The following is a 144179-nucleotide window of genomic DNA, read 5'->3' as shown; positions in this document are numbered from 1 at the left end:
AGAGCAGCAAGAAAAAGAGAGAAGTGGGAAACCCATTGGTCGAACTTCGAGTAGTAATTTGGGAAAGAGAAAAGATTTTGAGGGACCCTGAGCTCTTAAGTATGATAGAGGTGGATCTTTAGGGCGTAAGCAATCAAGAACCATTCATCAAAGAACCAGAAGTTCCTACCCTATCCGTATCTGTGACGTTTATGGAAAATTTCATGGGGGTATTTGCCATAGGGTCATTGGAGCTTGATTCAATTGTGGTGGAATTGGACATTTCGCTCGAGATTGTACTAGCACACATCGATTTATGCCACATACTACACCAGAGGAATCAGTTAAAGATTCTAATTTTAGAGGCTTAATAATAGTTAGTAGGGGCAGAGGTAGAAGTAGAGACAGCAATTCGGGTAATCCTCGCACAATGGACCATCCTGAGCAGAGGAATACATTAGAAAGAGGGAACGCCATGCATTGAGGGGAAAAAGTAGAGACTTCAGATGTAGTTGCCGATATGTTCTTAACTTGTGAAAGGAATAATTATGTACTATTTGATTCCGACTCTACTTGTTTATATGCTAATGCTAAAATTATATGTTCTACTGCTATTCCCTTGCATGGAGATAAATTTTAATGTGTTAGTAATTAGTCTTTTAGGATAAGAATTGTGATAATAAGCATGATTGGAGTTAATTTTGGAAAAAGTTTCTAATCAGAGACATCTCCTAGACTATGATAAATTATAAAGTTAATTAGTAAGCCTAATTAGGTAAGGCAAGAGGACCAAAAAGTAAGTTATAGCAATATATCTACCCTAGATGGAAGTAAAGGTACTACTGTTGATAGATGTTAGTAAGTACCATAATCAAAATAAGTTTAAGATTTAGTGGATTTGAAAGAAATAAGACATAGGGAAGTTTGGTCTATTGGGATGTATCGTAGTAACTATGCAATATTCTTGATGTTTGTACTATAAGCTGCAGATTACAGTACTGACTTGAGATTTATTGTGTAGAGCTACGTACTACTCAATAGTACATAAGGATAAGAATAGTTATAAATGACTTTCGCTCTGGTACAAATATACCAGAATAGAGTTTTATTACTAGAACTGAGTTTGAAAATCCTAATTCAGGATTTAAAAATCTATAATTAGAATATCAAAAGATAATGGTTGCAAGGTAGTGAGAGTTAAAGACTCCGTTACCCTAGCATGAATTACAGTACATCAAGAATTGTTATGGGACTAGAGATTTTAGCATGGTAAAAATTTAAAAATAATACCTATAGGGCTAAGTCATCCAGTCTTCGATATGGGGTTTATAGTTGTTCTGGTATTGCAATGGATCTTTTGCTTAAAGTTTAGTAAGGAACAATATTCTATTTGTGTAGCAGTAAGACACAAAATATAATTTTGTTCCTCTAGAAGAGACAGGATGCTATGGATGATAATTATAACTTATAAAACAGTTAAGAAATGATATTCTACTGATAACAGTAATTCGATAGGAACTAGTTGGCCAGGTATTCTTTAGGAAGAGCACAATTTTATTGTGCAGATCATAAGGATTAGATTAGAATTCAAGCGAAACTTTTGAATAACATGGGAAATAGGAGAGTCCGCTAGACTCCCTTCTTAAGATTAAAGAATTGTTTATGGTTGAAAAAAAAAAGGGTAATGATTTCAAACCAGCGGAAAATAAGCTATAGAATATTGATAGATAAAAGAGTTGTGGAAGTAAAAATTAGAATAGTTGGTGCGAATGTAATAAAGAAACGTTATGAATATTAGTTAAAGTGTTGACTAGAATGGTCAGAGGACCAAATCAAAGTAATATTGAAGTATAGTGGATTTATTAGGGATGATAAGAGGTGCTAAATCATGACTCGACAGTCAAGTTAAGGAAGAAGATAAGATTGAGGAATAAAATAATTAAAGTTAAGCTGTGAAAAAAAAAAGAAAATAGAACAGTAAGAAATGAGAAAAACACTAGATGAGGAATTGCCATCAGGGTAACAACCTACTTAAGACGCGTAATGATATCCCGAACTATTTTATCAAGAAGAAAATAAGTTAAACAAAAGCAGATAAGATAGTGCAAAATGGCACATAGGCCTTGGTCATAAATGGAGATGGTAAGATAATGGTTATGGACCTATGGCCAAGAAAGAGATAAACAGTTCATATATGACCAACAAGGTTATTTAAAAAAAAAAAAAAAAAAAAAAAAACTACAAAGGAAAATAATGGCTAAAACAACAGCAAGAAAAGACTAAAATATTCTAAACTAAACTAAAGGTTGCATCAAATGATCAAGAGATTTGATAAGAAAAGAGTAAAACTAAGTTCTCACCCATAGGATCGTACGAGGTCATAGGAAGAGTGGATCCAATAGTACACAGATTTGCTTACCTCTAAAATTGAAATGAATTTGAATCTAACTTATGCCAGAAGCTCATAAGAAACTTGGCATATGAGGTGAACAATCGATGAGTAAATAGTATTGGTTAAAGTGCTAAGGAACCATCATTCAGGCCAAGAAGCTACTTAGGAGCATGAATAGGACATGAGGAGATAGCACCCACAACTGTTCAGAGACTGATACCAGGTAAAATTTTGAGGATGAAATTATTTTAAGGGGGGGAGAATTGTAACACCCCTATTTGCATAGCCTCGTATATGTTACTGTTCTAGTGACCGGTATCGATCCGAACAATTAAGAGGATTAGAACTGTGTTTAAGACACCTAGTTAAGCCCTGAACACAAATAATTAGTAATTATCAATTAGTTAAGTATAAATAAGAAAAACAGAACATAAGAAGTTAAATATGCCGAGAGTCACAGTTATGGGTGACCTTCTCGGGAAGGACTGCGAGGTCGATTTAAACTCAAATTTCGAACCGTAAAATGTGACGCCGCGGTCCTTAGCACTATTACGAACACAGTGGAAAAGAGAAAATCACAAAAAAGAATTGTTAGGCCAGTCAAATAATTAGATCAGGGAGCCAGAAAAAATATTGAATTATTTGCAAACCGGGTTGAACCGACGAGGGGCAATTTGGTCAATTCACCCGTAGAGCTGACTCCTGACCTAACTGTGTAATAAAATCGGAGAAATGAAAATTTTTGGAATATAGAATTAAATTAAAAAACTAATAGAAAAATAAATATAAAAGAAAAAAAAAAGAAAACTTTATTTATATCATACTTACATCATTAGGTGACATCATGAATGATGTCAAAATTAAAATTATTTTATCCAATTTTTTGACTAAGTCAATTATGGCATATATGAAGATAAAAACAAAATTAAAAAGACAAAATTTTTTCTTCTTCTTCTCCAAATTCCCGTAGCTCTCTCTATGCCATTTCGTCTCTCACCAAAAACCTCCATTAAAGCATGCTTTAAGCTTGCTTCCAACCACTTAACCCACTTTGAACCCAAACTAGTCCATAAGAACTTGTTAGATCAACTTGAAGAAGCTTTAGAGGAAGAAAAGAAAGGAAGAAAAGAGAGGAAATTGAAGAGGTGGAAATCAAAAAAAGGTTAGTAATAAACTCTAATTTGTTTCTTTAAATTTCATGCAAATATGCTTTAATATACTTAGAAATTGAAACAAATCAAAGGAAAACATGGTTGAGGGACCAAACATGAATTTTGGCCAGCCTTAGTTAGGGTTAGAAATGGGTGAATTTGATGCATTTGAATGGTTGCTTAAGTTGAATTAAGTATGTAAACTATGGATTGATGTTTAGAATGCATTAGGTTTGAATTTTATGAGTTAGGGTTTTTGGCACCTAGGGTTTTGGAAGAAAAAAATGTGAGAATGTGTTAAATGGTGTGTTTGACCTAGTTTGAACTGAGAAATGGTCACTTGTGACCAATTGGAGTATGTTAGAAGTGTTGGAACCAAATGCAAATTCAGATTGCTTAGGGTCATGCTGCAGGCAGCAGGACCAAGGTCCCTTTCAGGGACCAAAACTAAAAATTTACAAGTCCAATTGGTATGAGGCCAATTGGGAATGAAAATAGACACAAAATGGAACATTTTTCATTTAGGAATCACGCCCAGAAAGTGACCATAGGAACAAATTGACCAAATCCGGATTAGGCAATCTGACTTGTACAAAAATGAATAAATGAAACTTGGACTAGGTAGGTCTAAATGACTTGAAATTTTACCAGTGGACAGATGAAATTCTACAAAACTCCAATTGGAGTGATTCAAAAAGGAGAATAAATTTAAGACAATAGGGAACATTTTCTATGAAGAAAACTTAGCCAAATTCTAACAGTAAAATGGCCAATGGAATAGTGCAACATAACACACCCAAAACTGAAAATTTGCAAATTTGCCTAAGAGACTTTGAATTTGAGTAAACAACCAAAGTCAACAAATTTAGTAACCAAAATGTGGTATGTGGGTGAAGTTGGAATTCCCATACCTTTTAAGCATAAGAAAGTCAATATTTTGACTTGAATAGTGTCATGAATAGTAATCCCGAAATACAAATTTTAAATAACGTCAAATTTAGCATATTAAAGCTAGGTATAAGTAGATTTGAATTTATTTTTGGAGTTATGATAAATGGTGAAACTGAAACACTGTGAAACTGTGTATTTCAGTAGAAAAAATACCGGGAAAGAACCTGAGACATCGAGTCAAGGCCAAGACGCGACTCGTATAAGGTTTGTGCACAACTAACTATTTTGTTACTTTTCACTTCTAAAATGATTTGAACAAGTTTATTTTATGATTCATAATTTTACTGTGTTGAGGATTTTAATTTGTTAAATGAAATTGTATAAATTAAATGTAAATTTTCCTATGCATTTAAGGATTTATTGCATGGTTTTGAGGATTGTAAATTTTAAGTTTGATGTGTTGCCAACCTTGATCATGAATTTATGATGATTAAATATGTTGATGATTTGTAAACACTTTGTAAATAGAAATTGTTTTGAATATGATTTGAAATCACAATTGACATGGCAAAATATGTTGTGAATTCTCATTAGTTTGTCTAGTGAGATATCTCCTCCACTAGATGGGGCAAGTTCCTTCCTCTCTGGCTTGCCAGTTGGGGAAGAGTTTGAATGAGTACTCATATATACTAGCTCGTCTTTATTCCTCCCTTTTAGCCTCGGTTATTGGGAGAGTGTGAAATATCGTGGTGTACAACACGACATCTATTTGAATTTTGGGTCATGGGTTCAACTGTGTGAATTGTTGGCAACGCTCTTTAAATTATGCATTGTTTGATAAATTGTGGTTGAAATAAATAATTTGTCAGTGATTCAAAATATTTTCGTATTGTTTCGGGATTTAAATGAAATGTAGATAAATAGTTACTATTTGATTAAAATGTTATTGAAATTAATAATTTGTATGAATGAAAATATTGATTTTTGAATGTTATGAATTTTGAAGAATTTAGAAATTTTAAATTTTTATTTGTTATGAATTGTCAAGCATAACTTGTATTAAGTTTTAAATTATTAGTTTGTGCACCACTGAGTTCACCACTCAGCGATAGCTTTGTATGCTGTCGTAGGTGAAATAAAATATAAAGTAGCTGGGCAAGATTACTGAAAGGCATATTGAGACTATCTTCGGGTATATCAAAGGTATACCCTTGTAATTTAGATTTTGATGTAATTCTGTAATTATATGTATGAAATTTACTTTAAGCAGTTGTACCAACTCTTTTGTAATATATTTTTGGATTGTAATGAAATATAAATTATTATAAGGTTATCTTGAGATTTTATGTATTTATAAAGTTTGCACTACAAAATTTTTAATACTCCCATGAATGTAAATATTCATTTTGTTATTTTAATGAGATATTTTAATGTTTGATGTAATTTAAACTGTGTATTGAGTTGCTTGTGTTGATTTGTGAAATGAGATTGAATAATGGAGTTGTGATTGAGAAAAATATTGGGAGTGTCTTTATTTTCAGATTTTGAAGAACTATTTTTTTATAATACAGATGGCACTCTGCCGAAATTTTTATAAAAATTGTAGAGATTTTAAATATCTAAAAATTTAATTTATGCTTGGACTTTAAATAAAGGTTGTTTTAAAATCTGAAAAAAAAAATTACCTATAAATTTAAAAATGAACAAAAATTGTTTTAAAATCCCTTGTAGTATATGTAATGGGTTACCGGTAGATGAAGTACGGTAATTTATTAGGTGTACTACAGGAGCATGTTACATCTTACGAGGAGTAAGGTGTGACACTGCTAACTCCAAATCATGAGTAGGGTAATTCTTTTCATGTGGCCTTAACTGTCTAGAAGCATATGCGACCACTTTCCCTTCTTACATGAGTACACACCCTAACCCATTATGTGAGGCATCACTATAGACTACGAAGTCTTTTCCAGACATTGGCTGTGTTAACACTAGTGCCTCTGTCAACATGGCCTTCAGCCTCTCAAAACTGGCTTAACACTTGTCATTCCAGTCAAATTTCATATTCTTGTGTAGTAATTTGGTCATTGGAGCAGCTATCAGGGAAAATCCCTTTACAAATATTTTATAATATCCAGCTAACCCCAAGAAACTTCTAATCTCAGTTGTATTTCTGGGAGGCTTCCATTCCATCACTGCTTCAATCTTCTTGGGATCCACTCTAATCCCTTCAGTTGATACTACATGTCCAAGGAATGCAATCTCATTCAACCAGAACTCACACTTGGACAATTTGGCGTACAGTTTCTTCTCTTTTAAAGTCTACAGAACAATTCTCAAGTACTCATCATGTTCTGCTTTATCCTTGGAATACACCAGGATGTCATCAATGAAGACCACTACAAACCGATCTAAGTATGGATGGAAGATACGGTTCATAAGGTCCATGAATGCTGCAGGAGCGTTTGTTAACCCAAATGGCATCACCAGGAATTCATGATGTCCATACTGGGTTTTAAATGCAGTCTTAGGCACATCTGCATCCTTAACCCTTAGCTGATGATACCCTGATCTGAGATCAATCTTAGAAAACACACCGGCTCCCTTTAACTGATCAAAACAGATCGTCAATTCTAGCCAATCGATACTTGTTCTTCACTATTACTCTGTTTAACTATCGGTAGTCAACACATAACCTCAGCGTCCCATCTTTCTTCTTTACAAACAGTACAGGAGCTCCCCACGGTGACACATTGGGGTGTATGAACCCCTTGTCTAGTAATTCTTGCAGTTGGATTTTAAACTCTTTCAATTCAGTAGGTGCCATCCTATATGCTGCAATTAAAATTGGAGCTGTGCCCGACATAATCTCAATAGCAAATTCAACTTCCCTTTCTGGTGGTAAGCTAGGCAATTCCTCAGGAAATACCGCAGAGAAATCCCTTATTGTGGGTATATCAGACAAGTTAAGTTTACCCTGCCTAGTGTCAACCATGTGTGCTAGATAGATAGGCTTCACACCCTTTTCTCAACCATCTCCTTGCAACTGTAGCTGAGATGACATTGGACAAGAAATCTGTCCTTTCACTCACAACTGTTATTTCTTCGTTCTCAGTAATTTTCAGAGAGATTCTCTTCAATTTACAATCTACTATTGCCTGATGATGGGATAACCAGTCTATTCAAAAAATCACATCAAACTCATGGAAAGGCAGTTCGATTAAGTCTACTGAGAACTCTTTCCCTTGAATATTCAATGAACAACCCTTATACACCTTATTTACTACCACACTGTGACCTAGCGAATTTGTGACCAGGATGTCTTGGTTACTTTCCTCTACTGGTATTCCCTTTTCTATGGGTAGCTTGATACAAATATGTGAATGAGTAGATCCAGCATCCACTAATGTATGAACAAAAGTATTATAGAGGAGGAACGTACCCTTGATGACATATGGAGCATCCTGTTCCTCTTGTGCCCTTATACCATAGGCTCTGGCTGGTTTTCTACCTTCTGCTCTCTCCACGCACTGACGTCACGGGTTTACGTGAAATGCAGCTACCTCAGCCTTACCCTGCTTTCTACCCCATAGAGTTGGAGGGGCAGGCCTAACAGTTGATACTGGAGTGGATGTAGCAGTTCTGCACAGACAATCTCGAATTAGGTGGTTCGTAGACCCACACCGTAAACAAACACCTATCGTCCTCCAACATTCACCCTTATGCCATTTTTGGCAATGTGGGCAAGCAACAAATACTGTTAGGGCTAGTCCCCTGAACCCTGTCCCTGGAGAGCTAGCCATTGAAGGTGTGGACTGGCCTCTCCTTGGTGCAAATTGAGATTTGGGCCTCTCTGACTGACCCTGACTTGGTGCTCTACTGAAACTCTGAGTAAGTGAACCTCTGAATTTCTTACTAAGGGCAGAAGATGTACTGGCCTGACCTTGACCTCTTTTTTGCTGTCTATCCTTTCTGTTCTGCTCATTCATTCTAACTTTTTCAACCTTTAGTGCGGCTTCAACTAACTTGGAAAACTCTGTAATCCCCAAGGCTGTAATCATTACTTTAATGTTATCATTGAGTCCTTCCTCAAATCTCTTGCTTCTCTCTGCATCATTAGGGACTATTTTCTGCCCATAGCGGCTCAGTCTGACAAATTCTCTTTCATATTCAGCCACTGTCAGCTGTCTCTAGCGTAGGGTAATAAATTCCCTTCTTTTCTCTTCCAGGTATACACTGCCCACATACTTCTTTTCGAACTCATTGAGAAAGAAATCCCAAGTTATTTGTTCTGGTGGCACTTCACTAGTTACTGTATCCCATCATTAGTATGCATCACCTTGCGGTAGTGATACAATAGCTTCCAAATTCTGCTCTGGAGTACAGTGAAGTTGTTTCAAGACTCTTCCAGTTATGTCCAACCAGTTTCAGCTGTGACAGAGTCATCTTCCCTTTTGCCTAGAAAATCCACTGCTCCGAACTTCCTAAGTCTATCCACATGAGATTTTTGATGTGGAAGTGGTGGTGGTGGCATAACTCCTGCCATCTGTCTAAAGAACTCAGCCATTTGGTAGAATGTGGCTGGTGCATCTAGTATTGGTGGAGCAGGTTCTCTCCTGTCTCCTAGTTCAGTCATAGATGGAGCATGACTCTTTACCTCTTTATTGACCGCTCTCTGTGATGTGGAGTCCATATTCTGATCAAAATAACAAATCAAAAAATCAGCATTAGAGTCATCTTAGCACTTACAATGCAATGCATGAAATGCAATCTATCTAGGTCCAGAAACGCCTAAACCGTGCTCTGATACCACTAAATGTAACACCCCTCACCCGTCTACAGTATAACCGAGCAAGGCATGCTACACGGTGTGCCGGAGCACCTATTCTGTGATTATCTCATTTCCTGAACTCAATTTGATATAAGAAGCCTTTATGTAAAAATTCATATCATGTTGGTTATATTTGTATCTTGTAATAAAATTTGGTGTTACAAAATTTTTAACCATAATCCGGCAAAGTGCCATCGGTAATTTGGACAAACAGTTCTTCTAAACCTGTTAAAAACAGTTCAATATGATAATGTCAAAATCTCAACTATTTCACAGTCTCAATATTTCATAATTTCAAAATATAGTCCATCATATTTTACATTCATCAAAACACTATCCATAGGAGTTTAATATATACAAATTATTACAAACTTTAAAGTTTTATGATATCTATACATATTACATAACAAAATGTCAAAACACATCTGATAGTCATTACACAAGATCCTAAGTCCTACCATGTATGCAGTGTAGTGCAGATGACTCTGGACTCCTGTGCAGATCTGATGTCTTACCCGGTTGTAGGTCTGTTGGGCTCCCCAGCTGTGTCTCCAATACCTACACGTTACAAAAGCAACGCGCTAAGCAATTTTGCTTAGTGGGGCCAAATATAAAGAAATATACACTAAAATAAAGTAAATGAATTGTTTATGAATTTATGACATCGATATTCTTTACAGTTGCTATTTCTACTTTTATTTGCTAACATTTCAATTTTTGCTAATTTTGGTAGTGCTTTATGTCAGAAGACTGGATTTAGCTATTTGAATTTAATAGTGCTTAAATTAACTACCCGTGTAGCCTATATACTGACCAGACTGGATAAACGGATATACTGGCACTGGGTACCTAGTACCTCAAGCTATCACACCATCGGTCACAAAGTGTCTCCTGGTGTGCAAATTGATGCGTCCCACATCGTTTCTGCAGGGAGGTCTTGGGTGTTATATATATGGATTTGCAAACCTCCCCTTGTGAGCTAGCTTTTGAGGTGGAGTTAGGAAAGTTCATATCATTTGGTATCAGATCCTCACTCTGTATGGGTCGGTGGGCCATGTACAAAGGTTCCCTGACGTTCATCGAGAGAAGTCGGGGTGAACAAGTCATGACCCCGGTTGCTTCACGAGGATGTTCAGTCTAAAGGGGTCAGGAATAATGCATCCCACATCGGTTCTGCAGAGAGATCTTGGGTGTTATATATATGGGTTTGCAAACCTCCCCATGTGAGCTAGCTTTTGAGGTGGAGTTAGGCAAGTTCATATCACAAATAATGTGGCTAAAAAGCCATATAGTCAATCTGGCGATAAGCCAAGTATAATAACATAATATGTATAGCCGTAGGCTATTAAAGTAACAGTGTGGCATAATAAGCAGTAAAAATAGAGTATGGCATAAAGCCATTTACAGAACAGCTGTCAGAATCCTATTGGCATACCAAACTATACAAACTAGTCAACTAGGAAAACTAGGGCACATTATAATTTAGTTTAATTCTTCAATTTCTAGAGTTTACTAGTTATTATGTAATTTCATAAGTCAATGCATATGTTGACCTTTTTAGGTAATATGGATAAGTTGATTTTAGCATCAAAAAGTCACAAGTTACAATTCAATATACTGTCAATACAATTCAATTTACCCTTTTTACAAGTTGGCATTCATTGCCAAATTACCTCAAGCATCACTGTATGTAAATGTTAAATTATCAATTTTTGTGTGCTAGATTAGTCTAGCTTAAAGTCCTATTTCTCTTGGTTTTTAGCTGCTGGTCAAAGAAGCAAAATTGTAGCTCTATGTCTTATTGCACTCTGGGCAAAATTTTAAGTCATTCTGAGTTGTATAGGCCAAGATATGGTCAATTTACTAAAGCTGGACAGATTGTACCTTTAGTGCAAAATTTGGTCAATTTTAGGTCACTTTTAGTTCTAGTAGTTTTGGTACCCGAATTTTTGCAAGCCATTTGACTTGGTTCTGGCCATTTTTGGGCTTTGGTGTCTTCATAAGAATTGTAGCTCTATGTCTAAGCTATTCATGGTAAAAATTACAGATCAATTGGACATGTTTTGAGTGAGTTATGGTCATCCTAATGACTATTGTTCATATGGCCAAAAATCTGGGTTTGCAAGGTTGCCATTCCGAATTTGGTCATTTTTAAGGTCAGTTTCTAGGCAGAATTTTGGCAACATTTCTACATGAAAGTTGGCCAATTTGGTGTCCAGTTTCACCCCCCATTGGCCTCATACCAATTAGGTTCACAGTTTTGAACTTATGACCTAATTTAGGTGCTGCCAACATACACAACCTGAATTTGAACATCACACTTCCATTTTTTACAATCCTCCTCCTCCCAATACTTCAGCATTTAATCATGGCACTTCTATATATATTGTACACAATTCCAGCAAGCATTTTGGGCAGAACACTCAAGTGCTTAATGCACACAATACACCATTTAAGTTCAACATTCAATTCCACCAAAATTTAACATACCTCAATATCAATATTACACATACACTTCCATATACTCATACCTCAATATCAACTACACATGCTGTCCACAATTTAACATTATGACATCTCATCAATAAATTACATATACTCACCTGCAATTTCATGATATTATAGGCTGCCAAACATGGCAGTTTATCAAAGCATCAAAGTCTATTTTCAAACCCTTAATTCAAGCATTAACATACACATACTTGAACATTAACCTACTACAACTTCCATTTCAGTTAATCAACCTTAATTCCCATCCATTAGAGATAAGAAAAACTCAAATACAACAAACCATCATGGCTACCAAAAATGGACAAGTTCATATCTCACTATTTTTTTCATTTCTCTTCACCAAACTACTCATCTCAACCTAAACACAAGGTTTACTAAGGCTAGGGAGAAGATTTGGACACTTACACTCTTGAAGCTTCCCTTAAACATCACTAAATCTTGTTTTTCTTCTTGCAAATATCTTCCCCAAGGTGAGTAGGCCAGTTTTAATGAAGGAACCAAGTGGAAAGGATGGCTTGATCATGCACCAATGAAGCTTGCATGTGGGGAGGAAATGGTGCTTCCATGGAGGTTCATTTCGACTGGAGAAGATGATTCAGAAATTGAATTTTTTTGTGGACATACACATGTCCTTTAGGTGTTTAAAATACCCCTTAGTGCTCCACTCACTTTTAATTAAGTTATTTTATGTGTTAAGATTTTAATTATTCAATTTATACCCCATTTCTTGCACTATTCATATAATGTACCTCATTTTAAATTTTCATGACATTTCCAAAGTTTAGTATCATTTATTTTTAAGGGACATTGAGGTCAAAAGGCAACTCTTAGTGTTAAATGACCAAAATATGCCTCTTCGGGTTGTATTCCCGATTTTTCGATAACATCGATTTTTATCTGTATCTCGCTTTTTCATTTTGCTTTGTACTAATTTATTAATTTTTCTTTGATATTTCTAGTGTTAATTATATTTCAATAAACCTTTAATTATGTCTTGAAATATAATTCCGAGAGTTTGCCGCAGTCTTGGGGTTGGCAACGGCCTTCCCGGTGCGATCACCCATCACTGTGGTGCCGGCTCGTTTAACTTAGTTTTATTTTCTCTCATATATTTTTCTTTGATTTTTTTTTTTGTATTTTCTTTCTATTTATTTCATCATTATATGCCTATTCACTATCACCGAAATGTAGTTCCATACATCTTGACTTGCCCGGACTGACATTAGGTCACCGGAGCAACAGAACGTATAGAACACGTACAGGGAGGATGTTACAACTCTTCCCCTCTAAATAAAATTTTGTTCTCGAAATTTACCTGATGTGAAGAATTGAGGGAACTGTTGCCTCATTGTCTCCTTGCTCTCCCATGGTTCCTCTTCCGTGTTGTGGTGTCCCCATAGGATTTTCACTAGTGGAATTGTCTTGTTTTTGAGCTCTTTTACCTCTCGTGCCAAGATTTTGATTGGTTCTTTTTCATATGTTAGGTCAGGTTGTACAATAATTTCTTCTGCTGAGATGACATGTGAAGCATCTGAGACATGGAATACATTATGTATCTTGTCCAGCTCAGGTGGTAAGGCTAATTTATAGGCTACTGGTCCCACACGTTCAATAACTTCATATGGGCCAATGAACATAGGGCTTAATTTTCCCTTTTTCTCGAATCTCAATACTTTCTTCCATGGTGATACTTTGAGAAATACCTTCTCGCCAACTTCATACTCAATGTCCTTTCTTTTCAAGTTAGCATAAGATTTTTATCGGTCTGAGGCAACTTTCAAATTGGCCTTTATCAGTTTCACCTTTTCCTCTATCTGTTTTATCAGGTCTGGCCCCACTAGGTTATCTTCAGCCAATTCAATCCAATATACAGGTGTTCTACATTTTCTCCCATACAGTCCTTCATAGGGTGCCATTTGTATGCTAGCTTGATAGCTATTATTGTATACAAATTCTACCAATGGAAGCTATCTGTCCCCGCTTCCCTCAAACTCAATAACACAACTCCTCAGCATATCCTCCTGGACTTATCACATATGTTCAGTTATTATTATCATTATCAGTTTATTATTTGTAATAACTCAATGAGTTTCAAAATTTACCTGGATTATTCTTTCTGGCTGTCCATCCGTCTGAGGATGAAAAGCTGTACCAAAGTGAAGTTGTGTGCCCAAGGATTCTTACAATTTCTTCTAAAATCTAGATGTAAACCTCGGGTCTCTATCAAATATAATGTAAAGCGGAATTCCATGTAGTCTAACTATCTCATTAATGTATAATTCTGCTAGCTTTTCCAGTGAGTAGTCAGTTTTGACAGGCAGAAAATGTGTTGATTTGGTCAACCTATCCACAATCACCAATGCTGCATCATGCTTCTTTTGAGTGAGAGGTTGACCACTGATAAAGTCTATAGTGACTCGTTCCCATTTCCATCCAGGTATGTTTATGGGCTGTAACAAACCTGATGGAACTTGATGTTCTGCTTTGACTTGCTGACATGTCAAGCATCTGGTTACATAGTCAGCTATGTCCTTCTTCATACCTAGCCACCAGTATCAAAGTTTCAGGTGTATTGGCAAATGAACTAATAAAGTATGCTAAAAGGTGTTTTGGCATGCCCATGGGCATAGGAGGTTGGCTAGGTTCATAAGCTACTATGGTATGCTAGCATGTAACCCTAGATAAAATTTTTGAAATTCAACTTACTAATGGCCCAAACCCACGCTTCCCAAGCCTTCAGACTTAGCCAGAAAGGTGTTTCTGATAGGAAAGTCTAATTAATCAAGAATTAGAATTAAAAAAAGAACATAAGATTCATGGCAAATGGAGTTTGATATTAACCATGACTCTAGCCAGAAATGAGATTTTATAACGGAAAGTAGTGCATGGTAACATATGATTAAAGGTTCGTTTAAGGTATTCTTTATTACTGATTAGGTGGTCATGGTATACTATGCTAAGTATTAACCATGGTCTATGAGATTCCTAAAATAAATTTGAGAAATCATTTACGATAAGAAGGAGTTCTAATGATATTAAGAGTTGATATTATTTCTCATTGCCAATTAGTAATGAGCCTATCAAGTCACACATATACACAAGTTAATCACTAAGTAAAATATGATTTAATTGATTAATTAAAGAGTTTAATTAATTAATTAAATAGGTTTGGTTTGCAATGAGATTGCAGAGTCCCTAGCATGACTTGAAACCAAATCTAGGTTATTGGATATATAACATAAATTAGATTTATATTTAAAGAGTTTAAATATAAATCAAATGATGAAATTAATTAATGGAGATTAATTAATTAATTTATTTATATGGGATATAAATTAATTTAAAGAAGAAAATACAATTTTGGATTGAGAACTCAAAATTGCAGATAAGGGGAAAATTGGTAATTTTATATGGTGACATGTGGCACTATGAGATGGTGACACGTGGCACTCATGTGAGTATGCCACTTGTCTTCCTATGATGGAAGACAACTTTATGATGATTTAATCAAGCTTTGACACTTGTCTTAATGAGATTGAGACAAATAAAAGGATGATTAAATCATGGCTTGACATGTGGCACCAATTAATTGGATTTTGTCTCTTGTATATAAATGCAAGACAAAAGGAAGAAGCAATCTTCTTCTTCCCCTTCTTGTTGCCAGCACACTAGCTCTCTCTCCCTTGTCTATTTTTCTTCCATTGATAACTAAGAGAAAGCTTTCTTTTTTCTTCAATAAAAAATACTAGAAAGGGTTTCTAGTGCACTACATCCATAAAACCTTCACCAAAAGCAAAACCCTAAGTTTTTAGTGGTTGTCAAGCTTCAAGAGAGGATTGGGGCCACAATTTGGTGATCCTTGGTGGGTTTGTGTTGCACAAGCTAGAGGAGCTACAATTAGAGCTCTTGGAAACTCCCAAAGGGAATTAATGTAACGCTCTCATTGTAAGTAGTTTGTACGTTCTACTGTTTCGATGACTAACGTCCGTTCGAACAGTCAGAATGCCGAGAACTACATTTAAATGATATTGAAGAGACATAAAACAATAGAGTACATGATAAGAAAATACAAGAAAAATTAAGGAAAAATAAAAGACATAAGATGCAATTAGGTTAAATGAGATGGAATCGCAGCGATGAGTGATTGTATCGGGAAGTCACTGTGTAGACAGTTGACAATCCCAAACCCGCGAGGAACCCGAGAAAATAATTTCTGGTGTTTAATTAAAAATTTACTGATGTATAAATGACATTAAAAATGTCAAAAAAAATAATTAATTGGTAAAGGTGAAAATAAAAATAAGATAGACAGTATAAAAATTAAAGGGGACCGTCGGATTAAGGACTTGATCGATATTACCAAAAAAGTGGGACTTAACCCGAAGAGGGGAATTTTGGTCATTTGGTAAGTAAAGTTGACTTTTGACTAAAAGGTCCGTTAAAATTGAGTGGCATTAAAAATTTTGAAAATCACATAAAAACATGAAAATATATGCAATGCAATTAAAGAAATATAAGTGGGGCTTATTAGAATTATTAAAACCTTGATTATTATAATAATAAACTAAAGTGAGTGGGGGTATAAAAAGGCAAGAATGATAGATTTTTCCACTAAGAAAAAGCTCTCTTTCCTTGCTCCCTCTCCCATGCCCGATTATCATTTCGATTTCCTCTCCATGGATTCTTCACATGCAAAACTCCCAATCCCACCATTTTCCACTTGAAATCATAAAGTCCCTTCATTAAACTTTGTCCTTACCTCTTGGGGAGTTTGTAGGCAGCAAAAGGAAGAATAAATTGTGAAGTTTTACAAGCTTAGAATTCTCACAAGTTAAGGTTAGTGCATAATTTCTCCCCCTATCTTAGTGATATTTAGCATTAAGGTTAAATTGAGTTGATATGCTAAAGAAATTTAAGAAATTGATGGGTAATTATGAGTTCCCTAATGCGGAAGCCATGGAAATTAAAGGAGATTGATTTATTTTTACATGTAAATGGGGGTTAATGATGTTGATTAAGGCAATTGCATATTAGGATTCAATTGCATGTGTATGTTAGGATTGAAATATGAAATTAGGGTTTGTAACCTTGAATTGGGGATTTTGTCTTAGGCTTGAAACTGTCCAATTTGGCAGCCTTGATAAGCATGGATATTGATTAATTCATGCATATAATTGGTGATTAATAATGTTGATTAAAGTGATTAAGAGTATTAGAATTTAATTGTATGTATATTATTGACTTTGACACTTTGAATTAGGGCTTTGAGTAAATTGTGAGAGACTAGTGAAACTGCCCAAACTTGGTAGCCTTGAGGAACTTAGAAGATGGATAATTTCATGAATTAAATAATTATTAATGGTGTTCATGGATATAGGAAAGTGAATTAGATATTGATAGTTGAAGTTACATGTGTTAGCAATTGTTTCATGTGCATATTATTGTTGAATTTGACCATTTGAAGTAGGGTTTTGAACTAACTATTATAGACTTGTGTATACTGCTGGAAATTGATTGTGTTGAGATAATTGATGATATTTAGAAGTGCCATGTATGCTATTTGAAGTTCGGAAGATGGAGAAATAAATATTGGGAGTGTCATTTCCTTGCAGGTTGAGTACTTGTTGGTGGTAGTTTATGTTTTAAGCCATAAGTGAAATTGTGTAATCCCAATTGGTATGAGGCCAATTGAAGGTAAAACTAGACCTAAATTGCACCAACTTTCATGTAGAAACCATGTCCAAAATCTACCTAAAAAGTGACCAAAAGCTTACCCTAATCCAGATTGCCATTTAGTGAACCTAGAAAATGACCAAATGAACAGTATTCATTCATTTGGTCATATCTCACTGTAGACAGGCCCAAATGACCTAAAATTTATACTATTAGAAACTTAGACATAGGGCTACAACTCTTATGAAGACACTAAAACCCAGAAATGCCATTAACCAAGTCAAATTGCTTGCCTAAATAGGGATACCAAAATTGTTCGAAATTGAAACTGCCAGAATTTATAGAAAAAGGCAAACTGACCAGTTTTGGTTAGGAGACCATAACTTGGTCCATAGAACTCCAAATGCCCTAAAACTAGTGCCAAATTTTCAATAAGACACAGGCCTACAATAATAGTATTTTGACCAAAACTCATAAATTAAGGGAACTAGGTCAATTAACTTAATTAAGTTGGCATGCCAAATATGGAAATGGTGTAAATGACCATTAACTTCAGAATAGTGTTTTAAGCATATCTCCCACTAGAAATGTAATACCCTCACTGTAGCAATTCCATACATTCAACTGTTCAGGCGATTGGTGTTAGTCAGGACAGCTAGAACATTTGGAAAAATATTTAGATTAGAGTGAGGAGCCATAATTAACTCAAATATTAATAAGAAAAATTTAGGAAAAATTTTAGAAATAAAATAAAATCAAGTTAAATGAGCCGGTGCCCTAGCGATGGGTAACCCAGTAGGAAATTTGCGGTCTTCGCAATTAAAAGCCCTAAACCCGGGAGAAAATTTATGAAATAATTTTTGGGACTCTAGAGAAGAGTCATTGAGGTTTCTATGGCATTAGTATGCCAAGAAAAGGTTTAGAAAAATTTTTCAATCGGTACAGACAATTTTAGTCTGTTAAGCCAAACGGAGGGCATTTTAGTCATTTCGTCTTCAGAGATGATTTTTGGCCTGCTTGTCCAATTAAGTAAATAATTATTATGATATAAAATATGAATAAACATTGCTAAAAATTTAATTAAAAATGAGTAGAAAAGAAAAGGAAAGAAAAATGAAAGAAATTAGGAATTATGACATCACATGATGTCATTAACATGCCCCCACCCAATCACCATTTGACAAACTAATAAAAAGAGATAAAAATGAACTTAAAATGCGATTAAAAAAAAAAAAAAAAGAAACCAATAGTTTCTTCTTCATACGAGCTGAACTAAGAGAGAGAGAGAGAGAGAGAGAGAGAGAGAGAGAGAGAGAGAGAGAGGAAAGAAAAGTCCATGAAAGCCCTTGTTGAAGCTTAATTTTCCCTAAGCTTTCCACCCTAAAACCCTAAACTTCCTTCACAAAAAAATTATCCCTAAACCTTGAGGAAGCATAAGGCAACAGAAATTTGAGGAAATTTTGAAGTTGGGCAAGTGCAAGTTAGGTCACAAGAGAGGTTAGTGCTATTTTCTTCCATATTCTTTTAGTAAACTTAAATTTGAGCATGAAAATGGAAAGAATTACAAGAAAAAAATTGAGAAATTATTCATGTTTCATGGAAGAAGAATTTTGGTCAGCATGTGTACCTATGAGAATTGATGAATTTAAATGAAATAAAATGTGTTTATTGGAGTTGCTTAGTATGTATTTGTGATTGGATGTGTTAGATGGTATAGAGAGCATGAAATGGACACTTTGGAAATTAGGGTTTGTGAAAAATTAGAGTTTTGCTTATGTAATGGCATATTAACATTGTAGTGGTCAATTAGTGATCATTTGAATGTCTGTGATGAGGAATTGAAGTGGGTAAGGATAATGGAGATGAGCTTAGGCATGCTGCCCTTGGTGACCTGCAGGACTGGGTGTGAGTCCAGCAGGTTTGGGTAGCTATAACTGGAGTTGTATAGGTTCAATTGGTGCAAGGCTAATTGGACATAAAACTAGATACATAATGGCACAACTTTGGTGAAGAAACCCTGCCTAGAAAACCAAACTGAGTTTACCTAAAAATTACCCTAATCTGGGTGACCAACATGCTATCCCTGGAAAATGACCAAATAAACAGTATTTGTTCAAATGGTTATAACTTAGAGATCTAAAATTTTACCAGCCCAAATCTGAGATATAGCCCTACAACTTTCATGAAGAACATAAATCCAAAATCTGATCATAACCTAGTCAAATGGCTAACCAAACTTTGGTCACCAAATCTGGCAAAATCAAATTGCCCAGAAATTCTAGGTACAGGTCAATCCGGCCAGTTATGGTAAAATGACCATAGGTTGAGCTACAAAACTCCAAATGGAGTGATTCAAAGAAAGAAATATAACTAGACACAATAAGAAACTACTTTCATGGAGACAATTTTATCAAATTCCTACTGTACAAATGATCAATGGAACAGTAAACCTAGGGTATGAAATCTGAAAATTTTGAATAACATAAGATAAGCTTTGAAATGGTATTGGAAATCAATACCAGCAAAATAAAATTCAAAATGTGGTATTTTGGAGAACTTAGGTTCAATAAATTCATTATGTATTAAAAAGTCAACAATTTGAGTGAATAGTAATGTGAATAGTAATATAAAGATACAAAGTGTAAGAACTATATTGTTGAAGGGAAATTAAAGCCATAAATTTGAAATCCATGAAATGTTCATGGATTGCTTGAAGCATGAAAAGTAAGTCACCTAATTGATGTGAATAGCTAGTTAGGGCTTATATGCCCATCACAAATAGAATTCATAAAATGTATAAATGAGAAAGGAAAAATATTTTGAATACAATGGTACATATGAACCATTCTTTTGAATTGTGATCAATATGAATAATATAATGAATGAATAAATGAACCATATTAATGTACGAATGAGACATTAGTTCTCATTATTGTAGAAAGGAAAAGTACGTTGAGTACAATGATATAAAAGGATAATTGATGTGAATTGTGATCATATATATGATCAAATGAATGTATACATTATGATTGAAAATTATATGAAATAATGAAGTCCTAAAACACAATATATTAATATTTGATGATATTATGTGCCATTGTATTGCCTAGACATGTGTGTCAGATAGGATAGTTTGGCATGCCAATAGGGTATTGTTTTAGCAGTACTGCGAAAGGCTTTATACCTGTATTCTTGGCTTTTATGCCCGCATTCATGACTTTATGCCAACATTCATGGCTTTTAGACCTGCATTCATGGCTTTATGCCAACATTCATGGCTTTTATGCCCAATTATGTGTTATCATGGCTTTTCAGCCATACTGACTGCATACGTGGTTGACGTTCTGTGTCCCATGGTATGACGGCCTGAGGCACCGCGATGTCCAGTGCCAACGACCCGTTATCCAGTTTAGTCAGCCTGTCATAGGTTACCTAGGTAGAAAAAATTTATTGAAATAAGTTAAAAGTATTAGAAACTAGTATTAAGAATTTAATTATTACAAAATGATCCACAACACATAGAAAATATTGAGAGAGTAAATGAAAGGCTAGCAAGATAAGCATAACGTAAGTAATTATTAGAAATGCATCCTCCATAATAATATAAACATAAACTAAATATTTAGATTTATTTGTACATTATATGAATAATTATTGTAAACTTATGATAGAAGAGATTTTAGAGAGCAACATAAATGATGAAAAATATACTGTATGGCAAATTTCATATGAACCCAGTAAAATTCTTGACTATAGAAAATATGCTCAAATTATTTTTTATTTGTATACATTATTGCTTGTTATATTATTGCACCACTAAGCAGCAATGCTTAGCGCGATGGATTTGTTTCCTCGCGCAAGTACTGAAGTTAAAGTGCAGCGAATACTAAATAGAGATTTTGGAGTCTGATCTGCAGAGTGTTCAAGGTTGTCACCTCCTCAGCAATGCATGTAGATAGGGCCCATATAGATCATATTATGTATTTTGTACATTATAATTAGTTATTATTTGTAATGTAAACTATGAATTGTATGTTGAAATATAGATTATGGAACTGTAATTAATTTGTAGATCATGTAAATTATGAAATTATGTAATTATTTTGTAAATTATGTAAATTAAGGAAATTTGAAAATTTTGCTTATGTAATTTGAGAATGTTTACATATGAATTGAGTATGAATAGATTTGTACAATTGAGTATGTGAATTACAAGAATTGAATGTAAGATGAAAATGATGAGCATGAATGATATTTATATTGTAAAATATTATTGAAATTGTCAAGCAGGTGAATAGTGAAATACGTCACCTGATAATAAAATAGGGAAAACTCCGCTGGTTTCTCTATAGAAAAATAATTGATACTAAAATATAACGAGATCAAATTATTAAACAAATAAAGTAAGATAAGATAGGGTGCTCCGTACACCGAGTGTGCCATGCTTCGCTTGGCTACACTATAGTCAGGTGAGGGGTGTTACATTTGTTGGTATCAAAGCACGGTTTAGGCGTTCCTAGGCATCGATAGATAGAATGAGATAGTGTGCATAACATGCATTGCATTCATATGAGTCAAGGTGACACTAATGCAGATTTGTTTTCTCTGGTAAGGTGAAGAAATAGGGAAGTAGCAGCTCCTCGACTATTTACACCGGGTAAATTTTGAGGACGAAATTTAAATTAGAAGGGAAGAGTTGTAACATCCTCACTGAAGCAATTCCATACATTCTACTATTCCGGTGATCGGTGTCGGTTCGGATAGCTAGAATGTTTGGAAAAATATTTAGATTAGAGTAAGGAGCCATAATTAACTCAAATATTAATAAGAAAAATTTAGGAAAAATTTTAGAAATAAAATACAATCAAGTTAAATGAGCCGATGCCCTAGAGATGGGTAACCCAGTGGGAAGTTACGGTTTTCGCAACTAGAAGCCCTAAATCCTGGAGAAAATTCATGAAATAATTTTTGGGACTCCATAAAAGAGTCATTAAGGTTTCTATGGCATTAGAATGCCAAGAAAAGGTTTAGAAAAATTTTTCAATCAGTACAGATAATTTTAGTCTGTTAAGCCAAACGGAGGGCATTTTGATCATTTCGTCTTCAAAGATGATTTTTGGCCGACTTGTCCAGTTAAGTAAATAATTATTATGATATAAAATATCAATAAATATTGCTAAAAATTTAATTAAAAATGTGTAGAAAAGAAAAGGAAAGAAAATGAAAGAAATTAGGAATTATGACATCACATGATGTCATTAACATGCCCCCACCCAATCACCATTTGACAAACTAATAAAAGAGATAAAAATGAACTTAAAATGAGATAAAAAAACAAAAGAAACCAGTAGTTTCTTCTTCATACGAGCTGAACCAAGAGAGAGAGAGAGAGAGAGAGAGAGAGAGAGAGAGAGAGGAAAGAAAACTCCATGAAAGCTCTTGCTCAAGCTTAATTTTCCCTAAGCTTTCCACTCCAAAACCCTAAACTTCCTTCATGAAAAAATTATCCCTAAACCTTGAGGAAGCATAAGATAGCAGAAATTTGAGGAAATTTTGAAGTTAGGCAAGTGCAAGTTAGGTCACAAGAGAGGTTAGTGCTATTTTCTTCCATATTCTTTTAGTAAACTTAAATTTGAGCATGAAAATGGAAAGAATTACAAGAAAAAAATTGAGAAATTATTCATGTTTGATGGAAGAAGAATTTTGGTCAGCATGTGTACCTATGGGAATTGATGAATTTAAATGAAATAAAATGTGTTTATTGGAGTTGCTTAGTAAGTATTTGTGATTGGATATGTTAGATGGCATGGATAGCATGAAATGGACACTTTGGAAATTAGGGTTTGTGAAAAATTAGAGTTTTGCTTATGTAATGGTATATTAACATTGTAATGGTCAATTAGTGACCATTTGAATGTGTGTGAGGAGGAATTGAAGTGGGTAAGGATAATGGAGATGAGCCTAGGCATGCTGCCCTTGGTGACCTGCAGGATTGGGTGTGAGTGTAGCAGGTTTGGGCATCTATAACTAGAGTTGTATAGGTTCAATTGGTGCAAGGCCAATTGGACATAAAACTAGACACATAATGGCACAACTTTTGTGAAGAAATCCTGCCCAGAAAACCAAACCAAGTTGACCTAAAAATTACTCTAATCCGGGTGACCAACATGTTGTCCCTAGAAAATGACCAAATAAACAGTATTTGTTGAAATGGTCATAACTCATTGTAAAAAAGTTCAATTGATCTAAAAGTTTACCAGAAGAAATCTGAAACATAGCCCTACAACTTTTATGAAGAATACAAATCCAAAATCTGACCATAACCTAGTCAAATTGCCAACCAAACATCAGTCACCAAATATGGCAAAACCAAATTGCCCAGAATTTCTGGGTACAGGTCAATCCGCCCAGTTATGGTAAAATGACCATAACTTGAGCTACAAAACTTCAAATGGAGTGATTCAAAAAAAAAAAAAAGAAATGTAACTAGACACAATAAGGATCAACTTTCATGAAGACAATTTTATCAAATTCCTACTGTACAAATGATCAATAGAACAGTAAACCTAGGGTATGAAATCTGAAAATTTTGAATAACATAAGATAAGCTTTGAAATGGTATTGAAAATCAATACCAACAAAATAAAATGCAAAATGTGGTATCTTGGAGAACTTATGTTCAATAAATTCATTATGTATTAAAAAGTCAATAATTTGAGTGAATAATAATGTGAATAGTAATATAAAGACACAAAGTGTAAGAATTATATTGTTAAAGGGAAATTAAAGCCATAAATTTGAAATCCATGAAATATTCACGGATTGCTTGAAGCATGAAAAGTAAGTCACCTAATTGATGTGAATAGCTAGTTAGGGCTTATATGCCCATCACAAATAAAATTCATAAAATGTATAAATGAGAAAGGAAAAATGTTTTGAATACAATGGTACATATGAACCATTCTTTTGAATTGTGATCAATATGAATAACATAATGAATGAATAAATAAACCATATTAATATATGAATGAGACATTAGTTCTCATTATTGTAGAAAGGAAAAGTACTTTGAGTGCAATGATATAAAAGGATAATTGATGTGAATTGTGATCATATATATGATCAAACGAATGTATACATTATGATTGAAAATTATTATGAAATAATGGAGTCATAAAACACAATATATTAATATTTAATGATATTATGTGCCATTGTATTGCCTAGACATGTGTGTCAGATTGGATAGCTTGGCATGCCAATAGGGTATTATTTTAGCAGTACTGCGAAAGGCTTTATGCCCGTATTCATGGCTTTATGCCCACATTCATGGCTTTATGCCAACATTCATGGCTTTTATGCCCGATTATGTGTTATCATGGCTTTTTAGCCATACTGACTGCATACGTGGTTGACGTTCTGCGTCCCATGGTATGATGGCCCAAGGCACCGCGGTGTCCAGTGCCAACGACCCATTATCCAGTTTAGTCAGCCTGTCATAGGTTACCTGGGCAGAAAAAATTTATTGAAATAAGTTAAAAATATTAGAAACTAAATAAATCAGTGAGAAAAATTCGAAAGGTATTAAACTATTATTAAGAATTTAATTATTACGAAATGATCCACAACACATAGAAAATATTAAGAGAGTAAATGAAAGACTAGCAAAATAAGCATAACGTAAGTAATTATTAGCAATGCATCCTCCATAATAATATAAACATAAACTAAATATTTAGATTTATTTGTACATTATATAAATGATTAATGTAAACTTATGATAGAAGAGATTTTAGAGAGAAGCATAAATGACAAAAAATATACTGTATGGCAAATTTCATATGAACCCAGTAAAATTCTTGAGTATAGAAAATATGCTCCAATTATTTTTTATTTGTATACATTATTTCTTGTTATATTATTATACCACTAAGCAGCAATGCTTAGCCCGATGGATTTGTTTCCTCGCACAGGTACTGAAGTTAAAGCGCAGCGAATACTAAACAGAGATTTTGGAGTCTGATCTGCAGAGTGTTCAAGGTTGTCACCTCCTCGGCAATGCATGTAGATAGGGCCCATATAGATCATATTATGTATTTTGTACATTATAATTAGTTATTATTTGTAATGTAAACTATGAATTGTATATTAAAATATAGATTATGGAACTGTATTTAATTTGTAGATCATGTAAATTATGAAATTATGTAATTATTTTGTAAATTAAGGAAATTTGAAAATTTTGCTTATGTAATTTGAGAATGTTTACATATGAATTAAGTATGAATAGATTTGTACAAATGAGTATGTGAATTACAAGAATTGAATGTGAGATGAATATGATGAGCATGAATGATATTTTTATTGTAAAATATTATTGAAAATTTCAAGCAGGTGAATAGTGAAATACGTAAACTGATAATAAAATAGGAGAAACTTCACTGGTTTCTCTGAAGAAAAATTGTTGATATTAAAATATAACGAGATCAAATTATTAAAGGAATAAAGTAAGATAAGTAGGGTGCTCCGGCAGTGTGACATGCTTCGCTCGGCTATACTGTAGTCGGGTGAGGGGTGTTACAAGAAATTTTCATTTGAAATGAGCCATACCATTCTAGAAAGTTAAGAAACAGACCTTCAACATTATTTTAGACATTTTCTTCAACTTATGAATGTAAGAAGCTTAAATATTAGGTCAAATTTACTGACGTAATTGAAATCCTATTACTACAAGACACTTGACACCAGGTCAATAATTTGACCATAAATAATTCTACAAGACTTGAAAAATCACAATCAAAATTTTTGATTGACCATAAGACATAGGGAAACATATACTATGAAGAATACTAGACCTAAATATGGCACCAACCCACTCAATTAAAATTTGCAAAGTATCATATCGAAACTGCCTAGTAAGGAAACCAAAATCTAGAATTGACCTAGTTATGGTTATTTGATCATAACTTGAGTAATACAAATCCAAATGACATGATTCAAAAAGGAAAATAAAGAAAAGACATAGAGGAACAACTTCCTTTGATGAAGTGTGGCCAAATAGTAGCCACAAGTTGCTTAATTTGATATGTAAAGACAAGACAGTAAGGCATAACCTAAAGAAAGGTTCTTGAAATAACTTATTGATTTATCCCTAATTAGTCACGACATGCTAAATTACATGAAATGGGTATGTGGGATTCACTTTCCCACTATACATTGACATGAAAATTCTATTGTCACTATATGCTAAATTACATGAAACAGAAATGTGTGACCCACTTTCCCACAATACATGCACATGAAAATTTAGTTAAATAATTATTAATGCTTAATTGCCCACAGTAAACCTAGGCTTATATATATATAGTTGGATCGATTGGTATACCAATTAGGGAATATAGATAGTAGTACTGCCTATATGAATACGCCTACATCGATAGGCCTATATGAATAAGCCTATATAGATAGCCCTATATGAATACGCCTACATAGATAGCCCAACATGAATATGCCTACATAGATAGGCCTACATGCATAAGCCTACATGGATAGGCCCACATGAATAAGCCTACATGGAGAGGTCTACATGAATAAGCTTACATTGATAGGTCTACATGAAAAAAACCCTACATGGACATGGATAAGTATGCATGGATATGCCTACATGGATAATCATTGATCAGTAAAATATGTCTGACATGACAAATGTATACTGAGTAGACATATCTCTGTCTAACCCATATACTCCCGTGTATCCAGCATTATAGTCTGTTATAGGTTACTTAGGCACAAATACACTAATATGACTTTAAAAACACTTATTTGACTTTACAGACATTGATATGACTTTAGGAACACTGAAATGACTGATATGAGTTTAAAAGATAGAATAAGAAATACATATACAGATAAGATACTGATATGATTTTAAAAGATAGAGAATGAAATAAATATACAGAAAAGATACTGATACGATTTTAAAAGACAGTGAATGAAATAAATATACAAAAAAGATACTGATAATTAATTTCTTTCCAAAGTGTATTAAAATATACAATTGGCCTTGAATTGTAAAAGTTTACACAGAATTATTATTTATAATTATTTATTTATTTTGCTTTAAAATTATGCACCATTAAGCAAATTGCTTAGCGCGTTGATTTTTCCATTGCATAGGTACTGGAGATCAACAGCTGCCACAGTAGTGTTTTGATCGTAGTTAACCAGATTTGCATATAGTCCAGAGTTGACCTCACCAGTCTTTTGTATTTTGGTAGGGCCTATATATAGGCTAGTATTTTAATTCATTGTGTATAAACATGATGTAATTACTAGTTTGGGATGTAAATGAAAATTGTAATTATATATTTTAGATTGTAAATAAAGTTATGAATTTTTGCATATGAATTTCCAATTGACCTAGAATTGCAAAAGTTTACACAGAATTATTATTTATAATTATTTAGTTATTTTTCTTTAAAATTATGCACCACTAAGCAAATTGCTTAGCGCGTTGGTTTTTCCATTTCATAGGTACTGGAGATCAACAACCGCCACAGTAGTGTTCTGAGCGCAGTTGACCAGATCTGCATACAATCTAGAGTTCACCTCATCAGTCTTTTGTATTTTGGTAGGGCCCATATATAGGCTAGTATTTTGGTTCATTGTGTATAAACATGATGTATTTACAAGTTTGGGATGCAAATGAAAATTGTAATTATATATTTTGGATTGTAAATAAAGTTATGAATTTTTGTATATGAATTTCCATTTGAATGAATGAATGGAAAATATATTTTTTTGAAATTGCATAAGTAGAAATGATATAATATGACATGATGCATATAGAAATATGAAATTGTTTCTAATAGGTGACTAGTGGAACCCACCAGATGCTGATTAAACAAAGGAGGCTCTGCTCGGGTTTCTACAGAAATAAATTATGATAAAAAAAAAAGAAAAAAAAATTCTACATATTTTCTATAAATTTTAAAATTAACAATGGACACGACTGGATAAGATAGGGTGCTCCAGTACCGAATGTGGCACTTCTCGCTCGGCTACACTGTAGACGGGTGAGAGGTGTTACATTTAGTGGTATCAAAGTAAAGGTTTAGGCTGTCCTAGACCCACATGGATAGAAAGAAATAGTTTACATTACATGCATGGGCCTTTAAAATAGAGTTGAGGTGACATTAATGTAGATTTGTTCTTTGTCTATTTTATAGGATTGATGGCATCCGATCCATCAGAGCACGGGTCTCCAAGACCGATAGAGGAAGAGGAAGAGAGTCACGCACCTGCACCTATGTCTAATTGGGGGCGCTGTAGCAGTAGAGCAAAACCATCGTTAGGTACCTTTTTAAGGACACAGTAGGCCTTCCTAGAGCAAATGACTCAATTGCTCCATTAGGTCATCGGAGCTATGCCACCTCCACAGCTATAGCCACCCCCACCACCTCCCCAGCCAGTATATAGGACCCCAGTAGAGAGAGTTAGAAATGATGAGCAGTCCAGGAGGGACAGGGAGGGCAAGAGAGGGTCTGGACCTAGCAAGTCCAGCACAGCTGCTACAGAGAGCAAGAGACCCAGGGGTCTCAGGATCAGATTCAGAGCATAGAACAAAGGCAGAGGTCCCAGTTTGCCCCAAGGAGAAGGGAATCAACCCCAGTGCCAGAATGTACCCATTGTGGTAGGAGACACAGAGGGGAGTGTCGACTGTTGACTGGAGGATGTTTCAGACGTGGATCTACATATCATTTCTTACAAGATTATCCACAGAGGAGTGCTCCCACTGCTCTACCACTGATTGAGAGGTCTACCCTGATAGTGTAGAGGGGTGGAAGACCTATGAGGCCTGAGACCGATGGTACATCACAAAGGGTGTCTGAGACTATAGAGCGGCTCGAGGCTAGTGCAGCACCCCGTGTATATGCTATGGCTCGGGAGGAGCTAGATCTGGCAGATGTTATTAGAGGTACATTTTCCATTTATAATACCTTTAAATATGTATTGATAGACCCTAATTATATTCACCCATATATATGCATGGTACCTCCTGTTGAAAGAGGATACCGATAGATAGGTTAAAAGATGACATGTTTGTCGCCAACCGTTTAGGCCACAAGGTGATGATAGATTATTAAAAAAAAAAAAAAAAGGATTGTATTAAAGATGATGGATGGAAATAAGAAAGAGACTGTATATGAGATAAAAGAGGATGAGTGCAGAACTGATTAAGGATAGGTATAGGAAAAATCTGATCTATTGGGATATACCATGGTAGCTACGTAATGTTCTCGATGTTTGTACTGTAAGCTGCATATTACAATACCGACTTAGGACTATTGTGCAGAGCTATGTATTTTCGATAGTAAACCGATATGAGAGTAAGATTATAAAGCTAAGACTAGTAAGACAAACTAAAGAGAAAGTAAAGTATTATAACATGAAAAGGCGAAAAGACAAGGAGATAGCGGTCCCTCGATTATTTACACTGGATAAATTTTGAGGAAGAAATTTTATTTAGAGGGAAAGAATTGTAACGCCTTCATCATAAGTAGTCTGTACGTTCTACTGTTGTGATGACTAACGTCTATTTAGACAGTCAGAATGCCGGTAACTACATTTCAATGATAGTGAGGAGATATAAAATAATGGAATACATGATAAGAAAATACGAAAAAAATTAAGGAAAAATAAAAGACATAAGATGCAATTAGGTTAAATGAGATGGAATCACAGCGATGAGTGATTGTATCGAGAAGTCACTGTGTAGACAGTTGACGATCCCATACCCACGAGGAACCCGAAGAAATAATTTTTAGGGTTTAATTAAAAATTTACCGATGTATAAATGACATTAAAAATGTTAAAAAAAATTTTAATTAATTGGTAAAGGTGAAAATAAAAATAAGATAGACAGTATAAAAATTAAAGGGAACCGTCGGATTAGGGATTTGATCGGTGTTACCAAAAAAGTAGGACTTAACCTTAAGAGGGGCATTTTGGTCATTTGGTAAATAAAGTTGACTTTTGACTAAAAATTCCATTAAAAATGAGTGGGATTAAAAATTTTAAAAACCACAGAAAAACATGAAAATATATGCAATGCAATTAAAGAAAGATAAGTGGGCTTATTAGAATTACTAAAACCTTGATTATTATAATAATAAACTAAAGTGAGTAGGGGTATAAAAAGGTAAGGATGCCATATTTTTCCACTAAGAAAAAGCTCTCTTTCCTCACTCCCTCTCCCATGGCCAATTTTCATTTCCATTTCCTCTCCACGGACTCTTAACATGCAAAACTCCCAATCCCACCATTTTCCACTTGAAATCATAAAGTCCCTTCATTAAACTTTGTCCTTACCTCTTGGGGAGTTTGTCGGTAGCAAAAGGAAGGATAAATTGTGAAGTTTTACAAGCTTAGAATTCTCACAAGTTAAGGTTAGTTCTAATTTCTCCCCCTATCTTAGTGATATTTATAATTAAGGTTAAATTGAGTTAATATGCTAAAGAAATTTGAGAAATTGATGGGTAATTATGAGTTCCCCAATTCAGCAGCCATGGAAGTTAAAGGAGATTGATTTATTTTTACATGTAAATGGGGGTTAATAATGTCGATTAAGGCAATTGCATGTATTAGGATTCAATTGCATGCGTATGTTAGGATTGAAATCTGAAATTAAGGTTTGTAACCTTGAATTGGGGATTTTGTCTTAGGCTTGAAACTGTCCAATCTGGCAACCTTAATAAGCATGGATATTGATTAATTCATGTATATAATTGGTGATTAATAATGTTGGTTAAAGTGATTAAGAGTATTAAAATTTAATTGTATGTATATTGTTGACTTTGACACTTTGAATTAGGGCTTTGAGTAAATTGTGAGGGACTAGTAAAACTGCCCAAATTTGGCAGCCTTGAGGAACTTAGGAGATGGATAATTTCATGAATTAAATGATGTTTAATGGTGTTTATGGATATAGGGAAGTAAATTAGATGTTGATAGTTGAAGTTACATGTGTTAGCAATTGTTTCATGTGCATATTGTTGTTGAATTTGACCATTTGAAGTAGGGTTTTGAACTGACTATTATGGACTTATGTACACTACTAGAAATTGATTGTGTTGAGATCATTAATGATATTCAGAAGTACTATGTATGCTATTTGAAGTTTGTGAGATGGAGAAATTAATATTGGGAGTGTAATTTCCTTGCAGGTTGAGTACTTATTGATGGCAGTGTATGTTTTAAGCCATAATTGAAATTATGTGACCCCAATTGGTATGAGGCCAATTGGAGGTAAAACTAGACCTAAATTGCACCAACTTTCATGCAGAAACCATGTCCAAAATCTACCTAAAAAGTGACCAAAAGCTTGCCTTAATCCGAATTGCCATTTAGTGAACCCAGAAAATGACCAAATGAACAGTGTTCATTCATTTGATCATATCTCACTATAGATAGGTCCAAATGACTTGAAATTTATACCATTAGAAAGCTTAGCCATAGGGCTACAACCCTTATGAAGACACCACAACCCAGAAATATCACACTCTACTCCTCCGTAAGATGTAACATGATCCCGTAGTACACCTAATGAATTACCGTACTTCGCCTACCGATAACCCGTTAGATATACTACAAGGGATTTTAAAACAATTTTCATGAAATTTAAATCATCGATTAAAATCTGGTGTTATAAATTTTTTTCAAAATTTCAGCAAAGTGTCGGCTGTATTTTGAGAAAACAGTTCTTCAATCCTGTAAAAGAAATTACTCCCAATATGTTTTCTCAAATACAACTCTAATAACTTCATTTCAATTAACAATTCAAATCTCAATAAACAATCAATTCATTTTCAAACCAATCTCATCATAAAGAAAGATTTCATTGATTACAAGACTTAAAATTTATATTACAAAACTATTCAAGTAAATGAAATCTCAAATTTTCATTTACAATAATTTACATTTAATTACATACCAAAATATTTTGGTCCAATGCTTGTTAAACATAATACATAAGAAAAATATGTCATTTAATCATATGAAATTTTCAGAACAAAATCATTGAAAATCTAGTTGTGCACAAACCTCTGATAAATGTCTTTTGGTCCTGACTCAGTGTTTCCTTCCCCTCCCCTAAGTCTTTGCTAACTGAAACACACAATTTGAAGTGTTTCAGTACTCATTGAAACTATCTCTAACAATAAGGCTTAATAATTAATTTATTGAATTCTATTATTTTCCTTAGTCAACCTAAAATATTGACCCTCGATGCACTCTAGATGAATTAGGTTTAATGTTACCAATATGTCACATTTTATAGCCTTTTAGTATTGGTACATGTTACACTTTCAAGTATACTGCATTTTATTGCAATTTGCTGGATTTTGATGTACTATTTTGACCTAGCCGGACGGCCTAGTTCCCTCGGTTTCGAGTTTTAGTCCAAACAATAAACTTGTAGGTCTATGTCTTATTGCACGCAGGGCAAAATTTCAGGTCATTCTGAGTTGTGTAGACCATGTTATGGTCAATTTACAAATACTGGACACAATGCACCAAAATGGTAACTTTAAGTAATTTTTAGTTCACTTTTGGTTCGGCCAGTTTTGGTAGCTAAACTTATGAAAGCTATTTGGCTTGGTTCTGGCCCTTTTTGTGCTTTGGTGTCTTCATAAGAATTGTAGATATATGTCTAAAATATTCATGCTAAAAATTTCAGGTCATTTGGACTTGTTTTGAGTGAGTTATGGTCAAAACACTAACTACTGTCCAAATGGTCAATTTTCAGGCTTTCAAGTCACTAATCCGGATTTGGTCATTTTTCAAGTCACCTTCTAGGCAGAATTTTGGTAAGCTTCCTTCATGAAAGTTGGCACATTTTGTGCCTAGTTTCACCTTCAATTGGTCTCATACCAATTGGAGTCACACACTTAAGGTTCTAAGCTAAAATGTGCACTGCCCTATTACACATTATTTATCTTCCATGCCAATTCTGGTTTGTACCTTAATATTAACACACTTTACTTCACATTTTTGGTCATTTTGGCAGCTTGTAACAACTCTCAACAAATACATTATAACTCTCAACAAATACATTTCCAAGTCTAATTACAACAATAAACCACATGACATACCTCATTTACATGTCCAAATTCAAACCATTATACATATATCCATGCTGCCATCAATAACAACATCTTAGACAACCATAAAAAAGTAAAAACAAGCTATATATACAGAATTTCCATTGCTGCCAAAATGTACATCTTTATTAAAACATCAAACTTCAAAAATTCTTCCATAAATCAATTACCCACAACATTAGTTACACTTTTAATGAAACAAGAATTGAAAACTCTCACTTACCACTTTTGAAGTTCTTCAAAACCTCACCAAAACTTAACTTTCTTGCTCTCAATAATCTGCCAAGAGGTATACACCACTTTTAAAGAAGAAATTTGCAAGAAACCATGGCTTAATCATGGTAGATGGAGCTTGTGGTATGGTGCGGCCATGAAAGAATTTTTGAGAGAATTTGGTTTGGCTTGGAGAAGAATGTAGTAGAAGAAAAAGATGGAGTTAGTGGAGTTGGCTGTCCACATAAGTGATGTTAGTGGAGCACTAATTGATTAAAAATCTATTTTAATGTTAAACTTTCCAATTTTTGCAATTTGGCCACCACACTTTCACTATTTACATAATGTATCTCATTTTAATTTTTCATGGTATTTTCAAAGTTTAATATCATTTATTTTTAATGGACATTTAGGTCAAAAGGCAACTCGGGGTGTCAAATGACCACAATACCCCTATTCGGTTTGCATTCCCGATTTTTCGGTAACATCGAGTTTTGTCGTTTTCTCGATTTCTCGTCTTTCTTTGTACTAATTAATTAATTTTTCTTCGATATTTCTAATGATATTTATACTTCAATAGATGTTTATTTAAGTCTTAAAAATATTTTCTAGGGTTCCCCGCAGTCCAGGGCTAGTCAACGGTCCACGCCGCAACTTCCTAATGCGGTCACCAATCGCTATGGTTCTCGGCTCGTTTAACTTGGTTACATTTCATTACTATTATTTTTCCTTTATTTTTCTTGTACTTTCTTTTTTTGTATTTCATTATTTAATGTCTCTTCACCCATATTTAAGTGTAGTTCTAGGCATCCTAGCTGTCCGGATAACACTAGTCACTAGAACAGTAGAACGCGCTACCGAACATAGGGGTGTTACAATTCTCCCCCCCTTAAAATAAATTTCATCTCGAAATTTTACCTGGCATCAGTCTTTGAACAGCTGTGGGTGCTATCTCCTCATATCCTCTTCACATTCCCAAGTAGTTTCCTAGCCTGAATAATGGTTCCACAGCACTTTAACCAGGTGTATCTGTTTATTCCTTAGCTACTTCACCTCATATGCCAGAATTTCTATGGGTTCTTCCTCATATGAGAGGTATGGATTTACCTCAATCTCTTCAATAGATAGTACATGAGATGGGTAGCATTGACACATGGAAGACACTGTGTATCTTTTATAGCTCTGGATGTAATGCTAACTGATATGCCAAAGGATCCACTCTTTCCAGAACCTCGTATGGTCCGATAAAACGAGGACTCAGTTTCCCCTTTATGCCAAATCTCATGATCCTCTTCCATGGAGAAACTTTAAGGAATACCTTATTACCCACTGCATATTCAATATCTCTTCTCTTCAGATCAACATAGTACTTCTGACGATCTGATGCAGCCTTATATCGATCTCTAATAAATCTGATCTTTTCCTCTGTCTGCTGAACAATTTCCTGCCCAATCATCTTCCTTTCACCTACTTCATCCCAACATAGGGGAGTTCTACACTTCTTTCCATACAAAGCTTCATATGGAGGCATCCCAATGCTTGATTGGTAGCTGTTATTATAAGCAAACTCAATCAAAGGCAAGTGTATATCCCAACTACCTTCAAACTCAATCACACAAGCCCGTAGCATATCCTCCAATATTTGAATTAGCCTCTCAGACTGGCCATCTGTCTGTGGGTGGAATGCTGTACTGAAGTTCAATCTAGTTCCTAGGGCTCTCTGAAGACTACCCCAGAATCTAGAAGTGAACCTAGGATCTCTGTTTGATACAATCGATACTGGCACTCCATGCAGTTTTACAATCTCATTTATGTACAATCTGGCCAATCTCTCCAACTATAGTCCATCCGAACTGGCAAAAAGTGAGCAAACTTGGTTAGTCTATCAACTATGACCCATACTGCATCATGACTATTCTGTGTCCTCGGAAGTCTCATCACAAAATTCATAGTTATCCGTTCCCTTACAATGTTTCATATGGTGCCATTTGTATGCTAGCTTGACACTTATTATTGTATACAAATTCTGTTAGTGGGAGGTATCTGTCCCATCTCCCCTCGGATTCAAGGACACAAGTTCTCAGTATATTCTTGAGGGCTTATTACATTTTACAGGTTATTATTATCATTTCATTTCATTATTTATAGAAACTCAATGAGTTTCAGAATTTACCTAAATTACTTGTTTAAACTGTCCATCCGTCTGAGGATGATAAGTCGTACTGATATCTCTAAACTCATAGCAATTACTGTGGTACAGGTAGTTCACATTATTGTAACTGAGTTACTGACTCTAGCTACCTTACAAGTGTAGTCTTTCGATAGGCTAGTTCTGAAGTTTTAATTTTCTGACTAAAATTTTCACATTTATTTCCCATAATAGTACTATATTCGGGCGTAACTGTATCAATTTATAGATTACTTACAAATATTCTTATTTTATTGTACCACGAGGAAGCACGTAGCTCTACATAATAATCCCATGTTGGTACTGTAATCTGCAGCTTACAATACAAACATCAAGAATATTGCATAGTTACTACGATACATGCCAATAGATCAAATTTTCCTATATTTTATCCTTTTCGAATTTACTGATATTCGAATCTTATTCTGATTACAATATCCATTAATAATTACTAACAGAAACATCTTTGCCCTCATCTAGAGCAATTCTATTACTGTAACTTACTTTTACATCCTCTTGCCTTACATTAAGTAGGCTTGCCGTTTAGCTTTATAATTTATGGTGTGTTAGAAAATACTTTTAGCTGATAAACTCTTCCAAAACTAATTTCACTTATTATCACATTCCTTATCTTAAAGGACTAATCACTACTGCATCAAAATTTATTCCCATGTAAAGGAATAACAACAGAACATATAGTTCTAACACTAACATACAAATAAGTAGTGCTGGGATCAAATAATAACTCATTTTTTCTTTCAAAAATTAAGAACTTACCAGCAGCTACATCCGAAGTTTCTGTTCTTTCCCCTTGGCGCATAGTGGATGCTCTAACTGATGCGCTACTATGTTCAAGTTGATTCACTATGTTATGGCTGTGAGGAGTACCAACTTTATTTCTATCTCGACCTCTACTGACTGTCTATGAACTTTCGAGAGCAGATCGAGGTACTCTAGTACAATTTCTAAGAAAGTATCCAAGCTTTCCACAATTGTAGTAGGCTCTAGAGGCCTTACGACAAATACCTCCATGTAGCTTACCACAAACATGGCAGAAACGGGCAAACTAAGAACTTCTGGTTGTTCGATGACTAGATCTTGGTGGTCTCTGCCCTGATGATCCGCCTCTATTATATTCCTGAGCTCGAGGCTCCTCAAATTCTTTTCTCTTTCCCAAATTACTGTTCGAGCACTGACCCATAGGTTTCTCCCTCTTCTCTATTTCACACTGCCCTTGTGGGAGTTGGGTTTGTGCTTGAGCTTGAGCTGACAGAGTATCAGCCATTTGTTGAAAGAAAGTGGCCATTTGCTGGGCCATTTGTACAGTAATTTGTACTGGTAAAACTAGTACAGTTGGGCCTTCGACACTTTGAGGAGCTGAGCCCTCAACTTGTACTTCTGCCATTACAGACTGTTGTATTGTCTCATTTTTCTCTTCCATATCTTTTCACATGATTTTCTGTTTCCTATACAACCAACACAAGGATATTTCTCTCCATTAGTTCATATTTATGATGTAAATGTAGTATATGTATCAAACATTTGAGCAGTTGTAGTTACTGACAAAAAGATTTCAAATTCATAGTTCAAAATTTACTTTAAAACCATTGCTCTGATACCACAAAACATATCAAACCCTACTCCCCTGTAAGATGTAACATAATCTCGTAGTACACCTAATGAATTACCATGCTTCGCCTACCGATAACTCATTAGATATACTACAAGGGATTTTAAAATAATTTTCATGAAATTTAAATCATCGATTAAAATCTGGTGTTATAAAATTTTTTCAAAATTTTAGCAAAGTGTCGGTTGTATTTTTGGAAAACAGTTCTTCAATCCTGCAAAAGAAATTACTTCCAATATGTTTTCTCAAATACAACTCCAATAACTTCATTTCAATTTAACATTCAAATCTCAATAAACAATCAATTCATCTTCAAACCAATCTCATCATAAAGAAACATTTCATTGATTACAAGACTCAAAATTTATATTACAAAACTATTCAAGTAAATGAAATCTTAAATTTTCATTTACAATAATTTATATTTAATTACATATCAAAATATTTTACACGAGTTTTTATACAACTGCTCAAATAATTTATATACATATTATTACATGCATACATCAAAACCTGTGTACATGGGTAAACCTGGAGCAGATCTGAATGTCTCTTCAAAGAAGCTTACTCAATTGTTCTATGCTCTTTTCACCTGTGACAGCATACAAAGCTATTACTGAGTGGTGAACTCAGTGGTGCACAACTATAATTTAAAACATAGTACAATTTACATTGACAAAATTTATAGCAAATAATTTGGAAATCTGAATACTCATCAAATTCCACAACTCAAAATATTCATTGCCAATAATATAAATCATTTGTATAAAATGACTTTGATCACAAAATTCAATTTATTAAATCATAACTAACCATTTAAGGTAATTCCAACAAAATCGATTATACATAAATCATAACTGAAACCACAATTCTTTACTATTCAAAAACCATTCTTTATCTCAAAAACCATTCTTTATCTTACTAATTATGCAAGACTAATCCGAAAGGACCATCTTTGGGGTGATTCTAACTCCCTATGGTCGGGGAGGTCGAATCGGATTCTAACTCCCTATGGTCGGGGAGGTCAAATCATCATGCACAGTACACACCACAATAATGAATCTTCTGAAAGGTTCATAACATAAAAAACTTAGATCTAACCTCTAATAAGAGGAGAATCTAAGCTTGTGCATGTTCCATGGTAATCAAAACACAACTAACTCCATTGTCTTCTCAACAAATGAGAGAGACAGGTAATAACCTAGTCAAGCATCTATAATAAGACATAAAACAATATCACAATCCTTTTAGTGAGCATAAATCACAATAAAATTTGATTCAAAGTCAATTCCAATATCCAATAATTTTTATGCTCATCACAATTCAAATCATAAATTTGCATTTTTCCATGCAAATTGCCCATCACAATTCAAAACATGTTCTATCACAATTTTCCAAAACATAATTTATTCAATCCACAATAATGCTTAATACTTGTGGAAATACCATTTCACAAAGCTAAATTCATACATACTATAACAATTTTAATAATCATTGAATTAAATCCAATGCTTGTTAAACATAATACATAAGAAAAATATGTCATTTAATCATATGAATTTTTCAAAACAAAATCAGTTAAAAACTAGTTGTGCACAAACCTCTAATAAATGTCTCTTGGTCCTGACTCAGTGTTTCCTTCCTCTCCCTTGAGTCTTTGCTAACTGAAACACACAATTTGAAGTGTTTCAGTACTCATTTAAACTGTCTCTAACAATAAGGCTTAATAATTAATTTATTGAATTCTATTATTTTCCTTAGTCAACCTAAAATGTTAACCCTCAATGCACTCTAGATGAATTAGGTTTAATGTTACCAATATGTCACATTTTATAGCCTTTTAGTGTTGGTACATGTTACCAAATTCACTTTCAAGTATATTGCATTTTATTGCAATTTGCCGGATTTCGGTATACTATTTTAACCTAGCCGGACGACGAGTTTCCTCGGTTTTTGGATTTCGGTCCAAACTACAAACTTATAGGTCTATGTCTTATTGCACGCGGGGCAAAATTTTAGGTCAATCTGAGTTGTGTAAACCATGTTATGGTCAATTTACCAATGTTGGACAGAATGCACCAAAATGGTAACTTTAGGTCTTTTTAGGTCACTTTTGGTTCGGCCAGTTTTGGTGCCTGAACTTGTGAAAGCTATTTGGCTTGGTTCTGGCCATTTCTGGCTTTGGTGTCTTCATAAGAATTGTAGATATATGTCTAAAATATTTATGGTAAAAATTTCAGGTCATTTGGACCTGTTTTGAGTGAGTTATGGTCAAAACACTAACTGCTGCCCAAATGGTCAATTTTCAGGCTTTCAAGTCACTAATCTGGATTTGGTCATTTTTCAAGTCACCTTCTAGGTAGAATTTTGGTAAGCTTCCTTTATGAAAGTTGGCACATTTTGTGCCTAGTTTCACCTCCAATTGGTCTCATACCAATTGGAGTCACACACTTAAGGTTCTAAGCTAAAATGTACACTGCCCTATTACACATTATTTATCCTTACCAATTACACATCCAACACTTACCAAATTAATTGTTCCATGCCAATTCTGGTTTGTACAATAACATTAACACACTTTACTTCACATTTTTTGCCATTTTGGCAGCTTGTAACAACTCTCAACAAACACATTATAACTCAGAATTTTTCCAAGTCCAATTACAACAATTAACCACATGACATACCTCATTTACATGTCCAAATTCAAACCATTATACACATATCCATGCTGCCATTAATAACAACATCTTAGGAAACCATGAACAAGTAAAAACAAGCTACATATACAGAATTTCCATTGCTTCCAAAATGTACATCTCTATTAAAACATCAAACTTCAAAAATTCTTCCATAAATCAATTACCCACAACCTTGGTTACACTTTTAATGAAACAAGAATTGAAAACACTCACTTACTACTTTTGAAGTTCTTCAAAACCTCACCAAAGCTTAACTTTCTTGCTCCCAATAATCTGCCCAAGAGGTATACACCACTTTTAATGAAGAAATTTGCAAGAAACCATGGCTTAATCATGGTAGATGGAGCTTGTGGTATGGTGTGTCCATGGAAGAATTTTTGAGAGAATTTGGTTTGGCTTGGAGAAGAATATAGAAGAAGAAGAAGATGGAGTTAGTGGAGTTCGCTGTCCACTTAAGTGATGTTAGTGGAGCACTAATTGATTAAAAATCTATTTTAATGTTAAACTTTTCAATTTTTGTAATTTGGCCACCACACTTTCACTATTTACATAATGTATCTCATTTTAATTTTTCATGGTATTTTCAAAGTTTAATATCATTTATTTTTAATGGACATTTAGGTCAAAAGGCAACTCGGGGTGTCAAATGAAAACAATACCTCTATTCGGGTTGCATTCCCGATTTTTCGATAACATCGAGTTTTGTCGTTTTCTCGATTTCTCGTCTTTCTTTGTACTAATTAATTGATTTTTCTTTGATATTTCTAATGATATTTATACTTCAATAGGTGTTTATTTAAGTCTTAAAAATATTTTCTAGGGTTCCCCGCGGTCTAAGGCTAGTCAACGGGCCACGCCGCAACTTCCTAGTGCGGTCTCCCATCGCTATGGTTCTCGGCTCGTTTAACTTGTTTACATTTCATTACTATTATTTTTCCTTTGTTTTTCTTGTATTTTATTTTCTTGTATTTCATTATTTTATGTCTTGTAACACCCCTATGTTTGGTAGTGTATTCTACTGTTCCAGTGACCAGTGTTGTCCCGACAGCTAGGATGCCTAGAACTACACTTAGATGTGGGTGAGGAGACATAGAATAATGAAATAAAAGAAAAGAAAATACAAGAAAAATAAAGGAAAAATAATAGCAATGAAATGTAACGAAGTTAAACAAGCCGGGAACCCTAGCGATGGGTGACCGCACTGGGAAGTTGCGGCGTGGACCGTTGACTAGCCCTGGACTGCGAGGAACCCTGGAAAATATTTTTAAGACATAAATAAATGTCTATTGAAGTATAAATACCATTAGAAATATCAAAGAAAAATTAATTAATTAGTACAAAGAAAAGTGAAAAATAAAAAAAATGACAAAACTCGGTATTACCGAAAAATCAGGAATGCAACTCGAACAGGGGCATTGTGGTTATTTAACACTCCAAGTTGTCTTTTGACCTAAATGTCCATTAAAAAAAATGATGTTACACTTGGAAAATTTCATGAAAAATTAAATTAGTGGTGCATAGTTTAAATAGCAAAAGATAGGAGTTAAATGTAGAATTTGGAAACTTAAGAATAAACAAACATTAAATCTTCACTTAGTGGTCCACTAACTCAATTTAAGTGGACATGTAATCAGCCTATTGTGAAGAGAAACTCATCTTCTTCAACGTTGCAAAAACCAGCCAAAAATGAGTGAAGGAATTCCTCCATGGCCGTCCATGGCCAAGCTTCCATTTCCCATGATCCAAGCCATTTTTCCACTTGATTCCTTCACTAAAATTGTTCTACACAACTTGGGTAGTAGATAGGCAGCAAGAAAATCAAGTTTTGGTGAGGTTTTAAAGAATTTCAAAAGTGGTAAGTATGTATTTTTTATGCTTGTTTCATTAAACCTTGAATGGATGTTATGGGTAGTTGAATTGTGGAAGGATTTTTGAAGTTTGATGAGTTAAGGGAGAGGTACATTTTTGGCAGCCATGGAACTTCAATGAGAGCAATTTATCGTTGCATGTAAATGGTAGATTAAAGAGTTGATGTAAGTGTTTATGTGTGTAGGAATAAATTGGGTGATGTATATTAAATGTATGTGTGATAGTACACTTGATTTTGGAAGCTTGGAAGCTAATTGGAGAGATGTGCAAATTGTTAGTAGTATGCCCTAGAGCATATTATTTAGTATGTATCTTGTACATATTTTTATTAATAAAAGGCATTTCCACTTTTTCGTTTACATAATATATTTATGTATAATAGAAAAGGTCCATTGATATTTTGTTAGAAATATTATTCTTAAGTTGTTAAGAATATGAGTGACAATATTTCTAGCACAAAGTATCATAAATAGGTTCACAACCGAGGATACTTCATAATAAAGACATGACTTATCCAGAAAGATTGTATTCATGTTTGTTCCCAAGTTATTTATATGAGATATAAATAAGATGGAATGGTGAGTCTCATGCCATATAACAAACATGATAGGCACTTATAAATGATAAGTAGGCCGAACCAGTGACACTTATGACAAGCACATGAAGTTTACTCTTGTCAATGTTTTGTCATAAATCATATCAGTGCATATAATCTTTAGACCAGAGATAGCACAGTTATCTTGCATATAGGTAGTTTGAGTTTGATAGTGCTTTCATACTTGTACTGTGCATGGGTATATGGGCATTTGTTGGCTCCTACTAGTTATATATGGAGGTAGGTGTTGATCAAGATGGAATCTGTTCCTCTAAGTAAATAGAGATAAAATCCTATGTTCATTTAATTGTTCTTGATGTTTCAGAAAAGAGTTTCTTATGAGAAAATCTTTTTAATCAAGAACTGGAATTAAAAGAGAACATAATATTCATAGCAAATGGAGTTTGACATAAACTATGACTCCAGCTTTAGTTGGGATTTTGTAACAGAGAGATTCTAGTTCATGGTAACATATGATTATAGGTTCATTTAAGGTAAACCTTATTACTAATTGGGTGGCCATGGCATGCTATGGTAGGTGTTCACCATGGTCTATGAGGTTCATAAAATGATTTAGAGAAATCATTTATGGTAAGAAAGAGTTCTGATGATATTAAGAGTTGATATCATGTCTCATTGCCAATTAGTGATGAGCCTAGTAAGTCACACACATACACAAGTTATCACCTATTTAAATATGATTTAATTAATTAATTAAAGATTTTAATTGATTAATTAAATAGGTTTGGTTTGTAATTAAATTGCAAAGTCCCTAGCATGACTTGAAACCAAATCTAGATTATTGGATGTATAGTATAAGTTAAATTTATATTTAAAGTGTTTAAATATGAATTTAATTAATGAGAAATTAATTAATAGAGATTAATTAATTAATTTATATTTGATATAAATTGATTAGAAGAAGAAAAATAATTATTTTGGGTTAAGAACTCAAAATTAAGACACAGGGGCATTTTGGTCATTTCACAGTGTGACATGTGGCACCATGAGATGGTGACAGATGGGATTACACATAAGCTTGCCAAATGTTTTTTTTAATCATGAAAGATGATTAAAATCAAGATTAAATATAGGTTTGACACTTGGCACAATGTGATTGGGTCACTTAAACCTAGAGCTAATCGAAGAGTGACATGTGGCAAGGGTTTAATGTGTTAACCTAGCTATTTAAGTGTTGTTATGAAAAGAAAAGCAACCAGCAGCCACTCCTCTCCTTTGTCACGCCACTTTGAGGCTTTTCATCTATTCTTCTTCATCTCTCATCAATTCAAAGAGATTAGCCATCAATCTCTTGAATTAAGAACACTAGAAATTGTTTCTAGTGTCCTGTTTACATCTCTAATCTCTTAAAAGGCAGAACTTGAATTTCTAATTAATAGAAAAAGCTTTAGAAGCTGTTCAAGGGCTGCCATAGGTGTTCTTGGTGTGGACAAGCTAAAGGGACAACATCTGGTATCCTGAAAATGAATCTCAAAGGCGCAGACACGCTGCAGTGCATCAAGAGGTTAGTGTAATCGTTCTTGATTTAATCTAGGGTTTTAAAATTAATCTTTTTAATTTTAAAATCTTAAATGGCAAATACAGATCCAAAAACATATTAAAAGAGTTTTAATATGTTGCTTATCATTGAAATCAAATAGATAAAAATAAGCCTTGCATGATGCATGTGACCCTAGGAGAAAATTTTTGAATTCAATGGTATAAACTTGTGTTTTTCACGCTTCCGTTCCTTCACAAATTGGTAGCTTGAAGTGTATATCAAAATATGTTATTTCATAGTTTGGTTTATGGAATTATATTATTGAATTATGGTGCTTGTTATGGCAGCATGTATATGTGTAGAAAGGTTTGAGTTTGGACATGTAAATGAGCTATGTTATGTGGTTAAATTATTTGTAATTGGACTTGGAAAATTCTGTACTACAATGTGCATATTGAGTGTGGTTACAAGCTGTCAAGATGACCAACAATGTGAAGTAAAATCTGTTTATGTTATGGTACAAACCAGAAATGGCATGGATGTGTAACTTGGTAAGTGTTGAATGTGTCCTTTGGTATATGAAGAGTGTGTAGCAGGGCAGTGTGTGTTTTGGCTTAGAACCTTAAGTGTGTGGCTCCAATTGATATTAGACCAATTGGAGGTGAAATTAGGCATAAAAATTGCCAACTTTCATGAAGGAAGCTTGCCAAAATTCTGCCTAGAAGGTGACTTGAAAATTGACCAAATCCGGATTAGTGCATTGAAAGCCTGAAAATTGACCATTTGGGCAACAGTTAGTATTTTGGCCATAATTCACTCAAAACAGGTCCAATTGACCTGAAATTTTTGTCATGAATAGTTTAGACATATATCTACAAGTATTATGAAGACACCAAAACCCATAAATGGTTTTGGCTTGCACAATTTCAGGTCCAAAAATTGGCCGAACCAAAAGTGACCTAAAATGACCATTTTGATACATTTTGACCAGCATTGGTATATTGACCATAACTTGGTCTGCACAACTTAGAATGACCTGAAATTTTTCCCCGCGTGCAATAAGACATAGACCTACAATTTTGTAGTTTTCACCAAAACCCAAAAACTGAGGAAACTATGTCATCCGGCTAGGTCAAACTAGTATTCCGAAATCCAACAAATTGCAATAAAATGCATTATACATGAAAACGAATTGGGTAACATGTACCAACACCAAAAGGCTATTAAATGTGACATATTGGTAACATTAAACCTAATTCACCTAGAGTGCATCGAGGGTCAACATCTTAGGTTGACTAAGAAAATAATAGAATTCAATAAATTAAGTATTAAGCCTTATTGTTAGAGACAGTTTAAATGAGTACTAAAACACTTCAAATTGTGTGTTTCAGTCAGGAATGACTCAGGGAAAGGGAAGGAAACACTGAGTCAGGGCTAAGAGACAATTATCAAAGGTTTGTACACAACAGTTATTTCTTTTGAATTTTTTTCAATTGGAATAAATTATGACTACTTGTATATTATTGTTTTAAATTGTGAGAAATTGTTTGAATGATATTTGATGGATACTTATTGATTGAAAGGCATTGTAAATGGTTTGAAACCACAGCTATCATGTATATTGATTGAATTCCTCGCTAGCTTATCTAGTGGGATGAATTGAATTCCCTCTCTGGCTGAAGTGTTGAGGTGTGTGCCTATTGAGGACGAATAGAATGAGTACTCATATTTTTGCTAGCTAGTTATGTTATTCCTCATTAGCCATCGGCTTTTGGGACGAATTGAACTTTGGAACATGATTAAGCTGTGTGTGTGATTTATTGATATTTATTATGATATTATGAAATTGAGTTTAAATTCTTTTGTGACATTCATTGTCTTTGAATTTAACTATGGTTTTAAGTATCCACTATTTATATGACTTATGATTTATGATTTAAAGTTGTATTTGGTTAATGTTGTGCACCACTGAGACAATTGCTCAGCGATAGCTTTTCATTCTTGCCGCAGTAGATAGATCGACAGGCGTGAGACTAGGCTGCTAGTGCTTCAGTGAGAGATCATCGGGTATATTGAGTATACCATATTTTGCATTTTGTATTGTAATGTATGTTCACTGTATGTATATAGTGTTCTTGGTTTGGAGCTGTAAATTAAACTTGTACATTAAAGTTGTAAACTAAATTTGTAAATTATTTTGGTTTGTAAATATTGTGATATATTTCTTTTATCACAGCCTTTGAAAATACTGAAAAATTATTGTGGATTTGAATCGAGAAACATATTGTGTTGATTAAATGTTAGAGTTTGAGATTGAGAAATATATTTGAAGTGCTTTTTATAAGTTTTTGAAGAACTGTTTTACTCAAAATACAGATGGCACTCCGCCAAAATTTTTACAGAAATAACTAATAATTCAAATGTGTTAGCTATTTCACTTCAGTTCAAAAATTTTTTAACACCTAAAAATAGTGCTCACCACTGTAAAAAGAAGTAAGAAAAGTTTTAAAATCTCTTGTAGTGTATTTAATGGGTTATCAGTAGATGAAGCTGGTAATTCATTAGGTATACTTGTGACATCCCTTACTCGTCTACAGTGTAGCCGAGCAAGTTATTCCACTCAGTGTGCCGGAGCACCAATTCATATTTTAATTACAATTTATCCCTTTTAATTCATTTATTTACAATTTTTGATAAATTTGAATTTTTCCAAAATTTTTATAGAAAATCCGGCAGAGTTCCGGCTATAATTTGGAAAAACAGTTCTTCTGAACCTGTTTAAAAACACTTCCAATATAATTTCCAAATCCAAACTCCATTATACACATTTTAAGTCAATCTCAAAATCTCAATCTCAAATCACAACACTATTTTCAGAAATTTTTCTTTTTACTGCATTACTGGAGCACATTCATAAATATTTCTCAACATAATATACAGAAAATTTCAATATTATGAAATTTCATATATTTACATCATCAAATAATTTCAAGAGTTTATAGTTACAATCCCAAAACTAATACAAAATACTAAATACAAAATGCTACCCAAAATCCTAATGTCCTACCATATGCACTGCAGAGGTGAGGTGACTCTGGACTCTAGATGCAGCTCTGAAGGCTCACCCTGGCTGATGTCTACTGGGCTCCCCAGCTAGGTCTGCAGTACCTACGCATGGTAAAAGCGACGCGCTAAGCAATTCTGCTTAGTGGTGACAATATAAAAGAAAATAAAATAAAATAAGTATGCAGAATGTATTATTACATTTTTTGGTAGACTTAATTTCTGATATTTATTGCAGTATTATCCAATTTAAGTTTGGTAAGATTTATTAACATTGCCTGAGTAACCCATACTAGTCGACTGGACTGGATAAACGGGTAAACTGGCACTTGGTACTAAGTACTTTGAACCATCACACCATCGGTCACATTGTGTCTCCCGGTGTGCAACAAAACAACTAATGAGCTGTAATAATTATCAGGGTTAAAACCCAAGTATATCAACTCAAATAACATAGCCAAAGGCTATTATGTCACAGAATGGCATGGGAAGCCATGAAACACAGAATGGCATGACGCCACATGCAGTACTGCTAACAGAACCCTATTGGCATGCCAACCTATCCAAACCAATCTTGTTAGGCCTACTAGGGCATTTAACATTTTTAATTTATGTAATTCTTTGAAATTGAAATTTTTTGGCTACTATTCATTTCATTTGTCAACTAAAATGTTGACTTTTGCATTGACAATAGGTATATTGGTTTAAATATCATCAACATACCACATTTTGTATTTTAAAATTATTGATATTGGTTGCCAATACTATTTCTAAGCTTAATGTTAATTGGACAGAATTTTCAGTTTTCAAGCTTTGGGTTTACTATTCCATTAGTCATTTTTGCAGTGGGAATTTGGCAAAATAATCAACATGAAAGTTGTTTCTTATTTTGTCTAGTTGCATTTGCTTTTTTGAATCACTCCATTTGAAGTATTGTAGCTCATGTTATAGCCCAAAAACCACAACTTGCCGGATTGAAATTTTTCCAGAATTTTTGGACTGACCAAATCTATAGTGTTAGGAATAGTGACTGAAACTTACTTTTTGAATATGTTGTGGTCATAATTTGGGTTAGGTTTCTTTATGAAAGTTGTAGATCTATATCTCAGCTTGTTTCTGGTAAAATTTCAGGTCAATTAGACCTTCTTACAGTGAGTTATGGCCAAATGACTAAACACTATTTATTTGGTCATTTTGCCCAGGCAGAATGCAGGTCACACGGATTAGGGCAAACTTTTGGTCAACTTGGTTTGGTTTTCTGGGCATAGTTTCTTCACCAAAGTTGTGTCATTATGTGTCTAGTTTCATATCCAATTGGCCTTGCACCAATTGAACCTCTACAATTCAAGTTATTACTGCCCAAACCTGCTGGACTCATGCCCAGTCCTGCAGGTCACCAAGGGCAGCCACACCAAACTCCAATCCCACTACACAATTCACTTTATTTTTTATTCAAACAGAACCAAATGGTCACTAATTGACCATTAAAACCTACTTTCATCATCATATGATCAAAGTCTCATTTTCCACCCGAAACCCTAATTCAAACATTACAAATCATGCATTATCATAGCATTTCAACACTCCACTTAAGAGATGCAATTTAAGGGCAACCATACTAGCATATTAGCTCCATAAAACTCATCACAAGCATACCCCAACCAAGGCTGCTAAAATTTAAGGATGGCATACAAATGGTATTCAACAATTTTTCTTTGTAATTTACACTCATTCAAAGTCCTTAAACATAAATTTAAGGTGAAATCCAAGGTTAGGTCATAAACCTCTATGGAGTGTGATTTTCCGCTTGCTAGGGTTTCTCTTTTTCCTTTCTTTTTGCTCCCAAAAGACTCTCCAAGGTGTAAGAACACTTTTTTGTGTTACTAGGTTAGGGTTTTGTTTGGGTAGAAGTTGGTGAAATCAAGCTTTGAAAAAGCTTGCTAAGGTTGATTATGGTGGAGGTGTGTGACGGCAAGGAAGGTAGGAGAAGGCTTTCTGATTTTTTTCTTCATTTTCTAGCCCATTAAGTCTCTTTTATATAAGTTTATGCCATGTGTCAATATTGGATTGGTTGGGAGAATTTTAATGACATCATGATGATGTTATTGTTCCATTTTCTTTCATTTTCTCTCCATTTTTTGTCTATTTAATTTCAATTAAATTTTTAACAATATTTATTCATATTTTATGTCATATAAATTATTTATTTAACTGGACAAGTTGGCCAAAAATCATCTCTCAAGAAGAAATGACCAAAATGCCCTCCATTTGACTTAACGAGCTAAAATTTTGTGTATCGATAGAAAAAATTTTCTAAGCATTTTCTTGCCATTCTAATGCCATGAGAACCTCAATGACCCTTCTCTGGAGTCCCAATAATTATTTTATAATTTTTTCCCTAGGTCTAGGGTTGCTAACGGCCTTCACCGTCACTTCCCCTTCGGGTTACTCATCCCTGGTGTTTCGACTCGTTTCACCTTAGTGTATTTCGTTTCTAAAAATTTTCCTTGATTTTTATGAGCATTATTTAGTTTCTTTATAACTCCTCACTCTAGTCTATTTATAATTTCAAACATTCTAGCTGCCTGGACCGACATTGATCCTTGGAACATTAGACTGTACGGGCTAGCTAAAGAAATGATGTTACAATACTACGGGATCATGTTATGCCTTACATAGGGGTAGGGTGTGACATTATTAAGTGGTATCAGAGCTAGTTTTTAAATTCTGTTTTCACCTGTAATTTGAATATTCTTTCTTCATAGTACAACTGCTCAATGTCATTATTTGATACATACAGTACATTACATTATAATTATGCACTAACAGGAGGAAATCTCCTTGTGTTATTTGTTTAGGAGGTCTAAGATCCTCGAATTGACTATGGAAGAGGGTGATCGTTCAGTCAATCAATCTATAGAGGTTGAGGTACAAGGGGATGCCGCAGCCCTACACAATGTCAGTGGATCAGTAGCACTAGCCCCCTCAGTACCGCAGTTTCTTGCTTAGTTCGCTCAGCAGATGGCTGTAATGTTTCAACAAATGGCTGGTAATGTGCCTACTCAAGTCCCACTATAGACACCACTGGTACAACCACAGTCTTCTACTAGGCAGTATGACAAATTAATGAAATATGGGGCTACTGAGTTCAAGGGGACAGTAGATCCTTTAGAGGCAGAACAATGGTTAGAGAGAATGGATAGGGTGTTCAAGAAGCTACATTGTATAGAGGAGCTCAGATTTGAATATTCATTGTCTCTGCTACAGGGGGATGCATATGACTGGTGGAAAACCATTCCCCATAGTCTGGTAGAACCTTCAGTGTTAACATGGAATGATTTTCTACAAGAGTTCAGACAAAAATATGTCCCTTATGCTTATGTGGACCAGAAGCTGCAAGAGTTCCTAAGTTTGAAACAGGGGAGTAGATCGGTGGATGAATATGAAAGGGAATTTTCCCGCCTGAGCCATTATGCAGTAAGTCTACTTGCTACCAGCAGGGAGAGATGTAAGAGGCTTTAAACCGGCTTGAAGCCCTGTATCAGATTATAAGTGGTCGGATTCAAACATAACAACTTCTCTGAACTTATTTCTCAGGCACTAGAGTTAGAAAGAATTGAATCTGAAGCCGCCCCTGAGAAAAAAAAATCAGAGAAGTCAGAAAAAGAGGGAAAGTTAGTAGAATAGAGTTCCAATGGTCCTATTGGAAAGAGGAAAAACCATGGGGGACACAACAGAGGTGGTAAGAAGTCCGGTAGGGGAAGATATTCAGGATAGAAACCTCCTCTATCTAGTCAGCAGAGTACCAGAAGTTCCTACCCTCTCCGCCAATGTGAAACTTGTGGAAGAAATCATGGTGGGGTATGCTACAAGGCTATTGGAGACTATTATAACTGTGGAGGCACAGGGCACTTTGCCAAGGACTGCACCAGTACTCGCAGAGTTGGACCACCTCCTACTACTGCTGAAGGGTCAGTTCTGTGACACCCCTTACCCGTCTACAGTGTAGCCGAGTAAGTTATGCCACTCAGTGTGCCGGAGCACCAATTTATGTTTCTATTTACAATTTATCCCTTTTTAATTCATTTATTTATAATTTTTATAAATCTAAATTTTTTCGTAAATTTTATAGGAAATCCGGTAGAGTGCCGGCTGTAAATTGGAAAAACAGTTCTTCTGAAGCTGTTTAAAAACACTTCTAATATAATTTTCAAATCCAAACTCCATTATACACATTTCATGTCAATCTCAAAATCTCAAATCTCAAATCACAATACTATTTTTAAAACTTTTTTGTTCACTTCATCACTTGAAGCATATTCATAAATATTTCTCAACATTTCATTTATCAACATACATTATGCAGAAAATTTCAATAATATAAAATTTCATATATTTACATTAATACATAATTACAAGAGTTTATAGTTACAATCCAAACTAATACAAAATGCCAAAATACAAAATGCTCCAAAAATCCTATGTCCTACCATATGCACTGCAGGTGTGAGGCGACTCTGGACTCCTGATGCAGCTCTGAAGACTTACCCCGTCTGATGTCTGCTGGGCTCCCCAGCTAGGTCTCCAGTACCTGCGCGTGGCAAAAGCGACATGCTAAGCAATTCTGCTTAGTGGTGACAATATAAAATAGAATAAAATAATTATGCAGAATGTATGATTTCATTTTATTGTAGACATAATTTCTGGTATTATTTGTAGTATTATTCACTTAAAATTTGATAAGGTTTATTATCATTGCCCGAGTAACCCATACTAGTTGACTGGATTGGATAAAAGGGTAAACTGGCAATGGGTACTAAGTACCTCGGACCATCACTCCATCGATCACACTGTGTCTCCCGGTGTGCAACAAAACAGCTAATAAGCTGTAATAATTATCAGAGTTAAAACCCAAGTATATTAACTCAAATAACTTAGCCAAAGGCTATTATGTCACAGAATGGCATGGGAGCCATGAGACACAGAATGGCATGAAGCCACATGCAGTATTGCTAACAGAACCCTATTGGCATGCCAAGCTATCCAAACCAATCTTGTTAGGCATACTAGGGCATTTTACACTTTTGAGTTTTACAATTTTTGAATTTCAAGTTTTGGTGTTACTATTCATTTCATTAGTCAACCAAAATGTTGGCTTTTGCATGGACAATAGGTATATTGGTTTTAATACTCCCAACATACCATATTTTGCATTCAAAATTTGTTGGTATTGGTTGCCAATACCACCATTTCTAAGCTTAATGTTAATTGAGCAGAATTTTCAGTTTTCATACCCTAATTTTACTGTTCCATTGGTCAATTTTACAGTGGGAATTTGGCAAAATGATCAACATGAAAGTTGTTCCTTATTTTGTCTAATTGAATTTCCTTTTTTGAATCACTCCATTTGGAGTTTTGTAGCTTCAGTTATGGTCTAAAAACCACAACTGGCCGGATTGAAATTTTTCTGGACTGACCATATCTACAGTACAGTGAATAGTGACTGCAACTCACTTTTTGGATAGGTTATGGTCATAATTTGGGTTAGGTTCCTTCATGAAAGTTGTTGGTCTGTATCTCAACTTGTTACTGGTAAAATTTTAGGTCAATTGGATCTTTCTACATTGAGTTATGGCCAAATGAGCAATCACTATTCATTTGTCATTCTGCAGAAATACACTGCAGGTCACCCGGATTAGGCAAACTTTTGGTCCACTTGGTTTGGTTTTATGGGCATGATTTCTTCACCAAAGTTGTGCCATTATGTGTCTAGTTTCGTTTCCAATTGGCATTGCATCAATTGAACCTCTACAATTCAAGTTATGGCTGCCCAAACCTGCTGGACTCATGTCTAATTTTGCAGGTCACTCCATTCTGCAGGTCACTCCATTCTGCAGGTCACTTTCGTGGCAGCCATACCAAACCCAATCCCATCACTCAACACACTTCATTTTTAATTTAAACAGAACTAAATGGTCACTAATTGACCATTAAAACCTATTTTCATCATCATATGGTCAAAATCCCATTTTTCCACCCCAAACCCTAACTCACTCATTACCCTTCATGCATTTTCATTGCATTTCTTCAATCCACTTAGTAAATACATATTATGGGCAGCCATGATAGTCTTTTAATTTCATTAAACTCAACATAATCAAACCCTAACCATGGCTACCAAAAATCTAGGGTTTCCATCCCAATGGTATTCAACAATTTTTCTTTGCAATTTACACATATTCAAAGTTCTTAACATGAATTTAATGAAAAATTCATGGTTGGGTCACTAACCTCAAAGGAGTGAGATTTTCCCACTTGCTAAAGCTCTTGTTTTCCTCTTCTTTTTGCTCCTAAAAGAATCACCAAGGTGTAAGAGCAAGTTTTTGTGTTGAGAAATTTAAGTTTTAATGGATGAAAACACAAGAAATCAAGCTTGGTAAAGCTTGGTTATGGAGGGCAAAGAGGGTGGCAAGGGAGGAGAGAAGAAGAGCAGATAGTGGTTCACGAATTTTGGACTTCTTTTCTTTCTTTTTCTGCCAATTAAGTATTTTTAAATACCTTAGTGCCATATGTCAACACTTGATTGGGTTGGAGACTTTTAATGACATCATTATGATGTCATAATTTTAATTTCTTTCATTTTTCCATCCTTTTCTTGCCCAATTAATTTACTTAAATTTTTAACAACATTTAATCATATTTTATGTTATATAAATTATTTATTTAACTGGACAAGTTGGCCCAAAAATCATCTCTGAAGACGAAATGACCAAAATGCCCTCCGTTTGGCTTAACGGGCCAAAATTGTTTGTACCGATTGAAAAATTTTTCTAAGCATTTTCTTGGCATTCTAATGCTATAAGAACCTCAATGACCCTTTTCTGGAGTCCCAATAATTATTTTAAAATTTTTTCCCTGGGTCCAGGGCTTCTAGTTGCGAGAACCATAACTTCTCACTAGGTTACCAATCGCTAGGGCACCGGCTCATTTAACTTGGTTGTTTTTTATTTCTAAAATTATTTCTAAATTTTTCTTATTAATATTTGAGTTAATTATGGTTCCTCACTTTAGTTTTAATATTTTTCCAGACGTTCTAGCTGTCTGGACTGAATTTGGTCACCGGAACAGTAAACTGTACGAACTAGCAAAAGTGAGGATGTTACAACTCTTCCCCTCTAAGAAAAATTTTTGTCCTTGAAATTTACCTGATGCAAACAGTTGAGGGAACTGTTGCCTCATCGTCTCTTCACTTTCCCAAGTTGCCTCTTCAGTGTTATGGTGCCTCTAAAGCACTTTCTTTAACACCCCTATGTTCGGTAGTGCGTTCTACTGTTCCGGTGATCAGAGTTGTCCGGACAGCTAGGATGCCTAGAACTACACTTAGATATTGATGAGGAGACATAAAATAATGAAATACAAGAAAAGAAAATACAAGAAAAGCAAAGGAAAAATAATAGCAAAGAAATGTAATCAAGTTAAACGAGCCGAGAACCTTGGCGATGGGTGACCGCACCGGGAAGTCACAGCGTGGACCGTTGACTAGCCCTGGACCGCGGGGAACCCTGAAAAATATTTTTAAGACTTATAGAGACATCAATTGAAGTATAAATGCCATTAGAAATATTAAAGAAAAATTAATTAATTAGAACAAAGAAAAGTGAGAAATCGAAAAACGGACAAAATCTGGTATTACCGAAAAATCGGGAATGCAACCCGAACAGGGATATTGTGGGCATTTGAATGTTAGTAGTATGCCCTAGAGCATATCATTTAGTATGTATCTTGTACATATTTTTATTAATAAAAGGCATTTCCCCTTTTCCATTTACATAATATATATTTATGTGTAATAGAAAAGGTCCATTGATATTTTGTTAGAAATATTATTCTTAAGTTGTTAAGAATATGAGTGACAATATTTATAGCACAAAGTATCATAAATAGGTTCACAATCAAGGATACTTCATAACAAGGACATGACTTATCCAGAAAGATTGTATTCATGTTTGTTCCCAAGTTATTTATATGAGATATAAATAAGATGGAATGGTGAGTCTCATGCCATATAACAAACATGATAGGCACTTATAAATGATAAGCAGGCCGAACCAGCGACACTTATGACAAGCACATGGAGTTTACTCTTGTCAATGTTTTGTCATAAATCATATCAGTGCATATAATCTTTAGACCTGAGATAGAACAGTTATCTTGTATATAGGTAGTTTGAGTTTGATACTACTTTCGTACTTGTACTATGTATGGGGTATATGGGCATCTGTTAGCTCCTACTAGTTATATATGGAGGTAGGTGTTGATCAAGATGGAATCTGTTCCTCTAAGTAAATAGAGATAAAATCCTATGTTCATTTAATTGGTCTTGATGTTTCAAGTTCCTGGCCAGGACAGATAGATTTATTCAGAAAAGAGTTTCTGATGAGAAAATCTTTTAATCAAGAACTGGAATTAAAAGAGAACATAATATTCATAGCAAATGGAGTTTGACATAACCATGACTCCAGCTTGAGTTGGGATTTTGTAACAGAGAGATTCTAGTGCATGGTAACATATGATTATAGGTTCATTTAAGGTAAACCTTATTACTAATTGGGTGGCCATGGCATGCTATGCTAGGTGTTAACCATGGTCTATGAGGTGCATAAAATGATTTAGAGAAATCATTTATGGTAAGAAAGAGTTTTGATGATATTAAGAGTTGATATCATGTCTCATTGCCAATTAGTGATGAGCCTAATAAGTTAGACACATACACAAGTTATCACCTATTTAAATATGATTTAATTAATTAATTAAAGAGTTTAATTGATTAATTAAATAGGTTTGGTTTGCAATTAGATTGCAAAGTCCCTAGCATGACTTGAAACCAAATCTAGATTATTGGATTTGTAGTATAAATTAAATTTATATTTAAAGTGTTTAAATATGAATTTAATTAATAAAAAATTAATTAATAGAGATTAATTAATTTATTTATATTTGATATAAATTAATTAGAAGAAGAAAAATAATTATTTTGGGTTAAGAACTCAAAATTAAGACACAGGGGCATTTTGGTCATTTCACAGTGTGACACTTGGCACCATGAGATGGTGGCAAATGGGATTACACATAAGCTTGCCAAATGTTTTTTAAATCATGTAAGATGATTAAAATCAAGATTAAATATAGGTTTGACACTTGGCACAATGTGATTGGGTCACTTAAACCTAGAGCTAATCAAAGGGTGACATGTGGCAAGGGTTTAATATGTTAACCTAGCTATTTAAGTGTGGTTATGAAAAGAAAAAATAACCAACAGCCACTCCTCTCCTTTGTCACACCACTTTGAGGCTTTTCATCTATTCTTCTTTATCTCTCATCAATTCAAAGAGATTAGCCATTAATCTCTTGAGTTAAGAACACTAGAAATTGTTTCTAGTGTCCTGTTTACATCTCTAATCTCTTAAAAGGCAGAACTTCAATTTCTAATTAATAGAAAAAGCTTTAGAAGCTGTTCAAGGGCTGCCATAGGTGTTCTTGGTGTGGACAAGCTAGAGGGACAACATCTGGTGTCTTGAAGATGAATCTCAAAGGCGCAGACACGCTGAAGTGCATCAAGAGGTTAGTGTAATCGTTCTTGATTTAATCTAGGATTCTAAAATTAATCTGATTAATTTTAAAATCTTAAATGGCAAATACAGATCCAAAAACATATTAAAAGAGTTTAAATATGTTGTTTATCATTGAAATCAAATAGATAAAAATAAATCTTGCATGATGCATGTGACCCTAGGTGAAAAGTTTTGAATTCAATGGTATAAACTTGTGTTTTCCACGCTTCCGTTCCTTCAATTGGTATCAAAGCCACTATATTTGTCATTTAGATTGTTGATTATATGATTTAATTGTGTGTTTGATCATGAGATCAAAAGATCATTGCTGGTTGTAAAGCAAGGTGGTGGCATACTTTAAAAAAAACACCATCAATGGTGCGCATGGTTTGGCTACCATAGGTGGTTCAAGGTTTGGCTTTTAATTCTGCAATTGTTGTATGATCTAAGGCCTATTCTTTGACTAATTAAAGTGTTTAATTAGTAATTTTAATCACACAATTAAATTATGATTCAAATCAGAATTTTAAAAATTGTTTGAATGTGATTCAAATCTGAATTTTAAAAGTTGTTTGAATGTGATTCAAATCTGAATTTTTAAAGCTATTTGAATCATATTTAAATTTGATTTTTTAAAATTGATTTAATAAAATTCAGATCTGATTTTTTAAAAAATTTTTGAATGTGATTCAAATCTTATTTTTTTAAAAATGTTTGAATGTGATTCAAATCTGAATTTTTAAAGTTGTTTGAATGTGATTCAAATCTGAATTTTTAAATTTGTTTAAATGAGATTCAAATCTGAATTTTTTAATTTATTTGAATCATATTCAAATCTGGATTTTTAAGTTGAATATGAGATATTCAATTTAATTTAAGTATGTATGTTTTATTTAATTGTTAAATAGTGATATGCATGATGGATGATTATGGACTATAAAAGACCAATGTGATTGGATTTATTTCTTTTATGTTTCTTTGGGATTGTAAATTAATTAATTTATTTTAATTTATTTTGGGCATGTATTATTAAGTTTGTAATAATTTTTGGGTTGTAATTTCAGTTATTTAAGTTCTTGTAAATTCGCCTTGGTATGCCAAGGATTACCATGTAATATTGGATTGCAAGAAGTTCAAGGAGGTCAAGAGCATTGATGGGACCAGTGGGAGGAATTCAAGATCAAGTGTTGATTATATACTCCTTCAGCAACTCTTGTAAAATGAATGAATGAATGAAATGCACCTAGGAATGCCCTGATTCAATTCTTGGTGGCTCAGAATTGAATCCCTTAGAAAGTCCATGATCATACCATATTTATTGCTTATCCATGAATGCATGAGATGTATGGGAATTTATGCTATTATATGATATATGCATGCTATTTGGATAATGTGCAAAGTGAGACCTTAATAGTAATTAGAATGACCATAAAATCTTCCAAACAAATGATTAAGTTGGAAATGCTATAATTAAAGTAATTATAACATAGGCCCTCCATTGGGGCAATTATTTTAAGAAATTTTAAATGGTTGCATAAGATGCAATTAATTTAAGAGATTTTCTTAAGAATAATTGTTAAGCATGAGATGTTGTAAATATGTAAATGGTTTAGTGGCCAATATTGGATGTACCTGAGGACATTAAAATTATTTGCATAATTACTAGCTCAATGGGATCAACTTAACTAATGCAAGATAAGTCAATAATGGATGTACCTGAGATTTTGAGCATTAGGGGCTAGGTAAAGGATTGAACCTCACATAAGATGTGATGGGCAAGGAGTTGCTCACTTATAGTTTATTGTAATTCCAATAATGGATGTACATGAGGATGATTAATAGAATTATAAGAATTCAATCACCCACTAGAAATCCATCCAACTAGGATTTCCGTTTTCTACTTTGGAAGTGTAGGATTCGCTAAGTTAGTGGGAGGACCAATTTGATTAAAATACCATAATCATTTTGGTTAATTACATGATACATTTACTAATTAATCTGGTTATTTTCTGCAGTTAATTTTCTGATAAAAATGAGCACAAAACAACCACCACCATCCAATATCCTTGCAAGCATACTTGATCACAATAGGTTGACAGGACCGAATCTGTCTGATTGGCTAAGAAATTTGAAACTTGTCCTGAAACTTGAACATATAAGATATGTTCTAGATTCAAATGTTCCTGGTCCCTTACCTCTAGAGGCCACACAAGAGGAACATGAAACTTTGGACAAGTGGAAGGAGCATGATATGAGAGCTAAGTGTTACATGCTTGCTTCCATGAGTAATGAGTTATAGAAGCAACATGAGAACATGCAGAGTGCGAGTGAGATCTTCCTTCACCTACAAGAGTTGTATAGTGTGCACAGTAGGAATGCTAGGTATGAGATATCTAGACAGCTATTCCGTATGAGGATGTCTGAGGGACAGAATGTTGGGGATCATGTCCACAAGATGATTCGGCTGATTGAGCAGTTGGAACATCTTAACTTCAACATGGATTTCCAACTACAAACGGATTTGATCCTTCAGTCCCTTCCTGAGTCTTTTGGGAATTTTGTGACAAATTTCCATATGACTAAACAGGAATGCACCTTAGCTGGTTTACTCAACATGCTGGTTATTGCCCAAAAGAATATGCCAGGCAATAAAGGAAAAGAGGTAGCTTTGGTTGCATCTTCTTCTGCTGGAAAGTCCAGCAAGAAGAAGGGCAATAAGAAAAAAAAACCTCAGATTTCTGGTCCATCCAAGAAAATAGCTAAACAGAAAAGGAACACTAAAGCTGATGGAGTCAAAGGAAAGTGTTTCCACTGCCAAAAGGATGGGCACTGGAAAAGGAACTGCCCAGAGTATCTTGCTTCTCTGAAGGACAATAAGGATACACCTTCAAAAGGTATGTCCATATCTTGTTATTTAGATTCTGATGATACTCATAGTTCATCTACAGCTTGGGTTTTAGATACTGGTGCCAGTTCTCACATTTCTAATGATATGCAGGAACTAGCAAACAAGAGCGACTTGCGTTCTCAAGATATTAGAGTCCGGATTGGCAATGGCTCAACTGTTGAAGCTTTAGCCATAGGATCTAAATCTTTTTACATGTTTGGACATGTTTTGTGTTTGGATAATATTTTATATGTACCTGATGCTTTTAAGAACATCATTTCTATATCTAGTTTAACTAGAAATGGCTATGAATTTCAGTTCACAGATGATGTTTGCAATATTTATTTTGGAAATAAATATGTTGGTTCGGGTTATATGAATGATGGTCTTTATTATTTGGATAATAATGACAAACACAAATTGAATGCAAGTGATCTAAAAGAATGCAATGCCATGGTGAAAACCAACTCAAGTTCAAAATATATTTGGCACTTAAGGTTATGTCATGTTGCAGAAGATAGGACTGCAAAACTGGAGAAAATGGGGATTCTATCCTCATTAGTCTCTGAGCCTACTCCAACTTGTGAATCTTGCCTTTAGGGCAAAATAACTAGATTACCCTTTGTTGGACAAGAGCTAAGAGCTGAAAATATTTTGGGGCTAATACATAGTGATGTATGTGGTCCATTTAAAGAAATGGCTAGAGGGGATTTTCATTATTTTATTACCTTTACTGATGATAAATCAAGGTTTGGGTATTTGTATTTGATGAAATACAAACATAAATCTTTTGAAAAGTTCAAAGAATTTAAATCTGAAGTAGAAAATCAAACAGGAAAGAGTATTAAAGCTATTCGATCAGATCGTGGAGGTGAATATTTGAGTACTGAATTTGATGAATACTTGAGAGAGCATGGCATTATTTCTCAGCTAACTCCTCCAGGAACGCCACAACTGAATGGTGTATCTGAAAGGAGAAATCGTACCCTATTGGATATGGTCTGTAGTATGATGAGCTATACTGATATGCCAATCTTCTTTTGGGGATTTGCATGAGAATCAGCTTTGTATATTCTGAATAGGATTCCATCAAAATCAGTTTCTTCCACACCTTATGAGATATGGCATGGAAGAAAACCAAGTCTTAAGCATGTTAAGATTTGGGGTTGTCCAGCTTATATCAAAAGTGAACACCGATAAATTAGAGACCGGATCGTAAAAGGTCGATTTGTTGGATATCCAAAAGATAGTTTTGGATATTATTTTTATTTGCCTACTTCACAAAAGGTTGTGATAAGTAGAGATGCCACATTTCTTGAACAACAGTTTGTTCAAGAAGGAGGCAAAGGAAGGCAAATAGAGTTAGAATTGGAGAATTCTGACCAACCAATAGATCAGATGGATATAGATCCATCTAGTCAACCTATACCCATTGATGAAACATCTACAGCTGTTCCTCGTAGAACAACCAGGGTATCTCACCCAACAGTGAGATATGGTTTTCTTCATGAAGAAGAACAAGAGTTGTCTACTCATGAAGAAGTAGATCATGGAGATGATCCACTTACTTATGAAGAAGCTATATCAGATATAAACTCTTCAAAATGGATTGATGCTATGAAATCCGAGATTGATTCCATGTATAAGAATCAAGTTTGGGATCTTATTGACCCACCTGAAGGTATTGTACCTATAGGAAACAAATGGGTTTTCAAGAAGAAAATTGGTTCTGATGGAAAGGCAGAGACCTATAAGGCAAGGCTAGTAGCGAAAGGGTTTCGCCAAAGGCAAGGAATCGACTATGAGGAGACTTTCTCGCCTGTTGCCATGCTTAAATCAATTAGGATTTTATTAGCAATAGCTGCATACTATGATTATGAGATTTGGCAGATGGATGTCAAAACAGCATTTCTCAATGGATACATTGAAGAAAACATTTTCATGGAACAACCTAGGGGTTTTGAATCCCAAGATGGTTCCAAGGTATGCAAGCTAAAGCGATCCATTTATGGGTTGAAACAAGCTTCGAGGAGTTGGAACATCAGTTTTGATGAAGCCATTAAATCCTTTGGTTTTATCAAAAATGAGGATGAGCTATGTGTATATAAGAAGGTTAGTGACAGTGCTATCACTTTCCTTGTCTTATATGTGGATGACATACTGTTGATGGGTAATGACACAGGTATGTTGACGACTATAAAGGTATGGTTGTCAAATACATTCTCCATGAAAGACTTAGGGGAGGCAACTTATATTCTCGGGATTCGCATCTATAGAGATAGAGCGAAAAGAATAATTGGTTTATCTCAAAGTCTATACTTGGAAAAGGTGTTAAAGAGGTTTAACATGCTTGATTCCAAGAAAGGATTGTTACCAGTGAGACATGGTATCCACCTTTCTAAAGAGATGTCTCCAAAGACACCTGAAGAAAGAGATAAGATGGCCAGGATTCCATATGCTTCGGCTATTGGAAGTTTAATGTATGCAATGTTGTGTACTAGGCCGAATATCGCATATGCTGTTAGTTTGACTAGCAGGTATCAATCCAATCCAGGTTTGGAACACTGGATAGCTGTCAAGAATATCTTTAAGTACTTGAGAAGAACTAAGGATTTATTCTTTATTTATGGAGGTGGCGACTTGCAATTGGATGGTTATACTGATTCTGATTTCCAATCAGATATCGATGATAAAAAGTCTACCTCTGGTTATGTGTTCATTTGTAATAGAGGTGCAGTCAGTTGGAAGAGTTCCAAATAGAGCACGACTGCAGATTCCACTACGTAGGTGAGTATATTCTTTGCATCGACGTGCAAAGGAAGCTATTTGGATAAAGAAGTTCGTGACAAAACTTACAGTAGTTCCTTCCATTGATTCAGCAGTTCCACTACACTGTGACAATAATGGAGCAGTCATACAGGCTAAGGAACCAAGGTCTCACCAGAAATCCAAACACATAGAAAGGCGCTACCACATTATCAGAGAAATAGTTGGGCGAGGCAATGTAGCCATGCAGAAAATAGCATCAGCTGAAAATCCAGCTGATCCATTCACTAAGCCTATGTCACAGACTCAGTTAGACCAACATCTTGAGAAGATAGGTCTAAGATATTGTAATGAATGGCTTTAGTGCTAGTGGGAGATTGTTAGTAGTATGCCTTAGAGCATATCATTTAGTATGTATCTTGTACATATCTTTATTAATAAAAGGCATTTCCACTTTTCCGTTTACATAATATATATTTATGTGTAATAGAAAAGGTCCATTGATATTTTGTTAGAAATATTATTCTTAAGTTGTTAAGAATATGAGTGACAATATTTCTAGCACAAAGTATCATAAATAGGTTCACAATCGAGGATACTTCATAACAAGGACATGACTTATCCAGAAAGATTGTATTCATGTTTGTTCCTAAGTTATTTATATGAGATATAAATAAGATGGAATGGTGAGTCTCATGCCATATAACAAACATGGTAGGCACTTATAAATGATAAGTAGGCCGATCCAGTGACACTTATGACAAGCACATGGAGTTTACTCTTGTCAATGTTTTGTCATAAATCATATCAGTGCATATAATCTTTAGACCTGAGATAGCACAGTTATCTTGTATATAGGTAGTTTGAGTTTGATACTGCTTTCATACTTGTACTATGTATGGGTATGTGGGCATGTGTTGGCTCCTGCTAGTTATATATGGAGGTAGGTGTTGATCAAGATGGAATCTGTTCCTCTAAGTAAATAGAAATAAAATCCTATGTTCATTTAATTGTTCTTGATGTTTCAAGTTCCTGGCCAGGACAGATAGATTTATTCAGAAAAGAGTTTCTGATGAGAAAATCTGTTAATCAAGAACTGGAATTAAAAGAGAACATAATATTCATAGCAAATGGAGTTTGACATAAACCATGACTCCAGCTTGAGTTGGGATTTTGTAACAGAGAGATTCTAGTGCATGGTAACATATGATTATAGGTTCATTTAAGGTAAACCTTATTACTAATTGGGTGGCCATGGCATGCTATGCTAGGTGTTAACCATGGTCTATGAGGTGCATAAAATGATTTAGAGAAATCATTTATGGTAAGAAAGAGTTTGATGATATTAAGAGTTGATATCATGTCTCATTGCCAATTAGTGATGAGCCTAGTAAGTCACACACATACACAAGTTATCACCTATTTAAATATGATTTAATTAATTAATTAAAAAGTTTAATTGATTAATTAAATAGGTTTGATTTTCAATTAAATTGCAAAGTCCCTAGCATGACTTGAAACCAAATTTAGATTATTGGATGTGTAGTATAAATTAAATTTATATTTAAAGTGTTTAAATATGAATTTAATTAATGAGAAATTAATTAATAGATATTAATTAATTAATTTATATTTAATATAAATTAATTAGAAGAAGAAAAATAATTATTTTGAGTTAAGAACTCAAAATTAAGACACAGGGGCATTTTGGTCTTTTCACAGTGTAACACGTGGCACCATGAGATGGTGACACATGGGATTACACATAAGCTTGCCAAATGTTTTTTTAATCATGTAAGATGATTAAAATCAAGATTAAATATAGGTTTGACACTTGGCACAATGTGATTGGGTCACTTAAACCTATAGCTAATCAAAGGGTGACATGTGGCAAGGGTTTAATGAGTTAACCTAGCTATTTAAATGTGGTTATGAAAAGAAAAAATAACCAGCAGCCACTCCTCTCCTTTGTCATGCCACTTTGAGGCTTTTCATCTATTCTTCTTCATCTCTCATCAATTCAAAGAGATTAGCCATCAATCTCTTGAATTAAGAACACTAGAAATTGTTTCTAGTGTCCTATTTACATCTCTAATCTCTTAAAAGGCAGAACTTGAATTTCTAATTAATAGAAAAAGCTTTAAAAGCTGTTCAAGGGCTGCCATAGGTGTTCTTGGTGTGGACAAGCTAGAGGGACAACATCTGGTATCCTAAAGACGAATCTCAAAGGCGCAGACACGCTGCTGTGCATCAAGAGGTTAGTGTAATCATTCATGATTTAATCTAGGGTTCTAAAAGTAATCTGATTAATTTTAAAATCTTAAATGGAAAATACAGATCCAAAAACATATTAAAAGAGTTTTAATATGTTGTTAATCATTGAAATCAAATAGATAAAAATAAATCTTGCATGATGCATGTGACCCTAGGTGAAAATTTTTGAATTCAATGGTATAAACTTGTGTTTTTCACGCTTTCGTTCCTTCATTGACATCCTGAGTTGTCTTTTGACCTAAATGTCCATTAAAAATACATGATATTATATTTGTAAAATGTCATGAAAAATTAAATTAGTGGTACCTAATTCAATTAGCAAAAATTAGGGACTTAATGTGGGAATATGGAAAGTTTAACATTATTTATTATTAACCTATGTTAGTGGAGCACTTAGTAAATTATTATATACCATATAATACCCTAAGTGGACAGAAATGTCCACTAACATTCTGCAATTCATCTTCTCCACTTGAAAAATTCATTTGGAAGAATGAAAGCTCTCAAACCTCTCCCATGGCCGCACCATGCATGGAGCTCAAGTTCTCCATGATTAAGCCTTGATTTCTTGCAAGAGTCTTCATGAAAAATGATCCTCACACCTTGGGCAGTAGATAGGCAACAAAAAATGAAAGTTTTTGTGAAGTTTTGAAGAATTTCCAAAGTGGTAAGTTTGAGTTTTTTATTATTGTTTTATTAAAGTTTGTAAGGATGTTATGGGTACTTGATTTATGGAGAAATTTTTGAGGTTTGATGTTTAAAGGGGATGTGTACTTTTGGCAGCCATGGAAACACTTTGAGGACAGCTTATTCTTGCTTCTAAAGGGTAGATTAAAGGATTGATTAAATGTATATGTGTGTAGGAAATTATTTGGGTGATGTATACTTAGTATATGTGGATGTGTATTTGAAATTTGAAGCTTGGGAATTAATGGAATGTAATGCATGAATTGGCAGCCTGGTTGGGTGAACCATAAGGATGTTATTTCATGTTTGGTTTATGGAATATTAATGTTGAATTGTGTTAGTTGTTATGGCAGTTTGGATATATGTATGATTGTGTGAAGTTGGACATGTAAATGAGCATGAATAGGTAGTTAAATTGTTGTAATTGAATTTGACAAATTCTGCACTTTGTGGTGTATGTTGATTGTGATTGTAAGCTGCCAAAATGATCAACAATATGTGGTAAAATATGTTTAGGTTATGGTACAAACCAGATTGGGTAAGAATGTGTGAATTGGTAAATGCTAAAAGTGAGCTTTGATGAGTAATACAGAAAGTGCAATAGGGCAGTATGCATTTTGGCCTAGAACTTTAAGTGTGTGGCTCCAATTGGTATGAGACCACTTGAAGGTGAAACTAGGCACAAAATGTGCCAACTTTCATGAAGGAAGCTTGCCAAAATTCTGCTTGTAAGGTAACTTGAAAAATGACCAAATTCGGATCAAGTGCAAATAAGGCCTGAAAACTGACCATTTGGGCAGCAGTTAGTGTTTAGGCCATAACTCACTCAAAACAGGTCCAATTGACCTGAACTTTTGACCATGAATAGTAAGACTCATATCTATGAGTTTTATGAAGACACAAAAGCCTAGAAATGACCATAAGCAAGTCAAACAGCTTGCACAATTTTGGGTCCAAAAACTGGCCGAACCTAAAATGACTTAAAGTGACCTAAAGTGACCAATTTTGATGCATTTTGACCAGCAATAGTAAAATAACCATAACTTGGTCTACATAACTCAAAATGACCTGAAATTTTGCCCCGTAATCCATAAGACATAGATCTACAAGTTTGTAGTTTTGACTGAAACCCAAAAACCGAGGGAACTAGGTCGTCCGGCTAGGTCAATCTAGTATCCCGGAATCCAGCAAATTGCAAGAAAATGCAGTATACACGGAAGTGAGTTTGGTAACATGTACCAACCCTAAAAGGCTATCGAATGTGACATGTTAGTAACATTAAAACCTAATTTACCTAGAATGCATCGAGGGTCGACATATTAGGTTGACTAAGCAAATAATAGAATTCAGTGAATTAATTATCAAGCATTATCGTTAGAGACAGTTTAAATGAGTACTGAAACACTTCAAATTGTATTTCTCAGTTAGCAAAGACTCAGGGAAAGGGAAGGAAACACTGAGTCAAGGCCAGGAGACAGTTATCAAAGGTTTGTGCACAACGACTATTTCTTTTGAATTTTTCAATTGAAATGAATTATGACTATTGTACATTATTGTTTTAAATTGTGTTTGTGCACAATAAGTATATCTTTTGAATTTTTCAATTGAAATAAATTACGATTATTTATATGTTATTGTTTTAAATTATGTTTGTGCACAACAGTTATTTCTTTTGAATTTTTCAATTGAAATAAATTATGACTATTTGTATATTATTGTTTTCAATTATGGAAATGTGTTTGAATGGATACTTATTGCTTGAAAAGCATTGAAAATGGTTTGAAACTGTGGAAAAATTGATTTAGTGTGATTTGTGAAAATTGAAGTTAATTATGAATTGTGTTGCCATTTTGTGAATGAAATTATGACTTTGGAAATTTATTGGATTCTCATGAATCATTTGAATAAAATGTTTGGAATTGATTTTGTGTTCACACTTAGCATGACAGTATCATATCATTCCTTCTCCATTTATGGGGTTGTGATCGTTTATTTTCCTTCTCCATTTATGGAGTCATGATCGTTTATTTTTCTCCCTCTCTAGTTTACCAGTTGAGGTGATCGGATGAGTACTCATTATATAGTTAGCTCCCTTCCTCATTGATTTCGATTAGTGGGGTTGTGATTGCTTTGTCGTGGTGTACAATGCGGCATTGATCGGAAATTTTGTGTCATGGCTTAAGTTGTGAATGAATTGGCAACACTGTATTCTTAAATTATTCGACTAAATTGTGTTATTATGCGATTTGATAATTTGTGAAATGGAGTTTAAATTCTTATTGACATTCACTGTCTTTTGAATTTAATTATATTTTGATTACTGAGATTTAATGTGATATTGTGTTAAATTCCTTATGACATTCATTGTTTTGAATTTAACTATGGTTTTATGTATCCATCATTTATATGATTTATGAATTGTGATTTAAAGTTGTATTTGGTAAATGTTGTGCACCACTGAGACATTGTCTCAGCGATAGCTTTTCATTGCAGTCACAGGTAGACAGATTGACAGGGCAGCAGACTAGGCTGCTAGTACATTCAGCGAGAAATTATTGGGTATATTGAGTATACCTCATTTTGCATTTTGTATTGTAATGTATATTCACTGTATGTATATATTGATTTTGGTTTTGAGCTGTTGTAAATTAAAATTTTACATTGAAGTTATAAAGTAAATTATGAGTTATTTTGACTTGTAAAAATTGTATTATATTTCTTGTATCTCAATCTTTGAAAAATCACTGTGGATTTGAGTTGAGAAATACGTTGTGTTGAGAAATTTGTTGGAATTGAGATTTGGAAATATATTGAAGTGCTTTTTACAGGTTTTTGAAGAACTGTTTTATCCAAAATACAGATAGCACTCTGCCAAAATTTTTACAGAAATTACTAATAGTCCAAATGAGTTAGCTGTTTCACTTGAGTTCAAAAAAATTTTTTTTTTAACACTTGTAAATAGTGCTCACCACTGTAATAGAAGTAAGAAAAGTTTTAAAAATCCCTTGTAGTGTATTTAATGGGTTATCAGTAGATGAAGTTGGTAATTCATTAGGTATACTGCGAGATCATGTTACGCCTTACAGAGGGGTAGGGTGTGACATGTTTTAGTGGTATCAGAGCAAAGTTTTTAAAATTCTGTTTTCACATGTTATTTGAATATTCTTTCTTCATAGTACAACTGCTCAATGTCATTGTTTGATACATACAGTACATTACATTATAAATATGCACGAACGGGAGGAAATCTCCTTGTGTTAATTGTTCGGGAGGTCTAAGATCCTCGAATTGACTATGGAAGAGGGTGATCGTTCAGTCGATCAATCGATAGAGGCTGAGGTACAAGTTGAGGCCCCAACTCCACAAAGTGTCGAAGGCCCGACTGTACCAGTTTTACCGGTACAAATTACTGCACAAACGGCTTAGTAAATGGCCACTTTCTTTCAACAAATGGCTGATGCTCTGTCAGCTCAAGCTCAAGTACAGGCCCAACCCCCACAAGGGCAACATGAAATAGAGAAGAGAGAGAAACCTATGTGTCAGAGCTTAAGCAGTAATTTGAGAAAGAGAAAAGAATTTGAGAAGCCCCGAGCTTAGGGATATAACAGAGGTGGATCATTAAGGCAGAGACCACCAAGGTCCAGTCGTCGAACAACTAGAAGTTCTTACCCTTCCTGCCAATGTGAAACTTGTGGTAGAAATCATGGTGGGGTATGCTACAAGGCCATAGGAGCCTGTTATAACTGTGGAGGCATAGGACACTTTGCCAAGGACTGCACCAGTGCCCGTAGAGTTGGACCACCTTCTACTACTGCTGAAGGGTTAGTTCAGAGCCCTATCACTAAAGGTTCACAACCACCCAGCAGAGGTAGAGACAGGGGTAGAGGTAACCCAGTAGGCAGCCAATGCACTGTGAAACAATCAGAGCAAGACAGTGCTCCGGTTAGAGTCTACGCAATGAGACAGAGGGAAAAAGTCGAGACATCTGATGTTGTGGCTAGTACCTTCTCAACTTTTAACCAAGATGTGTTTGTGTTATTTGATTCTGGTTCTACTCATTCTTATGTGAGTTCTAGCATCATTGATTGCATTGCTGTTCCATATACAAAAATGGACTTTGAGGTGCTAGTAACAAGTCTGTTAGGACAGAAGGTCAGGGTTAATAAAATGTATAGAGATTGTCCTTTGGTGGTCCAAGGACACACTTTTCTATCTGATTTTATTGAAATGCCCTTCAGAGATTATGATATCATCTTGGGCATGGATTGGTTAGCTAGGCATCATGCCATGATTGACTGTAGGCTGAAGACAGTCACTTTCGGACTCCCTTAGTACAATGATGTGGTGATACATGGGGAGAGGCAGCTATTGCCATCCAACATCATTTCGGCTACACTAGCTCGAAAAATGATCAGAAAGAGGTGTGAAGCATACTTGGCACATGTGATAGACACCCAAGTGGGGAGTCCAGAATTGAGGGACATCCCTACAGTACATGACTTTCCAGATGTGTTTCCTGATGAATTGCCAGGATTACCTCTGGAAAGAGAGGTGCAGTTTGAAATTAATGTTATGCCTGGTGTGGATCCAATCTCCATAACACCATACAGAATGGCACTAGCAGAGTTGAAGGAGTTGAAGATACAGTTGCAAGAATTACTTGAAAAGGGCTTTATCCGCCCTAGTGTCTCACCTTGGGGAGCACCAGTATTGTTTGTTAAGAAGAAGGATGGCACTCTTCGTTTATGTATTGTTTGACTTGGAGTCTGAATACTTTTATGTTAGTGTTAAAACTATATGTTCTATTGTTATTCCTTTAGAGGGGAATAAATTTGATGCATTAGTGATTAGTCCTTCAAGATAAGGATTGTGATAATAAGTGAAATTAGTTTTAGAAGTGTTTATCGGCGAAAAGTATTTTCTAACACACCATAAATTATAAAGCTAATTGGCGAGCCTACTTAATGTAAGGCAAGAGAAAGTAAAAGTAAGATGCAGTAATGGAATTGCTCTAGATGAAGGCAAGAATGTTACTGTTAGTAATTGCTAATGGATATTGTAATCGGAATAAGTTCGGATATCAGTGAATTCGAAAAGGATAAAAGATAGGAAAGTTTTATCTATTGGAATGTATCGTAGTAACTATGCAATGTTCTTGATGTTTATACTGTAAGCTGCAGATTACAGTACTAACTTGAGATTATTGTGTAGAGCTACGTACTACCCGATAGTACACCTAGATGAGAATAGTTGCCAACGGCATATGTTTTGGTATAGTTATGCCAGGACAGAATTTAATTGTTAGAAATAAGTTTGAAAATCCTACTTAGGGATCTAAAACTCAAAAGTTAGAATATCGAAAGGTTATAGTTCAGTACAAAAGGAAGTAAGTTATAGAATATTGACAGATAAAAAGAGTTATGGACGTAAAAATTTTAACAGTTGGTTCAGATATAACAAAGAAGTGTTACGAATGTGAGGAAGACGATGGACTAGAATGGTCAGAGGACCAATGACTAGATAAATGGTTCTAACATGACCTCAAGAGTCATTCAAGAAGGAACATGAACCGAAATATTAGACAGCACAATAGTAAGAGAAGATTGGTGTTATACAAATAAATTAAATGTTGTATTAGATTGTTAAAAGTCTTATACAAATTTGAGGAAAGGAAGATTATACGATCATATAGAAAGGAGAAAATAAGCGTATGACTATTGTAAGATGGCTATTGGGTAAAATTTCGTGGACGAAATTTATTTTAAGGGGGGGAGAATTGTAACACCCCTATGTTCGGTAGTGCGTTCTACTGTTCCGGTGATCAGAGTTGTCCGGACAGCTAGGATGCCTAGAACTACACTTAGATATTGATGAGGAGACATAAAATAATGAAATACAAGAAAAGAAAATACAAGAAAAGCAAATGAAAAATAATAGCAAAGAAATGTAACCAAGTTAAACGAGCCGAGAACCCTGGCGATGGGTGACCGCACCGGGAAGTCACGACGTGGACCGTTGACTAGCCCTGGACTGCGGGGAACCCTGAAAAATATTTTTAAGACTTATAGAGACATCAATTGAAGTATAAATGCCATTATAAATATCAAAGAAAAATTAATTAATTAGCATAAAGAAAACTGAGAAATCGAAAAACGGACAAAACCCGGTATTACCAAAAAATCGGGAATGCAACCCGAACAGGGGCATTGTGGGCATTTAACATCCTGAGTTGTCTTTTGACCTAAATGTCCATTAGAAATACATGATATTATATTTGTAAAATGTCATGAAAAATTAAATTAGTGGTACCTAATTCAATTAGCAAAAATTAGGAACCTAATGTAGGAATATGGAAAGTTTAACATTATTTATTATTAACCTATGTTAGTGGAGCACTAAGTAAATTATTATACACCATATAATACCCTAAGTGGACAGAAATGTCCACTAACATTCTGCAATTCATCTCTTCACTTGAAAAATTCATTTGGAAGAATGAAAGTGTAACACCCTCCCGGTAGCAACTCTGTACATTCTACTGTTCCGGTGACCGGTGTCGGTCCGGACAGTTAGAACATTCGGAAAAATATTTTAACTAAAGTGAGGAACCATAATTAACTCAAATATTAATAAGAAAAATTTAGTAAAAATTTTAGAAATAAAATACAACCAAGTTAAACGAGCCGGTGCCCTAGCGATGGGTAACCCAGAGGGAAGTTGCGGTTCTCGCAACTAGGAGGGGTTATTGAGGTTCCCATGGCATCAGAATGCCAAGAAAATACCTAGAAAAAATTTTCAATCGGAACAGACAATTTTGACCCGTTAAGCCAAACGGAGGGCATTTTGGTCATTTCGCCTTTAGAGGTGATTTTTGGCCGACTTGTCCAGTTGAGTAAATAATTAATATGACATAAAATATAAATAAACATTACTAGAAATTAAATTGAAAATGAGTAGTGAAGGAAAGAAAAGAAAATGAGAAAAAAAGGCTTAATTATGACATAAGGTGATGTCATTAAAAGCCACCACCAATTGCAATCAAACAACTAATTCATTAACTAATAAAAGAGATAAATGAAGACAAAAAAAAAAGACCAAAAATACAGCAGCCATCCTTCTCCCTCTTACCAGCTGAAACCTCTCCTTCTTCTTCCTCCATTGATGTTCAACCAAAAGCTTCATTTCTCCCTTTGTTACACCACTAAACCTTAAACCCTTTTCATTAAAACTTGACCACATCTCTTGGGGAAGTGTTTGGCAGCCTAAAAAAGGAAAGAAAGTGAAGATTTAACTTGGTAAAAATCTGCCTACAAGAGGTTAGTGCACCTATTTACTTAAAACTCTTATCTTCCATGATAGTGACTTGAATTGAGTAAGGATTTGTAACTTAAATGAACAAAAATTATGTGTATACATACCATGGATTTCGGCAGCCCTATTGAAGGAACAATAATGGAGTGTTTTGATGGATTTAAAGTGGACTAGAGATTATGTTTAAACCATGTATGCATGTGGTTAGTGAATGAGATAGTTAATTAAAGCATGTTGTGAAAACTCATCTGGAAATTAGGGTTTTGAGAAGTGAAAATTTGGCTTCGCTTAGGAAATTGTTAGAGAACATTTTAATGGTCAATTAGTGACCATTTTAGGTAAGTTGACCATAATTTGGACTGACATATAGCATGGCAAAGTGAATGAGTATGCTGCCTAGGGACAGCAGCAGAATGGCTGAGATTCCAGCCCACTTAGACAGCCATAACTTTGGCTGTGTAGGTCCAATTGGTGTTTGGCCAATTGGACATGAAACTAGGCTTATAATGGCACATTTTTGCTGAAGAAACCATGCTCAAAAGACCAAAGCAAGTGGACTAAAAGTTGGCCCCAATCCGGATACCCTGCAACAGCACCTACAGAAATGACCAAATGAACAGTAACTGTTTATTTGGCCATAACTCACTGTATATAAGGTCAATTGACCTGACATTTATACAGCAACAAGTTAAGACATATACAAACAACTTTCATGAAGAAACATACCCCAAATTATGGCCAGAACCTATTCAAAAATGCAATCACAATCACTGTTCATGGTACTGTAGATTTGGTAATTCTGCAGATTTGAAATCCGGCCAGCTGTGGTTTTTGGACCATATCTGTAGCTACAGAACTCCAAATGGAGTGATTCAAAAAAGGAAATTCAACTAGAAAAAATAAGGAACAACTTTCATGTTTACCATTTTCTCAAATTCCCACTGCAACAGTGCTCAATGAAACAGTAAAGTCAGGCTTCAAAATCTGAAAATTCTGCCCTTTTGATTTAAACCTAGTAATGGTAATGGTAATCAATTCCAACAAGTTTTAAATGGAAAATGTGGTATGTTGGGAGTGTCAAAACCAATGTACCTATTTTCTATCCAAAAGTCAACATTTTTATTGACCAATGAGGTGAATAGTGACACCAAAACTTGAAATTCACAAAGTGAAGAATTTAAAAGTTTCAAATGCCCTAGTATACCTAACAAGATTAGTTTGGATAGTTTGGCATGCCAATAGGGTTGAGTTAGCAGTACTGCACATGGCAATATGCCATTCTGTGATTTTATGGCTTTTAGCCATTCTGACCTTGTATTGAGATTTGGCCTTGTGCTTGATGTTATCACAGCTTGTTAGCTGTTCTGTTGCACACCGGGAGATGCATATGTGACTGATGGTGTGACGGCCCGAGGTACTTGATACCCAGTGCTAGTTTACCTGTTTATCCAGTCCAGTCGTCTAGTGTAGGTTACTTGGGCAACCAAATGAATGAAAGTGGACAAAGTTAATGATGTACAAATTCAAAACGAATAAAACATATACATTCACTACATATTTGTTTTCTTGCAATTTCTTTTATTTTATTGTTGCACCACTAAGCATTATTGCTTAGCGCGTTGCTTTTGCCACGCGTAGGTTCTGGAGATACAGATCGTGAGCCCAGTAGACCGCAGACTGGGTGAGTCCATCCTACAGTTCTGCACAGTGTCCGTGTCACCTCAACTTCTGCAGTGCATTGGTAGGACACTAGGTGTCATTTTGGCATTCTGTAAATAAATTTTGATTTTCTCATATGTAATTAAACTTGTGTAATGTATATTGATGTTCATGTAAATTATGATAATTGTATTTGTGAATGGAAAAGTAAATATCTATTTGTGATTTATACTTTATTATCACATGTGATGGATGATTGAGAACTGAAATTGAGAAATGTTGTTGAGATCTTGATATTGAGACTTTGTTGATGAATTGAAGTTGGGATTGTTTGGAAATTATTTGGAAGTGTTTTTAACAGGTTCCGAAGAACTGTTTTCTCCATTTTTAGCCCGTATTATGCCGGATTTTCTATAAAATTTTCGGAACCCCAAATAAATTATAATTTCAATAAATGAACTATATTTCACAAACTATATTCAAAACTATGACAAAAAAATTAATTAAGGTAAAATAGAGTGTGCTGGTACACTGTGTGACATAGCTTACTCGGATACACTGTAGCCGGGTAAGGGGTGTCACAGAAAGCTCTCAAACCTCTCCCATGGCCACACCATGCATGGAGCTCAAGTTCTCCATGATCAAGCCTTGATTTCTTGCAAGTGTCTTCAAGAAAAATGATCCTCACACCTTGGGCAGTAGATAGGCAGCAAAAAATGAAAGTATTTGTGAAGTTTTGAAGAATTCCCAAAGTGGTAAGTTTGAGTTTTTGATTATTGTTTTATTAAAGTTTGTAAGGATGTTATGGGTACTTAATTTATGGAGAAATGTTTTAGGTTTGATGTTTAAAGGGGATGTGTACTTTTGGCAGCCATGGAAACACTTTGAGGATAGCTTATTCTTGCTTTTAAAGGGTAGATTAAAGGATTGATTAAATGTATATGTGTGTAGGAAATTATTTGGGTGATGTATACTTAGTATATGTGGATGTGTATTTGAAATTTGAAGCTTGGGAATTAATGGAATGTAATGCATGAATTGGTAGCCTGGTCGGGTGAACCATAAGGATGTTATTTCATGTTTGGTTTATGGAATATTAATGTTGAATTGTGTTAGTTGTTATGGCAGTTTGGGTATATGTATGATGGTGTGAAGCTGGACATGTAAATGAGCATGAATAGGTAGTTAAATTGTTGTAATTGAATTTGACAAATTTTGCACTTTGTGGTGTATGTTGAATGTGATTGTAAGCTGCTAAAATGATCAACAATATGTGGTAAAATATGTTTAGGTTATGGTACAAACCAGATTGGGTAAGAATGTGTGAATTGGTAAATGCTAAAAGTGAGCTTTGATGAGTAATAAAGAAAGTGCAATAGGGCAGTATGCATTTTGGCCTAGAACTTTATGTGTGTGGTTCCAATTGGTATGAGACCACTTGAAGGTGAAACTAGGCACAAAATGTGCCAACTTTCATGAAGGAAGCTTGCCAAAATTCTGCTTGTAAGGTAACTTGAAAAATGACCAAATCCGGATTAAGTGCAAATAAGGCCTGAAAACTGACCATTTGGGCAGCAGTTAGTGTTTAGGCCATAACTCACTCAAAACAGGTCCAATTGACCTGAACTTTTGACCATGAATAGTTAAGACCCATATCTACGAGTTTTTTCAAGACACCAAAGCCCAGAAATGACCATAAGCAAGTCAAACAGCTTGCACAATTTTGGGTCCAAAAACTGGCCGAACCTACAATGACTTAAAGTGACCTAAAGTGACCAATTTTGATGCATTTTGATCAGTAATAGTAAAATGATCGTAACTTGGTCTACATAACTCAGAATGACTTGAAATTTTGCCTCGTAATCCATAAGACATAGATCTACAAGTTTGTAGTTTGGACCGAAACCCGAAAATCGAGGGAACTAGGTCATCCGGCTAGGTCAAACTAGTATCCTAGAATCCAGCAAATTGCAAGAAAATACAGTATACACGGAAATGAGTTTGGTAACATGTACCAACCCTAAAAGGCTATCTAATGTGACATGTTAGTAACATTAAAACCTAATTTACCTAAAATGCATTGAGGGTCGACATATTAGGTTGACTAAGCAAATAATAGAATTCAGTTAATTAATTATCAAGCATTATCATTAGAGACAGTTTAAATGAGTACTGAATCACTTCAAATTGTGTTTCTTAGTTAGCAAAGACTCAAAGAAAGGGAAGGAAACACTGAGTCAAGGCCAGGAGACAGTTATCAAAGGTTTGTGCACAACGACTATTTCTTTTGAATTTTTCAATTGAAATGAATTATGACTATTGTACATTATTGTTTTAAATTGTGTTTGTGCACAATAAGTATTTCTTTTGAATTTTTCAATTAAAATAAATTACGATTATTTATATGTTATTGTTTTAAATTGTGTTTGTGCACAATAGTTATTTCTTTTGAATTTTTTAATTGAAATAAATTATGACTATTTGTATATTATTGTTTTCAATTATGGAAATGTGTTTGAATGGATACTTATTGCTTGAAAAGCATTGTAAATGGTTTGAAACTGTGGAAAAATTGATTTAGTGTGATTTGTGAAAATTGAAGTTAATTATGAATTGTGTTGCCATTTTGTGAATGAAATTATGACTTTGGAAATTTATTGGATTCTCACGAATCATTTGAATAAAATGTTTGGAATTGATTTTGTGTTCATACTTAGCATAACAGTATCATATCATTCCTTCTCCATTTATGGGGTTGTGATCGTTTATTTTCCTTCTCCATTTATGGAGTCGTGATCGTTTATTTTTCTCCCTCTCTGGTTTACCAGTTGAGGTGATCAGATGAGTACTCATTATATAGCTAGCTCCCTTCCTCATTGATTTCGATTAGTGGGGTTGTGATTGCTTTGTCGTGGTGTACAATGCGGCATTGATCGGAAATTTTGTGTCATGGCTTAAGTTGTGAATGAATTGGCAACACTGTATTCTTAAATTATTCGACTAAATTGTGTTATTATGCGATTTGATAATTTGTGAAATGGAGTTTAAATTCTTATTGACATTAACTGTCTTTTGAATTTAACTATGTTTTGATTACTGAGATTTAATGTGATATTGTGTTAAATTCCTTATGACATTCATTGTCTTGAATTTAACTATGGTTTTATGTATCCATCATTTATATGATTTATGAATTGTGATTTAAAGTTGTATTTGGTAAATGTTGTGCACCACTGAGACATTGTCTCAGCGATAGCTTTTCATTGCCGTCGCAGGTAGATAGATTGATAGGGCAGCAAACTAGGCTGCTAGTACATTCAGTGAGAAATTATCAGGTATATTGAGTATACCTCATTTTGCATTTTGTGCTGTAATGTATATTCACTATATGTATATATTGATTTTGGTTTTGAGCAGTTGTAAATTAAAATTGTACATTGAAGTTATAAAGTAAATTATGAGTTATTTTGACTTGTAAAAATTGTATTATATTTCTTGTATCTCAGTCTTTGAAAAATTACTGTGGATTTGAGTTGAGAAATACGTTGTGTTGAGAAATATGTTGGAATTGAGATTTGGAAATATATTGAAGTGCTTTTTACAGGATATGGGCCAATGAACCTAGGGCTTAACTTGCCCTTTCTTCCAAACCTCAGTACTTTCTTCCACGGTGAGACTTTGAGAAACACTTTATCACCAACTGCATACTCTATCTCTTTTCTCTTCAAGTCGGCATAAGATTTCTGTCTATCTGAGGCAACCTTCAGGTTTGCTTTGATTATCTTCACTTTCTCCTCAGCCTGTTTCACCAGGTCTGGTCCTACCAGCTTATCTTTGCCCAATTCAGTCCAACACACTAGGGTTCTACATTTTCTCCCATACAGTGCTGCATACGGAGCCATTTGAATGCTAACTTGATAGCTATTGTTATATGCGAATTCTGCCAGTGGGAGGTATCTATCCCAACTCCCCTCAAACTGAATGACATAACTCCTTAGCATATCCTTTAGGATCTATCACATAATTCACATTGTTACTATCATTTCAATTTATTAATTATAAAAATTCAATTAGTTCTTAGGTTTACCTGGATTACTCGTTCTGACTGTCCATCCGTCTGGGGATGAAAAGCTGTTCTAAAACGGAGTTGTGTACCCAAGGCTTCTTGCAACTTTTTCTAGAATCTCGATGTAAACCTTGGGACTCGATCAGATATTATGGAAAGTGGGATTCTATGCAGTCTAACTATCTCACTGATATACAATTCTGCTAGCTTCTCCAGTGAGTAGTCAGTCCTAACTGGCAGAAAATGTGCTGACTTCGTTAATCTATCCACTATCACCCATACTGCATCATGTTTCTTCTGGGTGAGAGGTAGACCATTAACAAAATCCATAGTGACCCGGTCCCATTTCCATTCAAGTATGCTTATAGGCTGTAGCAATTCTGATGGAACTTGATGTTCTGCTTTAACTTGCTGACATGTCAGACACTTAGTTACATAGTCAGTTATATCCCTCTTCATACCAGGCCACTAATAATGAGGCTTCAAATCATTATACATTTTTGTGCTTCCCGGATGCATAGCATAAACACTAGTGTGTGCTTCTTTCAGAATACTAGTCTTCAGTTTCCCATCATCTGGTACACACACTCTTCCTTTGTAATACAGACACCCATCTGCTTTCACCTCATACTAAGTTTCCTTTCCCTCTGGAATTTTACACACAATGGCCATTAATTTTTCATCTGCCCTCTGCCCATCTTGTATCTGCTGTAGCAGGGTTAGCCTCACTTGCAACTTAGCCAAAATAACTCCATCTTGAGCTAAGGACAGACAGGCATTTAGTGATCTTAAAGCTGTGATGGACTTTCTGCTCAAGACATCAGCAACTACATTTGCCTTCCCAGGATGATAATCTATCACACAATCATAGTCCTTGAGGAACTCAATCCATCGCCTCTATCTAAGATTGAGCTCCTTCTGGGTTGGCAAATATTTTAGACTCTTGTTGTCTGTATAGATGTAGCATTTTTCACCATATAAATAATGCCTCCATATCTTTGGTGCGAAGATAATTACTGCTAACTCCAGGTCATGAGTAGGGTAGTTCTGTTCATGTGGCCTTAACTTCCTGGAAGCATAGGCGACCACTTTCCCCTCTTGCATCAATACACAACCTAGCCCATTATGCGAGGCATCACCGTAGACCACAAAGTCTTTTCCTGACACTGGTTGTGTTAACACTGGTGCTTCTGTCAACATAGCCTTCGGCCTCTCAAAACTGGCTTGGCACTTGTCGTTCCAGCCAAATTTCACATTCTTGTGCAACAACTTGGTCATTGGAGCAGCAATAAGAGAAAACCCCTTCACAAATCTTCTGTAGTATCCAGCTAGCCCCAAGAAACTTCTGACCTTAGTTGTATTTCTGAGAGGCTTTCATTCCATCACTGCTTCTATCTTTTTGGGATCTACTCTAATCCCTTCAGCTGATACTATGTGTCCAACGAAGGAGATTTCACTCATCCAGAAGTCACATTTGGACAGCTTAGCATACAGCTTCTTTTCTCGCAGGGTTTGCAGAACAATCCTCAAATGTTCATCATGTTCTTCCCTGGTCTTGGAATACACTAGAATATCATCAATGAAGACCACTAACAAACCGATCTAAGTATGGATGGAAGATACAGTTCATAAGGTCCATAAATGCTACTAGTGCATTTGTTAACCCAAACGGCATCATTAAAAATTCATAGTGCCCATACTAGGTTCTGAATGTAGTTTTTGACACATCTGCATCCTTTACCCTCAACTGATGATACCCTGATCTGAGATCAATTTTTGAAAATACACCGGCTCCCTTCAACTGATCAAACAGATCATCAATTTTGGGCAATGGATATTTACTCTTCATAGTTACTTTGTTCAACTGCCGGTAATCAATACACAATCTCAAAGTTCTATCCTTCCTCTTCACAAACAGCACCGGAGCTCCCCATGGTGACACACTAGGGCGTATGAATCCCTTATCAAGCAACTCTTGCAACTAATTTTTCAACTCCCTCAATTCAGTGGATGCCATCCTATAAGGAGCAATAGAAATGGGTGCTGTACCCGACATTACCTCAATAGCAAACTCGACTTCCCTTTCTGGTGGCAAACCAGGCAACTCTTCAGGAAATACATCTGGGAAGTCTCTTACTGTGGGTATATCACTCAAGTTTGGCTTAGCTTGCCTAGTATCAACCACGTGTGCTAGGTAAGCTTCACAGCCTTTTCTCATCAATCTTCTTGCAACCGTGGCTGAGATAACATTGGATAGGAAATCTGTCCTTTCACCCACAACAGTGATCTCATTACCCTCAGAAGTTTTAAGAGAAATCCTCTTCAATTTGCAATTAACTATCACCTGATGACGTGACAACCAATCCATACCCAAAATCACATCAAACTCGTGGAAGGGCAACTCAATTAGGTCTGCCTAGAATTCATACCCCTGAATCCTCAATGGGCAACCTTTATACACCTTATTCACTACCACACTGTGGCCTAGTGGATTTGTGACCAGAATATCGTGATCACTCTCCTCTACTGGAACTTCCCTCTCTATGGGTATTTTGATGCAAATGTAGGAATGAGTAGATCCTGATCCACCAATGCATGTACAGAAGTGTTGTAGAGGGAAAACATACCTCTGATGGCATAGGCCCTGGCTGGTATTCTAGTGTCTGGCCTCTCATCTGACTCAAATGCAGGCCTCAGTGATGGACCAGCTACCTCAGGTTTACCGGGCTTCCTACCCCTTTGTGGTGCAAGAGCAGGTCTGTTAGTTTGTGTTGGAGCAACTGCAATAGTCCTCTTCGGACAATTCTTGATCTGGTGTTCTATCGATCCACACTGTAAGCATGCACCGGTCACTCGCCAACAATCCCCCTTGTGCCACTTCTGACAATACTAACAAGCAGAAGATGCAGGGGCTGGTCCCCTAAACACCGTCCCTAGAGAGCTGCCCATTGATGGTGTGGACTGGCCTCTCCTAGGTGTGAATTGTGGTCTGGGCCCTTGAAACTGACCCTGACCCTGTGGTGGTCCTGAACTCTGAGCAGGAGGACCCTTACTCTTCTTACTAGGAGCAGAAAATGTACTAGACTGACCCGGACCCCTCTTCTGCTGTCTTTCCCTTCTATTTTGTTCACTGATTCTGACCCTTTCCACTTTTGATGCAGCATCCACTAGCTTAGCAAAATCTATGATCTCCAATGCTATGATCATGACTTTGATGTTGTCATTGAGTCCTTTTTCAAACCTTCGGCACCTCTCTGCCTCTGTAGGGACTATCTCCCTCCCATATCTGCTCAATCTGACAAACTCACGCTCATACTCAGCCACTGACAACTGTCTTTGTCTCAGACTGATAAATTCTATTCTTCGCTCTTCTAAATACACTTTGCTAATATATTTCTTCCTGAACTCTGTGAGGAAGAATTCCCAGGTGATTCGTTCAGGTTGCACCTCACTAGTTACTGTGTCCCACCACTGATATGCATCATCCTGAAGTAGGGACACAACACCCACCGAGTTACGCTCGAGTGCGGTTTATTTGTTGACACTCGATGGTTCTATCCAACCAATTTTCTGTGGCCATGGGATCATCTTCGCTCTTCCCAAAGAAGTCCACAGCCCCATGCTTCCTCAATTTCTCCAAATGAGATTTCTGTGGTGCTGGTGGTGGTTGTGGCTGTGGTTGTGGTGGTGGAATTGCCCCCATCATTTGTCGGTAAAACTCGGTCATTTGTTGAAACAGAGCAAACTGAGGTTGGGCAGGCGCCTCAGCTGCTGGTGGAGCAGATTCTCCCCTGCCCCCAGACTCAGCCCTTGGTGGAGCATGACTCTCCACCTCTTCCTCAACTGCTCTTTGCGAAGCAGGATCCATATCCTATTCAAAATAAGAAAAGAAACAGATCTGCATCAGCGTCACCTTAACACTTACAATGCAATGCATTGGTATGCACTCTATCTAGGCCCAGAAACGCCTAAACCGATGCTCTGATACCACTAAATGTGACACCCCTTACCCGTCTACAGTGTAGCCGAGCAAGTTATGCCACTCAGTGTGCCGGAGCACCAATTTATGTTTCTATTTACAATTTATCCCTTTTTAATTCATTTATTTATAATTTTGATAAATCTAATTTTTTTCGCAAATTTTATAGGAAATCCGGCAGAGTGCCGACTGTAAATTGGAAAAATAGTTCTTCTGAACCTGTTTAAAAACACTTCCAATATAATTTCCAAATCCAAACTCCATTATACACATTTCAAGTCAATCTCAAAATCTCAAATCTCAAATCACAATACTATTTTTAAAACTTTTCTGTTCACTTCATCACTTGAAGCATATTCATAAATATTTCTCAACATTTCATTTATCAACATACATTATGCAGAAAATTTCAATAATATGAAATTTTATATATTTACATTAATACATAATTACAAGAGTTTATAATTACAATCCAAATTAATACAAAATGCCAAAATACAAAATGCTCCCAAAATCCTATGTCCTACCATATGCACTGCAAGTGTGAGGTGACTTTGGACTCCTGATGCAGCTCTGAAGACTCACCCCGTCTGATGTCTGCTGGGCTCCCCAGCTAGGTCCCCAGTACCTGTGCGTGGTAAAAGCGACGCACTAAGCAATTCTGCTTAGTGGTGACAATATAAAATAAAATAAAATAGAATAAAATAATTATGCAGAATGTATGATTTCATTTTATTGTAGACTTCATTTCTGGTATTATTTGTAGAATTATTCATTTAAAATTTGATAAGGTTTATTATCATTGCCCGAGTAACCCATACTAGTTGACTAGACTGGATAAATGGGTAAACTAGCACTGGGTACTAAGTACCTCGGACCATCACACCATCGGTCACACTGTATCTCCCGGTGTGCAACATAACAGCTAATAAGCTGTAATAATTATCAGGTTTAAAACCCAAGTATATCAACTCAAATAACTTAGCCAAAGGCTATTATGTCACAGAATGGCATGGGAGCCATGAAACATAGAATGGCATGAAGCCATATGCAGTACTGCTAACAGAACCCTATTGGCATGCCAAGCTATCCAAACCAATCTTGTTAGGTATACTAGGGCATTTTACACTTTTGAGTTTTACAATTTTTGAATTTCAAGTTTTGGTGTTACTATTCACTTCATTAGTCAACCAAAATGTTGACTTTTGCATAAACAATAGGTATATTGGTTTTAATACTCCCAACATACCACATTTTGCATTCAAAATTTGTTGGTATTGGTTGCCAATACCATTTCTAAGCTTAATGTTAATTGAGCAGAATTTTCAGTTTTCATACCTTATTTTTATTGTTCCATTGGTCAAATTTTCAGTGGGAATTTGGCAAAATGATCAACATGAAAGTTGTTCCTTATTTTGTCTAGTTGAATTTCCTTTTTTGAATCACTTCATTTGGAGCTTTTTAGCTCAAGTTATAGTCCAAAAACCACAACTGGCCGGGTTAAAATTTTTCTGGACTGAGCATATCTATAGTGCAGTGAATAGTGATTACAACTCACTTGTTGAATAGGTTCTGGTCATAATTTGGATTAGGTTTCTTCATGAAATTTGTTGGTCTATATCTCAGCTTGTTGCTGGTAAAATTTCAGGTCAATTGGACATTTCTACATTGAGTTATGGCCAAATGAACAATCACTGTTCATTTGGTCGTTCTGCAGAAATAGACTGCAGGTCACCCAGATTAGGGCAAACTTTTGGTCCACTTGGTTTGGTTTTATGGGCATGGTTTCTTCACCAACATTGTGCCATTGTGTGTCTTGTTTTATGTCCAATTGGCCTTGCACCAATTGAACCTCTACAATTCAAGTTGTGGCTGCCCAAACCTACTGGACTCAAGTCCAATTCTGCATGTCACTCCATTCTGCAGGTCACTTTCGTGGCAGCCACACCAAACCCAATCCCATCACTCAACACACTTCATTTTTAATTTAAACAGAACTAAATGGTCACTAATTGACCATTAAAACCTATTTTCATCATCACATGGTCAAAATCCCATTTTTCCACCCCAAACCCTAACTCACTCATTACCCTTCATGCATTTTCATTGCATTTCTTCAATCCACTTAGTAAATATATATTATGGGCAGCCATGATAGTCTTTTAATTTTATTAAACTCAACACAATCAAACCATAACCATGGCTACCAAAAATCTAGGGTTTCCATCCCAATGGTATTCAACAATTTTTCTTTGCAATTTACACATATTCAAAGTTCTTAACATGAATTTAAAGAAAAATTCATGGTTGGGTCACTAACCTCAAAGGAGTGAGATTTTCCCACTTGCTAAAGCTCTTGTTTTCCTCTTCTTTTTGTTCCCAAAAGAATCATCAAGGTGTAAGAGCAAGTTTTTGTGTTGAGAAATTTAAGTTTTAATGGATGGAAACCCAAGAAATCAAGCTTGGTAAAGCTTGGTTATGGAGGGCAAACGGGGTGGCAAGGAAGGAGAGAAGAAGAGCAGATGGTGGTTCACGAATTTTGGACTTCTTTTCTTTCTTTTTCTGCCAATTAATTCTTTTTAAATACTTTGGTGCCATTTGTCAACACTTGATTGGGTTGGAGACTTTTAATGACATCATTATGATGTCATAATTTCAATTTCTTTCATATTTCCATCCTTTTCTTGCCCAATTAATTTCAATTAAATTTTTAACAACATTTAATCATATTTTATGTTATATAAATTATTTATTTAACTGGACAGGTTCGCCCAAAAATCATCTTTGAAGATGAAATGACCAAAATGCTCTCCGTTTGGTTTAACGGGCCAAAATTGTCTGTACCGATTGAAAAATTTTTCAAGTATTTTCTTGACATTCTAATACCATAAAAACCTCAATGACCCTTCTTTGGTGTCCCAATAATTATTTTATAATTTTTTCCTGGCTCTAGGGCTTTTAGTTGCGAGAACTGCAACTTCTCAATAGGTTACCCATCGCTAGGGCACTGGCTCATTTAACTTGGTTGTATTTTATTTCTAAAATTTTTTCTAAATTTTTCTTATTAATATTTGAGTTAATTATGGTTCCTCACTTTAGTTTAAATTTTTTTTCGAACGTTCTAGTTGTCTGGACCGAATTTGGTCACCGGAACAGTAGACTATACGGACTAGCTAAAGTGAGGATGTTACAAGTTCAGAGCCCTGTCACTAGAGGTTCACAACCACCTAGCAGAGGTCGAGGTAAGGCTAGAGGTAACCCAACAGGCAGCCAAGGCACAGTGAATCAATCAGAGCAAGGCAGTGCTCCGGTCAGAGTCTATGCAATGAGACAGAGAGAAGAGGCCGAGACATCTGATGTTATGGCTGGTACCTTCTCAACTTTTAATCAAGATGTGTTTGAGTTATTTAATCCGGGTTCTACCCATTCTTATGTGAGTGCTAGCATCATTGATTGCATTGTTGTTCCATGTACAAAAATGGACTTTGAGGTGCTAGTAACAAGTCCGTTAGGACAAGAGGTCAGGGTTAATAGAATGTATAGGGATTGTCCTTTGGTGATCCAAGGACACACTTTTCTATCTGATCTCATTGAAATGCCCTTCATAGATTATGATATCATCTTGGGCATGGATTAGTTAGCCAGGCATCACGCTATGATTGACTGTAGACTGAAAACAGTCACTTTTGGTCTCCCTCAGTACAGTGATGTGATAATACATGGGGAGAGGCAGCTATTCCCATCAAACATCATTTCGGCTGCACTAGCCAGAGAAATTATCAAAAAGGGGTGTGAAGCATATTTGGCACATGTGGTAGACACCCAAGTGGGGAGTCTAGCATTGAAGGACATCCCTACAGTATATGACTTTCCAGATGTGTTTCCTGATGAATTGCCAAGATTACCTCCAGAAAAAGAGGTGCAGTTTCAAATTAATGTTATGCCTGGTGTGGATCCAATCTCCATAACACCATATAGAAAGGCACAAGCAGAGTTGAAGGAGTTGAAGATACAGTTGCAAGAACTACATGAAAAGGGCTTCATCCGCCCTAGTGTGTCACCTTTGGGAGCGCCAGTGTTGTTTGTTAAGAAGAAAAATGGTACTCTCCACTTATGTATTAACTACCGGCAGTTGAATAAGGTGACTGTTAGTAGTATGCCCTAGAGCATATCATTTAGTATATATCCTGTACATGTTTTTATTAATAAAAGGCATTTCCACTTTTCCGTTTATATAATATATTTATGTGTAATAGAAAAGGTCCATTGATATTTTGTTAGAAATTCTATTCTTAAGTTGTTAAGAATATGAGTGATAGTATTTCTAGTATAAAGTATCATAAATAGGTTCACAATCAAGGATACTTCATAATAAGGACATGACTTATCCAAAAAGATTGTATTCATGTTTGTTTCCAAGTTATTTATATGAGATATAAATAAGATGAAATGGTGAGTCTCATGCCATATAACAAACATGATAGGCACTTATACATGATAAGTAAGCCGAACCAGTGACACTTATGACAAGCACATAGAGTTTACTCTTGTCAATGTTTTGTCATAAATCATATCAGTGCATATAATCTTTAGACCTGAGATAGCACAGTTATCTTGTATATAGGTAGTTTGAGTTTGATACTGCTTTCATACTTGTACTGTGTATGGGTATATGGGCATGTGTTGGCTCCTACTAGTTATATATGGAGGTAGGTGTTGATCAAGATAGAATCTGTTCCTCTGAGTAAATAGAGATAAAATCCTATGTCCATTTAATTATTCTTGATGTTTCATGTTCCTGGCCAGGACAGATAGATTTATTCAGAAAAGAGTTTCTGATGAGAAAATCTTTTTAATCAAGAACTGGAATTAAAAGAGAACATAATATTCATAGCAAATGGGGTTTGACATAAACCATGACTCCAGCTTGAGTTGGGATTTTGTAACAGAGAGATTCTAGTGCATGGTAACATATGATTATAGGTTCATTTAAGGTAAACCTTATTACTAATTGGGTGTCCATGGCATGCTATGCTAGGTGTTAACCATGGTCTATGAGGTGCATAAAATGATTTAGAGAAATCATTTACGGTAAGAAAGAGTTCTGATGATATTAAGAGTTGATATCATGTCTCTTTGCCAATTAGTGATGAACCTAGTAAGTCACACACATACACAAGTTATCACCTATTTAAATATGATTTAATTAATTAATTAAAGAGTTTAATTGATTAATTAAATAGGTTTGGTTTGCAATTAGATTGCAAAGTCTCTAGCATGACTTGAAACCAAATCTAGATTATTGGATGTATAGTATCAGTTAAATTTATATTTAAAGTGTTTAACTATGAGTTTAATTAATAAGAAATTAAATAATAGAGATTAATTAATTAATTTATATTTGATATAAATTAATTAGAAGAAGAAAAATAATTACTTTGGGTTGAGAACTCAAAATTAAGACACAGGGGCATTTTGGTCATTTCACAATATGACAAATGGCACCATGAGATGGTGGCACATGGGATTAGACATAAGCTTGCCAAATGTTTTTTAATCATGTAGGATGATTAAAATCAAGATTAAATATAGGTTTGATGTCACACCTTACCCTTCTGTAAGGCATAACATGATCCCGTAGAATACTTAATGAACTACCGAACTTCACCTACCGATAACTCATTAAGTACCCTACAAAGGATTTTAAAACAATTTTCTTACATTTTGGAAGTGGTGAGCATTTTGGTAGGAATTAAAACTATTTATTCAAAGTTTAAATACTAGTAAAAATTTTTGTCCATTTTAATTTTGACAGAGTTCCGTTTGTAATTGGAGAAAACAGTTCTTCAAATACCTAAGAAAAACACTTCCAAAAATTTTTCACAACTCCCAACCTCCAATAAATCTCAATCAACTCAATTCAAATCACTTCAAAGTAATTCCACAATACAAATCAAAATTTATCATCTCAAAATATTTAATATTTTATTCACAAGGCATAAAACATGAAATTCACATGTACAAATATTAAATTTACAGAAGGAAATCCAAAATAATATTATTACAATTTATTTACAACTGCTTAACTTACATTGATACATACAACATTTCTATATTTACATCAAAATTATCTACAAGGGTATAAAATAATACCCGTACAAAATGATCGATGTGGTCCACAATTCGATAGTAGCTCACTCTGCTGCTTTCTCCTTGCTCTTATTTGTGACAGCAAAATAAGCTATCACTGAGTATAAAAATACTTAGTAGTGCACAATAAAAATTTAAAATGCAATACATAAATCATTCATTGATGAACACAATTTAAATACTTCTCAATCACATTTCACAAATATCAAAGCTCATAACAATTCCATTTAGTCAAATAATTTATTAAACACAGTGTTGCCAAAATCATATACACAACTTAAGGCATGACACAAAATTTCCGATCAATGCCATGTTGTACACCACGACAAAGCAATCTACAACCCAAATAATCGAAATCAATGAGGGAGGTGGCTAGCTAGCTAATGAGTACTCATCCGATCTCAACCTCAACTGGTAAACCAGAGAGGGAGGAAAATAAACGATCTCAACCCCATAAATGGAGGAGGAATAATGTGATACTGTCATGCCAAGTGTGAACATAAAATCAATTCAAAACAATTTATTCAAATAATTTATTGAAAATCTCGTAAACTTTCAAAGTCATATTCACAATCATAAATGGCAACACAATTCGTAACTAGCTAAAAAAAATCAATTTTTCAAGAATCATATATTCAAATAAAAATTACTGTGCACAGACCTGACGTGAGTCGCCTTTAGGCCTTGACTCAGTCTCTTCGAGTTTCCAAGTCTTTTTCAGCTGAAACACACAATTTCACAGTGTTTCAGTACCATAACTTAGCATAAATACAAAAATAAATTTCACTTCATTTTTACCTAGCTTTAATGTACTAATTTCGACGTTCTCGAAGTTTTTGTGTTTCGGGTTACCATTCACTACACTATTCAAGTCAAATTGTTGACTTTTTAAGGCTTAATAGGTATGGGAACTCCAACTTCACCCACATACCACATTTTGGTCATTAAATTTGTTGGTTTTGGTCATTTTCTCAAAGCTTAAGTCCTTTTGGCCAAATTGTCAAAATTTCAGTTTTGGTGCTCCAAGTTGCACTGTTCCATTGGTAATTTTACTGTTAGAATTTGGCAAAACTTCCTTCATAGAAAATATTCCTTATTGTCTTAAGTTTATTATCATTTTTGAATCACTCCAATTGGAGTTTTGTAACTCAAGTTATGGCCATTTGAACCTGGGCTGCCGGATTAGACACAACCCAGATTTTCTGGGTAATTTGTGGTGCTGGCAGTTTTGGGTCACCAACTTGGGGTGGCCAAATGGCTTGGTTGCTGGCAGAATTTGGACTTATGTTCTTCATGAAAGTTTTAGGTCTATATCTCATCTAACCACTGGTAAAATTTCAGGTCATTTGGACCTGCCTAGCTTGTGTTATGACCAAATGAACAAATACTATTCATTTGGTCAGTTTGTACAGTGGCAGACTGCACTTATCCAACTTTGGTCAATTTGTTCACTAGGTTTTGTTCACTTTTTGGGCATGGTTCCTAAATGAAAATTGTGTCATTTTATGTCTATTTTCATTCGCAATTGGTGCCATATCAATTGGACTTATAAAATTTCAGTTTTGGTCCTTCAAAGTTGACTTGGTCATGCTGCCAGCAGCATGACCACACACCCTCCGAATTTAGCTTCAATTCCAACAATTCAAACACAACTCATTTGGTCACAAATGACCATTTTTCCCTTCACAATAGGTCAAACATGCCATTTACTCATTTCTCCAAATTTTTGCCTCAAAACCCTAGGCCTCCAAACCCTAATCACACTAAATTGTTGCATTCAATCTCATTTAAGCATTTCAATCTTAACCATTCAACTAAATAAGGTTTTTAAACTCATTCAAATCCATCAAACCATACAAAATCATACTCCCCTTCAAGCTGGCCGAAAATTCAGTTTGGTCCTCCCCCCATATTTTTATTTCATTTCATTAGTTTCTAAGTTCATTTCAACAACTAATTATGCATTTAAAATGGAAAATAACAAGTTAACATACTAACCTCTCTTAAAACTTCAATTCTCTATCTTTTGCTCTTCTTTCTTCTTGTAATCTTCTTCTTAAGTTGCAATAACAAGCTCTAGTAAGGTTTTTAGGGGAGTTATGAAGGTTGAGTGGAGGAAAATTAAGCTTAAGTGCAAGCTTAAATGAAGAACTTTCATGGAGGAATTTGGGAAGAGTGAGGAGGCAAAGAGAGGTGGAAGATGACTAAATGTTTTTTTTTTATTATTTTCTTTTCTTTTATCTAATTTTGGCTTATGGAAGACCACAAAATCTAAATTAATAAATAATTTAATTAATTCCTTTATGGCATCATGCATGAAGTCATGCATGATGTCATCACCTTTTTACTTTTCCATTTTTTCTTTTTTCTTTTTTATTTATTTTTTTCTATTAGTTCTTTAATTTAATTCTCGATTCTAAAATTTTCTTTTCTCCGATTTTATTTGACAGTTAGGTCAGGAGTCAGCTCTAGGGGTCAATTGACCAAATTGCCCCTCCCCGGTTCATCTCGGTTTGCAAATAATTCCATATTTCTTCTGGCTCGTTGACCTAATTATTTAACTGGCTTAACAGTTCTTTTTCGGGATTTTCTCTTTTTCACTATGTTCATAAAGGTCCTAAGGACTGCAGCGTCACATTTTACAGTTCGAAATTTAAGTTTAAAATGACTTCGCAGTCATTCCCGAGGAGGTCACCCATCGCTATGACTCTCGGCTCGTTTAACTTCTTATGTTCTGTTTTTCTTATTTATACTTAACTAATTGAATATTACTAATTATTTGTGTTTATGGTTTCTCTAGTTGTCTTAAGTAAGGTTCTAATCCCTTTAATTTTTCGGACCGACACCGGTCACCGGAACAGTGAAATCTACCAGGCTATGCAAACGGGGGTGTTACATTTGACACTTCGCACAATGTGATTGGGTCACTTAAACTTAGAGCTAATCAAAGGGTGACATGTGGCAAGAGTTTAATGTGTTAACCTAGCTATATAAGTGTTGTTATGAAAAAGAAAAATACAACCAGCAGCCACTCCTCTTTTGTCACTCCATTTTGAGGCTCTCCATCTATTCTTCTTCATCTCTCATCAATTCAAAGAGATTAGCCATCAATCTCTTGAATTAAGAACACTAGAAATTGTTTCTAATATCCTGTTTACATCTCTAATCTCTTAAAAGGCAGAACTTGAATTTCTAATTAATAGAAAAAGCTTTAGAAGCTGTTCAAGGGCTGCCACAGGTGTTCTTGGTGTGGACAAGCTAGAGGGACAACATCTGGTGTCCTGAAGATGAATCTCAAAGACACAGACACGCTGCAGTGCATCAAGAGGTTAGTGTAATCGTTCTTGATTTAATATAGGGTTCTAAAATTAATCTGATTAATTTAAAAATCTTAAATGGAAAATACAGATCCAAAAACATATTAAAAGAGTTTTAATAGGTTGTTTATAGTTGAAAGCAAATAGATAAAAATAAATCTTGCATGATGCATGTGACCCTAGGTGAAAATTTTTGAATTCAATGGTATAAACTTGTGTTTTTCACGCTTCCGTTCCTTCAATTGGTATCAGAGCCACTATATTTGCCATTTAGATTGTTGATTATATGATTTGATTGCGTGTTATGATCATAAGATGATTTATCCATTGCTGGTTGCAATGAAGGTTTGGCGGCATGCTTGAGAAACACCATCAATGGTGCGCATGGTTTGGCTTCCATGGGTGGTTCAAGGTTTGGCTTTTAATTTTGCAATTGTTGTATGATCTAAGGCCTATTCTTTGACTAATTAAAGTGTTTAATTAGTAGTTTTAATCACACAATTAAATTATGATTCAAATCAGAATTTTAAAAATTATTTGAATGTGATTCAAATCTGAATTTTAAAAGTTATTTGAATGTGATTCAAATCTGAATTTTTAAAGTTGTTTGAATCATATTTAAATCTGATTTTTTAAAGTTGATTGAATAATATTCAGATATGATTTTTTAAAAATGTTTGAATGTGATTCAAATATGATTTTTTAAAAAATGTTTAAATGTGATTAAAATCTAAATTTTTAAGGTTATTTGAATGTGATTCAAATATGAATTTTTAAATTTGTTTGAATGAGATTCAAATCTGAATTTTTTAATTTATTTGAATCATATTCAAATCTAGATTTTTAAGTTGAATATGAGATATTCAATTTAATTTAAGCATGTATGTTTTATTTAATTGTTAAATAGTGATATGCATGATGGATGATCATGGACTATAAAAGACCAATGTAATTGGATTTATTTCTTTTATGTTTCTTTGGGATTATAAATTAATTAATTTATTTTAGGCATGTATTATTAAGTTTGTAATAATTTTTGGATTGTAATTTCATTTATTTAAGTTCTTGTAAATTCACCTTGGTATGCCAAGGATTACTATGTAATATTGGATTGCAAGAAGTTCAAGGAGGTCAAGAGCATTGGTGGGATCAATGGGAGGAATTCAAGATCAAGTGTTGATTATGTACTCCTTCAGCAACTCTTGTAAAATGAATGAATGAAATGCACCTAGGAATGCCCTGATTCAATTCTTGGTGGCTCAGAATTGAATCCCTTAGAAAGTCCATGATCATACCATATTTACTGCTTATCCATGAATGCATGAGATGTATGGGAAAGTATGCAATTATATGATATATGCATGCTAAATGGATAATGTGCAAAGTGAGACCTAAATAGTAATTAGGATGACCATAAAATCTTCCAAACAAATGATTAGGTTGAAAATGCTATAATTAAAGTAATTATAACATAGGCCCTTCATTGGGGCAATTATTTTAAGAAATTTTAAATAGTTGCATAAGATGCAATTAATTTAAGAGATTTTCTTAAGAATAATTGTTAAGCATGAGATATTGTAAATATGTAAATCGTTTGGTGGCCAATATTGGATGTACCTGAGGAAATTAAAATTATTTGCATAATTACTGGCTCAATGGGATCAACTTAACTAATGTAAGATAAGTCAATAATGGATGTACCTAAGATTTTGAGCATTAGGGGCTAGGTAAAGGATTGAACCTCACATGAGATGTGATGGGCAAGGAGTTGCTCACTTATAGTTTATTGTAATTCCAATAATGGATGTACCTGAGGATGATCAATAGAATTATAAGAATTCAATCACCCACTAGAAATCCATCCAACTAGGATTTCAGTTTCCTACTTTGGAAGTGTAGGATTCACTAAGTTAGTGGGAGGACCAATTTGATTAAAAGAGTATAATCATTTTGGTTAATTACATGGTACATTTACTAATTACTCTGGTTATTTTCTACAGTTAATTTTCTGATAAAAATGAGTACAGAACAACCACCACCATCCAATATCCTTGCAAGCATACTTGATCGCAATAGGTTGACAGGACTTAATCTATCTGATTGGCTAAGAAATTTGAAACTTGTCCTGAACCTTGAACATATGGGATATGTTCTAGATTCAAATGTTCCTGGTCCCTTACCTCCAGAGGCCACACAAAATGAACATGAAACTTTGGACAAGTGGAAGGAGCATAATATGAGAGCTAAGTGTCACATGCTTGCTTCCATGAGTAATGAGTTACAGAAGCAGCATGAGAATATGTTGAGTGCGAGTGAGATGCTCCTTCACCTACAAGAGTTGTATGGTGAGCACAGCATGAATGCTAGGTATGAGATATCTAAACAGCTATTTCATATGAGGATGTTTGAGGGACAGAATGTTGGGGATCATGTCCACAAAATGATTCGGCTGATTGAGCAGTTGGAACATCTTGACTTCAACATGGATTTCCAACTATAGACGGATTTGATCCTTCAGTCCCTTCCTGAGTCTTTTGGGAATTTTGTGACAAATTTTCATATGACTCAACAGGAATGCACCTTAGCTGGTTTACTCAACATGCTAGTTATTGCCCAAAAGAATATGCCGGGCAATAAAAGAAAAGAGGTAGCTTTGATTGCATCTTCTTCTACTGGAAAGTCCAATAAGAAGAAGGGCAATAAGAAAAAGAAACCTCAGATTCCTGGTCCTTCCAAGAAGATAGCCAAACAGAAAAACAAAGATCAAAGTTGACAAAGGTAAAGAAAAGTGTTTCCATTACCAGCAGGAAAGTGTTTCCACTGTCCAGAGTATAGTTATCTAAAAGAATGCAATGCCATGATGAAAATCAATTCAAAATTCAAAATATATTAGGTCATGTTGTAGAAGATAAGATTGCAAAATTGGAGAAAATGGGGATTTTATCCTCATTGGGCTCTGAGCCTACTCCAACTTGTGAATCTTACCTTCAGGGCAAAATGACTAGATCACCCTTTGTTGGACAAGGGTTAAGGGCTAAAAATATTTTAGAGCTAACATATAGTGATGTATGTGATCCATTTAAGGAAATGGTTAAAGGCAATTTTAATTACTTTATTACCTTTACTGATGATAAATCAAGGTTTGGGTATTTGTATTCGATAAAATACAAACATGAATCCTTTGAAAAGTTCAAAGAATTTAAATCTAAAGTATAAAATCAAACAGGAGAGAGTATTAAAGCTCTTTGATCAGATTGTGGAGGAGAATATTTGAGTACTGAATTTGATGAATACTTGAAAGAGCATGGCAATGTTTCCAACTGACTCCTCCAGGAACACCACAGTTGAATGGTGTATTTGAAAGGAGAAATCGTACCCTATTGGTTATGTTACGTACTATGATGAGCTATACTGATATGCCAATCTCTTTTTGGGGATTTGCATTAGAATCAGCTTTGTATATTCTGAATAGGATTCCATCAAAATCAGTTTCTTCCACACCTTATGAGATATGGCATGGAAGAAAACCAAGTCTTAAGCGTGTTAAGATTTGGGGTTGTCACACCACCCCTCTGTAAGGCATAACATGATCCCGTAGAATACCTAATGAACTACCGAACTTCACCTACCGATAACTCATTAAGTACCCTATAAGGGATTTTAAAACAATTTTCTTATCTTTGACAAGTGGTGAGCATTCCTAAATAGTATTTAAAACATTTAGTTGAAATTAAAACTAATTAATATTTTTGGCCATTTTAGTTTTCCGCAAATTTTATAAAAATTTTGACAGAGTTTTCTCTGTATTTTGAGAAAACCGTTCTTCGAATACCTGTAAAAAGCACTTCTAAAAGTTTTTCTCAACCACTACTTCAGTTTCACAATCAAACTCAATCAATTTCTCAAAATTCACAAGTTCAATAATTCTCAAAATACTGTCGATCAATTTCATTCATATTTCATTAAAAACAAAATAATTTATACACAACCTTACAAATTTATATCAAAAGAAACACAAACTAAACTTTATTATTAACTTCATACAGATTTGTGTACAAGCTGCTCAAGACCCATTTTTACATGTCCATACATTTATGTGCAATATATACATCAAAAGAAGTATTTATAGTTAGGGTATAAATTATACCCGAAGGCTTCAAGCTGATGTCTTCACACACCTCAGCAGCTCAGTCTGCTCCTCCTCCAGTCACTGTATCTGTGACAGCAATAAAAGCTATCGCTGAGTACTAGGACTCAGTGGTGCACAATATACTAAAATAATCTTTATGCAAAACTTAAATCACATTTATTCAAAAAAATTGACTAAACATGAGCATTAAACACAAAAACATAAATTATGAGATTTTAATGCAAACCAGGTTCATTTCAAAGTATCAAAACACATTTCATAAAACCCACAGTTAGATCATGCCATTCGAAACAAATAGAATCTCAATAGCCAGGGGCTAAAGAGAAATCACATGAATCTCAATAGCCAGAGGCTAAAGAGAAATCATATCACAAGGCTAGCTAGCTCAAATATATGGATATCCATTCACATCCTCTTCTACTGGCACACCTCAACACTTCTCCAGAGAAGGAATCAAAATTCGAAACTAATTACCCCCACTAGTCGTGCTAGTGAGGTGTTCAAATATGTGGTCATGACACTGTGGTTTCAAAACTTATCTTAACAATTTGCTAAACATTGTCTTTTAAAATATACATAATAACTTTCAACAATTTAGATCAAACATCATAAGAATGCCATAATCCAATATTTCATATTATTCAAAATGATATGCAAAAGATGATTATAAAAGTATATGTTGTGCACAAACCTCAAACGAGTCGCCTGTTGGCCTTGACTCGACTCCTCGGGTTCCTTCCCGGTATTCTTTTCCACTGAAACACGAAATTTTCCAATGTTTCAGTACTAAAACTTAAAATAAATCCAAAATAAACTTAACTTCACATTTACCTAGCTCTAACGTGTTAAATTCGACGTTCTCGAAATTTTGTGTTTTAGGTTACTATTCACTACACTATTCAAGTCAAATTATTGACTTTCTAAGGCTTAATGGGTATGAGAACTCCAACTTCACCCACATACCACATTTTGGTAACCAAACTTGTTGGTTTTGGTCATTTGTTTAAAGCTTAGGTCATTTTGGCAAAATTGCCAATTTTCGGTTTTAGTTCTCCAAAGTTGCACTGTTCCATTGGTCGATCTACTGTTGGAATTTGACAAAACTTCCTTCATAGAAAATGTTCCTTATTGTCTTAAGTGTATTCTCATTTTTGGATCACCTCAATCGGAGTTTTGTAGCTCAAGTTATGGCCAAAATAAGTTTCTTGTTTCGTGTCTTGTTCATACTGAGATTTTGGTGCTGGCAGATTTTTGGTCCAACTTTGGTTAATAATTTGATCAAGTTAAGTTCATAATTTGGTCTCACTTTCTTCATATGAAATGTTTTACTATGTCTTAGGTTTCCATCGGTTCAAGAATCGCCTAAATCCGAGTTTTCTAGAGAGAGTTATAGCCATCCAAACATTTCTGCTCAATAAAAATTCTGCAGAATCTCAGTACAGTAAATTTAACTTTGCTCAATGATTTGAATGAGTTAATGGCCTAATTTGGGTTGGTGTTCTTCATAAAAGTTTTAGGTCTATATCATATCTAATTGCTGGTAAAATTTCAGGTCAATTTGACCTACCTAGCTCGAGTTATGACCAAATGAACAGTTACTGTTCATTTGGTCAGTTTAGTGCAGTGGCAGCCTGCTATCAACTCACTTTGGTCAATTGTTTCACCAAGTTTTGGTCAGTTTTTGGCTATGGTTCCTTAATGAAAATTGTGCTCTTTTATGTCTATTTTCATCTCCCATTGGTGGCATATCAATTGGACTTGTAAAATTTGAGTTTTGGTCCTTCAAAGTGGGTTTGGTCATGCTGCCAGCAGCATGACCATTTACCTCCGAATTTAGTTTTCATTCCTATCATTCCCACACAAGTTATTTGGTCATAATTGACCATTATTTCACTTCACAATAGGTCCAATATATCATTTATGCATTTCTCCAAAATTTTGCCTTAAAACCCTAACATTCAAACCCTAGCTCTTCCATCTCATGCATTAAATCACAACTAGTGCACTTAACCTTAACCATTCACTAATCAAAGCTTTTAAACTTATTCTAATGCATCAAATTCATGTAAATCATACTCCTCTCAAGCTGCCCAAAATTCAATTTGGTCCTTCTCCCATGTTTTTGAAGGAACGAAAGCGTGAAAAACACAAGATTATACCATTGAATTCAAAAATTTTCACCTAGGGTCACATGCACCATGCAAGATTTATTTTTATCTATTTGATTTCAATGATAAACAACATATTAAAACTCTTTTAATATGTTTTTGGATCTGTATTTGCCATTTAAGATTTTAAAATTAATCAGATTAATTTTAGAACCCTAGATTAAATCAAGAACGATTACACTAACCTCTTGATGTCTTTGGCGTGTGCGCCTTTGAGATTCGTCTTGAGGACACGGATGTTGTCCCTCTAGCTTGTCCACACCAAGAACACCTATGGCAGCCCTTGAACAGCTTCTAAAGCCTTTTCTATTAATTAGAAATTCAAGTTCTGCCTTTTAAGAGATTAGAGATGCAAACAGGACACTAGAAACAATTTCTAGTGTTCTTAATTCAAGAGATTGATGGCTAATCTCTTTGAATTGATGAGAGATGAAGAGAAATAGCTGGAGAGGCTCAAAGTGGCGTGACAAATGAGAGGAGCGGCTGCTGGTTGTGTTTTCTTTTCATAACCCCACTTAAATAGCTAGGTTAACACATTAAACCCTAGCCACATGTCACCTTTTGATTAGCTCTAGGTTTAAGTGACCCAATCACATTGTGCCAAGTGTCAAACCTATATTTAATCTTGATTTTAATCATCTTACATGATTAAAAAATATTTGGCAAGCTTATGTGTTATGCCATGTGTCACCATCTCATGGTGCCACGTGTCACTGTGAAATGACCAAAATGCCTCGTGTCTTAATTTTGAGTTCTTAACCCAAAATAATTATTTTCTTCTTCTAATTAATTTATATCAAATATAAATTAATTAATTAATCTCTATTAATTAATTTCTCATCAATTAAATTCATATTTAAACACTTTAAATATAAATTTAATTTATACTACACATCCAATAATCTAGATTTGGTTTCAAGTCATGCTAGGGACTTTGCAATTTAATTGCAAACCAAATCTATTTAATTAATCAATTAAACTCTTCAATTAATTAATTAAATCATATTTAAATAGGTGATAACTTGTGTATGTGTGTGACTTAATAGGCTCATCACTAATTGGCAATGAGACATGATATCAACTCTTAATATCATCAGAACTCTTTCTTACCATAAATGATTTCTCTAAATCATTTTATGAACCTCATAGACCATGGTTAATACCTAGCATAGCATGCCATGGTCACCCAATTAGTAATAAGATTTACCTTAAATGAACCTATAATCATATGTTACCATGCACTAGAATCTCTCATTACAAAATCCCAACTCAAGTTGAGTCATGGTTTATGTCAAACTCCATTTGCTATGAATATTATGTTCTCTTTTAATTCCAGTTCTTGATTAAAAGATTTTTCTCATCGAAACTCTTTTACGAATAAATCTATCTGTCTGGCCAGAACTTGAAACATCAAGAACAATTAAATGAACATAGGATTTTATCTCTATTTACTTAGAGGAACAGATTCCTTCTTGATCAACACCTACCTCCATATATAACTAGCAGGAGCCAACACATGCCCATATACCCATACATAGTACAAGTATGAAAGCAGTATCAAACTCAAACTACCTATATACAAGATAATCGTGCTATCTCGTGTCTAAAGATTATATGCACTGATATGATTTATGACAAAACATTGACAAGAGTAAACTCCATGTGCTTGTCATAAGTGTCACTGGTTCGGCCTACTTATCATTTATAAGTGCCTATCAAGTTTGTTATATGGCATGAGACTCACCATTCCATCTTATTTATATCTCATATAAATAACTTGGGAACAAACATGAATACAATCTTTCTGGATAAGTCATGTCCTTATTATGAAGTATCCTCGATTGTGAACCTATTTATGATACTTTGTGCTAGAAATATTGTCACTCATATTCTTAACAACTTAAGAATAATATTTCTAACAAAATATCAATGGACCTTTTCTATTACACATAAATATATTATGTAAACGGAAAAGTGGAAATGCCTTTTATTAATAAAAATATGTACAAGATACATACTAAATGATATGCTCTAGGGCATACTACTAACAGTTTTTATTTCATTTCATAACTTCTAAGCTCATGTCAACCATTGCATATGCATTTAAAGAAGTAATATAATGAGTTAACACACTAACCTTTCTTAAATCTTCAAAACCCTAACTTTTGTTCTTCTTTCTTTCTTTCTTTCTTGCTCAATCCTCTTCTGAAGTTGCCTAGATAAGCTTTAACTATGGTGGCTAATTTTTCTATGGTGAAATTTTATGATATACAAGCTTAAAATTGAGCTTTAATGGAGTTTGTGGAGATGGAGAGTTAAGAAAAAGAGAGAGATGAGAGAGGAGATGAAGGTTGACGGAAATGAAGAAGAAAAAAAACCAATTTCTTTTCTTTTTATTTTGCTTATGGAAGACCACAAAGTCACAATTTAATAATTCATTTAAATAAATTCTTTTATGACATCACCTTTGACTTTTCTAACTTCTTTCTTTTCTTTTTTTTTCTATTTATTTTTTTTCTATTAGTTCTTTAATTTAATTCTCGATTCTGAAATTTTTTTTTCTCTGATTTTATTTGATAGTTAGGTCAGGAGTCAGCTCTCGGGGTCAATTGACCAAATCGCCCCTTGCCGGTTCATCCCGGTTTGCAAATAATCCAATATTTCTTCCGATTCCCTGACCTAATTATTTGACTGACTTAACAGCTCTTTTTTGTGATTTTATCTTTTCCACTGTGTTCATAAGGGTCCTAAGGATCGCAGCGTCACCTTTTACGGTTCGAAATTTGAGTTTAAAATGACTTCGCAGTCGTTCCCGAGGAGGTCACTCATCGCTGTGACTCTCGGCTCGTTTAACCTCTTATGTTCTGTTTTTCTTATTTGTAGTTAACTAATTAAACATTACTAATTATTTGTGTTTATGGCTTCTCATGTTGTCTTAAGTGTGGCCCTAATCCCATTAATTGTCCGGACCGACACCGGTCACCGGAACAGTGAAATATACCAGGCTATACAACGGGGGTGTTACAATTCTCCCCCCCTTAAATAAATTTCGTCTCGAAATTTTACCTGGTATCAATCTCTGAATAGCTGTGGGTGTTGTCTTCTCATGTCCTCCTCTCGTTCCCAAGTAGCTTATTGGCCCGAATGATGGTTCCACAGCACTTTTACCAACGGTATCTGCTTATTCCGTAGCTTCTTCACCTCATAAGCCAGAATCTTTATGGGTTCTTCTTCCTATGTGAGGTCTGGATTCACTTCAATTTCTTCTACTGGTAGTACATGAGATGGGTCTGATCGATACCTCCTCAACATAGACACATGGAAGACATTATGTATCTTCTCCAACTCTGGAGGTAGTGCCAACCGATATGCCAAAGGACCCACTCTTTCCAGAACCTCATATGGCCATATCGCCAACTCTGGATTTTCAGCTGATGCTATTTTCTGCATGGCTATATCGCCTCGCCCAACTATTTCTCTGATAATGTGGTAGCGCCTTTCTATGTGTTTGGATTTTTGGTGAGACCTTGGTTCCTTAGCCTGTATGACTGCTCCATTGTTGTCACAGTGTAATGGAACTACTGACTCAATGGAAGGAACTACTGTAAGTTCTGTCACGAACTTCTTTATCCAAACAGCTTCCTTTGCAGCATCTGATGCAGCAATATACTCAGCCTCAGTAGTGGAATCTACAGTCGTGCTCTATTTGGAACTCTTCCAACTGACTGCACCTCCATTACAAATGAACACATATCCAGAGGTAGACTTTCTATCATCGATATCTGATTGGAAATCAGAATCAGTATAACCATCCAATTGTAAGTCTCCACCTCCATAAATCAAGAATAAATCCTTAGTTCTTCTTAAGTACTTAAGAATATTCTTGACAGCTATCCAGTGTTCCAAACCTGGATTGGATTGATACCTGCTAGTCAAACTAACAGCATATGCGATATCAGGCCTAGTACACAACATTGCATACATTAAACTTCCAATAGCCGAAGCATATGGAATCCTGGCCATCTTATCTCTTTCTTCAGGTGTCTTTGGAGACATCTCTTTAGAAAGGTGGATACCATGTCTCACTGGTAACAATCCTCTCTTGGAATCAAGCATGTTAAACCTCTTTAACACCTTTTCCAAGTATAGACTTTGGGATAAACCAATTATTCTTTTCGCTCTATCTCTATAGATGCGAATCCCAATAATATAGGTTGCCTCCCCTAAGTCTTTCATGGAGAATGTATTTGACAACCATACCTTTATAGTCGTCAACATACCTGTATCATTACCCATCAACAGTATGTCATCCACATATAAGACAAGGAAAGTGACTCACTAACCTTCTTATATACACATGGCTCATCCTCATTTTTGATAAAACCAAAGATTTAATGGCTTCATCAAAGCGGATGTTCCAACTCCTCGAAGCTTGTTTCAACCCATAAATGGATCGCTTTAGCTTGCATACCTTGGAACCATCTTGGGATTCAAATCCCTAGGTTGTTCCATGAAAATGTTTTCTTCAATGTATCCGTTGAGAAAAGCGTTTTGACATCCATCGCCAAATCTCATAATCATAGTATGCACTATTGCTAATAAAATCCTAATTGATTTAAGCATGGCAACAAAGTAGAAAGTCTCCTCATAGTCTATTCCTTGCCTTTGGCGAAACCCTTTCGCTACTAGCCTTGCCTTATAGGTCTCTACCTTTCCATCAGAACCAATTTTCTTCTTGAAAACCCATTTGTTCCCTATAGGTACAATACCTTCAGGTGGGTCAACAAGATCCCAAACTTGATTCTTATACATAGAATCAATCTCAGATTTCATAGCATCAATCCATTTTGAGGAGTCTATATCTGATATAGCTTCTTCATAGGTAAGTGGATCATCTCCATGATCTACTTCTTCATGAGTAGACAACTCTTGTTCTTCATCATGAAGAAAACCATATCTCACTGGTGGGTGAGATACCCTGGTTGTTCTACGAGGAACAGCTGTAGATGTTTCATCAATGGGTATAGGTTGACTAGATGGATCTATATCCATCTGATCTGTTGGTTGGTCAGAATTCTCCAATTCTAACTCTATTTGCCTTCCTTTGCCTCCTTCTTGAACAAATTGTTGTTCAAGAAATGTGGCATCTCTACTTATCACAACCTTTTGTGAAGTAGGCAAATAAAAATAATATCCAAAACTATCTTTTGGATATCCAACAAATCGACCTTTTTCTGATCTGGTCTCCAATTTATCAGTGTTCACTTTTGATATAAGCTGGATAACCCCAAATCTTAACATGCTTAAGACTTGGTTTTCTTCCATGCCATATCTCATAAGGTGTGGAAGAAACTGATTTTGATGGAATCCTATTCAGAATATATAAAGCTGATTCTAATGCAAATCCCCAAAAGGAGATTGGCATATCAGTATAGCTCATCATACTACGTACCATATCCAATAGGGTACGATTTCTCCTTTCAGATACACCATTCAGCTGTGGCATTCCTGGAGGAGTCAGCTGAGAAACAATGCCATGCTCTCTCAAGTATTCATCAAATTCAGTACTCAAATATTCACCTCCACGATCTGATCGAAGAGCTTTAATATTTTTTTCCTGTTTGATTTTCTACTTCAGATTTAAATTCTTTGAACTTTTCAAAGGATTCATGTTTGTATTTCATCAAATACAAATACCCAAACCTTGATTTATCATCAGTAAAGGTAATAAAATAATGAAAGCCCCCTCTAGCCATTTCTTTAAACGGACCACATACAACACTATGTATTAGTTCCAAAATATTTTCAGCTCTTAGCCCTTGTCCAACAAAGGGTGATCTAGTCATTTTGCCTTGAAGGCAAGATTCACAAGTTGGAGTAAGCTCAGAGCCCAATGAGGATAGAATCCCCATTTTCTCTAATTTTGCAATCCTATCTTCTGCAACATGACATAACCTTAAGTGCCAAATATATTTTGAACTTGAGTTGGTTTTCACCATGGCATTGTATTGTTTTAGATCACTTGCATTCAATTTGTGTTTGTCATTATTATCCAAATAATAAAGACCATCATTCATATAACTCGAACCAACATATTTATTTCCAAAATAAATATTGCAAACATCATTTGTGAACTGAAATTCATAGCCATTTCTAGTCAAACTAGATATAGAAATGATGTTCTTAAAAGCATCAGGTACATATTAAATATTATCCAAACAGAAAACATGTCCAAACATGTAAAAAGATTTAGATCCTATGGCTAAAGCTTCAACAGTTGAGCCATTGCCAATCCGGACTCTAATATCTTGAGAACGCAAGTCGCTATCGCTTGCTAGTTCCCGCATATCATTAGAAATGTGAGAATCGCACCGCTTTCTAAAACCCAAGTCGTAGATGAACTATAAGTATCATCGTAATCTAAATAACAAGATATGGACACACCTTCCAAGGTGTATCCTTCTTGTCCTTCAGAGAAGCAAGATACTGCAGCGGTTCCTTTTCCAAAGGCCCATCCTTTGGCAAGGGAAACACTTTCCTTTGCCTCCATAAGCTTTAGTCTTCCTTTTCTGCTTAGCTATTTTCTTGGAAGGACCAGAATCGAGGTTTCTTTTTCTTATTGCCCTTCTTCTTGTTGGACTTTCCAAAGAAGAAGATGCAACTAAAGCTACCTCTTTTCCTTTATTGCACGGCATATTCTTTTGGGCAATAACCAGATGTTGAGTAATTCAGCTAAGGTGCATTCTGTTTAGTCATATGGAAATTTGTCACAAAATTCCCAAAAGACTCGTGAAGGGATCAAGGATCAAATCCGTTTGTAGTTGGAAATCCATGTTGAAGTCAAGATGTTCCAACCGCTCAATCACCGAATCATCTTGTGGACATGATCCCCAACATTCTCATCCCTCGGACATCCTCATACGGAATAGCCGCTAGATATCTCATACCTAGCATTCCTGCTGTGCTCACCATACAACTCTTGTAGGTGAAGGAGGATCTCACTAGCACTGCATGTTCTCATGTTGCTTCAGAACTCATTACTCATGGAAGCAAGCATGTAACACTTAGCTCTCATATCATGCTCCTTCCACTTGTCCAAAGTATCATGTTCCTCTTGTGTGGCCTCTGGATGTAAGGGACCAGGAACATTAGAATCTAGAACATATCCTATATGTTCAAGGTTCAGGACAAGTTTCAAATTTCTTAGCCAATCGCATGATTAGGTCCTGTCAACTGTTGTGATCAAGTATGCTTGCAAGCATATTGGATGGTGGTGGTTGTTTTGTGCTCATTTTTATCGTAAAATTAACTACGTAAAATAACCAGATTAATTAGTAAATGTATCATGTAATTAACCAAAATGATTATGGCCTTTTAATCAAATTGGTCCTCCCACTAACTTAGCGAATCCTACACTTCCAAAGTAGAAAACGGAAATCCTAGTTGGATGGATTTCTAGTGGGTGATTGAATTCTTATAATTCTATTGATCATCCTCGTGTACATCCATTATTGGAATTACAATAAACTATAAGTGAGCAACTCCTTGCCCATCACATCTCATGTGAGGTTCAATCCTTTGCTAGCCCCTAATGCTCAAAATCTCGGTACATCCAATATTGACTTATCTTGCATTAGTTAAGTTGATCCCATTGAGCCGATAATTATGCAAATAATTTTAATGTCCTCAGGTACATCCAATATTGGCCACCAAACCATTTACATATTTACAACATCTCATGCTTAACAATTATTCTTAAGAAAATCTCTTAAATTAATTGCATCTCATGCAACTATTTAAAATTTCTTAAAATAATTGCCCCAATGGAGGGCTTATGTTATAATTACTTTAATTATAGCATTTCCAACTTAATCATTTGTTTGGAAGATTTTATAGCCATCCTAATTACTATTAAGGTCTCACTATGCACATTATCCATTTAGCATGCATATATCATATAATTGCATACATTCCCATACATCTCATGCATTCATGGATAAGCAGTAAATATGGTATGATCATGGACTTTCTAAGGGATTCAATTCTGAGCCACCAAGAATTGAATCAGGGCATTCCTAGGTGCATTTCATTCATTCATTTTACAAGAGTTGCTGAAGGAGTACATAATCAACACTTGATATTGAATTCCTCCCACTGGTCCCACCAATGCTCTTCACCTCCTTGAATTTCTTGCAATCCAATATTACATAGTAATCATTGGCATACCAAGGCGAATTTACAAGAACTTAAATAAATGAAATTACAACCCAAAAATATTACAAACTTAATAATACATGCCCAAAATAAATTAAAATAAATTAATTAATTTACAATCCCAAATAAACATAAAAGAAATAAATCCAATCACATTGGTCTTTTATAGTCCATGATCATCCATCATGCATATCACTATTTAACAATTAAATAAAACATACATTCTTAAATTAAATTGAATATCTCATATTCAACTTAAAAATCCAGATTTGAATATGATTCAAATAAATTTAAAAATTCAGATTTGAATCTCATTCAAACAAATTTAAAAATTCAGATTTGAATCACATTCAAACAACTTCAAAAATTCAGATTTGAATCACATTCAAACATTTTTTAAAAAATCAGATTTGAATCACATTCAAATATTTTTTAAAAAATCAGATCTGAATTTTATTGAATCAATTTTAAAAAATCAGATTTAAATATGATTCAAACAACTTTAAAAATTCAGATTTGAATCACATTCAAACAACTTTTAAAATTCAGATTTGAATCACATTCAAACATTTTTTAAAATTCTGATTTGAATCATAATTTAATTGTGTGATAAAAACAACTAATTAAACACTTTAATTAGTCAAAGAATAGGCCTTAGATCATACAACAATTGCAGAATTAAAAGCCAAAACTTGAATCACCCATGGAACCATTGTTGCCGCCACCAATGGTGGCTTCTCCATGTGTGACACCACATCTCATGATCCAACCAGCAATGAATCTCTTCATCTCATGATCAAACACACAATTAAATTATATAATCAACAATCTAAATGGCAAATATAGTGGCTCTGATACCAATGGAAGGAACGGAAGCGTGAAAAACACAAGATTATACCATTGAATTCAAAAATTTTCACCTAGGGTCACATGCACCATGCAAAATTTATTTTTATCTATTTGATTTCAATGATAAACAACATATTAAAACTCTTTTAATATGTTTTTGGATCTGTATTTGCCATTTAAGATTTTAAAATTAATCAGATTAATTTTAGAACCCTAGATTAAATCAAGAACGATTACACTAACCTCTTGATGTGCTGCAGCGTGTCTGCGCCTTTGAGATTCGTCTTCAGGACACCAGATGTTGTCCCTCTAGCTTGTCCACACCAAGAACACCTATGGCAGCCCTTGAACAGCTTCTAAAGCCTTTTCTATTAATTAGAAATTCAAGTTCTGCCTTTTAAGAGATTAGAGATGCAAACAGGACACTAGAAACAATTTCTAGTGTTCTTAATTCAAGAGATTGATGGCTAATCTCTTTGAATTGATGAGAGATGAAGAGAAATAGCTGGAGAGGCTCAAAGTGGCGTGACATATGAGAGGAGAGGCTGCTGGTTGTGTTTTCTTTTCATAACCCCACTTAAATAGCTAGGTTAACACATTAAACCCTAGCCACATGTCACCTTTTGATTAGCTCTAGGTTTAAGTGACCCAATCACATTGTGCCAAGTGTCAAACCTATATTTAATCTTGATTTTAATCATCTTACATGATTAAAAATATTTGGCAAGCTTATGTGTTATGCCATGTGTCACCATCTCATGGTGCCACGTGTCACAATCGTGAAATGACCAAAATGCCCTCGTGTCTTAATTTTGAGTTCTTAACCCAAAATAATTATTTTCTTCTTCTAATTAATTTATATCAAATATAAATTAATTAATTAATCTCTATTAATTAATTTCTCATCAATTAAATTCATATTTAAACACTTTAAATATAAATTTAATTTATACTACACATCCAATAATCTAGATTTGGTTTCAAGTCATGCTAGGGACTTTGCAATTTAATTGCAAACCAAATCTATTTAATTAATCAATTAAACTCTTCAATTAATTAATTAAATCATATTTAAATAGGTGATAACTTGTGTATGTGTGTGACTTAATAGGCTCATCACTAATTGGCAATGAGACATGATATCAACTCTTAATATCATCAGAACTCTTTCTTACCATAAATGATTTCTCTAAATCATTTTATGAACCTCATAGACCATGGTTAATACCTAGCATAGCATGCCATGGTCACCCAATTAGTAATAAGATTTACCTTAAATGAACCTATAATCATATGTTACCATGCACTAGAATCTCTCTGTTACAAAATCCCAACTCAAGCTGGAGTCATGGTTTATGTCAAACTCCATTTGCTATGAATATTATGTTCTCTTTTAATTCCAGTTCTTGATTAAAAGATTTTTCTCATCGAAACTCTTTTACGAATAAATCTATCTGTCTGGCAGGAACTTGAAACATCAAGAACAATTAAATGAACATAGGATTTTATCTCTATTTACTTAGAGGCAGATTCCTTCTTGATCAACACCTACCTCCATATATAACTAGCAGGAGCCAACACATGCCCATATACCCATACATAGTACAAATATGAAAGCAGTATCAAACTCAAACTACCTATATACAAGATAACTGTGCTATCTCAGGTCTAAAGATTATATGCACTGATATGATTTATGACAAAACATTGACAAGAGTAAACTCCATGTGCTTGTCATAAGTGTCACCTGTTGACCTACTTATCATTTATAAGTGCCTATCAAGTTTGTTATATGGCATGAGACTCACCATTCCATCTTATTTATATCTCATATAAATAACTTGGGAACAAACATGAATATAATCTTTCTGGATAAGTCATGTCCTTATTATGAAGTATCCTCGATTGTGAACCTATTTATGATACTTTGTGCTAGAAATATTGTCACTCATATTCTTAACAACTTAAGAATAATATTTCTAACAAAATATCAATGGACCTTTTCTATTACACATAAATATATTATGTAAACGGAAAAGTGGAAATGCCTTTTATTAATAAAAATATGTACAAGATACATACTAAATGATATGCTTTAGGGCATACTACTAACAGTTTTTATTTCATTTCATAACTTCTAAGCTCATGTCAACCATTGCATATGCATTTAAAGAAGTAATATAATGAGTTAACACACTAACCTTTCTTAAATCTTCAAAACCCTAACTTTTGTTCTTCTTTCTTTCTTTCTTTCTTGCTCAATCCTCTTCTGAAGTTGCCTAGATAAGCTTTAACTATGGTGGCTAATTTTTCTATGGTGAAATTTTATGATATACAAGCTTAAAATTGAGCTTTAATGGAGTTTGTGGAGATGGAGAGTTAAGAAAAAGAGAGAGATGAGAGAGGAGATGAAGGTTGACGGAAATGAAGAAGAAAAAAAACCAATTTCTTTTCTTTTTATTTTGCTTATGGAAGACCACAAAGTCACAATTTAATAATTCATTTAAATAAATTCTTTTATGACATCACCTTTGACTTTTCTAACTTCTTTCTTTTCTTTTTTTTTCTATTTATTTTTTTCTATTAGTTCTTTAATTTAATTCTCGATTCCGAAATTTTCTTTTCTCTGATTTTATTTGACAGTTAGGTCAGGAGTCAGCTCTCGGGGTCAATTGACCAAATCGCCCCTTGCCGGTTCATCCCGGTTTGCAAATAATCCAATATTTCTTCCGATTCCCTGACCTAATTATTTGACTGACTTAATAGCTCTTTTTTGTGATTTTCTCTTTTCCACTGTGTTCATAAGGGGTCCTAAGGATCGCAGCGTCACCTTTTACGGTTCGAAATTTGAGTTTAAAATGACTTCGCAGTCGTTCCCGAGGAGGTCACTCATCGCTGTGACTCTCGGCTCGTTTAACCTCTTATGTTCTGTTTTTCTTATTTGTAGTTAACTAATTAAACATTACTAATTATTTGTGTTTATGGCTTCTCATGTTGTCTTAAGTGTGGCCCTAATCCCATTAATTGTCCTGACAGACAACGGTCACCGGAACAATCAAATATACCAGGCTATACAACGGGGGTGTTACAATTCTCCCCCCCTTAAATAAATTTCGTCTCGAAATTTTACCTGGTATCAATCTCTGAATAGCTGTGGGTGTTGTCTTCTCATGTCCTCCTCTCGTTCCCAAGTAGCTTATTGGCCCGAATTATGGTTCCACAGCACTTTTACCAACGGTATCTGCTTATTCCGTAGCTTCTTCACCTCATAAGCCAGAATCTTTATGGGTTCTTCTTCCTATGTGAGGTCTGGATTCACTTCAATTTCTTCTACTGGTAGTACATGAGATGGGTCTGATCGATACCTCCTCAACATAGACACATGGACGACATTATGTATCTTCTCCAACTCGAGGTAGTGCCAACCGATATGCCAAAGGACCCACTCTTTCCAGAACCTCATATGGCGATAAAGCGAGGACTCGGTTTCGCCTTTCTGCGAATCTCATAATTCTCTTACAAGGAGAAACTTTGAGTAAAACTTTCTCACCCACTGCATACTCAATATCCCTTCTTTTCAAATCAATATAGGACTTCGACTGCGATGCGGTCTTAAGTCGATCTCGAATCACCCCGATTTTCTCTTGATTTGTTGAACAATTTCGGGTCCAATCATCTTTCTTTCACCCACGTCATCCCAACACAATGGGGTTCTACATTTCCTGCCATACAAAGCTTCATATGGAGGCATCCCAATGCTTGATTGGTAGCTGTTGTTGTAAGCAAACTCAATCAAAGGCAAGTGTGTATCCCAACTACCTTCAAACTCAATCACACAAGCCCGTAGCATGTCCTCAAAAATCTGAATTACCCTCTCGGGTGGCCATGCATGCGTGGGTGGAATGTAAATCTTGAAGTTCAATCTAGTTCCTAGGGCTCTCTGAAGACTACCCTGAATCTAGAAGTGAACCTAGGATCTGCATACGTCTGATGGATCTGGCACTCCATGAAGTCTCACAATCTCATCAATGTACAACCCGCCAATCTGTCCAAGCGTAGTCCATCCGAATCGCGAAAATGAGCAGATTTAGTCAGTCTGTCAACAATGACCCAAACTGCATCATGACTCTTCTGTGTCCTCGGAAGTCCCATCACAAAATCCATTGTTATTCTCTCCCATTTCCACTCTGGTACTGGTAGTGGATGTAACAACCCAGCGGGTACTTGATGCTCTGCCTTTACTTGCTGATAAGTTAGGCATTTGGATACAAATTCTGCCACATTCCTTTTCATACCCATCCACCAGTAATGCTCCTTTAGCCCTCTATATATTTTTGTGCCACCAGGGTGCATGGTAAAAGGAGACTCATGTGCTTCCTTCAAAATGATCTGCCTTAAATCAACATCATTAGGAACACACATTCTGCCCTGGTGTAGCAATAGACCATCATCTCTGATTGAGAATTCTGGTTTCTTGCCCTGTCAGACTTCTTCCATCAACTTCTGATATTTACGATCATTACGGCGACCATTACGATCTGGTCAATCAACACTGGCTGTACATGCCATGCAACTGCTGTCTGCCCATCATCACTAATCTCTAAGCTGGCATGTAATGATCTCAACTCATGTACTAAAGACAAAGGAGTAACTTGTAGACTTGCCATAGTCTTGCGACTTAGGGCGTCAGTCACAACATTAGCTTTCCCTGGCTGATAGTCTATCAGACAATCATAGTCTTTTATTAACTCTAACCATCTCCTCTGCCTCAAATTCAGCTCTTTCTGGGTGCCCAAATATTTCAAACTCTTATGATTTGTATAGATGTAACACTTTTCCCCATACAAATAGTGTCTCTAGATCTTAAGAGCAAACACAATAGCTGCAAGCTCCAAATCATGTGTTGGATAATTCCTCTCATGTGGTTTTAGCTGGCGTGATGCATAGGCAATGACATTTTGATCTTGCATCAGCACACAACCTAACCCATTGTGAGAAGCATCACTGTAAACTGTATATTCTTTACCCGGTGTAGGTAAAGTCAGGACTGGAGCTTCAGTCAAACATTTCTTCAATTCATCAAAACTCTGCTGGCATTTATCCGTCCACTGAAATTTTACATCTTTTCTAAGTAGCTTGGTCAATGGAGATGCCAACATGGAGAATCCCTTCACAAATCTACAGTAGTATCCAGCTAAACCCAGAAAACTGCGAATCTCTGTGACATTTCTAGGTGGCCTCCAATTAAGGACAGCTTCAATCTTACTTGGATCTACCTTGATGCCCTCTTCTGATACTACATGCCCCAAGAAAGATATTTCCTTCAGCCAAAATTCACACTTCGACAATTTGGCATATAGCTGTTTCTCCCTCAAAGTCTGCAGTACAATCCGCAAATGTCTATCATGCTCTTCTGCATTCCTCGAGTAGACCAATATATCATCAATGAATACCACAACAAACTGGTTGAGGTATGGTTTGAAGATAGTGTTCATCAGATCCATAAAAGCAGCCAGAGCATTAGTTAACCCAAATGGCATAACTAGGAACTCATAATGGCCATAGCGGGTTCTGAAGGCTGTTTTAGGAATACTTTGCTCTTGTACTTTCAGCTGATAATAACCTGATCTCAGGTCAATTTTGGAGAACACAGCTGCACCCCTCAACTGATCAAACAAGTCATCAATGCGGGGTAATGGATATCTATTCATTATTGTCACCTTATTCAACTGCCGATAATCAATACACAAGCGGAGAGTGCCATCTTTCTTCTTTACAAACAACACTGGCACTCCCCAAGGTGACACACTAGGGCGGATGAAGCCCTTGTCAAGCAATTCTTGCAATTGCACTTTCAACTCTTTCAATTATGCTGGTGCCATTCTTTATGGTGTTATGGAGATTGGGTCCACACCAGGCATAACATCAATCTCAAACTACACCTCTCTTTCTGGAGGTAATCCTGGCAACTCATCAGGAAATACATCCGGAAAGTCACATACCGTAGGGATGTCCCTTAATGCTGGACTCCCCACCTGGGTGTCTATCACATGTGCCAAGTATGCTTCACACCCCTTTCTGATCATTCTTCTGGCTAGTGCAGCCGAAATGATGTTTGATGGCAGTAAATGCCTCTCCCCGTGTATTACCACATCACCGTACAGAAGGAGACCAAAAGTGACTGTCTTCAGTCTACAGTCAATCATAGCATGATGCCTAGCTAACCAATCCATGCCCTAGTTACTAGCACTTCAAAACCCATTTGCACACATGAAACAGCAAGTGAACTAACTATGCAAGCACTAACATATGAATGGGTTGAACCCGGATCAAACAATACAAATACTTTTTTATCAGAGATAGAGAATGTACCAGCTACCACATCAGAAGTCTCAGCCTCTTCACGTTGTCTCATTACGTAGATTCTGGTTGAAGCACTTCCTTGTCCTGACTGACCAATTGTGCCCTGACTGCCTGAAGCAGTGCCTCTACCTCTGCCTCTTCCTCTACCAGCATCGTGAACCTGCGGGAGCGGGACTGCAATAGATCCTCGGCGGTAGTAGGAGTTGGACCATATCTCGAGCACTAGTACAGTCTCTTGCTAAATGACCCTTGCCTCATGATTAAAACAAGCTCCAGTGGCCCAATAACACTCCCCCCCATGAATCTTGCCACAAGTCTCACGAGGCGTGCATGTGAACCCTCAGCAGCTGGCGGCGGACCTAGGGGTCTCTCCGTCGAAAATCTGCCTCTACTAAATCTTCCACCCTGACCCCTGCTGGGTCCAGTAAACTTCTTTCTCTTTCCAGAGGTAGTACCAGAACTCTGTTCAACTGATTTTTCCCCCTTATCTTTTTCTGATTTCTCTTGTGAACCCTTCCTCACTGCCCCTTCTGATTCTATCCTTTCTAATTCCAAGGCTTGTGAGATCAATTCAGCAAAATTCTGATGTCTGAAACCCACAACTTGCATTCTCAGACTCTGCCTTAGCCCGGACTCAAACCTCTTGCATCTATCTCTGGGGGTGGAGACTAAGCTTCCAGCATAGTGGCTTAGCCTTGAGAAATCTCTCTCATACTCTGCTACAGTTCGGTTCCCTTGTTTCAAACTCAAAAATTCTTGCAGTTTCTGATCAACATATGCATCTGGGATGTATTTACATGCGAACTCTCGATGAAATCATCCTGTGTCAAGATCGTGGTTCAGCCAAGCTGTGAGGGATGGTCTTCCACCAATCATACGCATCCCCTTGTAGTAGCGACACAGAATATTCAAACTTTAGTTCATCTGGGCAGTGCAATTTTTTAAACACTCTGTCCATTCTTTCAAGCCATTGCTCTGCCTCTAAAGGGTCCACTGTACCCTTAAATTCTGCAGCCCCATACTTTAGCAATTTATCAAACTGTCTGGCTGGAGGCAATGGTTGTGCCACAGGTGGTTGGGGTGGAGCTTGAGCAGGCATACCCCCAGCCATTTGTTGAAACATCGCAGCCATTTCTTTGTCTGGTATCTGAGGAACTGCGGCATTTGTGGGGCTGGTGCTGCTGACCCACTAACATTCGGTAAAGCTGGAGCTTTTCCTTGTGCCTCAGCTTCAACGGACTGCTCGACTGAGCGATCCCCTTTTTCCATTTCAGTCTGAAATTAGGGTATCTCCTGAATAAATAACACAAGGGGATTTCCCTCCGTTAGTTCATATTCATGATGTAATGCACTGTATGTAACAATTATGGACATTGAGCAGTTGTACTTAACAAAGAAAAGACACAAATTTATATGTTAAAACATACTTCAAAAATTTGTTCTGATACCACTAAAACATGTCACACCTTACCCCTCTGTAAGGCATAACATGATCCCGTAGAATACCTAATGAACTACCGAACTTCACCTACCGATAACTCATTAAGTACCCTACAAGGGATTTTAAAACAATTTTCTTATCTTTGACAAGTGGTGAGCATTCCTAAATAGTATTTAAAACATTTAGTTGAAATTAAAACTAATTAATATTTTTGGCCATTTTAGTTTTCCGCAAATTTTATAAAAATTTTGACAGAGTTTCCTCTGTATTTTGAGAAAACCGTTCTTCGAATACCTGTAAAAAGCACTTCTAAAAGTTTTTCTCAACCACTACTTCAGTTTCACAATCAAACTCAATCAATTTCTCAAAATTCACAAGTTCAATAATTCTCAAAATACTGTCGATCAATTTCATTCATATTTCATTAAAAACAAAATAATTTATACACAACCTTACAAATTTATATCAAAAGAAACACAAACTAAACTTTATTACAAACTTCATACAGATTTGTGTACAAGCTGCTCAAGACCCATTTTTACATGTCCATACATTTATGTGCAATATATACATCAAAAGAAGTATTTACAGTTAGGGCATAAATTATACCCGAAGGCTTCAAGCTGATGTCTTCACACACCTCAGCAGCTCAGTCTGCTGCTCCTCTAGTCACTGTATTTGCGACAGCAATTAAAGCTATCGCTGAGTACTAGGACTCAGTGGTGCACAATATACTAAAATAATCTTTATGCAAAACTTAAATCACATTTATTCAAAAAAATTGACTAAACATGAGCATTAAACACAAAAACATAAATTATGAGATTTTAATGCAAACCAGGTTCATTTCAAAGTATCAAAACACATTTCATAAAACCCACAGTTAAATCATGCCATTCGAAACAAATAGAATCTCAATAGCCAGAGGCTAAAGAGAAATCACATGAATCTCAATAGCCAGAGGCTAAAGAGAAATCATATCACAAGGCTAGCTAGCTCAAATATATGGATATCCATTCACATCCTCTTCTACTGGCACACCTCAACACTTCTCTAGAGAAGGAATCAAAATTCGAAACTAATTACCCCCACTAGTCGTGTAACACCCTCCCCGTAGTAACTCCGTACATCCTACTGTTCCGGTGACCGGTGTCGGTCCGGACAGCTAGAATGTCCGGAAAAATATTCAAACTAAAGTCAGGAACCATAATTAACTCAAATATTAACAAGAAAAATTTAGTAAAAATTTTAGAAATAAAATACAATCAAGTTAAATGAGCCGGTGCCCTAACGATGGGTAACCGAAGGGAAGTTGCGGTTCTCGCAACGAGGAGCCCTAGACCCGGGGGAAAAATTATAAAATAATTTTTGGGACTCCAGAGAAGGGTCATTGAGGTTCCTATGGCATTAGAATTCCAAGAAAATACCTAGAAAAATTTTTCAATCGGTACAGACAATTTTGACCCGTTAAGCCAAACGGAGGGCATTTTGGTCATTTCGCCTTCAGAGGTGATTTTTGGCCGACTTGTCCACTTAAGTAAATAATTATTATGATCTAAAATGTGAATAAATATTGTTGAAAATTGAATTGAAAATGATTAGAAAAGAAAAGGAAAGAAAAATCCATAAAAAGCAATTTATGACATCTTTATGATGTCACTTACAAGTCCCCACCAATTGCATTCAAACAAGCATTTTTAAAACACTTAAAAGAGACTAAAAAATGGACTAAAGGGAAAGAAAAACCTGAGCAGCAGCCATTCTTCTTCTTCTTCACCAAAACGTGATTTTCTCCTCCCTCCATTGATGAGCTTGGCAAGCTCATGAAGCCCTAAACTCCCACCATATTTCCTCAAGTTCTCAACACAAAAATTTATTCTAGAAGCTTGCTAATGTGTTTCGGAGCAAAAGGGAGAAGAGAAATTAAAGTTGGCAAGCTTGGAGATTCTTCAAGTTGAGGTTAGTGCAACTATAAACATAAAACTCTTAAATTTCATGATTTTGGACTTGAACTTAGTAAGACTTGTAGTTTAAATGAACAAAAAAACCTTGTGTATGAACACTTGAATTTTGGCTGCCCTAGTAAAAGAATATGTAGGAATGTTTTGATGAGCTTGAAGTGAATTAGAAACCATATTTGAAGTTATAAACATATGAGTAATGCCTTAGTAGCTAACTAAGGTAAATGGCATAAATTATGGATTTGAATTAGGGTTTTGGGGAGTGAAAAATTGATTTGGCTTAGGAAATTGTTAGAGCACATTTTAATGGTCAATAAGTGATCATTTTAGATATGTTGACCATAATTAGAACTGAAAAATAGTATGGTAAAGTGAAAGTGAAATCGCCTAGGGCGACATAGGGACTGAAAATTCAGTCCCTTTGCACTACCATAACATGGGCTGTGTTAGTCCAATTGGTGTTTGGCCAATTGGACATGAAACTAGGCTTATAATGGCACATTTTTTCTGAAGAAACCATGCCCAAAAGACCAAAGCAAGAGGACCAAAACTTGGCCCCAATACGGATACCCTGCAAACAGCCCCTGTAGAATGACCAAATGAACAGTAACTATTCATTTGGGCATAACTCACTGTAGATTTGGTCCATTGAGCTGTCATTTTTACAGCAATAAGTTAAGACATAGACAAACAACTTTCATGAAGAAACCTACCCCAAATTATGACCAGAACCTAACCCAAATGGCAGTCACAGTTACTGTTCAATTCTGCAACTCTGCAGATTTTCATTTGAGCAGTAATGTTTGGATGGCTATAACTCTCTCTAGAAAACTCAGATTTAGGAGATTCTTGAACCGATGGAAACCTAACGCATGGTAGAAAATTTCATATGAAGAAAGTTAGACCAAATTATGAACTTAACTTGGTCAAATTACTGACCAAAGTTGGACCAAAATCTGCCAAAACCCAAAATCTCAGCAGGAACAGTATACGTGAACAGTAAACTTATTTTGGCCATAACTTGAGCTACAAAACTCCAAATTGAGTGATTCAAAAAAAGAAATTCAACTAGACAAAATAAGGAACGTTTTCTATGAAGGAAGTTTTGTCAAATTCAAACAGTAAATCGACCAATGAAACAGTACAACTTCAGAGCACCAAAACCGAAAATTGGCAATTTTGCCAAAATGACCTAAGCTTTGAGAAAGTGACCAAAACCAACAAGTTTTAAATGAAAAATGTAGTATGTTTGAAGGGCCAAAGTCAATGTACATATTTTCTATGCAAAAGTCAACATTTTAGTTGACTAATGAAGTGAATAGTGACATGAAAACTTGAAATAAGCTTGGAAATGGATTTGGTAATTAATTCCAACAAGTTTTAAATGCAAAATGTGGTACATTGGGAGTGTTAAAACCAATGCACCTATGATCTATGCAAAAGTCAACTTTTTGTTGACTATTGAAGTGAATAGTGACATAAAAACTTGAAATTCAAAAATTGAAGAATTCAAAAGTATCAAATGCCCTAGTAGGCCTAATGTGATTGGTTTGGATAGGTTGGCATGCCAATAGGGTTACGATAGCAAGATCTGCGTATGATGTATGGCTTCATTGCCATTCTCGTGATGTGATAGCCTATGGCTATACCGATTATGATGTTTTACTTGGCTTTAAGCCTTATTGCTTATATGGCTTATTAGCCATTCTGTTTACTGCCGGAGACACATTGTGACCGATGGTGTGACGGCGAGGTACACGGTACCCGGTGCTAGTTTACAAGTTTATCCATTCCTGTCAATTTGTATATGTTACTTGGGCATGGAAAAGTATAACTGTAATTGAACTGATTGTTAAAGAAAATACGAAAATTAAATATCAGAAATGATTACGATAGAATACAAAGAAACTCAAGATCATGAAGAAAATAAATAAACAAAATGCATGAAGAAGTTAATATCATAAAATGTAATTAGCCCTCGACTAAACATTAAGTTGGTAATTATTTAGTTCTTATGAACACAATGGCTAAGGAATTATGATTTTTTATTTGCATATTATTTCTTTCTATTTTATTATTTGCACCACTAAGCTTTATGCTTAGCGCGTCGCTTTTGCAACGTGTAGTGCGAAGATCTTGATCGAGCAGTAGACCACAGTTGGGTAAGTCCATCCTGCGATTCTGCATAGTGTCCGTGTCACCTCACGAGCTCTGATTGCATTGGTAGGACACTAGGTGTCATTTTGGTATTTTGTAATTGATCTTATTTTCTCATGTGTAAATGAACTTATGAAATGTAATTTGATGCTCATGTAAATAATGAGAATTGTGTTTGTAAATGAAAAAGTGAATGTTTATCTGTGATATATATATGATTATCACATGAAATGAATGTGAACTGAAAAATATTGAGATTTTGATAAATGGAGTTGAGATGAATGAATAAGAATATAGGAAGTGTTTTTCACAGGTTCCGAAGAACGGTTTTCTCCATTTTTAGCCAGGTGATCACGGATTTTCTTTAAAATTTTCGAAACCTCAAATAAATTACAATTTCAATAAATGAATTATATTTCACAAATTATTTTCAAAACTACGATAAAAATGAATTAAGATAAAATAGAGTGCTCCGGCACACTGAGTGGCATAACTTGCTCGGCTACACTGTAGTCGGGCAAAGGGGTGTCACATTTAGTGGTATCAGAGCACAGTTTAGGCGTTTCTGGGCCTAGATTGAGTCCATACCATGCATTGCATTTGTAAGAGTCGAGGTGACACTAATGCAGATCTGTTTATCTTTCTTATTTTGAATAGGATATGGACCATTCATCTCAAAGAGCCGTTGAGGAGGAAGTGGAGAGTCATGCTCCACCTGCAGCAGCTGAGACTGGGGGCATGAGAGAATCTGCTCTGCCAGCTCAAGCAGAGCCTGCTCAGCCTCCACAGGCCATGTTCCAACAAATGGTCGACTTCTTTAGACAAATGGCGGGGGTAATGCCAGCACCACTACCACCAGCTCCACAGCAGAAATCACACCTGGAAAGGTTAAGAAAGTTTGGAGCAGTGGATTTCTATGGCAAGAGAGAAGATTCTATTGCAGCCGAGAATTGGTTGAATAGAACAGGCAGAGTACTACAACAACTTCACTGCACTCCAGAGCAAAACCTGGAAGCTGCCATCTCTTTACTGCAAGATGATGCATATGAGTGGTGGGACACCGTGTCCAGTGAAGTGCAGCCAGAAGCTGTAACTTGGGACTTCTTTCTCTCTGAATTCAAGAAGAAATATGTGGGTCTTGTATACGGAAGAGAGAAGAAGGAATTCATCAACTGAGGCGAGACAGGTTGTCGATGGCGAGTATGAGAAGGAATTTGTTCGATTAAGCCGATATGGAAGGGAGATAGTCCCTAATGAAGCTGAAAGATGTAAGAGATTTGAAGAGGGACTAAATGACAACATCAAGATCCAGCTCACTGCCTTGGGAATCACTGACTTCACTAAGTTAGTGGAAGCTGCATTAAAAGTGGAGAAAGTGAGAGTAAATGAACAAAATAGAAAAGATAGGCAGCGTAAGAGGGAATTTGGACCAGGACAGTCAAGTATACCGGCGATAGTAAGAAGTTTAAGGGTTACGGTTCACAAGATCGGACACGAGGCCACAGAGGCAGATTGGGATATCTATAGCTAGTTCTCGGGCACAATAACAAGGATCAACCCCAAAGCCTGAATGTATGCATTGCGGTAGAAGACACGAGAGGAGTATCGATTGTTAAGCGGAGAGTGTTTCAAATGTGGGGCTACGGATCATTTCATAAGAGATTGCCCTCGGAGGAGTGGTTCAATAGCTCGGTACAAGTTGATAGACCTTTCCCTATAGTTCAAAGGGGTAAGAGATCGGGTAGAAGCGGCGGTGACATTACACGTAAGATTGTTTTAGAGACGGTTGAAAAGCCCGAAGTCGGTGGCACCACAAGTATATGCTATGGAAGCTCGGGAAGAGCCAAACCTGCATAATCGATGAGGCGATACAAGGAAGTGAAGAAACAAGGAGGTAGCAACTCCTCGATTACTTAAGTCGAGTAAATTTCGAGGCGAAATTTAAATTAGAGGAAGAGTTGTAACACCCTCCTCGTAGCAACTCAGTACATCCTCTTTATTCGGTGACGGTGTCGATGCAGACGGCTAGAATGTCCGTAAAAATATTCAAACTAAAGTCAGGAACCATAATTAACTCAAATATTAACAAGAAAAATTTAGTAAAAATTTTAGAAATAAAATACAATCAAGTTAAATGAGCCGGTGCCCTAATGATGGGTAACCGAAGGGAAGTTGCGGTTCTCGCAACGAGGAGCCCTAGACCCGGGGGAAAAATTATAAAATAATTTTTGGGACTCCAGAGAAGGGTCATTGAGGTTCCTATGGCATTAGAATGCCAAGAAAATACCTAGAAAAATTTTTCAATCGGTACAGACAATTTTGACCCGTTAAGCCAAACGGAGGGCATTTTGGTCATTTCGCCTTCAGAGGTGATTTTTGGCCGACTTGTCCAGTTAAGTAAATAATTATTATGATCTAAAATGTGAATAAATATTGTTGAAAATTGAATTGAAAATGATTAGAAAAGAAAAGGAAAGAAAAATCCATAAAAAGCAATTTATGACATCTTTATGATGTCACTTACAAGTCCCCACCAATTGCATTCAAACAAGCATTTTTAAAACACTTAAAAGAGACTAAAAAATGGACTAAAGGGAAAGAAAAACCTGAGCAGCAGCCATTCTTCTTCTTCTTCACCAAAACGTGATTTTCTCCTCCCTCCATTGATGAGCTTGGCAAGCTCATGAAGCCCTAAACTCCCACCATATTTCCTCAAGTTCTCAACACAAAAATTTATTCTAGAAGCTTGCTAAGGTGTTTGGGAGCAAAAGGGAGAAGAGAAATTAAAGTTGGCAAGCTTGGAGATTCTTCAAGTTGAGGTTAGTGCAACTATAAACATAAAACTCTTAAATTTCATGATTTTGGACTTGAACTTAGTAAGACTTGTAGTTTAAATGAACAAAAAAACCTTGTGTATGAACACTTGAATTTTGGCTGCCCTAGTAAAAGAATATGTAGGAATGTTTTGATGAGCTTGAAGTGAATTAGAAACCATATTTGAAGTTATAAACATATGAGTAATGCCTTAGTAGCTAACTAAGGTAAATGGCATAAATTATGGATTTGAATTAGGGTTTTGGGGAGTGAAAAATTGATTTGGCTTAGGAAATTGTTAGAGCACATTTTAATGGTCAATTAGTGACCATTTTAGGTATGTTGACCATAATTAGAACTGAAAAATAGTATGGTAAAGTGAAAGTGAAATCGCCTAGGGACGACATAGGGACTGAAAATTCAGTCCCTTTGCACTGCCATAACTTGGGCTGTGTTAGTCCAATTGGTGTTTGGCCAATTGGACATGAAACTAGGCTTATAATGGCACATTTTTTTTGAAGAAACCATGCCCAAAAGACCAAAGCAAGAGGACCAAAACTTGGCCCCAATACGGATACCCTGCAAACAGCCCCTGCAGAATGACCAAATGAATAGTAACTGTTCATTTGGCCATAACTCACTGTAGATTTAGTCAATTGAGCTGAAAGTTTTACAGCAACAAGTTAAGACATAGAAAAACAACTTTCATGAAGAAACCTACCCCAAATTATGACAAGAACCTAACCCAAATGGCAGTCACAGTTACTGTTCAAACCTGCAACTCTGTAGATTTTCATTTGAGCAGTAATGTTTGGATGGCTATAACTCTCTCTAGAAAACTCGGATTTAGGCGATTCTTGAACCGATGGAAACCTAAGGCATGGTAGAACATTTCATATGAAGAAAGTTAGACCAAATTATGAACTTAACTTAGTCAAATTACTGACCAAAGTTGGACCAAAATCTGCCAAAACCCAAAATCTCGCGAGAGCGATTACACGTGAACAGTAAACTTATTTTGGCCATAACTTGAGCTACAAAACTCCAAATGGAGTGATTCAAAAAAAGAAATTCAACTAGACAAAATAAGGAACGTTTTCTGTGAAGGAAGTTTTATCAAATTCCAACAGTAAATCGACCAATGAAACAGTGCAACTTCGAAGCACCAAAACCGAAAATTGGCAATTTTGCCAAAATGACCTAAGCTTTGAGAAAGTGACCAAAACCAACAAGTTTTAAATGAAAAATGTAGTATGTTTGAAGTGCCAAAGTCAATGTACATATTTTCTATGCAAAAGTCAACATTTTAGTTGACTAATGAAGTGAATAGTGACATGAAAACTTGAAATAAGCTTGGAAATGGATTTGGTAATTAATTCCCACAAGTTTTAAATGCAAAATGTGGTACATTGGGAGTGTTAAAACCAATGCACCTATGATCTATGCAAAAGTCAACTTTTTGTTGACTATTGAAGTGAATAGTGACATAAAAACTTGAAATTCCAAAATTGAAGAATTCAAAAGTATCAAATGCCCTAGTAGGCCTAATGTGATTGGTTTGGATAGGTTGGCATGCCAATAGGGTTCTGATAGCGATCGCGTATGATGTATGGCTTCATTGCCATTACGTGATGTAATAGCCTATGGCTATACCGATTATGATGTTTTACTTGGCTTTAAGCCTTATTGCTTATATGGCTTATTAGCCATTCTGTTTACACAGGAGACACATTGTGACCGATGGTGTGATGGCGAGTACACAGTACGGTGCTAGTTTACCCGTTTATCGATCCGGTCAATTTGTATAGGTTACTTGGGCATAGAAAAGTATAAGCGTAATTGAACCGATTGTTAAAGAAAATACGAAAATTAAATATCGAAATGATTACGATAGAATACAAAGAAACTCAAGATCATGAAGAAAATAAATAAACAAAATGCATGAAAAGTTAATATCATAAAACGTAATTAGCCCTCAACTAAACATTAAGTTGGTAATTATTCAGTTCTTATGAACACAATGGCTAAGGAATTATGATTTTTTATTTGCATATTATTTCTTTCTATTTTATTATTTGCACCACTAAGCTTTATGCTTAGCGTCGCTTTTGCAACGCTGTGAGTGCGAAGATCTTGATCGAGAGCCGTAGACCACAGTTGGGTAAGTCCATCCTGCGATTCTGCATAGTGTCCGTGTCACCTCACAACTCTGATGCATTGGTAGGACACTAGGTGTCATTTTGGTATTTTGTAATTGATCTTATTTTCTCATGTGTAAATGAACTTATGAAATGTAATTTGATGCTCATGTAAATAATGAGAATTGTGTTTGTAAATGAAAAAGTGAATGTTTATCTGTGATATATATATGATTATCACATGAAATGAATGTGAACTGAAAAATATTGAGATTTTGATAAATGGAGTTGAGATGAATGAATAAGAATATAGGAAGTGTTTTTCACAGGTTCTGAAGAACGGTTTTCTCCATTTTTAGCAGGTATTCTGCCGGATTTTCTTTAAAATTTTCGGAACCTCAAATAAATTACAATTTCAATAAATGAATTATATTTCACAAATTATTTTCAAAACTACGATAAAAATGAATTAAGATAAAATAGAGTGCTCCGGCACACTGAGTGGCATAACTTGCTCGGCTACACTGTAGTCGGGTAAGGGGTGTCAGAAGTTGTGCTAGTGAGGTGTTCAAATATGTGGTCATGACACTGTGGTTTCAAAACTTATCTTAACAATTTGCTAAACATTGTCTTTTCAAATATACATAATAACTTTCAACAATTTAGATCAAACATCATAAGAATGCCATAATCCAATATTTCATATTATTCAAAACGATATGCAAAAGATGATTATAAAAGTATATGTTGTGCACAAACCTCAAACGAGTCGCCTGTTGGCCTTGACTTGACTCCTCGGGTTCTGTCCCGGTATTTTTTTCCACTAAAACACGAAATTTTCCAATGTTTCAGTACTAAAACTTAAAATAAATCCAAAATAAACTTAACTTCACATTTACCTAGCTCTAACGTGTTAAATTCGACGTTCTCGAAATTTTGTGTTTCGGGTTACTATTCACTGCACTATTCAAGTCAAATTATTGACTTTCTAAGGCTTAATGGGTATGAGAACTCCAACTTCACCCACATACCACATTTTGGTCACCAAACTTGCTGGTTTTGGTCATTTGTTTAAAGCTTAGGTCATTTTGGCAAAATTGCCAATTTTCGGTTTTGGTTCTCCGAAGTTGCACTGTTCCATTGGTCGATCTACTGTTGGAATTTGACAAAACTTCCTTCATAGAAAATGTTCCTTATTGTCTTAAGTGTATTATCATTTTTGGATCACCTCAATCGGAGTTTTGTAGCTCAAGTTATGGCCAAAATAAGTTTCTTGTTTCGTGTCTTTATTCATCTTGAGATTTTGGTGCTGGCAGATTTTTGGTCCAACTTTGGTTAATAATTTGATCAAGTTAAGTTCATAATTTGGTCTCACTTTCTTCATATGAAATGTTTTACTATGTCTTAGGTTTCCATCGGTTCAAGAATCGCCTAAATCCAAGTTTTCTAGTGAGAGTTATAGCCATCCAAACATTGCTGCTCAATGAAAATTCTGCAGAATCTCAGTACAGTAAATTTAACTTTGCTCAATGATTTGAATGAGTTAATGGCCTAATTTGGGTTGGTGTTCTTCATGAAAGTTTTAGGTTTATATCATATCTAATTGCTGGTAAAATTTCAGGTCAATTTGACCTACCTAGCTCGAGTTATGACCAAATGAACAGTTACTGTTCATTTGGTCAGTTTAGTGCAGTGGCAGCCTGCTATCAACTCACTTTGGTCAATTGTTTCACCAAGTTTTGGTCAGTTTTTGGCTATGGTTCCTTAATGAAAATTGTGCTCTTTTATGTCTATTTTCATCTCCAATTGGTGGTATATCAATTGGACTTGTAAAATTTGAGTTTTGGTCCTTCAAAGTGTGTTTGGTCATGCTGCCAGCAGCATGACCATTTAACTCCGAATTTAGTTTTCATTCCTATCATTCCCACACAAGTTATTTGGTCATAATTGACCATTATTTCACTTCACAATAGGTCCAAGATATCATTTATGCATTTCTTCAAAATTTTGCCTCAAAACCCTAACATTCAAACCCTAGCTCTTCCATCTCATGCATTAAATCACAACTAGTGCACTTAACCTTAACCATTCACTAATCAAAGCTTTTAAACTTATTCTAATGCATCAAATTCATGTAAATCATACTCCTCTCAAGCTGCCCAAATTTCAGTTTGGTCCTTCTCCCATGTTTTTATTTCATTTCATAACTTCTAAGCTCATGTCAACCATTGCATATGCATTTAAAGAAGTAATATAATGAGTTAACACACTAACCTTTCTTAAATCTTCAAAACCCTAACTTTTGTTCTTCTTTCTTTCTTTCTTTCTTGCTCAATCCTCTTTTGAAGTTGCCTAGATAAGCTTTAACTATGGTGGCTAATTTTTCTATGGTGAAATTTTATGATATACAAGCTTAAAATTGAGCTTTAATGGAGTTTGTGGAGATGGAGAGTTAAGAAAAAGAGAGAGATGAGAGAGGAGATGAAGGTTGACGGAAATGAAGAAGAAAAAAAACCAATTTCTTTTCTTTTTATTTTGCTTATGGAAGACCACAAAGTCACAATTTAATAATTCATTTAAATAAATTCTTTTATGACATCACCTTTGACTTTTCTAACTTCTTTCTTTTCTTTTTTTTTCTATTTATTTTTTTTTCTATTAGTTCTTTAATTTAATTCTCGATTCCGAAATTTTTTTTTCTCCGATTTTATTTGTGATTAGGTCGAGTCACTCTCGGTCAATTGACCAAATCGCCCCTTGCCGGTTCATCCCGGTTTGCAAATAATTCAATATTTCTTCCGGTTCCCTGACCTAATTATTTGACTGACTTAACAGCTCTTTTTCATGATTTTCTCTTGTCCACTGTGTTCATAAGGGACCTAAGGACCGCAGCGTCACTTTTTACGGTTCGAAGTTTGAGTTTAAAATGACTTCGCAGTCGTTCCCGAGGAGGTCACTCATCGCTGTGACTCTCGGCTCGTTTAACCTCTTATGTTCTGTTTTTCTTATTTGTAGTTAACTAATTAAACATTACTAATTATTTGTGTTTATGGCTTCTCATGTTGTCTTAAGTGTGGCCCTAATCTCATTAATTGTCCGGACCGACACCGGTCACCGGAACAGTGAAATATACCAGGCTATACAACGGGGGTGTTACAAGGGTTGTCCAGCTTATATCAAAAAGCTAAACACTGATAAATTGGAGACCAGATCAGAAAAGGGTCAATTTGTTGGATATCCAAAAGATAGTTTTGGATATTATTTTTATTTGCCTACTTCACAAAAGGTTGTGATAAGTAGAGATGCCACATTTCTTGAACAACAGTTTGTTCAAGAAGGAGGTAAAGGAAGGCAAATATAGTTAGAATTGGAGAATTCTGACCAACCAACAGATCAGATGGATATAGATCCATCTAGTCAACCTATACCAATTGATGAAACATCTACAGCTGTTCCTCATAGAACAACCAGGGTATCTCACCCACCAGTGAGATATGGTTTCCTTCATGAAGAAGAACAAGAGTTGTCTACTCATGAAGAAGTAGATCATGGAGATGATCCACTTACCTATGAAAAAGCTATATCAGATATAGACTTTTCAAAATGGATTGATGCTATGAAAACCGAGATTGATTCCATGTATAAGAATCAAGTTTGGGATCTTGTTGACCCACCTGAAGGTATTGTACCTATAGGAAACAAATGGGTTTTCAAGAAGAAATTTGGTTCTGATGGAAAGGTAGAGACCTATAAGGCAAGGCTAGTAGCGAAAGGGTTTCGCCAAAGGCAAGGAATCGACTATGATGAGACTTTCTCGCCTGTTGCCATGCTTAAATCAATTACGATTTTATTAGCAATAGCTGCATACTATGATTATGAGATTTGGCAGATGGATGTCAAAATAGCATTTCTCAATAGATACACTGAAGAAAACATTTTCATGGAACAACCTAGGGGTTTTGAATCCCAAGATGGTTCCAAGGTATGCAAGCTAAAGCGATCCATTTATGGGTTGAAACAAGCTTCGAGGAGTTGGAACATCCGTTTTGATGAAGCCATTAAATCCTTTGGTTTTATCAAAAATGAGGATGAGCTATGATATAAGAAGGTTAGTGACAGTGCTATCACTTTCCTTGTCTTATATGTAGATGACATACTGTTGATGGGTAATGACACAGGTATGTTGACGACTATAAAGGTATGGTTGTCAAATACATTCTCCATGAAAGACTTAGGGGAGGCAACTTATATTCTTGGGATTCGCATCTATAGAGATAGAGCGAAAAGAATAATTGGTTTATCTCAAAGTCTATACTTGGAAAAAGTGTTAAAGAGGTTTAACATGCTTGATTCCAAGAAAGGATTGTTACCAGTGAGACATGGTATCCACCTTTCTAAAGAGATGTCTCAAAAGACACCTGAAGAAAGAGATAAGATGGCCAGGATTCCATATGCTTCAGCTATTGGAAGTTTAATGTATGCAATGTTGTGTACTAGGCCGGATATCGCATATGCTATTAGTTTGACTAGCAGGTATCAATCCAATCCAGGTTTGGAACACTGAATAGCTGTCAAGAATATCCTTAAGTACTTGAAAAGAACTAAGGATTTATTCTTGATATATGGAGGTGGAGACTTGCAATTGGATGGTTATATTGATTCTGATTTCCAATCAGATATCGATGATTGAAAGTCTACCTCTGGATATGTGTTCATTAGTAATGGAGGTGCAGTCAGTTGGAAGAGTTCCAAATAGAGCACGACTGCAGATTTCACTACAGAGGCTGAGTATATTGCTGCATCAGATGCTACAAAGGAAGCTGTTTGGGTAAAGAAGTTCATGACAGAACTTACAGTAGTTCCTTCCATTGAGTCAGCAGTTCCACTACATTGTGACAATAATGGAGCAGTATACAGGCTAAGGAACCAAGGTCTCACCAGAAATCTAAACACATAGAAAGACGCTACCACATTATCAGAGAAATAGTTGGACGAGGCGATATAGCCATGCAGAAAATAGCATTAGCTGAAAATCCAGCTGATCCATTCACTAAGCCTATGTCACAGACTCAGCTAGACTGACATCTTGAGAAGATAGGTCTAAGATATTGTAATGAATGGCTCTAGTGCTAGTGGGAGATTGTTGGTAGTATGCCCTAGAGCATATCATTTAGTATGTATATTGTACATGTTTTTATTAATAAAAGGCATTTCCACTTTTCTGTTTACATAATATATTTATGTGTAATAGAAAAGGTCCATTGATATTTTGTTAGAAATTCTATTCTTAAGTTGTTAAGAATATGAGTGACAGTATTTCTAGTACAAAGTATCATAAATAGGTTCATAACCGAGGATACTTCATAATAAGGACATGACTTATCTAGAAAGATTGTATTCATGTTTGTTCCCAAGTTATTTATATGAGATATAAATAAGATGAAATGGTGAGTCTCATGCCATATAACAAATATGATAGGCACTTATACATGATAAGTAAGCCGAACCAGTGACACTTATGACAAGCACATGGAGTTTACTCTTTTCAATGTTTTGTCATAAATCATATCAGTGCATATAATCTTTACACCTGAGATAGCACAGTTATCTTATATATAGGTAGTTTGAGTTTGATACTGCTTTCATACTTGTACTGTGTATGGGTATATGGGCATGTGCTGGCTCCTACTAGTCATATATGGAGGTAGGTGTTGATTAAGATGGAATCTGTTCCTCTAAGTAAATAGAGATAAAATCTTATGTTCATTTAATTGTTCTTGATGTTTCAAGTTTCTGGCCAAGATAGATAGATTTATTCAGAAAAGAGTTTCTGATGAGAAAATCTTTTTAATCAAGAACTGGAATTAAAAGAGAACATAATATTCATAGCAAATGGGTTTGACATAAACCATGACTCCAGCTTGAGTTGGGATTTTGTAACAGAGAGATTCTAGTGTATGGTAACATATGATTATAGGTTCATTTAAGGTAAACCTTATTACTAATTGGGTGCCCATGGCATGCTATGCTAGGTGTTAACCATGGTCTATGAGGTGCATAAAATGATTTAGAGAAATCATTTCTGATGATATTAAGAGTTGATATCATGTCTCATTGCCAATTAGTGATGAGCCTAGTAAGTCACACACATACACAAGTTATCACCTATTTAAATATGATTTAATTAATTAATTAAAAAGTTTAATTGATTAATTAAATAGGTTTGGTTTGCAATTAGATTGCAAAGTCCCTAGCATGACTTGAAACCAAATCTAGATTATTGGATGTATAGTATAAGTTAAATTTATATTTAAAGTGTTTAAATATGAATTTAATTAATGAGAAATTAATTAATAGAGTTTAATTAATTAATTTATATTTGATATAAATTAATTAGAAGAAGAAAAATAATTATTTGGGGTTGAGAACTCAAAATTAAGACATAGGGGCATTTTGGTCATTTCACAATATGACACGTGGCACCATGAGATGGTGGCACATGGGATTAGGCATAAGCTTGCCAAATGTTTTTTAATCATGTAAGATGATTAAAATCAAGATTAAATATAGGTTTGACACTTGGCACAATGTGATTGGGTCACTTAAACCTAGAGCTAATCAAAGGGTGACATGTGGCAAGGGTTTAATGTGTTAACCTAGCTATATAAGTGTTGTTATGAAAAAGAAAAATACAACCAGTAGCCACTCCTCCTTTGTCACGCCATTTTGAGGCTCTCCATCTCTCATTAATTCAAAGAGATTAGCCATCAATCTCTTGAATTAAGACCACTAGAAATTGTTTCTAGTGTCTTGTTTACATCTCTAATCTCTTAAAAGGCAGAACTTGAAATTCTTGTATTATTTGCACCACTAAGCTTTATGCTTAGCGCGTCGCTTTTGCAACGCGTAGGTACTGAAGATTTGGAAAGAGGGCCCAGTAGACCACAGATTGGGTAAGGCCGTTCACAGTCTGCATAGTGTCCGTGTCACCTCACAGACTACAGTGCATTGGTAGGACACTAGGTCCCATTTTGTATTTTGAGATTTTTATAAATTTGGTAATTAAACTCTTATTTTATCATATGTATTTGAACAAATGTAATATAATTTTGTATTAATGTAAGTACTTGTAAATTGTGATTATAAATCACATGTGAGAATTTATTTATGATTTGAGTCTAATGATGATGTGAAATGAATGAATGACAAATAGAGGAATTGTTAAGAAAATTGTGTTTGTGAAAGGAAAAGTGAATACATAACTGTGACTTGTACATGATTATCACATGAGATGAATGATTGAGAAATGAATGGTGAAAAATGTTGAGATTTTGATATTGAAGTTTGAGAGTGATGAGATGATTGAATATGATCATAGGAAGTGTTTTTTACAGGTTCCGAAGAACTGTTTTCTCTATTTTTAGCCAGTACTCTGTCGGATTTTCTATAAAATTCTCGGAACCTCAAATAAATTATAATTTCGATAAATGGCTTAAATAAATTATATTTCACAAGTTATATTCAAAACTACGATAAAAATGAATTAAGATAAAATAGAGTGCTCAGCACACTGAGTGGCATAACTTGCTCGGCTACACTGTAGTCGGGTAAGGGGTGTCACATTGTGAATTAGAGTTTCATTTGGTGTGTTGAGGATAATTGTATTCTGCCCAAAATGACTTTAAGGTAAGGTGGTATATGGTTTTGGTAATGCACCAAATCAGAATTGGTAATAGAAGTGGACTTGTAGCAAGGTAAATGTGTAATTGATACATGTATAAGCATTGTAATTAAGGACAGCCTACATTTTAGCCCATAACTTTAAATGTGTAACTCCAATTGGTATGAGACCAATTGGAGGTGAAACTAGGCACAAAATGTGCCAACTTTCATTGAGAAAGCATACCAAAATTCTGCTTGCAAGGTAGCTTGAAAAATGACCAAATCCGGATTAAGTGCAAGTGAGGCCTGAAAACTGACCATTTGGGCAGCAGTTAGTATTTTGGCCATAACTCACCCAAAACAGGTCCAATTGACCTGAAATTTTAACCATGAATAGTTAAGACCCATACCTACAAGTATTATGAAGACACAAAAGCCCAGAAATGACCATAGGCAAGTCAAACAGCTTGCACAAGTTCGGGTCCAAAAACTGGCCGAACCAAAGTTGACCAAATTTGACCTAAAATGACCTAATTTGATGCCATTTGACCAGCAATAGTAAAATGACCATAACTTGGTCTACATAACTCAGAATGACCTAAAATTTTGCCCCGCGTTCCGTAAGACATAGATCTACAAGTTTGTAGGTTTGACCAAAACTCGAAAACCGAGGGAACTAGGTCGTCCGGCTAGGTCAAACTAGTATCCCGGAATCCAGCAAGTTGCAATAAAATGCACTAAATAAGCAAATGAAATTGGTAACATGTACCAACCCTAAATGACTATCGAATGTGACATATTAGCAACACTAAAACCTAATTTACCTAGAACGCATCAAGGGTCGGTATATTAGGTGATTAAGCAAATAATAGCTTTCAGTGAATTACTTATCAAGCATCATCGATAGAGACAGTTTAATTTAGTACTGAAACACTTCAAATTGTGTTTTTCAGTTCATAAAGAGTCAGGGAAAGGGAAGGAAACACTGAGTCCAGACCAGGAGACAATTATCAGAGGTTTGTGCAGAACAACTATTTCTTTTGAATTTTTCAATTAAAATGAATTATGACCATTTGTACATTATTGTTTTAAATTGTGGAAATGTGTTGAATGGATATTTATTGCTTGAAAAGCATTGTAAATGGTTTGAAACTGTGTAAAATTGTTTGAATGATATTGATGGATACTTATTGATTGAAAAGCATTGGAAATGGTTTGAAACCACAGCTATCATGTATAATGATTGTATTCCTCGCTAGCTTGTCTAGTGGGATGAATTGAATTCCCTCTCTGGCTGAAGTGTTGAGGTGTGTGCCTGTTGATGACGAATTGGATGAGTATTCATATTTTTGCTAGCTAGCTATGTTATTCCTCATTAGTCATCGACTTTTGGGACGAATTGAATACCTCATTAGCCATCGGCTTTTGGGACAAATTGAACTTTGGAACATGATTAAGCTGTGTGTGATTTATTGATTTGTATTATGAGATTGTGAAATGGAGTTAAATCCTTATTGACATTTACTGTCTTTTGAAGTTAACTATGTTTTGATCTTTGAGATTTATTGTGATATTGTGTTAAATTCCTTCTGACACTCATTGTCTTGAATTTAACTATGATTTTACATATCCATCATTTAAATGATTTATGAATTGTGATTTAAATTGTATTTGGTTAATGTTGTACTGCTGAGACATTGTCTCAAATGATAGCTTTATTCTTTATCGCGGTGAAGCAGTGACAGACAGAGCGTGAGACTAGGTCGCTAGTATCTCAATGAGAGATTCGGGTATAATGAGTATACCAATATTTTGCATTTTGTACTGTAATGTATGACCACTGTATGTACATATTGTTTTTGGTTTTGAGCAGTTGTAAATTCAAATTGTACATTGAAGTTGTAAAATAATTATGAGTTATTTTGGCTTGTAAAAGTTGTATTATATTTCTCTTATCTCAGTCTTTGAAAAATCACTGTGGATTTGAGTTGAGATTGGAAATCTATTGAAGTGCTTTTTACAGGTTTTCTGAAGAACTATTTTATCCACAATACAGATGGCACTCTGCCAAAATTTTTACAGAAATTCCAAATAATTCAAATGTGTTAGTTTTATCACTTCAGTTCACAAAAGTTTTTAACACCTGTAAATAGTGCTCACCACTGTAAAAGAAGTAAGAAAAGTTTTTAAAATCCCTTGTAGTGTATTTAATGGGTTATCAGTAGACGGAGTTGGTGATTCATTAGGTATACTACGGGATCATGTTATGCCTTACAGAGGGGTAGGGTGTGACATGTTTTAGTGGTATCAGAGCAAAGTTTTTAAATTCTGTCTTCACCTGTTACTTGAATATTCTTTCTTCATAGTACAACTGCTCAATATCATTGTTTGATACATATAGTACATTACATTATAAATATGCACTAACGAGAGGAAATCTCCTTGTGTTATTTGTTCAGGAGATCTAAAATCCTCACATTGACTATGGAAGAGGGTGATCGTTCAGTTGATCAATCTATTGAGGCTGAGGTGCAAGGGGATGCCCGTGCCTACAAAGCGTCGATGGTTCAAAGACACCGACCCTTGCGATCTGCGATTTTACGCTCGATTCGCTCGTGAGATAGCTGCAATGTTCCAACAAATGGTCGTAATGTGCCTACTCAAGTCCCAATACATACACGGTGGTACAACCACCATCTCCTACTAGGCAAGATGACAAATTGATGAAGTATGGGGCTCAGAGTTTAAGGACAGAGATCCTCTAGAAGTCGAACAATGGTTAGAAAGGATGGATAGGGTATTCAAGAAACTGCATTGCACAGAGGAGCTCAGATTTGAATACTCAGTATCTTTGCTACAGGGGGATGCTTATGACTGGTGGAAAACCATTCCCACGCCTAGTAGAACTGCAGCTAACATGGAATGACTTTCTCAGGGAATTCAGGCAAAAGTATGTCTCTGATGCTTATGTAGACCAAAAGCTACAAGAGTTCCTAAGTCTGAAATAGGGGGGCAGATCAGTGGCTGAGTATGAAAGAGAACTTTCCCGCCTGAGCCATTATGCAGTAAGTTTACTTTCTACCTGTAACACCCTCCCAGAACCACTCAGACATCCCATCGCTCCGCGACGGTGTCGGTCCTGACAGAACGTCCGGAAAAATATTTAAACTAAAGTAAGGAACCATAATTAACTCAAAAAAAAATAAGAAACACTAACTAAAAATTATAGAAATAAAATACAACACAGCAAAACGAGCAATGCCCAAGCGATGGGTAATCGAGGGAAGTTGCTTCTCGCAACGAGGAGCCCTAGACTGGGAAAAATTATAAAATAATTTTTGGAACTCCAGAGAAGGGTAATTGAGGTTCCCATGGCATTAAAATGCCAAGAAAATACCTAGAAAAATTTTTCAATCGGTACAGACGATTTTGACCCGTTAAGCCAAACGGAGGGCATTTTGGTCATTTCGCCTTCCGAGGTGATTTTTGGCCGACTTGGCCAGTTGAGTAAATAATTAATATGACATAAAATATGAAGAAACATTACTAGAAATTAAATTGAACTTGAGTAGTGGAGGAAAGAAAAGAAAATGAGGAAAAGGGGCATTTATGACATAATGGTGATGTCATTAAGAAAATTTTGACCAATCACACTTAAGCCATTGTTTGACTAACTATTAAAAGAGATTAAAGAAGACCAAAATAACACAAATTGCAGCAGCTACCTCCCTCCCCAAAGGCCAGCCGAAACTGCCCTAGACACCTCCATGGATTTTTTCTTCAATCAAGCTCAATCTCTCCCTTTTTTACACCACTAAACCCTAACCCCTTTCATTAAACCTTGACCATATCACTTGGAGAAGCTCTTGGCAGCCAAGAAGAAGAAGTAAAGTGAGGTTTAGGGGCTTGGAAAATTCTTCCCATTCAAGGTTAGTGCACTTATACCCATTAAACTATTTATTTCCATGATTTTGGACTTGAACTTAGTAAGATTTGTAGTTTAAATGAACAAAAAACCTATGAGTATGAACACTTGAATTTCGGCTGCCCTAGTAAAATAATATGTAGGAATGTTTTTGATGAGCTTGAAGTGAATTAGAAACCATATTTGAAGTTATAAACATATGAGTAATGCCTTAGTAGCTAGCTAAGGTAAATGGCATAAATTATGAATTTGAATTAGGGTTTTGGGGAGTGAAAAATTGATTTGGCTTAGGAAATTGTTAGAGCACATTTTAATGGTCAATTAGTGACCATTTTAGGTTTGTTGACCATAATTAGAACTAAAAAATGGTATGGCAAAGTCAAGGTATAAACTGCCCTAGGACAGCAGCATAGGGACTGAAAATTCAGTCCCTTTGCACTGTCATAACTTGGGCTGTGTTAGTCCAATTGAAGTTTGGCAAATTTGACATGAAACTAGGCTTATAATGACACATTTTTTCTGAAGAAACCATGCCCAAAAGACCAAAGCAAGAGGACCAAAACTTGGCCCCAATCCGGAACCCTGAAACTGATTTTGCAGAATTGGCCAAATGAACAGTAACTGTTCATTTGGCCATAACTCACTGTAGATTTGGTCAATTGACCTGAAATTTTTACAGCAATAATTTAAGACATAGACAAAAAACTTTCATGAAGGAACCTACCCCAAATTATGGCCAGAACCTATCCAACCAAGTGACTCTAGTTACTGTTCATGCACTGTAGATATGGTAATTTTCTGCAGAATGCACATTCGGCCAGCTTGGGTCTTTGGACCATATCTAGAGCTACAAAACTCCAAATGGAGTGATTCAAAAAAGGAAATTCAACTAGACAAAATAAGGAACAACTTTCATGTTTTACAGTTCTTCAAATTCCTACAGTAACAGTATCCAATGGAACAGTGAAATTGACTCACCAAAACTGAAAATTCTGCTTGTGTTGAGTTACACTTTGAAATGGTATTAACACTTAATGCCAACAAGTTTTAAACACTAAATGTGGTATATTGGGAGTGCCAAACTCAATGTACATATTTTCTATCAAAAAGTCAACATTTTAGTTGACTATAGAGGTGAATAGTACCACCAAAACTTGAAATTCAAATATTGAAGAATTTAAAAGTTTCAAATGCCCTAGTATACCTAACAAGATTGGTTTGGATAGTTTGGCATGCCAATAGGGTTCAGTTAGCAGTACTGCACATGGCAAAAATGCCATTCTGTGATTTCATGGCTTTTAGCCATTCTGACTTTGCATTGAGACTTGGCCTTGTGCACGAGATTATTCTGACTTGGTAGTCGCTCATTGCACACCGGGTGATGCATATGCGACCGATGGTGTGACGGCCCGAGGTACTAGATACCCAGTGCCAGTTTACCCGTTATCCAGTCCAGTCGTCTAGTGTAGGTTACTTGGGCAATCAAATGAATGAAAATGAGCAATGTAGAATAAATAAATGAATGGATATACAAATACATGACAAACAAAACATGTACATGCAATACATATTTATATCTGTTATTTCTTGTTATTTTATTATTGCACCACTAAGCATTATTGCTTAGCGCGTTGCTTTTGCCACGCGTAGGTACTGGAGATCCTGATCGTGAGCCCAGAGACCACGTGATCGGGTGAGTCCATCCTGCAGTTCTGCGCAGTGTCCGTGTCACCTCACTACCTGCAGTGCATTGGTAGGGCACTAGGTGTCATTTTGTCATTTTGATATTTTGTAGCAGATTTTTACTTTTTTTTTTTCATATGTATTTGAACTCATGTAATATATTTTGATGTCCATGTAAATAATGAAAGTTATGACTATGAATGCAAAAATTTGAGCATGTATTTATCGCTTGTATATGAGAAATGGATGTTTGTGAAATGAAAAGATTATTGAGAATTTGCTATTGAGAAATATTGTTGAGATTTTGGATATTGGAGTTTGAGATGATGGAATAAAAATATTGGAAGTGTTTTTAACAGGTTCCGAAGAACGGTTTTCTCCATTTTTAGCCGGTACTCTGCCGGATTTTCTCTAAAATTTTCGGAACCTTAAATGAATGATACTTTTGATAAATGGTTTAAATAAATTGTATTTCATAAATTATATGCAAAAGCATGATAAAAAAATTAATTGAGGAACATTAGAGTGTGCCGGTACACCGTGTGGCATTACTTACTCGGGTATACTGTACACGGGTAAGGGGTGTCACATTTAGTGGTATCAGAGCACGGTTTAGGCGTTTCTGGTCCTAGATTGAGTCCATACCATGCATTGCATTTGTAAGAGTCAAGGTGACACTAACACAGATCTGTTTATCCTTCTTATTTTGAATAGGATATGGACCCTTCATCTCAGAGAGCTGTTGAGGAGGAAGTGGAGAGTCATGCTCCACCTGTAGCAGTTGAGACTGGGGGCATGAGAGAATCTGCTCCGCCAGCTCAAGCAGAGCCTGCTCAGCCTCCACAGGCCATGTTTCAGCAAATGGCCGACTTCTTTAGACAAATGGCCGGGGTAATGCCAGCACCACCACCACCACCACCACCACAGGTAAATCACACCTGGAAAGGCTAAGGAAGTTTGGAGTCAGGACTTCTATGGCAAGAGAGAAGATGACTCTGTGCATTCCGAGAATTGGTTGAATGCAGAGCAGAGTACTAAAACAACTTCACCGCACTCCGAGCAAAACCTCGAAGTCGCCATCTCTTTACCGCAAGATGATGCATATGAGTGGTGGGACACCGTGTCAGTGAAGTGCAGCCGTAAGTCAGAACTTGGGACTTCTTTCTCTCTGAGTTCAAGAAGAAATATGTGGGTACTGTATACCTGGAAGAGAGAAGAAGAGAATTTATTAAGTTGAGGCAGAGACAGTTGTCAGTGACTGAATATGAGAAGCAATTTGTCCGATTGAGCCGTTATGGAAGGGAGATAGTCCCTAATGAAGCTGAAAGATGCAAGAGATTTGAAGAGGGACTAAATGATAACATCAAGATCCAGCTCACTGCCTTGGGAATCACAGAATTTACCAAGTTAGTGGAAGCTGCAATAAAGGTGGAAAAAGTAAGAATCAGTGAGCAGACCAGAAGGGATAGACAGCAGAAGAGGGGACCAGGTCAGTCTAGTTCTGCTCCTGGATTTGGGAAGAAGTTTAAGGGTCCTCCTGCACAGAGTTCAGGTCAGCCACAGGGCCGTGGTCACCTCGGGGCCCAGCCACGCTCACCCCTAGGAGAGGTCACCACACCATCGGTGGCAGCTCTCGAGGATGGGGTTCAGGACCAGCCCGCATCTTCTCGCATGTCCACACCGTCAAAAATGGCATAAGGGAGTGTTGGAGAGTGACGGTGCTTGCTTGAGATGTGGGTCGACGTAACATCAATCGAGGAACCGCCACGCAGAACTACTACACCGCTCCAACAAAAGCGCATGCACCGCCTCTGCACCACCAAGGGGTAGAAGGTCCGTAAATCCAGGCGTGGGACCATCTCGCAGGCTCGCATCTGAGCCAGCAGAGAGGCCAGATAACAGACCACCTGCCAGAAATTATGCCCTGAGAGCTCAGGAGGAGCAAGATGCCCCGGACGTCATCAGGGGTACTTTCTCCCTCTACACTACACCTGTGCATGCATTGGTGGATCCAGGATCCACTCACTCATACATGTGCATCAATCTACCCGTGGAAAGGGGGATACTGGTAGGGGAGAGTGACCAAGACATTCTGGTCACTAATCCATTAGGCGACAGTGTAGTGGTGAACAAGGTATACAAGGGTTGCCCGTTAAGGATTCAAGGGTATGAATTCTCGACAGACCTAATTGAGTTGCCTTTTCACGAGTTTGACGTGATTTTGGGAATGGACTGGTTATCACGTCATCAGGCAATAGTTGATTGCAAATTGAAGAGAATTTCTTTGAAAACTCCTGAGGGTAATGAGATCACTGTTGTGGGGGAAAGGACAAATTTCTTGTCCAATGTCATCTCAGCCACAGTTGCAAGAAGAATGATGAGAAAAGGCTGTGAAGCCTACCTAGCATATGTGGTGGATACTAGGCAGGCTAAGCCAAACCTGAGTGATATACCCACAGTAAGAGACTTCCCAGAGGTATTTCCTGAAGAGTTGCCTGGGTTACCACCAGAAAGGGAAGTCGAATTTGCTATTGAGACACTGCCGGGTACAGCACCCATTTCCATTGCTCCTTATAGGATGGCTGTAACACCCCAAAGTTCGGTAGTGCATTCTGCTGCTCCGGTGACTAGTGTTGTCCGGACAGCTAGGATGCCTAGAACCGTAAATCGATATGAGTGAGGAGACATAAAATAATGAAATACAAGAAAAGAAAGTACAAGAAAAACAAAGGAAAAATGATAGCAAAGAAATGTGATCAAGTTAAACGAGCCTGGAAACCTAGCGATGGTGATCAGACCGGAAGTCACGGCGTGGACCGTTGACTAGCTCGGATCATGGAACCCTGGAAAACATTTTTAGGACTTAAATAGACCCTTGTTGAAGAATAAATATCATTAGAAATATCAAAGAAAAATTAAATAAATAGTACAAAGAAAAGTGAGAAATCGAAAAACAGATAAAACCCGGTAATACCGAAAAATCGAACGAATCGAACAGGGCATTATGGTCATTTGACACCCCGAATTGTCTTTTGACCTAAATGTCCATTAAAAATAAATAATATTACACTTAAAAAAAATGAAATGAAAAATTAAAAGAGGGGTACCTAATACAAATAGCTAAAAGTGGGGTGAAAATGTGTAAATAATACATTTAAGCTTAAAATATGATTTAATTTTTTTAGTGGACCACTAAGAACATTAAAATGGTTAAATATATTCATTAGTGGGCAGATTATTCCCACTCAAGAGTCATCTTCCTCATTTGAGTTCCTTCATGCCGATTTGAAAAAGAAAAGAATCACCATTGACGTTTTTCTCAAGCTTCACATAACTCTCCATTTTCAACTCCAACCTCTTAGGTTTCTTCATTAAACTTTGTCTACACATCACAAGGAAGATATTGATACCAAATTTGAGAAGTTTGGTGAAGGTTTAGCAAGTTACAATCAAAGGTAAGTTTACATTTTTGAGAATTCCTTTGTTAAACTTTATGTTCATGTTATGGGTATTAGTTTTGTGAAGGAAATTTTAAAGTTTAAATAGTTATTGAGATAGCCATTTTGGACAGCCATGGGGTCATGCATTTAATAATTTATTATGCATATAATTGATGAGAAATAATGTTGATCATGGTGAGTTAGTAACCTAGTGAATTACTTCATGTTTATATGGTGATTTATGCACTTGGATGGGAATTGGTAAGTTGGATGGCACCTTGATGTTGAAGAAGGTTTGCGGTAGCTTGGGAACACTTGAGTAAATGTATATATTGAAGGAAGTGTAGGCAGAATATTGACCTAGAAGGATTGATGATATGTATGTAGATTGATATTGTAAAGTGTATGTAAGATTTGTAATGGTTAGGTGTGTATGTAATGGTATTTAGAACTTGTAAATGTGAATTATATTTGGTGTGTTAAGGGTAATTGTAATCTGCCTAAAGTAATGTTAATGTAAAGTAGAAAATGCTTTTGGTAATGTACCAAAACAGATTGGTAGGGAAGTGAACCAAATTGCAAGGTATATGTGTGTTTGAATTGGGGTTTGAAAGACATATAGAGGACAGTGTGCAAATAGACCTATAACTATAAATGTGTAACCTCAATTGGTATGAGACCAATTGGAGGTGGAACTAGGCACAAAATGTGCCAACTTTCATTGAGAAAACATACCAAAATTCTGCTTGCAAGGTGACCTAAGAAAATGACCAATTCGGATTAGGTGCAATTAGGACCTGAAAAATGACCAATTGGGCAGCAGTGAGTATTTAGGCCATAACTCACTCAAACCAGGTACAATTGACCTGAAATTTTAACCATGAATAGTTAAGACCCATACCTACAAGTCTTATGAAGACACCAAAGCCCATAAATGACCATAAGAAAGTCAAAAAGCTTGCACAAGTTCGGGTCCAAAAACTGGCCGAACCAGAGTTGACCAAATTGACCAAAAATTGACCTAATTGGTGCCATTTGACCAGCAATAGTATAATGACCATAACTTTGTCTACTTAACTCGGATTGACCTGAAATTTAGCCTCGCGTGCAATAAGACCTAGATCTACAAGTTTGTAGTTTTGACCGAAACCCGAAAACCGAGGGAACTATGCCGTCCGGCTAGGTCAAACCAGTATCCCGGAATCCAGCAATTTGCATTAAAGTGCACTAAGCAAGGAAATGACTTTGGTAAAACATACCAAACCTAAAACCCTATCGAATGTGACATATTAACGACACTAAAACCTAATTTGCCTAAAAAGCAACGAGGGTCGGTATATTAGGTGATTAAGTGAATAATTGAGTTCAGTGCATTATTTACCAAACATCATCGATAGAGACAATTTAATTTAGTACTGAAACACTTCAAATTGTGTTTCTCAGTTAACAAGGACTCAGCAAAAGGGAAAGAAATACTGAGTCAGGACGAGGAGACAAATATCAGAGGTTTGTGCACAACAACTGTTTCTTTTGAATTATTTTCAATTGAAATAAATATTGACTATTTGTATATCATTGTTTTAAATTGTGAAAATGTGTTTGGACACTTATTGATTGAAAAATATTGTGAATGGTTTGAAACTGTGAAAAATTGTTTGAATGACATTGATGGATACTTATTGATTGAAAAGCATTGGAAATGGTTTGAAACCACAGCTATCATGTATATTGATTGTATTCCTCATTAGCTTGTCTAGTGGGAAGAATTGAATTACCTCTCTGGCTGAAGTGTTGAGGTGTGTGCCTGTTGAGGACGAATTGGATGAGTACTCATATTTTTGCTAGCTAGCTATGTTATTCCTCATTAGTCATCGACTTTTGGGACAAATTGAATACCTCATTAGCCATTGGCTTTTGGGACGAATTGAACTATGGATCATGATTAAGCTGTGTGTGATTTATTGATGTTTATTGTGAGATTGTGAAATGGATTTAAACTCTCATTGACATATACTGTCTTTTGAATTCAAACATGACCTGACTTATGAAAATCTATTGTGATATTGAGAAATGGAGTTTAAATTCTTATTGACCTTTATTGTCTTAAATTTGACTATGGTTTTAAGTATCCACTATTTACATGATTTATGAATTGTGATTTAAATTGTATTTGGTTAATGTTGTGCACCACTGAGACATTGTCTCAGCGATAGCTTTTTATTGCTGTCGCAGGTAGAGAGACAGACAGGGCAGCAGACTAGGCTGCATATACATCCAGCGAGGGATTACCTGGTATTATGAGTATACCAGTATTTTGCATTTTGTACTGTAATGTATGACACTGTATGTACATTTTGTTTTTGGTTTTGAGCAGTTGTAAATTCAAATTGTACCTTGAAGTTGTAAATTAATTATGAGTTATTTGACTTGTAAAAATTGTATTATATTTCCTTATCTCAGACTTTGAAAAATTTCTATGGAATTGAGTTGATAAATTGTTGTGTTGAGACATGTATTGAAGTTCAGATTTGGAAATTTATTGAAGTGCTTTTTACAGATTTTCTGAAGAACTGTTTTGTTCAAAATACAGATGGCACTCTGCCAAAATTTTTACAGAAATTCCAAATAAATCAAATGAGTTAGTTGTTTCACTTCAGTTCACCAAAGTTTTTAACACCTATAAATAGTGCTCACCACGGTAAAAGAAGTAAGAAAAGTTTTTAAAATCCCTTGTAGTATATTTAATGGGTTATCAGTAGACGGAGTTGGTAATTCATTAGGTATACTACGGGATCATGTTATGCCTTACAGAGGGGTAGGGTGTGACATGTTTTGGTGGTATCAGAGCCAGGTTTTCAAAATTCTGTTTTCACCTGTTATTTGAATGTCCTTTCTTCATAGTACAACTGCTCAATATCATTGTTTGATACATACAGTACATTACAGTATAAATATGCACTAACGAGAGTAAATATCCTTGTGTTATTTGTTCAGGAGATTTAAAATCCTCGCATTGACTATGAAAGAGGGTGATCGTTCAGTCGATCAATCTATTGTGGCTGAGGTGCAAGGGGATGCCCCAGCTGTACATAATGTCAGTGGTTCAAGAAGACCACCGCAGCACTACGCTTCTGCTCGCTCGGCCAGATGGCTGCAATGTT

This window comes from Hevea brasiliensis, chromosome 4 (genome assembly GCF_030052815.1).
Source record: "Hevea brasiliensis isolate MT/VB/25A 57/8 chromosome 4, ASM3005281v1, whole genome shotgun sequence".
NCBI lineage: Eukaryota > Viridiplantae > Streptophyta > Magnoliopsida > Malpighiales > Euphorbiaceae > Hevea > Hevea brasiliensis.
Note: the sequence above shows the minus strand (reverse complement) of the source record.